The sequence below is a fragment of the Equus caballus genome, chromosome 3, assembly GCF_041296265.1.
Source record: "Equus caballus isolate H_3958 breed thoroughbred chromosome 3, TB-T2T, whole genome shotgun sequence".
Taxonomy (NCBI): domain Eukaryota; kingdom Metazoa; phylum Chordata; class Mammalia; order Perissodactyla; family Equidae; genus Equus; species Equus caballus.
Window position 1 is genome coordinate 121,788,807 of NC_091686.1, and position 115,898 is coordinate 121,904,704.

Here is a 115,898-nt window from a genome sequence, read left to right on the forward strand (position 1 = left end):
GGTCTAAGGCCGCACACCCCAGGCTCTGGCGCGCCGCCCCGGCTGGCGCCTTGGTCTGGCTCGACTGGCGCCCGGGGAGGGGGCGCGTCCCACGCCAGGGCAGTCCGGGCCCAGCCCCCGCTGTGACCGACTGCCCTCTGTGACGTCAGGTGCCCAGCACAGGGCGTGGGTCCGGGTACACGAGAGGGAAGGCCCCTGGGTGGGAGCAGGCTGATCCCCCTGGGTGCCTGGTACTGACAAATGCTGGGCTGTAGGGGTGCAGAGGGCCTGGCTGGAGGAGCATTCAGGAGGCAGAATCTCCCCGACCTGGTGCTGCATAGGGAGGAGGGGCCGGGGCTATTTGGAGATGCTGTCAACAGGGACGAGGGCTGGCGGCAGAAAATGCGGAGTCTGCATGGAATACTGAGGTAGGGGCAAATATTCTACCCTGGCCCCTAGCAGCGTCCCTCTACCCTGAAGAGCGGCCAGGAGCGAGGCCAGAGGACAGTGGCTCCTGGGGAGAGCTGAAGTCTTGGAGAAGTAGCCATGGGCAAGGCCAGTCGGCCTCAGCCACACGGTCTCAGCCACACACACCCTAGAAACCCAGAAGCCTTGGCTGGGTGGCTGGTCTGCAGCTGCAGGGTTCCAACGCCTGCCCACTGGGGCCTTGTGCCCAGAACGCAGGTGTTATATGATGGAAGGAGCACTAGAAGGGGTCAGATATCCTGTTTCCCACCCAGCTCCCGCTCTCAGCCGTGGGACCTTGAGCAAATCCCTTTGTCTGTGGGCATGGGGGCCCCATCTGTGACGTGGCTGGGTGAAGGATCCACAGCTGGCGGAGAGCATTCAATTTGGGTTGTTAGTCCTGGCAGGGCAGATGGGACCAGTAGGGGTAGAGGCCCTAGGGGTCTGACCGCCTGCCTGGTGGGGAGCCTGGTTTCTCCATCTGCTGGTGCAAGAAACCTCTGTCTCAGTGCTCAGTGTTGAGGATTGCACCAGCTGATGCATGCTGTGCCCCAGCGTGAGCTGAGATCAATAAATATTTTTGATGTTATCCTGCTATTAGTATTACTCTCAGTGCCTTACATAGGGCCTGGCACAGAGTGGGTGCGATACAAATACCTGTTGAGTAAAAGAAGAGAAGGTTGGAGGGAAGGAGAGAGGGGCTGACACTCAGCACCTGGCCCCTCCGGACCATCACCCTGGGAGGCAGGCCGGAGCACCTCTGGGACCCTTTGTCCTCTTTAGGAAGCTCCCCACAGGGAGGTGGGGACCGGCACTTGCTTCCGAGTCCCTGTGAGTCAGAGGGTGGACATAGTGGCCCAGTTCCTGGCCGGTCCCAGAGCTTAGCCTGCTGTGTGGCCGCCTAGGCCTCCCTGTGGAGCCAGTCCCGCCTCTCCGAGCAACCACCTTCAAATGGGGCGGGCGCTGGGGAGTCACAGCAGTCCTCGGCTTGGAGGGACCTCAGGGTCATGTGGTTCCAGCACATTCTTTCATGAGGGCAGAACCTAAGGCCGAAGGAGGTCCTGCCCAGAGTCACCAGGCAGGTTAGCGGCAAGGGAGGGGCTCCAGCCGGGTGTCCTGTAGCCGAGCCACCACCCCTCTGCCCTCACTCGGCCGGCTCCCAGCAGGGTGAACTGCCAGTGGGCCGGGCTGCTCGCTGCTTCCTCCCGGGCGTCTGTTGAGGGGCGTCGATTTGGGGAGACTGAGCCAGACTTTGGTTCCCACCCCAGTGCTGCAAAAGGGGTGACCTTGGGCAACTAGCCTGCTCTCTCTGTGCCTATTTCCTTATCCTTCCAACCCCAGCACCTGCCCCATAGGGCTGTTAGAGGACTGAATGGGTGATGCGAGTAAACCCTGCAGAGCGCCCGACGAGAAGTGAGGGCTCCGGAAGTGATGGCTATTATTATAATGTTGTTATTGAAACCGACCAGGGAGCAAGATGTGCCCTTGCTTCCCCTCGGAGACTGCTGCCTTTTCTCACTGGTCTTTCATTTATCCATCCATCAACATTTACAGAACATCCCCAGTGTACTGGGCACTGTTCTTGTGAAGAAAACAGACAAGAATTTGTTTCGCGAGTCACAGGATCTATTGTAGAAAATGCTGCCACCTGCTTTTCGAGCAGACCCTGGGGGAGGGGGTGTCAGAGGGCCTTCGAGGAGCCCCTTGACACAAGGAGGCCCCAGACAGGCTAACAGTCAAACCAAGATCCTTTCAGTGTTTGTTAAGAGTGCGTTCAGGAGAGCTGGCTGGCTGGTCCAGGTGCAGGAGGAGGAGCAGGAGGCGGGGAGGGGCGGCCCTTGCTGCCTCCCACCATCGTCCTCCTGCCCGGGCCACACCTGCAGACAGAGGGGACACCCTGCATCACCCAGGCCTCTCCTGCAGACAGGGCTCCTCAGGGTGCCCCATACCTAAAGCACTCATCAAACGGTCCCGTTGGGTTATCCCCCATCTCCTTTCACTGGGGGTTCCCTTCAAGCCCCTCACAGGTGGGTGCCCCAGGCAGCGGCCCTGCTGGCCCCTCCACCCGGCTCCATGCCCGCCCTGGATGCACATGCCTCTGCCTTATGTCCTGCCAAATGTTTCAATTGGTTTAATCCTGACGCCCCTGGAAGTAGGGCAGTGGGCTTCTACCCTACAGGCTTGGAGAGGGGCCGAGACTGGGCCAGGCCCTACTTGGGAAGCACAGAGGGGTGGAGCTTTCCGCGGGACCTGCACACCAGGACCCTGGCTGGCAGGAGCCTCCAGCCTGCAGCGCTGGCGGCCTTCCTCCCTCTGGGCACAGGCCTTGGGCGCTGGGCCTGCCTCCTGTGCTCCCCGGCCACCTTTGGGATTAGGAGGCCCTCAGAGCGGGGCACCTCCACCTTCCCCCTGCTTTGTGGCCTGTGCTCTCCGTGTCCAAACCTGGGCACCGGGGGGAGAGTGGTGTAACGGGGCTGAGATGCCCAAGCGCCTGGGTCATAAAGGAGGACGTGCCCTGTGCCAGCAGGCAGGGGCCAGAAGCTCAGGAGGCCAGGAGAGGAGGGTGGGACCTGGGGGAAACACGGGGCTCCACCCCACCCACCTCTTCTAAGTGTCCTCAGCACTTGTTATGGGATGTGGGTTGTTCCAGTGATGGAGGGAGCGGAGGATGGGGAGGCAGATCCAGACCCGTGGCCAGCTTGGTTCCAGGGTCTGTCTTCCTCAGCTGCGCTCTGCTCTCCCGTGGGCACCGAGGTGTACATGTGGGGCTCCTTTCCTGGTAACTCAGAGGTGATCATAAAACACAAAAAAGGAAATAAATGGAAATATGAGCTTTCGCAAACGTGTGCTAAGTATATACCCACCTGCTCAGGTTAAATGCACCGCCGTTCATGGTGGGTCTCTGGGGCTATTTTTCCCGTGGGGGCTGCACCAGGTGAGGAGTCCTAAGAAATGAGTCCAGTGACCTGCAGGGAAAGACTCTTCTTGTGATAAATGCCCCCGTGACAAGGACAAGCCCCTGTCACTGCTCTGTGGGCCTGCAAATTGCTTCAAAATTAGGGTCATTTGTCCTAAAAATGTCTCTTGCCGTTGTGGGGGCATGAAGGCCTTGGGAAGTGTTGAACGGTGCGGTGGGACCGGGAGGGCAGGGGCGGGCCCCGTGCCGACCCCTCACGTTCTGGCTCAGGCGGGGATTTATGTCAGGTTTCTTGAGGCTGGCGCAGGAGGAGCTGGGAGGGGGAGGGACCAGCGACCCAGGTGTCAGGGGCCTGCTCATCTGGGGCAGAAGAGCCTGGATGGGGGGTTAGGCTAACCCCCAGTGGGGCTGCCCTCACGTTCCAGTGGAGGGAGCCAAGGGCAAGCGTGGAACTGCTCCCGAGGAGGATGCACGGCCAGGGCCAAGCCAGGTGAGGCAAGCAGGCACCTCCAGGGCTGCCGTGTCCTGGGGCCGCCCTGTGCCAGAGCACCCTCTGTTATTATCATTATGATTATCATCGTCATCATCATCCCCATTGTACAGATGGGAAATTAAGGCATCAGCTTACCCAAACGCAATCTACGCCCCAGAGGAAGAGCCACAGGCGCCCCCAGGCCCTTCTGCAGGGAGAGCCCATGGGCTTTGGCACAATGGCCCTCCTGGATCTGTCGTCACCTCCTGGGGGCACGGGGAGGCCAAGTGAGGAGGCTGAGGGCTGAGCCGAGAATGAGGAGCACAGCTCAGAGGAACCCACCCCACTAGATCCAAACCCTGCTGGGCCCTCTGCCCCCGCCCCCCAAACCTGGATAGCTCAGCCTCCACCTCAGGACTCCACTCCAGAGTCCCTCCTTGGAGAAGCCCCCGCTCCAACCCCTCAGCTCAGCCGGGCACCACCTTTGCTCCCAAGGCCTTGACTGTCACTGCCACATCACTCTATACTCTCTCCATTTGTCTCTTGCCTGGCTCCCTCAGCAGATGTCAGCCCTCCCAGGCAAGGCTAGATCCAGCTCATCAAGGGGCCTCCAGCACATCTCGGGGTCTCCAGCAAATCCCAGGGTCTCCAGGGCATCCTGGGGCCTCCAGCGCATCCTAGGGTCTCCAGGGCATCCTGGGGCCTCCAGCGCTTCCTAGGGTCTCCAGGGCATCCTGGGGTCTCCTTGGCATCCTGGCATCTCCAGTGCATTCTAAGGTCTCCAGTGCATCTCAGGGTCTCCAGCGCAGAGGAGAGTAGCCCCTGAACTGTGGGGTCAGCGTGCACCCCGCCAATGTTCCCTTTGACCCTTCTCACTCAGAAAACCAAAAGGAAGAAGGTCAGACCCTTGAGCCCCTTCCCAACATTCCTGACCTCACCCTGGGACCGCTCAGTTGTCCTAGAAATTGCTTCTACTACAGAGAGTGCACAGTGTGGCTGGGCTCACCTGGGACCTGATCTAGAAAGGTGTCGCCCTGAAAACCCAGCGTGCAGAAGCCCGCAGTCGCAGGCACGCTGTGGCCCGTGGCAGCAGACACATCCAGAGGCCCTGGGTGACCCCTGGGCACCTCCAGGCATCCTCTCACCAAAGCTGCAGGTTTCTTTGTCCTTCCTTCACCTCCAAATACAGCCTGGGAATTGATTTCTTTCACAGCCAAATGGAGAAACAAATGAAATATGATTTCATTGTGAGATCTTTCCAACTACTCAATAATTTAAAACTATGCCATATGAAACCAGGCGTAAAAATAACATGAGACTCACATCCCAGAGCCTCGCGCTCTCCAGTGCAGGTCCACACACCTGGGTGATTCGCTGATTCAGAGCCAGCCTCACCACCACACCCTGGCAGCGCACTTGAGCTCCCCAGGCAGATGGGAAGGGCGACTGGGCTGGCCCAGGCTGGACGCGCGTGGGTCCTGTGTAGCAGCCGCGCCTGTTCCGTAATCTCAGCTACCCCGTTGCCTCTAAGTGGTCTGCAGACTTGGCAACGTTTTGCCATCACAGAAAAATCCCGAGAGATGGTTCATTACAGGAGATGGAGAACCTCACCCGCAGAACGCACAGGCCCGACTTTGGAAGGTGCTTGCTCTGTGTAAGACGCGGACTTTTGGCTCGTGACCAGAAAGCCTTTCCTCTGATTAAATTTTGTGCCTGTGCAGCAGAAGCAGACAAGGAGAGCCAGGAGGATGTGAGAGAAATAGACAGCAAGGGAGAAGAGCAGGCTGGGAGGTGGAGTGATTCATTTATTGAGCACCTACTGTATACCAGGCCCTGTGGGAAACAAGAGATGAAGAAGAGCTGGTCTGAGCCCTCGAGGAGCGACAAGAGCATGCAGGTGGAATAGGGTCCTGGGGCCGCATAGCAAAGTACCACAAACTGGGGGCTTAAACGTCAGAAATTTGTTCTCCTGCTGTTTTGGAGGCCAGACATCTGGAATTAAAGTGCTGGCAGGGCGGGGCACCCCGAGTACCTAGGGGGACCCTGCCTTGTCTCTCTCCCAGCTTCTGGGGGCTCCCAGCCGGTCTTGGTGTTCCTGGACCCGTGGCTGCTTCACTCCAAACCCTGTCACTGTGGTCACGTGAATGCTCCTCCCTGTGTCTCTCTCCTCTCTCATCAGGACACCAGTCCTTGGATTTAGGGCCCGTCCCACTCCAGCATGACCTCATCTCAACTGGTTACCTCTAAGAAGACCCCGTTTCCCATTCAGGTCACCTTCACGGGTCCGGGGGTTGGGACTTGAGCGTATTCTTTTAGGGGCGCAATTCAACCCAGTATCCCCACCTCCCCAGGGCCTGGGAGGAAAGCTGTAGGTCCTGGGGCTCCCGGGTGGAGAGAAGAAAACGGAGGCCCAGAGAGACAGGGTCACACAGGGAACCAGGTCCCCAGCCGGCTGGAATCCACTGGACTCTCCCAGCCACCTGACCCCAATTCCCCATGTCCCCACTTGTCCATGACAATGTGGGCACCCAGCCCCACAGTGCACTCAGAGGCAGTCGCCCCTGACAGTGAGACCAGCTCTTGTCCTGGGCGGATGGAAGGGTCCTGTCTGAAGCCCCATGCCGTGGTTCCAAGCCTCTGGTCCCCTGTGGCCACCAGACGCCCAGGCCCGTCAAGGCCAGGCAGCTGTCACCCCTGAACACTTTATGGACCCGCTTTGCGTGTGTGCACAGTTGCGTCTCCTGGGGTGGGGAGAGGTCCCGCACGAGAAGTGCGCTCCCTGAAGCTGTGTGGTAAAGGGATGCACTTTGAGGAAGATTAATCATGAGCCCCGCCTTCCTAATTTACCAGGTGCTTTTCCCATGGCGCCTCTTGTCCCAGCGTGGCTTTGAGGACCTGCCAGTGAGTACCACCTGGTTTTATGGACGAGGGACCTTAGACTGACTAAGGCTAAGCGACGTGCAGAAGTCAGCGGGTGAGGAGAGGCTGGCTGCGGAGGGCCGGGTCCCTCTGATGACTAGCACACGGCAGTCTCCACGGGAATCCCTTGCTGGGGCTGTGACCAAGCTGCTGGGAGCAGAGAGCAGGACTGCGTGGGTCAATGGTAATGCCAACACCACGGGCCGGGGGAAGCTAGAAGATGCATGTTCTAGCATCTCCACGTTAAAAACAAAACAGTGCCCCCAAGACTAACCCTGCCCTTCACCCCAAGACCTTCTCAGTCATGTTTCTTGAAAGAAGAGTCTACGCTGGCTGTCTGTGTGACCTTGCCTCTCGTTCACTCAGAAGCATTCAGTTAGGCCTGCTGCCTCCCACCCCCGCCCACGGCTGCTGGTCACACCTTGAGACCCGCTGTGTGACTCTGTCCAGCGGATGATCCTCTGCATTTAGCCGATTCGCTGTCTCCGCAGGTCCCACGTGAACCACCTTCCTGAGCCTCCCCCGTCTCCTGCTCGGACCTCTCCCAGTGCCTTCATTGGCTTCTCCCTCCCTGATCCCGTCTTCGGGGGTCTTGGGATCCTCTCTGTGGAGCCGTCCCCCTTCCCGGGTAAACCGACACCCTCACAGTGAGGAAGCCACTTCTGTGCTGACCACTTCTGCCATGGTCAGCTTCATGTGTCAACTCGGCCAGGCTGCAGTCCCCAGGCAATCAACAAACGCTGTCTCAATGTTGCTCTGAGGTCCTTTCTGGATGTGGTGAGCGTCCGTTATCAGTTGACTTGAGTAGGGCAGGTTACCTTCTAACGTGGGGGCCTCATCCAGTCCTTTAAAGGCCTTAAGACCAAAAATGAGTTTTCCCAGAGAAGGAAGTCTGCCTCAAGATGGCAGTGTCAGCTCCTGCCTGAGCCTCCAGCCTGGCCCCTGCCCTACAGATGTCAGACTTGACAGACCCCGCAATCCCATAAGCCGATTCCTTAAAATAAACCCTATCTACCCACCCACCCACTCACCTACCTACCTCCCTCTCTGTCCGTCCATCCTTCCATTCATTCTTCCTTCTGTCCTTCTGTCATCCATCTACCATCCATCGTCTGTCCATTATCCGTCCTTCCATCCTCCATCCATCCTACTGGCTCTGTTCCTCTGGAGAACCCAGACTGATACAACTTCCAAAGCCATAACTTCCCTAGGCTTCCAGGCACCGCGACCACAGACCTCGAGCCAATTTGGTCCTCAGCAACTCCCAGCTTCTCCCGGTTCCGGAAATGGCCCCTCCAGCCACCGCACTGTTCTCCCTGACAAGAATGCCTCTGGGGCCTCCCTCCCTGCCCCTTCATGTCTGTCCAGCACCAGGTCCTGCCTCCAAATCCTCCTGTTTATGCCCAGCTCCTCCGAGAGGCCCTGGCCTGAGCCCTCTCTCACCTGGACAGTCACAGCTGTCTCCTCCTGCTCTTCCTGCTCCTGGCCCCCACTCAGTCCCTTCCCCCCCAGCCAGGGGCATCTGCTAAATCCAAGCAAACGAGACCCTGGCGCTCCCCTGCTCGAACCCTCGCGGGCGGCTTCCCGCTGCTCTCATTGTAGCATCCTCAGCACACCCTCCGTGACCTCGCAGCCCTACGTGGCTGCCCTGCACCTCCTTGCCAGCCAATCTCCCTCCAGTCTCCTCCACTCTCAGTCCCCCTTCAGACCCTTGAACTCAGCCAGCTTGCTGCTGCCTCGGCCTTTCCACATCTGTCTCCCTGCCTGGAATCTCTGACCCCATCCTTCACCTGACGGGTCCCCCTGTTCCTTCAGATCTCAGATTATCATTGCTTTACTTGGAGGGGCTCTGTGGGACCCCACACTCCCATCTGAATTAGAGTTCCCCGTCATAATCTTTCCTCCCGTCCTCACCCTTCCTTGATCCCACTTCGGACACGTAATTGTGTGTGTGCATGTGCATGTTTGTATATGTGCGCATGCATGTGTGTGTGCTGTGTGTATGCATGTGTATATTTTATGTGTGCACGCACATGCAAGTGTGTGCGACACCCCCCCCCCCCCCCAGCGGACTGCAGGCTCTATGAGGACAGGGACTCCGTGCATCTTGTTTGCCGGCTTCATAGACCCAGACGCAGTGTTTGGCATCTAGGTGTTCAATAAATACTTCCCGAGTGAGCGAGGAGCCAGCGCTCCTGCAAAAAGAGAGGGTGCAGGCGCGGGAGTCAGGACAGCTCAGGGTGTCTCCACGGCAGGCTGGTGCCAGGGAAGTGACGGGCCTTGTGTCTACCTTCGTGGAGGCAGAGAGGGAAAGGGCTCGGCTCTGTTCCTGAGCAGTGTACCCAACCCCTCGTGGGGCAGCCCCTTTGCCTCGGGCCCCAGTGGGTCACGGGTCCAGCAGAGAGTCTGGAAATGCTCCACAGCCCGCCTGACTCACCCCCCGGCCCTGCGCCCATCCCCCGCCTCTCACCTCTGGACCTGGGGCCCTGCTCCTCCACTCAAAGGCCTCCCCCCGCTCCTCTGCCTGCCCAACGCCTTCCTGAACCTGGAGAATCAGTCCAGGCATCGCCTCTTCTGGGAAGCCCTCCCTCACCCCTGAGCTGAGCTGGGTATTCCCCTGGGTTCCTCCGGGTCCTGGGCTCCCCCTGATTGCAGGCCTGGTCCCATGGGAATGTGGTTACTGTGTCGTTGTCCATCTCCCTCACTAGATGGTGAGCTTTGGACACTGTGGGCTCCTCGGAGAAAAGCTGAGATCCAGAGGGAGCGGAGGAAGGGGACAGTGGAGGAGGGGGCCCGACAATCCAGGCAGGGGACCATGCTTGATCTAACGTTTTAACTCCGTTCCTGGACCATTAGAAAATCGAATGGTACAACCTTTCCTGTTCGAAAGAGTATTCGGGGTGTCTTACAAAGAAAACCTTAGTGCAGAAAGATTTGGAAAACAGCAAATGAGAAAGTGGGGGATAAGGAGATCTTCGCAGAGAAGAGTCCAAGGAAGCTGGGGCTGAGGTCAAGCTCCCAATTCCCACCATGGTGGGGACCCAGCGGAGGGCAGCCCCTCGGCGCCAGCAGGGAGAGGACCGGTCAGTGACATGATGCCCTGTATCCACAGCGTTAAATGAAGTCAGTCGTTCTGAACCCTGAGACTCAGGAACCTGCCTCTCTGGGTCCCATGTGGGAGGCGAGCCTGGCTTCCCCTGCAGCCCACAGCGAACGCAGGGAGCATCCCGGGGGCGGCTTCTCCCACCCTCCCTCCCATTCTGTCCCTTTGTGTGGCTGGACGCAGGGGCCTGGTAGCTTCCTGTGGGTCCAGGGCACAGGGGACCTGGCACGAGGTAGGTGATGAGCAAATGTTTCCTAGAAGGAACTTAGTTGTATCAATGAAGAAGCACGTTTTTTAACAGAAAGGTGACACATAATTTCACAGAAAAAGGTGCTGTCGTCCGTGCGTCTCAGGACCATCAGTCTCTTCGCTGCACCGCCCCCTGGTGGTGGGGTGCTCTCCCTGTGGGCACACACCAAGGAGCGCTAAATCCTCCACCGCCCCAGCCTGGACGCCCAGCCCAGGACAGGCGGCCAGAGGATGCCCTCAGCAAAGAGCACCCCAGCACCTGCCTTCAGCCAGCGCCAAGGGAGAGGAAGGAGGGGACGACTCCGTACGCCGTCTCTAACCATCCCCCGCCCCTTCCTGGTATTTGAGGTATTTGAGGCTGTATGGTTTGTAGTCATGATCTAATTAAGCATGTGAGAGTGGAGGGGGGGCGCAGCCAGTCAGGGACTCCTTAGTCTCTGTGTCCTGATAGGTGTCTGCCTAACTCCCATTTCCCTTGCTTCCTGCTTTTGCACAGCATCCGAGTTTCCGTTCAGAGGCCACCATCCCTCCGCCATGTGGCCCCAGTAAGAAGTCCCCCACGGACTTCCCAGTAAGCTGGCCCCAGCTCCGAAGGTTCTGACGGGTCTAAGGGTGACCCCATCCCCCTGGAGACAAAGATCAGCTACACCAGACAGCAGCCAGCATTCCCTGGACACAGGACTTTCTCCAGGAGCGGCATACGACCCAGTTCAGAGCAATGGGATGTGAGTGGTGGCTTGCTGAGGAATGCTGGAGAGGATGCTCCTCCCGTTTAGGAGAGAAGATCCCCTGTCTCCTGGTCTGGATGTACACCACTGACAGCTGTTGCAATTTTGTTTCCACACTGACAACCTGAGAAGGAAGCCAGCACCGAGAGGAAATTGTGGAGAAGTGGGGCCAGAGCCCCTGGATCGAGCCAAACCTGAGGCCCATCTACCTCTGGACTTCCAGGTCCATGAGCCAAAGAAGCCCTTGTTTGAGCCACTTGGACTTGAGTTTTTTGTTGTTTATGACACCCTAAAACCCCCAAGCCGTCAGTGTTGGGAGGCCTCCTGAGGAAGAGGTCTCAGACCAAGGGTCCCATTTTGCATCAAGGAATGTGTGACATTGACCCCCAGACCATGGGTTCTGCTTGTCCTGCCACAAACCACATCTCTGGGAAGCTGCCAGCCGATAGAATGCCCCCCCCCCCCCCCAAGCCTCAGCGCAGGGACCGTCCACTGCGGGGCTGGGCTGTTTTCCAGGATGCAGCATGTGCACTGAATCAACGGGCAGTGCGCCGAGTCCAGAACAAGGGGTCAAAGCGCCATAGATCTCCGGGGGAGCAAGCCCCAGGAGTCTGCAGGGGTGGCCCACTCGATAATGCCACCGTCGTCGCTGCCCTCCGCCTGCGGCCCTCTCCTCTGCCCCACTCCTGTCCCTGGGGTCACTTTCACAGTCGACTTCCTCCTCAAAGCCCTGTCTGCCTTTCCGGAGTGAGTGGGGCTGGGGAGGGAGACCGGGCCACGACAGGGAGGGTCAGGGAGCCAGCAGAAGGAGAGGGGGCTGCCAAGGCTGGTGGGGCCCGTCCTGAGGAGCCGTGAATGCCAGGCACAGATCCGGCAGCTGGGCTTCTTGGAATGCTAGCCAAGCAAGAGGCTGAGTCTCAGGCCTGAGCCATTCGAGGAACTGCAGCTGTGGACTGGACCTGAGAGAGACAGAGACGACAGAGACCCCGGCCATCACACAGGCACAGGGAGAGAGAGAGGGAGGGAGGGAGAGAGGTGGGGGAGGGGAGATACAGAAACAGAGAGAGAGAGACAGAGACGACAGAGACCCCGGCCATCACACAGGCACAGGGAGAGAGAGAGGGAGGGAGGGAGAGAGGTGGGGGAGGGGAGATACAGAAACAGAGAGAGAGACAGAGACGACAGAGACCCCGGCCATCACACAGGCACAGGGAGAGAGAGAGGGAGGGAGGGAGAGAGGTGGGGGAGGGGAGATACAGAAACAGAGAGAGAGACGGAGAGACCAGAGACTTAGAGAGATCACGGAGGGCGAGCTGGGGTGGGAGGGAGAACAGAGGCGCTGGAAGGACGTGCAAGATGAACCCAGCAGCCTTTCTCAAGCCGAGTTCTGAACTACAGGACCCAGAAAAGGATCGAGGGGCTGTTTTCTGGGTTCTCTTGGGGATGCTCAGGGCTGGAACATGCTAAGTGCCCGGGATGGGGGGAGGGGCAGTTAATTCGTTAGAACTGGGGATGCATGAGGGCATGAGGGTTCCATTTCTCATGGAATCCTTGATGAGAAAGGCTGAAGGAAGAGAAAGGCAGGAGACGTTCCGTGGACACTAGAATCCTGCACCTTGATTATTGTTTTTTCCTTTTTTTCCAGGCCTGTCCCAGGCTGTGGTGAAGGACAAATGGGAGGGTTTGGGAATCTCGCTGATAATGAGTAATCCGACCTTCTCTCCACACAGCAGGCTATCTGCTTTCCTGCTCTCAGCTAGGGGGAGGGAGAGAGGGAGAGACAGGTGGAGAGACAGACTGACGCTAGCGAGCCCTCAGCCTGGGCCTTCCAATCAAGGACAGTCCCGCATGTTGGTTTTCCAGAAGACCAGCTGCAAAGGAAACCTGGTGCTGCCATTCCCTCTCCGGGCCTCACTCTTCTCATCCTTAAAATGGGGACGTGGGGACCGCCCCATGGCCAAGTGGTTAAGTTTGCACGCTCCACTTGGGTGGCCCAGGGTTTTGCTGGTTCAGATCCTGGGTGCAAACATGGCACTGCTCATCAAGCCACGCTGAGGCGGCATCCCACATGCCACAACTAGAAGGACCCACAACTAAAACATACAGCTACGTACTGGGGGGCTTTGGGGAGAAGAAGAAAATTTAAAAAAAAAAAGAAGATTGGCAACAGACATTGGCTCAGGTGCCAATCTTTAAAGAAAAAATGGGGCTACCCATGTGCACCCCGCAGCTGGCTGGGACCATCTGATGAGGCGACACAGGTGCTCCGTAACAGGGGTGAGAGGCCCCGTCAGAGCCCTCGGCTCTATCAGGCTTCAACAATTCTGGCCCGCGTGGACCTCCCGCCACGCACCACCCTGCTGGCAGAACCGCCACCTCTGCTGGGTGAGGCGCCCCTGCCCACTCCCGTGCCTGGGAGATGAAGGAGCGGGCAGATCTCCCCAGAGCGGTGCGAGTGTTAGGGTCTGACCCTGACGAGGCTACTGGGTGGTGCTGGTCATTGAAAATCCAGAGCCAGTGGTGGTTAAAGCAGGCTGTATTCGGGACTGTTGTGACAGGGAGAGACGTGAGGGCAGAACCGGGCTCGGTTCCGAATACAGCACGGACGAGCGGGGTTTACAGCCAAGGAGCAGGTGGGATCGTGGGTGGAAATTACGGGGAGAAATCATCAGGGGTGACGGGCTGTGAGTAAACCAGCTGACGGGCTCCCTGCTGAGCCGCGGGCGACGGGACATCCGGGGTGGGGAGGCCACGGTCTGGTCAAGGAGGGTCTTGTTCATGCACCCGCGGGTTGGAGCCACACAGCACCAAAGGCTCCGGAAGCTGAACTGACGGAGGAACCAAGACGCGAGGCCCCAGCCCAGAGGACGCCCCGCCTCCTGGGGAAGACCCGACGTCGCGGCTCAGACCTTGCTGAAGAGAGGTGGGATTGTTCTGTATTTTCGGGGGGCGATTACACGAATCCACATGAGGGGTAAAACTTGCACAACTGTACATACACCAAAATAAAGTAAACTTTACGGTACGTAAAATTTTTAGAAATAATGAAAACAACGAGAAGTAAGTGCCCTCCCTGTGCTGGGCACGCGGCACCCCCACTTCATTTGCTGTCCTTCCCCACTCCTTGCCCCAGGAACCCCCGCCCAGGTGTGGAAACCGAGGCTGACGAAGGAAGGCCGCCCAGGGTCACTTTGTTGGAGGTGCTGGGACAGGGGACCCAGGTCCACATGGCACCATGTAGGGGGCCACAGAGGGGACGCACGGACCGGTCTGGGGTCTGGACCGTCGGCCGAGCCCGTCCTGTCCGTCACAGGGTAAGGGTTGGCCGGCAAGCCAGGAGCACACACTCGTGCCTCCATCCTCCTGGGAAGCCCCTCCCCGGACTTGTTAACCGGGCTCTCCTGCCACAGAGCTGCCCCGGCCGTGACTGTTGCTGCCCACGCTGCCCAGTGCCCAGAGGACCACGCTACCGCGGCACTGAGCCAGCCTGGCAGAGGCGGCCCTGGGAGGCCAGGCAGAAAGGCAGAGTGGCCAGCACACCCCGGGGGTCCTCCCTCCCCTTCCTCTCTCTGGTCTCCTGGGCCCCACCTCGCCTGTGGCCCTGTCTTGCTGCATTTCCTGGGTCCCTAAGGAGGTGGTGCTTGGGAGAGCCAGAGGCCCAGGCTGGAGCCTGGCTGGGTCACTGCCCAGCCGTGTGACCCAGGCAGGTTTCCTCGTCCCGCAGAGCCTCGATTTCCTCTTCTGTAAAATGGGGTGATGATGTTGGCCTTATATATTGGGGGATGGAGGGGTGAGTGAGAGAGAGGAAGGGAAATCTGCAGGGAGTCGTGTGGGCAGACAGGGCCTGTCCTTAGGAGCAGGATTTGGAGGTTTTGTATTGATTGATGACTGATTCAAGAAAGTCTAGGACTCCGATGAAAAGGCAGACTAGGGAAACCGAGGACTCCCGGCTGGACTCCCAGGGCAGGCAGGGGTGGGGAGGGGAGAACAAGGCAGAGCCACAACAGTCCGTGTGTCATCTGGTCCACATAGGATCCACTCACAGCTCGGGACACCCGGGCTCAGAGAGAGTGAGCTCCCTCCCTGAGGTCAAACAGCCAGCCCTCAGCAGAGCCAAGAACACCACCAAGATCAGTGCTTTCTAACCCCAGCTGCAGTTCAGGGAGTTGTAGGGACAGAGAGCCTGCCAGAGCATTTGCCAGATCACTCTCACCCTCGTCCTTCCAGAAGATCAGGCCCCCTTTATCGTTTGCTCTCCCCACGTGCAGCCAGACCCACCACCTCTGGTGTTTCTTTCTCCAAAGAAGGAGCTGACTCTCCAGGGACGGCCGGGAAAGGGAGTGGACGCTAACGAAGCAACTACTAGGTGCCAAAGGCTCTGCCCCAGGACAACGCACCGCTGTCCCCAAGGGCATTTTCTGCACTTCACCTGTGTGACCTCATTCAGTCCTGGAGGTTGCATTTCACAGATGAGGAAACTGAGGCACGGAGAGGCTGTGCCCTCCCCAGGGTTGACCCGAAGCCAGCAAATGGTGAGGTAGATGCAGAGACCCGAGGGGGCCTGACGCCACGGCCCCCAGTCTGCACCACCTGGTGTACCTTCCCCCATTTCGTCACCAGCAGTCCTTCCAGGGGGCGGGGGTCCCTGCGGACTTTAGTGCCTACAGCAACAAACTGCTCCTATCACGCAGGATCTGTGGCCCCAGGGCTCTGGTGAGGCTGCAGCGGGGTGTTGGCTGGGCTGCGGGGTAGGATCACTTCTGAGCTTGCTTGTGGGTGAGCCCCACTGTTGAGATGAAAAAACTGAGGCTTAGCGAGGTTAAGTGTCTGACTCAGAAAACACAGCCTGAAGTGTCAGAGCCAGGTGAGTCTGTCTACCCCGACGCCCCCACCTCCTCTGAAAGGTGGGTGCAGCCGAGGGGCAGCCTGTGCCTTTCCAGGTGGGACGGCACTTGTGATTTGCAGGGGAAGGGTGCCTGATCTGTCCTGGATGGCAGCTGCCACTGCTGGGGGCCCACACAGGCCCTGGAGATGTTGCCGTGCCGAGTCCTGACATGGCCAGCTCTTCCTGCGTTCCTGCCCTGGCTTCACGGATGTTACTTAGGCTGGACGGGGCATCTGCCCAAGACTCCCGCTGGCCTCTGGTAGAGGCGAGACTCAAACCAGGTCTGCTGGCTGGAAGCCCCTGTTCCTCCTTTGCCGGCATTCAACTCCCTGTCTGAAGTGGCAGAGACAGCAAAGGGCTGGCACAGAGCTCTCACCTTGACATGGTCAGCCGCTGACTCTGGTAATCCCAAACATGGCACCACAGGTGGAAGCCACTTTGTGACTGGCCGTAAGTCCTGCCTGTGGGGCCAGAGCCCTGGGCTGTATCAGCGCTCGTCCACTTATCAGCTGTGTGACCTTGTCTCACTCCGGCCCCTCTGAGCTCCTTGCTCTAAGCCAGTGACCCAGAACCCCTACCTCCTAGGGTTGCTCTGGTGACCAGATGAGGTGACCCATATGAGGGGTAACTAAAGTTAGCACACTCTGGGGACAATGCTGGGTCATTATAAGCGCCCTACATGCTACCTATCATTAAATTATTAATACTATTGTATGATTAAGATTCGGGGATCCAACAGGTGGACAGAACCGGGCGAACTCCAGCTCACCACTTCCTGGGGAAGCCACGTCCCTCTCATCTGTGGAGGGGGTGATCGTGGGAACACGGCCTGGGGCTCCGACCGAGGTCGCGCACGGGGGCCTTAGCCCCAGCCTGTCCCAGAGCGAGATCAATTCGGGACTTCGTGGTCAGTCTTCCGGCTTTCCGCTAGAGGGCGGTGGTGGGTGGCGGCAGATGCTCTGAGCGGAGGGACCTGCTCCAAGCTCCTCAGGGAGAGGACCCTGGGCTCATCCACACCTGTGTTCACAGTCGGGGCTGGGGGTCATAACACCAGCAGGTGATGGCACACTAATGAGTCGCAAACTGGGGGGGGGGGGAATCAGGGGATCCCAACCTCCAGCCGAGGCTCCAGGAGTCCCCGTTACCGGGGCCTGAGCCCCGTGTGCCGTGCCGGGGCTCGTCAACTTGCTCAGAAACGCCTTCATTTACGGACTTCACCCAAAAGAGGGTTTTTATGATCACACTAAGTGCATTTTTTCTGACTATAAAAACAACCCTCTTCTGATTATAAAAATGCTATGGAAAATACAGAAAGGGTGTAATGAACATTTAATCGCCTGACCTCGTCACTCTGATGACCACAGCAAACGTTTTCACATTCTTCTGTCCAGTTTTTTTCCCTCTAAAGAGCATTTTCAAAAGCAAAAATGGGCTCCATTTCAAAAGCACAAAAAAACCCAACAAACCATCCATGATGTTTTGAAATCCTTTCCCCAGCCTTGGAGACGCTGTTGAGAATATTTTCACGTGAGCACTATCTATTCTGCAGCCGTCAGCACCTTCCTCCTGCCCCGGGCTGGGGTGGACCCCGCACCCTGCAGGGAGCCCCCGTGATCTGACAGGGGTGTGGCGAGGTCGGCCCCTGTGACCTTGTCAGGAGAACCCAGCCCCAGTCTGCTCGCCGTGGGGCGGCGCCTGACCTCCCGTTCAAGCCCGAAGCTGTGATTGCCCCTAGTGGGGTCACACCCATCCCCTTCCAAGCGGGTCGCAGCCTTTCTTTGCCCCGGTTCCGCTTATCCCAGAAGGAAACAGACCAGCACCGCCCATTCCCATGGACATTTGCTCCCTGGCCGCGGGGTCTGGGCCCAACACACAGGGACCTCCTGCGGCCGTGGAGGACTGGACAGCCCCAGTCAGGTCATGCTCCCTCTCAGGGTTGATGGGGCGGGACGGCCTGGCCAGGCCTTTAGGGTCATGGCTGGTGGAAGGAAGGGACACTTGGCTTTACGTCTTTTTAAGCAAGATTTTTTAAATGGTCTTTAAAAGATGAGACAATAAGTTTAGGACAATACATTTAGGACCAGATGATTTGTTTGTAAGTGAATTCTGGGCTCCATAGCGCCCGTCCCAAGGCGAGATCGGCCCAGACACTTCCTGTGTTCCAATGAGGAAACTGAGGCCCAGAGAGAGGTGTGTCTTGTCTGCAACGGCACCGGGATTAAAAATACGGGGCCCCTGACACAGCTCGGCACCATGAGAGGCTGTGCCGGGCTTGGGGAGGGCAGAGGACCGAATCTCCAGCACAAGAGAGCTTCTAGACTCCGAGACTTTGGTGGTGGGAAATCCCGCAGTGGACCCCGGCTCGGGGACTCAGGGTGCGATTCTGTCCAAGCTGCTGGCGGCTTGGGAACTCGGTCTCCACACCTGGAAACAGGGACACTCTGCAGACCTGGCCGGGCAGCTGAAGCCCTGGAAATCGAAGGTCTCAGGGCAAGGCTGAGCCCGGAGCCCGGCCGGCTGCAGGCCCTCCACCTGCGAGAGGACCCCTGGAGGAGAGAGGCCCAGGACTTGGCCATTTCTAAGGCCCAGGCCTGGCCTCACTTGGTCTAGTGACCGGCATACTCCCCTGGAAGCCACCATTAGGGCAGGCCGGAGGTGAGGCAGAATCTGAGAGCCTGGGGCCCCCCAGACATTCCAGGACTCTGGGCAGGTTGCTGGGGACTGAGCCACCAGGGCTTGGCTGCTGGGCTCCAACTAGGCCAAGTGGGTCACAGCTCAGTCCTTACAGGGCACCAGCTAGTGAACCAGCGGCGCCCCCAGTGTGGCTGTGGGCCTTGGAGAGCTCGCCTCCATGAAGGGGCAGCAGGCCCTCAGCTCCTACCAAGTGGGCCGGGTGGGATGCTGCCCTGCATGGCCAGGCTCCCTGGACTTTCCGGAACAGCAGACGTCTGGGTTTATTGTGAAACCTCTACCCTTTTAATTGTTGAAAACGAATTCAGAAGTCCTTAAGGCCCACAGCGGCAGGGCGAGAGCAGTCACCCTCACAGGGACGTGGGCTCCAAAGACCAGGCCGTCCCCCTGCAGGACCCCGGGTCCTGGGACAGCGCCAGACACCTGGCAAGCTCAGGAGGGTTTGTGGAAAGATGGCCCAGGTCTCTGGACTAGAGGGACCGTGCCAGGGATTCCATGGCCAACCGTGACCAGAGATCAGCCAGCAGGGCAGCGTATTTGTGCTCTCATCGTTAAAAGCAAAGAAAAATGTCAGACATTTCGTCCCTAATTCATTCATTCCTCATAAATACGGAGAACAGAGTGGATAGCATTTCCTGCCTCCCCCCTGAGCCAGCTCTCCCCCCAAGACAGCACGAGTCACCCTGGGGTTATGGCTTAGAGTCAGGATCAGCAGGGTGCCTAATGACAAGACACATCTGGGCCGTGTGTGTGTGTGTGTGTGTGTGTGTGTGTGTGTGTAGGGCATTGTTCTGAACCCTCAACTCTTACCAACTTGTTTATTCCTCACAAACACAGAAGAGGTAGGCCAAGTATCTACTGTTCTTCTGTTTCAAAGATAAGGAAAGGGAGGCACAGAGAGGTTAAGAAACTTGCCTGAAGTCACACAGTCAGCCGTGTGGTTCCGGGGTGTGCGGAGGGGCAGGGGAGGCAGTGACTGTCACGGGCCTCAGGTGACCCTGCCCACCTGTCTGAACATCCGAGAGCAGAAGCGCCATTTGGGATGGGGAGCTCAGACTCACCCGGTGACAAGGATTACTTGGGAACTTGTTAAAAATCCAGATTTCTGGACCCTGCTCCAGGAGATCCTGACACCATGGGTCTGGAGTGGACAATCTGAAATTTAAGGATGCCTCAGATGACTGATCATGAGCAAATTTGGGAACCAGTCTTTGGACAATCACGAGAGACCCTGCCCACCTTCTTGGACCCCCTGCTGGCCTCACACTGGGTCCAGCACACAGTAGGCGCTCAATAAGTGCTTGCCAAACTCCCCACCAGCTGCCCTCGAGGCCCAGCTACAGGAGCCAGGCTCCATCAGAGTGGTGAGTTCTCTTCAGCTCAGCTAAGGGGTGGCCCTAGCACCTGTCAAGGGCCCAGCTGCCCTCCTCTCCAAGGCACGGGGTCCAGGGAGGTGGCACTTGTCCCTCAGCGTCCCCAAAGCCCCAGGCCGGGTCTGGGAGCCAGGCTTCTGTTTTTCGTCCCGCCCCGATCGGGAATGCAGCTCTGGGATTGCTGACACTTCCGATGGCCGATAAGGAGGGGAAGGTCATGAGGAGGCCGGCCCCTTCCCGGGTCGGGGCGGGCCACACAGGCGCAGCCAATGCCCGGGCCGGCTACTCAGGCCACCTGATTGGAGCCTGGAGGGCCGGGCGGGCTGAGAATGTGCGCCTTCCTGCCCTGGCCAGGCGCCACGGTGGGAAGCCTCCGGAGGGGCGGGGGACAGGAACGACGGTGGCAGGTGAGGGGCCTGGGGGGCCTCCCTCCCCCACTCCTTCCCTTCCTTGGCAGCGTCTGCCCCCAGCAGGGTAAGTTCCAGACCACGGGGCCAGGTGTGCCCAGAGGAGCCGCCCCCACGCCGCAGCCCCAGCCCTGCGCTCAGGGTCACCTGACAGCTGGGGCCACGAAAGGGTGTGTGTGAGGGGGTCCACCCCTAAATCAGCCCTCCAGAGAGTGGGCGAGTGAGCCCCACTGCAGGCTGAGATTCCGGGGGCCGAGGAAGCGCCAGGCTGGCGTCCCCACGTCTGGGAAAGGCCGAGCGCTGGACTGGCGGAGCCAGATATTGTCAGGGTGGGACTTGTGAGGTGGGGGCACCTCCCCGCCGTCCGGGGCCTCCTGAGGGCCCAGGCCCAGGAGGCCCTGGTCCCCCGGGTTCTGATCCTGGCTGAGAGCCTGCGAGCAAGTGACTCCGCCCCTCTGAGCCTCAGTTTCCCTGTTTGCAAGGTGGGAGTGCTTGTGTTGGGGGCCGGGCGTCCACACGTGGTCACAGCTGCGGTGGGTGCCGATGACCCTGCAGAGGAGCAGGAGTCCTGGGCTGGGGCCTTCCCTTGTCTCCAGTGCTCCCAGTGCCACAGCCCAGGGGACGACCCCTCCTTCCCTGGGGGAGGGCCTGAGGGTGGGTTTTGCATGGGGAGGTGGCAGTGAGGAGGGCGCCCGGGGCCTGACGTGGAGGGTGGAGGAGTGCTCTGCCCCCGTGCTTCTAGGACACTCACAGTGGACTTCGCACAGGCTGCGCCGGGGTGAGGGGGCAGCTCTGTGGCCCCGGGCGGCCCGCTGCACCTCCTTGAGCCTCAGTTTCTCCACGCCTCAGTGAGCTGGTGACCCTCCCTCCCTCTCCCTCAGGGGCAGCCCCAGGCAGTTTTGTTTATGAGATTCTCAGGTGACCTGTGGTGGGACCGTCCTCTTCCTCAATTTGCAGAGGGGACAGGGGGCTCAAGGGGGCAAAACTTGCCCCAGATCACTGACAGGCAGCAGCTGGAACTGGAGGGGCCCTGCCTCCGTCCCCTGGGGTTCCCCAGGTGCTTCGGGTGCAGTAAGGAGAGCCGGGTTCTGCCCCAGGCATCCTGTCTGCACAGCTAAGGGAGGCGTGGCACAGAGAGGTCCCGGGGCTGGCCCAAGACCACACAGCACATGCACAGGGACATCGCCCGGGGCAGACAGCTCCAGGCCTGGGTCCCGCACGGTGCGCGCTGTGCCCTTGGTGTCTCTGGACAATGCTGGTTCCCTCTGCGCACACCTCAGTATGTGCCGCCTTGCTGAGGACTTTGACACACTTGATTCTTTAGACCAGGTCTCTGTTTACAAAACAGCTGCCAAGATGGTGTAGAGAGTTCTCACAGCCCCCTCCCATGGCCCATCACCAACCCCTGGCCTGCCCGCCGGACACTCGCCACAGCTGGTGAGCTGATGTTGAGCCGTTCTCGCTAAGTCAGGTCCACGCTTCATTCAGACGTCACCTTTTCACCCAGTGCCTTTTTCTGTCCCCAGCGCCCGTCCAGGACACCACGTTACGTTCAGCCTCCTCAGGCCCCTTGGCTGGTGACAGTTTCTCAGCCTCTCCTGGTTTTTCGTGACCTTGGCGTTTTCTGAGGAATCCCCCTCAGGTGTTTTGTGGAGCGTCCCTCAGTTGGGGTCCGTCTGATGTTCTCGTGACTGGATTGAGGTCCTGGTTCTCTGAGGAGGACCGCAGAGGTGAATGTCTTCTCCCCCGTCGCGTCAAGGGCACCTGCCGTCCACATGACCCCTCACCGTGATGTTGACCTTGTCCCCTGGCTGAGGTGGTGCTGGCCAGGCGTCTCCACTGGAAAGTTCCTCTCTCTCCCCCTCCCACATGGTCCCCTGGGAGGAGGTCCCGTCGCACAGCCCAGCCCTGAGGAGTGGGGGCTCCCCTCGTGGAGGGTGGGGCGTCCACACACATTATCGGGAATTCTCCTGCACGGGGCGTGCGTCTGCTCCCCATTTGTTTATTTACCCAATCGTTTATTTATATGTTAGACTCACGGGTGTTTATTTTGCACTTAGGTCTAATACTAATATAATAGTAATTAATCCAGTACTAATTAATTTTGCTGCTCAAATTGCTCCAGCTTTGGCCCTTGGGAGCTCTCTCTCTTGCCCCTGTGTCCCTTTGACATGACCCATCATGGTGGGATTTCATTCATTCCTTCACTCATTCACCGCCTCACTGTTCTGGCACCACGCGCCAGGCTCATCTTGTGCATTTCCTGGCTCGGTCCCAGACTCAGGCGTTCCTCCAGGAGTCTTGGCCCCTTTGGTTGGAGAATGGGCTTAGAAACCGAACCTGTCTGTGCTCTGGGTGTGCTTGTTGCTACCTGGGTGGCTTTTCTTTTAGGACTTCTCGGCTGGCAGAGCATTGAGACATATATATGGATGCTAACCTGTGTATATGCACATAAGTATACTCACTCATGTACATACACGTATCTACAAGTACACTCACCCATGTGTATACACGTGTCTATAAGGACACTCACCCGTGTGTATACACGTATCTATAAGTATACTAACCTAACCCGTGTATATACATGTATCTATAAATATACTCACCCTGTATATACACGTATCTATAAGTGTATTCACCCGTGTGTATACACATATCTATAAGTATGCTCACCTGAGTGTATACACGTATCTATAAGTATACTAACCTAACCCTTGTGTATACACATATCTATAAATATACTTACCTGTGTGTATACACTTATCTGTAAGTATAAGTATACTAACCCATGTATATACATGTATTTGTAAGTATAAGTATACTAACCGTGTCTATACATGTATCTATAAATATAAATATACTCACCTGTGCATATGCACGTATCTATAAGGACACTCACCCGTGTGTATACACGTATCTATACCCATGTATATACACACATCCTTAAGTTAGTACATATGTGTATTAACTCACGTAGAGAGACATCTCTAACCAGTACTTCCATATGTACCATGTGTATCTGTATTAACTGACACGTGAATTCACACTGTGTCACCAACTCTAATCCATCACCACATGGGTCACTCCAGCTTCTTCCACTAAGTTTGCTGTGACTTCCACGCCAACGGTGAGAAAACTGGCTTTCACCATCACCACCCACTCACTCAATTTTTCACGTTTCAGCTCTTCAATACACATACAGAAGTGTGAGAATTTGAGAGCCCTGCCCCCTGGGGAGCAAGGTGGTCAGCTAGAGCCCAGTGCCTGTGAGCGGCTACTGCAGGCCCAGCTCATCACCAGGACCTCAGAGGGCGGCCGTGTCCCTGTGCTTCAGCGCGGCTGTCAAGCCTTTGTAATGCAGCGCTCTGTTTGGCACACCGGCCTCCACCCTGGGATTCCGTCCCACTACAATTGTTTTCTTTGCATACACTAAGTTTCGAGCTCTGTGCTGTAGAGTTTAACGTCTTTTGACAAGTGGGGAGTGTCGTGTATCCACCGTCGCGGTGTGGCAAAGGAGCGTCTCCCCAGCCTGACCAGGCCCCGTGCCACACCTACTCAGCCCGCACTGCTGTGAATTTATGTATCCTGCCGCAGCCTCTTCTCGCGAAGGAAACCAGACGCGAAGGCATCCTCACCTCTCATAACACGGAAGGTGGCACAACACGCGGATCCCTCTGCGTCTTGCTTTTCCCCCTTAACGTGTCTCAGAGATCTCTGCCTGCTTGCGGGCAGGGACGTCCTTATCCTTTGTCACAGCTGCGTGCCATTTGGCGCACGGATGGAGTGTGATGTGTTTGACACCTGGGTGACTCCCAAGGTGTTGCTGCTATAAAAGCCATTTGCACCTTGTGGCCCTGCCATCTCAGAGGCTGGCCAGCGTCTGTGCAGTGAATTCCCAGAGGTGGGGCTCCGGTCAGAGGGTGAGCACAGTGCGGGATCAGCACGCGGTTGGTAACCTGCCCTCGGATTGGTCTGAACACAGCATCCCAAGCAAGTCTCTCTGTCTCCTTTTTTTTTTGGTGAGGAAGATTGGCCCTGAGCTAACATCTGTGCCCATCTTCCTCTATTTTGTATGTGGGGTGCTGCCACAGCGTGGCTTGATGAGCGGTGTAGGCCCACACCTGGGATCTGAACCTGTGAACCCTGGGCTGCCAAAGCAGAGCGCACAAACTTAACCACTGTGCCACTGGGCCAGCCCCCAAACAAGTCTCTTGAACCAGCCATGTGCACCTACGCCCTCGTTTGAAACCTCGGCACTATCCTGTGGACGAGACTGTTGTCCCATCTCGTGGGCGGGGTGAGTGAGGCTGAGAGAGGGACAACAATCACCCTGTTAGCAAGAGACCAATCTGGAATCGGGGCAAGTGAATGGGATGTCGGCTGGGCACCCGCCATGTGCCAGGCACCAGGTTATTGGGCAGAGCTCCTGTCTGCGCAGTGCTGGCTCTGACGAAGGGGCCGGAAAGCCTGGGAGGTACAGTGAGGGGCATCTGGGAGAGGGTCAGCGGGGCCCAAGTGAGGCCCAGAGCAAAAGAAGAAGCAGTTCCCTCCCCTCCTCCCCCAACCTCTCCCAGAAGTGGGAGCAATCCAGGAGGGCTCCCAGAGGAAGTGATGGCCGAGCAGGGTTGGAAGGATGCATAAGAGTTTGCCAATGAGGAAAGAAGGCATTCCAGGCCTGGGGGCAGCCCGAGCAGGGCCCTTCCCGTGTGGCACGGCTGGGTTTGGTGATGTGTGGACAGCTCCCTGTTTTCCCTGACCAGCTGGTGGGGCCGGCAATGATGGGAGACCCAGAGGCAGAGGCCCAGCTGAGGAGATCCTGAGACCTCTCCCTCTGTCCATGCCGTGCTCACAGCCACCCCCCAGACCCCGCCTGCTTGTCCCAGTGGTTCATGATCAGAATCTAAAACCCAGAGATGGGGGGCCGACCTGGTGGCACAGCGGTTAAGTTTGCACGTTCCGCTTCTTGGCGTCCCGGGGTTCGCCGGTTTGGATCCCAGGTACGGACATGGCACCGCTTATCACGCCATGCTGTGGCAGGCGTCCCACCTATAAAGTAGAGGAAGATGGGCACGGATGTTAGCTCAGGGCCAGTCTTCCTCAGCAAAAAGAGGAGGATTGGCAGTAGTTAGCTCAGGGCTAATCTTCCTCAAAAAAGTAAAATAAAACCCGGAGATAGGCTGGGGTGGGGGTCGACTTTGGCAGAAGCCTGGTCAGCTGCACAGAGCCCACCACCTGCGGCCTGGGTCCTGAGCTCTGGTCACCGGGGCCCCCAGCCTGGAGTGCTCTGTCTTCCTTGGTCACTTTTGGCCAAACGTTGGTGCCCTGGTGAGCTCTGTCACCCCGTCCTGTCACGCGGCCCCCTCCGTGGGCCACGTTCCTTCTCCTTTCTGGTAAGGGAGGGCCGGGGGCTGGCGGTGCAGACCCTCTCGCCGTGGCTCCCCCCACACCCTACCCTCTGCTCCTTTGCCTGCGCTGAGCCTTCTGCCTGAACCTCCCTTGCCCTCTCTGATACCTGCCCATCCTTCAAGGCCCTGTTCAAACATCGTCGCCTCCAGGAAGCTCTCCATGACTTCTCAGCAGAGTTAATGCCCTCCCTCGTCTCCCTGCCGCCCTCCCCCACCCCCCTTACACTCAGTCTGTGTTTGTCTGACGTTTTTCTCGGGGTGACACTGGGGTTACGGGTTTTGGGAGGAAGACCGCAGAGGTTAAGTGCCTGTCTCCTCGTATCACACCGAGGGCACGTGCTATGGACACGACCTATCACTGGCGTTGACCTTGGTCACTGGGCTGAGCTGGTGTGTGTGGGGCTCCCACCCTGGAAAACGGCGCTTTCCCTCCCTCCACTCGGTACTCCTGAGCAGGACGGACCGCGCACAGCCCGCCCGAGGGGTGCGGGGGGGTCTCCCTCCGGGGGCGGGGCGGCTGCTTCCATCATTTGGGATTCTGCACCGGGCACTCGTCTCTTCTGCATTTCCGCGGTTATTCCTCACTGGTTTACGCTGGTGTGCGTCACGGAGGTTTGGTCTACACGTTGGGTTATAATCTAATACTGCTTTATTTTGTTGTCAAATTGTTCCTACTTTGGCCACTGGGAGCTCGTTCAGTCGGCCCCGGTGTCCCTTCGACATAGTCTCCTCTTTGTGGGGATCTATCTGTCTGTCTGTGCATCCGTCCATTCATCCATCCATCTATCTTTCTCTCATCTGTCTATCTGCCTATCTGTCTATCATTATCTATGTATCTATCATCTATCTGCCTATCATCTGTCTGTCTATCTATGTATCCATCTATCTATCTGTCATCTATCAGTCTATCTATCCATCTATCTATCTTCTATTTTTCTATTAATCACCTATCTGCCTATCTATCTATCATCTATCTATCTATTATCTATCTATCTATCCATCCCACTTCCTACTTTCTGGCACCAGAAGATGCTCCAGGCTCTTTGAGTATATTTTAAGCCAGGAAATATATTTCACATGCCAAGCCCTGGCTCAGAGCCCCTCCTCCAGGCAGCCTCCCTGGCTGTCTCCAGGCAGGACCGGGGCCTGTCTGGTGGCCCTGTCCTCTCTGCCTGTCCTCCGTCACAGTTCCTCTGGCTGTGCTGTCTTGTCTCCATCGTTTCCTTGGCTGTTGTTGCCACTAGGCTGAGAGCTCTGGAGGGTGGGCCGTCTGCTTCATCCACGTCCCTGGTGCCCGGCACTGGGCCAGACACAGAGTAGGGCCAGCAAGTTTGGAGCTGGGCAATGCTGCCGGCCCCCTGATCTGGCCCCCATTGAATAATAATGGTAATAATTGCTCTCCTTTGTGGAACCCCCTTCTCCACACCGGGGGGGAGCTGGGCCTGGGCAGACAACGAGACGAGAGCACCAGAATCCACGCTCTTCATCGCCCTGTCACCCCTGGGCACGTACTGCAGGGTCAGCGTGGGGGTGAACGGGAGTGGGTGTGCAAGGTGCCTGGACCATGGAGCTGTCCTTTGTGAAGGAGGAAGGTTATGCCAAGGAGAGGAGGGGGATGTGCCCATCCTGCAGCGGGTGGGGGGAGGGCATCCTAGCGGTGGGGGCTCTGACCACGCCCCCGAGACGTGCCTGTGAAACATGGTGGCGGGGTGAGCGGCCCAGGGGTGGGCGTCGCCCGCAGCGGAACCCTGGATGGGGCTGCAGCCCTCACCCTGTTCTCCAGCATCCCGGTCAGAGGGCAGAGAGTGCGGCGGCCGGGCCCCGCCAGGCGCTGTCTCACCAAAGGAGGATGGGAGAGGTCACGGGGCCCCCGCCAGGCTGGAGCCTGAGAGATTCCCCTGCCGGCTGTCTCCCTGGAGAGCCAGGAAGAGACCTAGTGACTGGAAAACAGGCAGGGAAGGGGGTCGGCGTCCCACACGACTCCACCTAGTCAGAGGCACGGGTCACTCATGTCAGGGAGAGACACATCTTGTGCACTCGGGCTCCTGTTCAGGGCCCTGCGTGGCTTGGGTGGCCCACTCCCCACATTGCTGGTGCCTGTTTGTTGGTCATTCAACAAACGCTTGTGGAGCACCCTATCAGCGCCCTTGAGGGACTCATAGTTGTGGGGTCCTCCCTTGTTAACCAAGTGACAGCCTACAGGGAGACCCTAGTTACAGCGTGGATGTGCTCAGGGCCTTGGGGCTGGGGAAGGGCTGGCTCGTCCTTGGGAGGAGGCAATGGGTGAGTGAGACATGTGGGAAACAGACAGGAGGCGCCTTCAGAGCCTGGAGGAGAAGGGGACCCGGGAGAGAGATGTGCAGATGCCAGGGGGCGTGGGGGGCACCGTGTGGTCAGGGAGCTGAGGACCCCAACTGTGTGGGGTGGGCTTGGATGCACACAGCGGGGGGAGTAAAGCAGCAGGCGCTGAGGGACGGAGGCTGGGAGGCAGGGTGGGGGGAGTGGCCATTTCCTGAGATGCGGGGGAAGGCGAGGGGGTGGTGGGCAGGGGGCAGCCGTCCAGTTCCACCGAGAGGAATGCCCCACAACGCTGGCTTGACCCCCAGGTGGAGTTGCCACCCTGGGTGGTCAGTGTGGGCAGACGGCTCTAGAAGTCCCCGACCTGTGCGCTCACACCTGAGGCCGAGTGTAGATGGAGGGCGGGGGGTGCGGGGGGAGGCGGGTAGGAGGAAGCATGGGGGCAGGAGGAGGGGTCTGGAAGTAGGTGTGGTCAGCTGCGCAGACAAGTGGCCGCTGAGAGGCCAGTGAGACGAGGACCGGGCGGTGACTATTGGATTCAGCAACGTGGAGGGTGCTGCTGCCTTGAGGGGGCGTCTGGGGGTGGGGCTGAGGCGAGGCTGAGAAGGGGGGCATAGACCCGGCAGGGGAGCCGCTCTGGAGGTTTCTCAGGAGGGAAGCAGAGAAGAGGAGTAGCCAAGCCAATAAACTGGGGGCTCCAGCCCCTGAACTGAGCCAGTGGCTGGGGATTGACAGCGTCCCCGCGCCTGCGTCCTTGCACAGCTGGGATGACGGGGAGGCCTGTGCGTGTTCCGGCCTGGGCCCCGGCCCGCCCGCCTGCAGTGACCTGGGCCTGGTTTCCAGGGAGACGGTCCTGGCTGGGACTCTCGCTCCCCGAGCGGCCTCCAGGCAGCGTGTGCTGGGCCAGGTTAATGTTTGCGTGAGTCCAGTCCAAGATCCACCCCTGGGTGACCGGGCTCCAGGTGTGTCCGGAATTCTGGGGGTGTCCCACACCCCAGTTCAGGAAAGTCGGGGCTCTGGGGAGTGAGGGCCGATCAGATCGAGGTGTCCCCGGGGTCTCCTCTGGAAGCTGGGTGACTTCCCCAGGATGCCAGGGAAACCGGCAGCCAAGAAGCACCCGCTGTGTGCCCCGCCATGCGCCCTGGCTGGGACCTCCTACTCCTGTCTCCTCTGCTCTGCCCTCCTGGTCACCCCACGACTCAGGGGCCAGACAGTCCAGGGGGTGGGACGTGCCTGTCTTATGTGGGAGAGGTGACAGTGGGACATGCTGGCCCTGGCCTTGCTCCCTATGGAGGCTATGAAAATAGCCTGAACGCCTGTCTGACCACCTTCCTCTGAGGGCCCGAGGCGCATTATTTGGGGTGTTGAGGGGGCACCCCTCTTCTGAAACTCCGTCTGTAGAAACACCTTGCCTCCCTGACCGCCCTAGATGAAGGAGCACTGCTGGAGGAGTCCCTGGCATAAACCTGCCCCGGCACCTGGCCAGCTCGCCTGGCCGGCCCAGCCACCAAGGAGCCACGGGGGCCGCAGAGTCAGCAGTTCCCCTGGCTTGAGGGCGACACCAGCCCCAACAGAGCCGGACTGACCAAGGCCGAGGTGAGAGGGGGTGGGCATCTTCGTCCCGGCCCAGGCGCAGGAACTGCTGACCGCTTCCTGCAGGCCTGTGACCCAGGGCGGGGTGGCCATCGGTCATCAGGAAAGCCTGTTTGGCCCCGATATCCTTGTTTTGCAAAGAGGTGTTCCTGAAATTGCGGGGCCCTGCTCTGCTCATCCTTAATCGGGGCCAGAAATAACAAACACAGGCCGAGCCTAGCTGAGTACAGGCACAGTTCTAGCCCGTTCCGTGTGTCCAGTGCCAGCTGGGAGCCGGGCTCCAGGCTGGCAGCTGCTGTCTCTGTCCAGGGATGTTTCTGTTCTCAAACAGGAATCAACCCCTAGAGGCAGCTCCAGGCTGATTTCTGCCCTCACGTCCTCCAGGCCGGTTTCTGCCCGCGTGTCCAGCTCCTCAGACCTGGGTGGGGCTCAGGAATGCGGCACCTTGCGAGATGTGCCGCTGTGTCTTTGTCCGTTTGTCTTTCTAGGAAACTGCGTTAAGTTGGGTCCCATCTGCGTCCTCACAGACATGGCATCAGAGACCAGGAAAGACCAAGGGCTGCTGCCTGGTGAGGAGCCGGGTCAGCCGTGGGCGCATTCACCAGGCAGGGCGTGGGCTGGGGGCCACCTCCCTGGTACTTTTAATATGAAAGGACCTTGAGACCTTGGGTGAGGGGCTTTCTCTTCCTGAGCCTCAGTTTCCCCATTTGTAAGCCTGAGGAATCTGCTTTGCGACCTTGCTGTCCAGTGCCCTGTCTGAGTTTGGAGCTCATCTCCTATACTCCTAGTGTGGGTTCCCAGGAACGCTCCATCGTTGAAAGGCCTGTGTTTGTAGCTGCAGCATCACCAGTGGAGAAGGGAGGCAGGACTGGTTTCGTGTGGTGTATCCCGAGTCTGCTTCAGGCACTGGACGCCGTCAGCTCTGGGCGTTACTTCCCGTCCCACGTACCCCCACCTCTGCCCACTCCCTGCTGAGACGGCCTCGATGTGTTGGTCTTTGTGCGTCCCGGTTCCAGGGTGGCCGGGCACCTCTGCGCTGACTCCTTCTTGCATCCGTGGGGTGGTCCTGAGGTGCTTCTCCACTAACATGCCCCTCCCGAGGCCCAAACCAGCCCCCGTTTGTAAGTGAGGTTTCATTGGCACTCACCAGGCTCGCTCATTTGCTAATATGTCTGCTTTCACGCCGTGATGGCAGGGCTGTGGCAGAGACCCACTCGGTGGCCTGGAAGCCAGCTCTCTACCCTCAGGCCCTTTACAGAAGACATTTGCCGTCCTCTGCTTCGGGATCAGCCATGTGGCTCTGGCAGGCCTTGTTTCTACTACACACGACTGTTGGAAAGAACCAGAAGCCTGGTGGAGTGGAAAGGGGTCATATACCTCCCTCCCGGCCTGCATTCCTGAGATTCACCATTTAAGGCCTGTTGTAGATTAACCCTCAGGGCAACAGGGTGACCTGGGCCTCTCCAGGGCTCCCATTGTCCGCAGTCACCTGGAAATGGAGTTAGCAAGCCGCGTACCCACAGCAGGGTTGTCCTGGTGAGGCCAGGCTTAAGTGCTCTTCTGAGCTGACCCTGTCCCCTGGAAGGCCTTTATACCTAGCTCCCTGCCTAGTCCCTCTTCCTCCAAGACGCGGCCCGGGAGCCTCCAGCTCCAGGAAGACTTTCTGGATTTCACCCTCTTCTCCTTTCCCTCCCAGGCTTCCCTCTGTCACTGCATGGATCGCGCTTGGTCATCTCAGTCTGTCTCCACGTCTGTCTCCCCACTTGTCTGTGAGCCACCCGTGGGTGGGGACTGGAAGGTGGAGAGGGGTTGGTGGGGCCGCAGTCGCTGGGGGCAGGGGTGGCTCCGAACCCCAGGAGCAGAGCTGTCTAGAGGTGCAGTGCGGGCTCCAGCAAGAGGCCGGCGCACGTGCCAGGGAGGCTGTGCAGGGGACCCCAGCGTGGCGTGGGGGGCCTGGCCACCTTTCCAGCTCCAAGGTTCTGTGCGGGTACAGCTCCTCACCGTCCCAGAGAACTGAAAGTGCTCTAGAATGACATTACGTGAAGTTCAAAATCGCCTTTTGTCTTTATATGACCGCAATTCTTGCCGTTTCCCCATGAGCCAAAAAATTCAAAATAAGCAGAACCCGGAAGGCGGGGTGCCCCTCTGGTCCCTGTGATCCGGGAAAGGGCAGAGGCGAGTCATCACTTGACAGACTGAAATTGGGGTTGGGTTCCCCACAGAACCCCAGACTTGGACAGGACTTGCTTTCCAGGGGTTCCTGGGAATCGGGGTGCTTGCATTTAGCACCTTATTGGCAAGTGACAACTGGAATTTGTTACAACCGTGTCAGAGCTCAGAGCTGCTGAGCTGCGAGGGCACTTAGAGATCTCTAAGCTCTACTTTGTTTGAAACGGGGGAAACCGAGGCCCGGCAGGTGACATGCCCTCTCGGAAGGATCCCCAGATGGGCCTCTCTCAGGCGGGGCCGTGTGGGTCTGCCCCGTGCGCAGCCAGGAGGGCCCTGTTTGGAAAGCCCCCGACCTAGAAGCTCGTGCTCTTCCTGTGAAGGCTCTTGTGTGATCCAAGGAAAGTTGGGACGTGCTTGCAGAGCTGGGGTGCATTCTGTGGAGTCAAGGTGCAGTGTGCAGAATTGGGGTGCTCTGTGCAGAATTGAGGTACACTGGCAGAGTTGAGGAGCACTGGGCACGATTGGCATCCTCCTGGAAACCCCCCTGGCCTCGGGTCAAGGGCGCAGCTGCAGAGACAAACAGGATGCGGGGTCTCCGGCTGCAGTGGGGGACAATGGCCAGGATAGGAAATGTGTCCAGACCCTTTATGGATGTGGAGCCCGTCTGAGGCCCCTTTCAACACTGTTTCCAGAAAAACAAAGGGAGCAGGAGCCACACATCTCACATCCTGCACAATGTGGGGTTCCAGAGAGTGGGCTGGAAAACTGGGGCCTCTGCTCACAGGCGTGAGGGGCAGGGGGACGTGTCTAGGGCACACAGCAAGGGAGGGAGGGAGGTCTCAGTGCCCGGCCCAGCTTCTCTCCGCAGCCCCCGGGGCCTTACTGAGCAGTGGGACAGGCCAGCCCCGGGCTGCATGCAGGTGTACTGTGGGGTGGACGGCGGGGCCAGGGCCCTGGCCGGCGTGCCGACCTTCCAGACACGTTCCTCGTTCTTCACATGCCTGCAGCTCTGTCCCCTGCTCCTGGGGGTCCGAGGCCATGGGAGAGGACCAGTCACTGGCATTCGTAAGGAGAACAGACACCTAAGTTTGGCTGTGTTAGGCACTCTGTGCTTGGCCTGTTAGAGAATTCTCGAATCTAGTTTAATCCTCATAATGGCCCAGAGCAAGACCACAGGACAACCCCCAATCCCACGTGGGGCTTCTCTGAGGTCGTGTGACCAGCACAGCAGAGCTGGCCTTCAAGGCGGTGTCAGTGGACGTGGGAGCTGTTGGCTGGCCCAGGTCCTACCCAGAGTGACCGCCTGTCCTGGGGATGATGGGACCTAGAGCTTTACCCTCTGGTGAGAAGGCCAGGAAGGGGAGTCACAAGGCTAGAGGGGGTGCAGCAGGGGTGGGGAGAAAAGGACCCAGGCGGGGCTGGTATTGGCCCATCTGTGGGCATCCACAGGTCCTGGGGCCAGTGCAAAGGGGGCTTGAGTGCCTGTCTCTGGATGGGGGAGGCAGCTCGCCCAGGAGGTGGCCCCAGCAGAGGAGCAGCCGTTCTGTGAGCTCAGGGGGAGGTGCAGGAAAATCCACCCCCCCACGGTGCTGTGGACGTGGCTGAGGGACCTTTGCTGGGGCGGGCACCATCTGTGCCAAGGGCTGCGAAGGGGGAGGTGGAGGGAGCGGGACAGAGGCCCCCGACCACTGGGCTGGGCGGGATGGAAGCTGAACAGGAGCCCACAGGAGGGGTGGGGAGGTGGAGAGGCAGGTGTCCGTGAGGAGGAGGGGCGGCTGGACCTTGTTTGGGCCCAAAGGCCTGGGGCGTGGGCTGGGAGGACATGGGCAGTGAGGACTGAATGTCGCCGAGGCCCAGGGCAGCTTTGGCGGGAGGGCGCCGTGGCCAGGCAGGCGGGCGTTGGCGTGCACTGGCCCCCTGTCCTGGGCCTGCTTCACTCCCCCGTAGGGGTCTGGGTGTGCTGACCAGATGACGGCCCCACAGGGATGCCCAGCGGAACCTCGGAACATGACGTTGTTTGGAAAAAGGGTCTTTGCAGATGTAATTAAGGTGAAGATTTGAGACGAGATCATCCTGGATTATCCGCTGGGCCCTAAATATGGTGACGATGATGAGGGTCCTTGTAAGAGAGAAAAGAGGAGGTGCTCCGAGAAGGAGGCCATGTGACGAGGCAGGCGGAGGCTGGGGCGATGCAGCCACGAGGCCAGGGACGCCTGTAGCCCCCAGATGCTGGGAGAGGCAGGAACAACCCTCCCCTGGAGCCTCAGGGGGGAACGGCAGCCCCTCCCACACCCTGACTGGGGACTCCTGGCCCCCCGACTGAGACAGCATTTAATCTCTGTTGTTTTGAAGCCCCTAGGCTGTGGTGCTTTGTGTGGCAGCCCCAGGACACTGACATGGTGACCACGACAGCTATCCTTCCAGAGAGAGGCCTCTGTTCCCACTCCACAGAGTGGGCAGCCGGTGGGCAGAAGAGCTGCTGGTGGGAGCAGCTGCCCCTCTGCTCTCTGGCTCCCTGCTCCCCTGGGACCCACGGGACGGCATGAGATGCACAGCTGGCACTTAGCCTGTGGTCATGGGAGGACTGTGAAAATGCCTGCCTGGCCCCTCTGGCTCCCTCCACGTGGTCACTGAGCGTGTCGGTGGTGTGCAGGTGGGGCCTGGGCAGGTTGGGGGTGTGCGGACCCCAGGTGCTGGGCCCCTCACGGGAGTGGCTTGCCTGCTCCGGGATGCAGTGGCCCGCTCTGCCCAGGGAGGGGCTTGGGCCTCACGTTGGACCTCAGGAGTTTGTGACCTTGGGGGTGGCAGTGCAGAATTCCAAGAACTTGATTAGAGAAAAGATGGACGGGGTGGGAGGGTGAGGACCGAGCAGGCCCTGGGTGGGAGTGGTGTCACCCAGGAGTAGCGCAGCCTAGACCAGCGGTTCTCAGCCTGGGGTGATGTTGCCCCCAGGGGACAAGTGTCTAGAAATGTGTTGTTTGTCACAGCTGGGGTCGGCATCTAGTTCCTAGAGGTGAGGGATGATGCTAAAACCCTCAGTGCGCATGACAGGCCTCTTCCCACGACAAAAAGCAATCCCCCCAAATGTCAGCAGTGCTGGGTTAGAAACCCTGGTCTATGATGGGCTGCAGTGCCCATCACACCTGGTTCTGGGCTCGTCTTCTAGTTGTCACTAGCCTTGGTCGTGTCACTTGAACTCCCTGAACCTCAGTTTCCGCATCTGTAAAATGGGCACGTTACCACTTAATTTAGAGGTTATTCCTGGTGTTAACTCAGGCCGCGCGTGAAAGCCGGGCCTATCCCAAGCTCGGATGGAGAAGAATGTCACCCTCCTACTCTTGATTCCTGCGGCTGGGCTGCCCCAGCCAGGTCGTGAGAGCAAATGGGAGGGTGGGGCCACAGGGCCGACCCTAGTTCAGCTCCTGATTCTTGTCGGAGTCCCCAGGGGACCCAGTCCAGGCTCCCCAGTGAGCAAGGCTGAGATTCCTGCTCTCAAATCCAGGTCAGGCCTAGAGGCAGAGGGAAGGCAAAGAAGGCAGGAGAGCTTGTGGGCTGGTTCCCGCCTGTCCCCTGCACGTGTCTCCATTGGTTGGGCCAAGGGGCTGGGACAGCACCTGGGCAGAGGGAAGGAACTGCCTGTGTCTGTGTGTGTGAGTGCACATGTCTGTCTGTGTGTGCTCTCACGTGTGCTTGTGTGTGTGTGTGTGTGTGTACAGTAAGTGAAAGAGGAACAGAGAGCAGAGCTGAGATTGGCAGGGCGAGAAGGCTGGCAGCTGGTGGACTTCCGCAATCCCAGGGCCGAGGTGGGAGCCCGGGTGCCCCCTGGCTTCCTGCTCAGAGCTGGGGGCTGGGCTGTGGGCAGGCAGGACAGGGCCCGGAGCTGGTTGAGGAAGGAGCTAATAATCGATGGGCCTTGGCGGTGTCAGCGCAGCAGCACTGGGCCTGCCTCTCGCCGCCAGGCCCGGGCGCAGGGAGGAAGTGGGGCAGGAAGCCGGGGGCGGTAGTGCGCCATGCAGTCAGCCGGGCTGTGGGCGGCCGCCGCCTGCCCGGTCGGCAGAGATAGCCTGCCGGGCCAGCCAGCGAGGAGCCGGGAGCAGCCACCTGGGGCCTGCGGCCAGGCGGCCTGGGAGCTGCCTCTGAGGAGTGGGATGCAGGTACAGGGGCGCTGGGACGGGGGCACAGGGAAGGGGGAGCTGGGACAGGCGGGGCGTGGACTGGCCAGCAGGCGTTGTCCGCCGAGCTGGGTCCTGCCACAGTTGGATCTGAGAGTAGACTCTTGCCTCTCACTTTCTCGAAGACTTTTCTGACACTTTAGCATTGAGGGGAGCAGCACTGAGGAGAGGGGCGGCCTGGAAAGCGTGGGCACCAGGCAGATGACCCCGACCCGAGCTCCGGGAGTGTGGCCAGCACTGGCCAGCAGCGATGGTGTGGTAATGATGTCGGGTTTGATAAAGCACCAGAGCTTCTGTGGTCTCACTGGACTTCTCCTCCACGGGGCGCTCGGTGAGTGTGTCCCGAGGGTCTGGACAAGATGCAGGGATGCAGGCAGCAATAAGAGATTCCAGGTCTTGGGGGTCTCTCAGGTGGGACCCCACCCTGGGTTGGAGCCGCAGCAGGCAGACACCACAAGTCCCAGGCCAGGGGGACCCTGCAGCTGTGACCCGGCCACTCTGAGGTCACTGCTCCTGGGCCTCTTTTCCAGCAACAAAACGGGACAAGAGACCTGCCCAGGGGCACCAACCAGAAAGTTCCGGGAGGATGCAGACCCGGGCCTTCTAACGCGGGGTCCTGCCCTGGGCATGTGGTCCAGGCACACGGCTGTGACCTCTCTGGGAGCCCCGGCCCTGTCTCTGGGGTGTCTGACCTTTTGCAGTTGGCGGGTTCATAGAAATCACAGATGGCCAAGTGACAGCGGGGAGTTAGTGGTGCTGACCGGAGCCGGGGCCAGGGGCAGGGGCGGCCTGCACCCTTGCTCGAGGGGTGGCCTCCCAGTGCCCAAGTAGGGGGAGCTGTGGCTGGACTCGCTGTTGGAGGCAGCGTGAGAGCCCGAAGCGGGGTGCACCGTGCTGAAGGGTGGGTGCTTGAAAGCTGGACTCGGACCCACCGGGGTTCAAATCCCACCTGTGTCCCCGTGGCCAGGCCGAGTCACCCCAGCTGCTCCCTGAGCCTCAGAGTGCCCATCTGTGACACAGGCACGGTCATGCTTCCTCCTCCAGGCAGCCAGGAGGGTTAAAGGAAGGTGCTTAGTTAGCACCTCCGGGTGGGGGCTGTGCTTCTGTGATTGCCGACACAGCCGTCGAGAATGAGGATGCTTCCTGTGTGGGCGTGGTGCCGCGCTTGGGCGTTTGATAACCCTCACAAAAACACCCCGCTTCACAGCAGAGGAAGTCGAGTGCAGGGTTGCGGGGTGGACGAGTGTCCTGGGACGACAGTGACAAAGCATCTCCCCGGGGCCACCACAGCAGAGACGGATGCTCTCCAGTCCTGGAGGCCAGGAGGCCGAAGTCGAGGTGTGGGCCGGCTGGGCTCCCTCCAGGGCTCCGGGGAGCATCCTTCCTGCTTCTTCCAGCCTCTGGCATCTCCAGGCGTCCCTGGATGCGGCTGCACTCGCCGTCCCCGCCTGCGCCGTCACACAGCCTCTTCCCTCTGTGTCTGTCTGCGTGTCCCTCCCTTTCCTGTAAGGACACCAGTCACTGACTTGGGGCCCACCCTGCTCCAGTGTGACCTCATCTTACCTTCATCTGCAAAGACCCTATTTCCAAATAAGGTCCCCTCTGAGATTCTGGATGGATGAGAATTTGGGGGGCACTGTTCACCGTGGGACGGAGTGGCCAGACAACCCTCAGGAGGTGCTCCTTGGTGAGGTGGATGAGGTCCACAGGGGCCCTCAGAGTATTTGTTGGGCCTGAGCCCAGCGACAGCTCCAGCCAGAGCCCCCCAAGCCATCTCCTCCCTTCGTCCAGCCCCCATTTATTAAGTACCAATGGTTCCCGGGAGCACCATCCATTCAGTCCTTTGACCTCCGACCTCCGAGTGGGGCGGTGTTTTCAGTCTCAGTCTCGGGGGCAGGAGGCTGAGGCATGGAGAGGTCTCCCTGCCCACTGACCCCAGGTCTCCGGGTTCTGGTCCAAACTCCCGTCCCCCTGGGGTTGGGTGCTGGGCTGGGGCCTGGGGCCCGTTGCTGAGCCACCAGGCAGCCCACCTGGGTAAGCAAAGAGGATAAAGGCCGGAAGGGAGAAGAGTTTCTGGGGCTCCATGATGGTGGCCAGCAGGCTGCCCTTGGGGGCACCGGACGCCGCCTGGCTGGGGTCAGGGCAGCCCCTTCTACAGCTGGGAACCCACAGCCTGTTAGGCCCAGCAAGGCCATCTTAGGAACCAGTGGGGAGGGAGCCCTCCGTGGAAAGGACGCCCACTTCCTCTTTGCCAGCAGTGACTGGGAGCTCCACGCCTATGGTTGTCACCTTCTCACCGCAGCCTGCTTGGGCACGGCCAGCTGCAGGGCTGCGTGGCCCTCACTGAGAGGGTGGGCGGTTCCCCAGCGCTGGAGCCTCCCTTCTTCAGGAAACCGCCCCAGAGCTGCCCGGGGCAGGCCTGAGGGGGCCCGACACAGATGCAACGGGTTGGTTCTGGCCTGGGGACGGCAGGCGGGACTACAGGCAGACCCCTGGATGTGGCACCTGCTCCACTGGAGGGGGGACATTGGCCCTGAAGGACGAAGTGGCAGAGAGGGGAAGGCAGGACCCCGGGGAGGAGATGGGGGCAGGAACTGGAGGCTCCACAAAGAGGAGCCATGCAGGTCGATGGCTGGATGGTAGCGCCCCCCTGCTTCCCAGGCTGCTGAAGGGAGGAGCTGCCAGGAGGGCAGCTAGGGTCAAAGCCCTGCTTCCCCGTCCGACTCCGGCCTGGGGCCAGGCAGCGGGGCAGGTGCTGAGGGGCCGGATCGCAGGTCCCAAAGTGCGGAGGAGAAGAAGCAAACTCCCAGACGGGGCTTGCGGCCGTTGGGGGGCGGGCCGGGACAGGAACTGCATCCTGAAAGATAGACGCCCAGTGGTCTTCACCGTGACGAGGGCGGAGACGGCACCCCGGGACCAGGGACCAGGACATCCGGGGCACCAGGGCCTCAAATGACACACAGGCCGTTTAACTGAGGCTGTGTTGGGAATTCCGCAGCTGTGCCGCTCCTGCTCTCTGCGATCCCGGTATCCGGATTCTGGGATTCTGCGTGTGGTTCTTCCTCTAGAAAAGCCAGCGGCCTCGGGCCTGCTCCCTCCTCCCTGGGCTGAGCAGCTTCCCTGGGGGGAGGGGCTGTCTAGAAGGGTGCCCCAGGTGCCCCTTGGGGTCAAGTGCCACGTTCACCCACCCCCAGTTTGTGTCCCTGCCCGTCAGAGGTGGTTGGGGGATGGGAAGCACAGTTGGGCTGGGGCGGGGTTGGAGGGGGCTCCTTGAGGCCACTTCCCGGCATTGGGCTGTCTCTTCTGCCCCACCCCAGGATCAAGGGGTTTGCAGCCTGGGGGGAGTCTGAGACCCAGTCATTACTCCGCAGCTGCCTGGCTGTGTGGCCACTCTGAGGTTCCCATGCTTCACCTGGTTGGTGCTGACCCCTTGGGACAGGCAGAGCTAAAGTGACCGCACAGGCGTCTGGCAGTCTCTCAGCTCTGCCTTGGACGCGTTGTCGTCTCTGTGGATGGCCACTCCTCCGCCCTCCCATTCCCTCCGTGCGCTTCTCCCTCACTCAGGGATCCCGCCTCCCCCAGGGAGCCTTCCTGACTGTCCGCCTCTCTTCTCTCCTCCTCTGGGGTCAGGAGAGCCTCTCTTCTCTCCTCTCACAGAACTTGCCACGGAACCATCGCTGCCCATTTCATTTCTGGACCCCCAACCACCACAGGCCTGCGCTGTCCTCCCTCTGTCCCCACTGCCCAGTGGGGAGCCAGCCGTGGGGTAAGGGTCGGTGGTGTTTGTTGAAACAACCAAAGACTTCAGAGCCTAGGGGCTTGCCTCCCCCATTCTGCAGACTGAGGCGGTGAGGGAGGTGCCCGGGCCCGGCCCTTGTGAGCTCGGGGTCAAGGCCAGTCCTCAGGGGAGAGCAGCGTCCATGGGGAAGTGGGCTCAGGCTGCACTGCCCCACTTCTGCCTGTCTCTGTTCCCCATCCAGGCTTCTGCACCCTGCCCTGAATGCCCCCGTGGGGTCGCCAGTGGTACCAGGGAGCGGTGTCCTGTGAAAGCCCCTCGCCATGGGGCGGTGGCCGGTCTCCCCAGCCGAGGACTGTGCTGGGCGGGAGGGAGGTCTGGGGGTGGACAGAGGGCGGGAGCTGGCACTTGGGTGGAGTTTCTGCATTTGCCCTTGTAAAGATAAGGGATGGCAGCACTGACGGGTGTGTGTGCATGAGTGTGTTAACGTGAGAGTGTCTGAATGGAGAGTGTGTGTGTGTTAATGTGAGAGAGAGGCCTCTGGTCTCTGTCTTCAGTGCTTTCTGCCCAGAGACTGGAATGAACTTTCCACAACATAGAACCCTTGCTCCAGGTTTAAAATGCTTCAAGGGGCTTGCATGGGGCGCTCGATGCGACAGGTCCCCCGCCTCATCCGTCACAGCCTGTGCCCGTGTCCTATACGCCTGACCCATGGTGTCTCTACAGCCGCCCCTGCCTGGCTCCCTGTCTGCCTGTTCCCCACCTCAGCACCAGGTGGAGCTGGGAGACAGGACTGCAGGGGCCATTGGGTGGTCCAGGCCTGGCCTACACATCTGAGCTTTGAGGCCCCGCTGCTGGCCCCGGCATTCTCTGGGTCTGCCCTGCTCCCCAGCATCCGCCACAAAGGGGGCAGGCCAGCAGGCGGCCAGACTTGCTTTTCGACTGCAGTTTTCTCCCCAGAAAGGGGGTTGGAGGTGTGCTTTCCTGTCTGTGCGCTCCACTCCACGCAGACAGAATTCCCGCTGGACTGTTCTGGGCTGAAATCTCACAGTTTGCGATCAGAGAACAGCGAGGCCCAAAATGTGGGCCTTCCCTGGCTCGTGCATCCCAGTCACGCTCTTACTGACCTTCCTCATGAGTGAGCATGGCCATTCCTCGTCTCCTCTGTCCCTGAGGCTGGACATGGCAGATCCTGGTCCCTGTGGCCACGGTGGGGGTCTGCCCTGGCTCCTCGGCCCTGGCCCAGGCTGCCCTGCCCGCCCTCCCCATCGCCCCAGGGATCAAGGACTGAAAGGGGACTCTGTGCTGTTCTGTGTCCTCTAATTGGGGACCAAGATGACCCCAGGAAAGAGTGAGGCACAATGACTGGCTCTTGGAGGGAGGCCTGAGCGCACCTGGGTTGGGAGCAGCTGCCAGTTCCGTCTCGGCCACTTCCTCCTTCCCCCCGCCTGCCAGCTGCTTTCTTCCCTCCCTCCCGGGCAACCTGGAACCTGGCCCGTGTCCTGACCAAGGGGACAGCGTTTTGGATACCCCGCTAGAGCGCAGGCCTCTTCCAGCTCGGAGTCCCCCAAGCCAGCTCAGGCCCCAGGGTTGTCAGGAACCACAGGGTCTCTTGGGACTCACATCGCAGCTGAAGCTTGTGCGAAACGAAACAAATAGTGGCATCTCGGGAGACGAGGTGTCTCTGGGGGAGTCTTCATTCCGGCCCTAGCTGGGCGGGATGTGTGGGGGCCTAGCTCAAAACCGCGGTGCCACGTGTCCAACCAGGGTGTCGGCTCTGCCCCGTTCCCACGCAGTCTTCATGGCTCACACGTCGTCCAGACATTGACAGTGACATTCTGGGCATGTCAGGCTCTGAGCTATGTCCTTGGGGTCTGTTGAGCAAGAACAGGTACCCCACCTGCCCACAAGGACATTCAACCCAGTGGGCTAGGTGGGCATGGGCCAAATCACCACGTAAATGTTGGCACGTGGCTCTGAAAGATTCTGTTCCAAGGAGAAGTGATGGGCAAGCAGAGCGCTGAAAGGATGCACCAGGCAGAGGGGAGCCATCCTCTCCTCTTGACCCCAACTCTGGTAGCAACATCTGTGTTGACCCCAGCGGCCGGTCTTCTCAGAGGCCATCACCGCTGACCACCAACCTCTCCTCTCTCCACAGGGGCCCGCTGGGCATGCCGAGCCCTTGGCGCCGAGGCCACTGATGGTCATGGAGGGCCCAGCCCAGGTGGCTGCTGTGGAGCCGGCCCCGATGAGGACGGGGCCTGCAGGGCCCTCGGGAGGCAGTGACAGTGGTGACAAGGTCCAGAGAGTGGCCATGAGCTTGTCGGTCAGCTGGGAGCGAGCAGGGCCTGAGGAGGCCGAGGCCCCCATCAGAGGCGGTGAGTTCGGGGTGCACGGTCCATCCCATCGTACAGCCTGCCCGTGGGTGGAGCGGGCATCTGTGCTGTCAGCGTGCGTGCTGACGGGGATACTGTCCAGTGAGCCATCCGCGAGAGAACTGAGGGCCGGTCGTGTTTTTCTGGGGGCGCGTCAGTGAGAGAAAGGGGAGGGCTTGGAGCCTCTGGAACGGCTCCCGGATGCATTTACAGCTCCCTCACAAAGCTTTGCACTCCCGCAGTCCTGCTTTGTCCTCAGGACATGAGCCCCAGGATTACTCAGGATGGGGCATCCCTCGTTCCCCCAGGAGGCAAACTAAGGCCCAGAGAGGGAAGGGACCAGTGGCCAGGCCAGGACTGGGGCAGGGCCACCTCCTGGATGGAGGAGGAGGGGCAGGTGTGATGTGGACATAGACACCTGCCAGCTGGCCAGCCCAGGTACCGCACAGGAGGGGCTGTGATGGGGAAGGAAGGCTGGGCTGGCTGCCATGGACCTGGTTCTAATCCTGATTGTTGCTGGGCCACTACTTGACTTGGGCCTCAGTTTCCCCACTTGGAAACCTGAGGGGTGGCCTAGGTGATTTCCAGGACCCCTCTTTCTACCTCCATGGGCCCTGGAGGACAGGAAGGAAAGATGGGGGAGACTGAGGTGCGCCCAGGGCCCTCCAAGGGCCAGGGACAGCCTGTGGCCCCTGTCCCTCCTCAGACGTCCCCATCGTTACATCGTCCACCCTCATCCCGGTCACCTGCCTAGCTGCCCGCTGGGCCTCTAGGGCTTGACACACAGTAGATGCTCAATAAATATTTGAATGATCAATGAATGATTGATGCATTGGAGAATGGGGACAAAACCTCACACAGGGCCTCACACGGTCCGTCCTTGGCGATTGGAGGTATTTTTACACCTGTTGCCTTGGTCCTTCCAGGCGTAAGTGGAGATGGGAAGGGCCTGGGTGGCCCTCCTGGGTGCTGACTCACAGCCGGAAGTGGTCCTGGGGTCCTGCCTGGCCAGGAGGAGGGGCTCGGAGGGGCAGTGGGCAGCCTGGGCTGGGGAGCCCACCGATGGCATGGCATCTGCCCCCTCTGGAGCACGCCAGGACGGGAAAGAAGGAGCTGGGGCCTACTGGACGCACGTGGGCTGGACCAGCCTCCCACAGGGCAGCCCAGCCCCAGGAGGGGCAGCAAATCTTAGAGCCGGGGATCCTTGGTGTCTGGTGCTGCGGCCTGAATGGGAAGCGTTCTGACCATGTCACCAGGCTTCCGGCCCTATCGGCCCCACAACACACATGGGCATCGGGATGGGTCTGAGAGCCCAGCCAGTGGGAGTCGGCGAACTTCGCTTTTCCTGGGAGGCTTGCCCGGTTGCCCCGAATCCACACAGAGCTCCTTCACCTTCCAGTTTGCTTTTGAGGATTTCGGACTGACAACAAAAATCACAATAAATAATACAAATAATTGGCACTTACCCTCACCCAGGTCCTCAGATGTTAACATTCTACTTCATCTGCTTTGTCTCTGTACTTATACATATTTTTCTGATCAGTTGCAGACAGGACGCCCTTTTTCCCCAAATACTTGGGCATGTGTATTTCCTAAAACCAGGAGATGCCCTTACTGAACCGCAGGGCAACCTGCTTCCAACATTAACTTCCTGGTTTGGATGGTACTGTTTCCTGATCTACAGACCTCATCCAGATCTTGCCATCTGTCCTGACAATGGCCTTGACCGTGAAAGAAACCCCCGGGGCAGGGCTTGGCTCTGTCGTGGTGTCTCTGTGGTGCCTTTAACCTGGAGGCTGACGGTTTGAAGAACGCGGGCCAGTTGTTCTGTAGAACGTCCCTCAGTGGGGCCTCAGCGGATGTGTCTCCCGGGTTACAGTTGGGTGCTCTGGGCAGGAATACCCAGAGGTCGTGTGTCCCCTCAGCACCGCGCACCAGCAGGCCCGTGACGTCGCTTTGTGTCCATCCTGGTGACGTGCGATTTCATCACTCACTTTGACTGTTTTCTCCCCTGTAAAGTCATCATTCTCCCCTCTGTCGTTAGCAAGCAGCCTGTGCGAAGACCCTGTTCCTCTTCAAGCTCCTAGGGCCCTATTTTAATCATCCACGTGTGGTTCTTGGCTGAAGTGATAGCTATTATGATGGTTGATAAATGGGGACTTTTCACGCTTCGTTCCTCCTGCATCTACTGATTGACTTTCTACGATGGTGAAGAGCTGGCCTCCCCCCCCCGTTTTTCACTTGTCCGTTTAGTGTGGGCTCGCAGGTCTGTATTCTATTCTCTGGGCTGCAGCAGCTGCCGTCATTATCAGGATTTACTTTGCTGTTCACGTTGCCCAGATCCCGTCTTCTGACGCGTCTCCACCATTCTGTAGCGTATCTACTTTCTGGGACCACGAGATGCTCAGGTCCCATCTTGCACTTCCCCTGCCCCAGCCCTGGGATTGGCCATCTCTCCAAGGAGCCTGGCTTCTGAATTGGAGGACGGTGCTTAAAGCCAAGATCTGGGTGCCACACGTTTCTTTGCATTTGACAGGCATTTCTGAGCCCCTGCTGTGTGCCTGGCTCTGGGGAGAGGCCCTGGGGACGCAGAGCAAGCAAGGCCTGGATATGGGCTCTGACCACACAGGCAATGTCACGCCACGGGACTGGTAGACCATAGGTGGTCAACAGACGCTGGTGGGAAGAGAGCAGAAATGAGCATCACTGTGTTGCACAGTCCCAGGCCGATGTGGCAGCGTTGCACCCGCCCCTCTGAGGGGGACGTCCCCAAGATGATGAAGACCAGCTGCAGTGACGTTCAGCACCCCCAATGGAACCACAGGCCTCCCCAAGTCAGATCATCCTTGATCCTAAGGCCCCGATGGCTCATCCCATTTTACAGATGAGGACACTGAGCAAGGCAGAGGCGAGGTGCCCTGGCCAGGATGCAAACCGGGAGCTGGTCTCAAGGATAAGGGCTGGGGGATGGGCACGGCCAGTAGAGGACTGAGCTGCCCCTCCTCTGAGCCTGCACTTCGGGGTATCTCATTAACCTCACCAGGCTGTGAGCCACACCCTGCCAGCCTCAAAGGGCCTAGAGGGCACATGTCGCCCCCAGCGAGTGACTGGTGCAGCAGGATCTGGATACAGCTCTGTCTGCCCCAGACCACAAATTCCCCCTGGGCTGTCACCTCCCTGCTGTGGTCAGCAGAATGATGGCCCCCAGAGAACTGCATGTCTCCATGCCAGAACCTGTGCATGCTGTGTGACCTCCCACGGCAACAGAGACTTTGCAGATGGGGTTAAGGTAAGGATCTTGAGATGAGGGGATCATCCTGGGGTCAGAATCAGAGACTGAAGATGCTGCGCTGCTGGCTTTGAAGATGGAGGAAAGGCTACGAGCCATGGAGTGTGGGCACCTCTAGAAGCTGGAAAAGGCAAGGGAACAGATTCTCCCCTGGGACCTCCAGAAGGAACCGGCCCTGCGACACCTTGACTTTAGCCGGCGAGCCCCTTCTCCAACTCCAGAACAGCGGGAGGAAACACTCGGGTTGTTCGCGGAAGCCACGAAGCTCGGGGTGACTGTTGCAGCACAATAGGGAACCCCCACACCTCCCTCCTTGTTGGGCTTCTGTGACGGTGGTTGGCAGGGGTGTGGACACAACTCTTTTCTGCCAGAAATTTCTGGGGGTCTGGGGCCTGCATAGCTGAGAGTTGCTCCTTTCACCATCACACAATCCTACTCTGTTCCAGAAGGCGCTCCTCATCCCGGCATCTCTCCGACGGCTGCCAGGACCCCTCCTGGCCGGATGGGAGCATACCCCACAGGTAGGCATCGGGGAGCATCCGTGGGCGCTACGTCGAGCGGCCAGGTTAAATCTGGCCTGGGGATGTGAACGTAGGGTCCCCGGCATCCCCTGTTCCCTCCAGCCTCGACTGTCCCACGGACTTTGAGTTTAGGAATGCCTAGCCCAGGGCTTCTCGGAGTGTGACCTCCAGACTTCCTGCCTTGAGATCACTGTGGGGGTGGGGAGGGGCTTGTTAAATGCAGGTGCCCGGGTCTTGCACCCAGGTTCTGACTCAGCTGGTCTGGGCTGGGCCCAGGACTCTCAGGGCTGGAAGGCCGGGGTTCCTGCAGTTGCAAAGGGCCCCCCTGGACTCTGTGTTTGCCCAGCCCAAAGAGGGGACATGGCCCTGGAGGCTACCTGCAGGGGAAGGGAGACCCCACGAGTGACACTCTGGGGAGGGGTCCCAGGTGGGATGTGGTGAAACTAGACCAAAGAGCCCCTGTGCTGTGGGGGCTCAGAGGGAGGGGCAGGGACCTCGGGAGAGGCATCAGGGCTGGCTTCTGGGAGGGGGCTCTGAGGATAGGGGGGATTTCCACGGGGTGTGGATGGCGGAGGCAGCCCTGGGCCCTGGGGGCAGCATCCAGGCTCCAGAGGCCCTAAGAAGCCCTCCACCCTGGAGGCCCCCCACCTGACACTCAGCTTGGGGGGCACAGAGACCCCAGTGTTGTTGGCAGTCCACCTTTGTCTCGATGCCCATCTGTCCTCCACCTTCCTCTCGGGTGGTCAGCGCTGCCTGTGGTCACTTGGGATGACCAGGATGCATTGAGAAATGTGGCAGGTTTTTGGGTTGGGCCATGCGACCCCACCCTCTTACGGGAGTGTGAGGGTCACATCTCAGAGCTGGTTGTGAAATACTGGCCAGCTGAGCTTCCGGCTGGGGGAGTGGGCCTGATTCCAGATCCCAGAAGTCTCTATACTGCTCTGCCATGGGCCCTGCCCCCACAGGAGGGGGACCCCGAGCCCAGCACCCCAGGGCTCTGGCGTTATGGCTGTGGGTGGGGGCTCATGGAGAAGGGACAGTACCCCTCAGATCTTGTGGCCTGGGCCGGGCAAACCGCCCCACCTCGATCTGCCCCTCCCAGACCTGACCTTGCAGCTGCTGGCCGTGCGGAGGAAGAGCGGGCTGCCCGACCCCAGCCTGCAGCAGACCCTGCGGGGCCGGCTCCGCCTGCTGGAGAATGACAGCCGGGAGGTGGCCCGCGTCCTTGGGGTGAGCCTGTCTCTCTGGGGGTCCTGGGGAGGGGGGTGGGAAGAGCCTGGGTGAGTGAAGGTGCTGGGGCTCCTCCCTTGACAAGGGGAACAGAGGAGGACTGCGGGAGGTGGGAGGACCCGGGGGCTGGGGGGGGTCCCTGATGTACAGGCCTCTAGGGGCCAAAGCTGTCCTCTGACCTCGCCTCATGGTGGCACTGTGACCTGTCCCCCATCTGCTGTCCTGGATGCCTCACTCCAGGGACCACTGATCACACCCTACAGCCCCAGCCACACCTGGGCACCATGTTCCCAATGTACCCCCATCCCTTTCTCCGTGTGCCCTCCACCCTCCTAGGACTTTTAAAGTCTCCTTTACGGGGGCTAAAAAGAACTGTATGAGCTGATCTTATTCTTTGATTCTGATGGAGTCACACCCCTGCTGGACTCTGCACAGAGCGACGGTCTGGCAGGAGGGTGGTGGAGGAGGGGGCTGGGCCGGGTGACTTCACTGCGGCAGAGGTCCTGGGCCTTCGGGCTGGATGGTCACTATCTGACCTTGCAGTCAACCTGGCCTGACCTTGGCCAATGCACTCAGCCTCTGTGAGCCCAGCTTCCTCAGCTGCATGTTGGGGACGCTTAGAATGATCACCCCATATCATGTGAGGGTTCTGCGAATAGCATGCATCGAGCACGGTGCCCAGCTGTGGGGGTGCCTTTACTACACCAGGCAGGAGTGCTGTGGTTAAACGTGCTGCCCCCATGGCAGAATCCCGCTGTGCCACCCGCTGAGGGTCAGACCTCAGATGAGAAACGGGGCCTTATTCTTTAACCCTTCAAATGGAGACGACAGCTGTACCCGCTTCCCCAACACACACACTGTGTGATCTCCAAGGGCTCCAGGGTCAGCTGGTGTTATCTTTAGTGCCCCGTCACCACCAGGAGTGTTCACGGGAGGAATGTCAGAGGAGAGGGGATGCTGAAGTTAGAACTGAAAGCTGAGTGGATGCTGCAGGAGGGCCCCGAGGCGAGGTTGGGGTGCGCAGGGCTGAGAGGGCAGCCTAAGCGGGAGGACCCGCTGTCCCTGGTCGGTAGGAGCTGAGGCAGGCGGAGCAGTTGGAGGAATCACAGAGGGCACCGGGCCAGAGTGTGGAGGCCGTAGGAACTCTGGGAGAGAGCGGGGCTTGCTCCAGGCACTGGGGAGCCACAGCTGGCTTGAGAGCAGGAGAGCGGCAGCCTGGGCTGTAAAGGAATCGGCTCTGTGCTTGCCACCCCACCAGGGTCACTTCTGCAAGATGTTTCTGTCGTGTGGCCCCGTCCTCTGGGTGGTCAGATGCCCCAAAGCTGCTGGGACTGTTTCTAACTTCTGTTTCTTCCCCATAAGGAGCTATCGGCCAGGCTGCTGTCTATCCACAGTGACCAGGATCGGATTGTGGTGACGTTTAAGACTTTCGAAGAAATCTGGAAGTTTTCCACCTACCATGCTCTCGGTAAAGTGGTGACCCTCCCAGCACAGGTTGCGAGGGCCTCAGAGTAAGCTAGCTCGCGTCGGCCTCTCCCACAGAACCTGGGGGCTAGTGTGCCCATGGCTCAGGGAGACAGGGCACGGTGCGGGCAGGGCTACAGGCACTCACGGTCTGTGCCGTGAGCAGGGACTGGGCCTAGTTTCTAACTTCCTTCCAACGCTGTGTCGCGGACTTGCGTGGCCAGCCCTCAAGGGAGCCTGAGCTCCACCGGCCGAGCACAGACCAGGAAACTTACTCCAACCTCGACCCAAGCGCTTTCTTTCTGAAACCTTCCCGTTCCGCGGGGAGGCACTCGCAGGGGCCACCTGCGTCTCCTTGGGAAGCTTGCCCCACCAGCTCCAGTGTGAGGCCCAAGGAAGCAGAAAGTGAGGATCATAGCAACAATGTCTTACACCCCTTGATCAGGGTCTGTGCCACCCCACAGCGTGCATAATCTCCTTGAATGCTCTTATCCCATCTCACGGACGAGGAAACTGAGGGTCCTAGAGGAAGTAACTTGTCTTCACCCAACCTTCCCAAGGCCCGGGGAGGTCAAAACAGTTGTCACGGTCATGGCTGGTCCACTCCCTGCCTGGATGGTCAGACAGGAGGCCTGCCCAGGTTGTGGACAATACCCTGAGTCCCCAGGGGCAGGGCGAGGAGTGTCCTTGTGCCTGGTCAGTGTGGGGTTCAGCCAATGCCCGGCCAAGAGAGCTTCCCTACCTTGCTTCGGGAGCCCGCTGGTGACCACGGCCCGTCTGGCTCCCCCAGGCTTCACCCATCACTGCCTGGAAAACTTGCTGGTGGACCAGGCCTTCTGGCTGCTCTCGCCCACTGAGGACGAGGAGACAGCCGTCCAGGTCCACGTGGACGAGGCGGCCCTGAAGCTGACGCACGAGAGCCTGCTCCTGCAGGACGGTGAGTGCCAGGCAGCTGGCGGGACGCTGGCCAGCTGCACGCTATGCGGGGTGTCCAGGCCGTGGGTGGGCACACGAGACCTGAGTGGGCTTTGGGCAGGGAGGGGTACGTGGGTGACGCCGACAGTAAATGCTGGGCCCTGTCCCTTACTTGTAAAGACCCTGGTCAGCCCCCAAAGAAGTAATTGAACTCAGCTGTTGGTCAGAGCACCATGGTAGCCACATGGCTGGGCTCCAAGCCTGCAGCAGACAGCACAGAGCCCCTGTCCTGGCCTGGCCACGGAGAGGAAGAGGCAGCCGGCTATGGAAAGACACGCCCGAGGATGTCCAGGCAGAAAGGGCCATTGGGATCCCCTCAGAGCTCAGATGGCGAAACTGAGGCCCCGAGAATCTGAGGCTGAATGAGGCTCACAGGGCAAGCCCGGCCAGAGCAGGGACCCAGCCCAGGTTCAGCCAGTCTGGGCCCCCTGGGCCTCCAGTGTCTGTGGGGGACGAGCCTGGCTTGGGGAGATTCCTGCAGAGGCCACCATCACGTGTGCCTCCTGCTGGGGGATGGGCAGGTCCCACCTGGCAAAGCTACAGCTGCCCTGTGTCCAGCCATGCCGGGTGACCATGCTCTGTCTCTTCAAAGGGCCTTTCTTTGTCCTGTGTCCTGACCGCCACGTGAGAGCGACAACTGGCCCCTGGGGTACAGGGAGGGGCCCTCAGCCCCTCAGGCGGACTTCGGGGGCTCTGCAGGGAGAGGCCGTCCCGGCAGTGGGCTCGTCAGCCGCCAGCCCCAGCACGTCCTCCGAGGAGGCGGCAGCCACGGCCACTCCGGAAACTTTGATTCCATTTCATCAGTAGGTACCGACCTTCCTTTTGTTTCTCTGCTTCCTGCGTGTCCTGCACACTGTCAGGCTTCTCAAAGACCAAGCCCCCAGCCCCACCGACCCTGGTCTGTCACTCGGCCAAGGGAGGTGGATGGAGCCGCAGACAGACCCGGCCACAGTATCTTCTGCTGCTGCCCAGCGTGTGGCCTTGGCAAGTCGGGCCAACTCTCTGGGCCTCAGGACTGCCCCTGGCACGGCAGGACCCTGACCTCTCCCGGCAGGGCTGTCCTGGCATGACACGGCACAGGAGTGTGCGACATGCAGCTCTTGCTTCGTATTCTGGCTTATTCTGGAAAGCTTTCGAGGAAGCTACGTAATGTGTGTGCCCATAGCGAGGAGGCAGACAGGAATCTGTACAGATAACCAAGGCGAGAAAGCCTGGGGAGGCGAGGACAGGTGACACCTAAGCTCCTGCTCACGTGCTGAGCATGAGGCGTAAACCTGGCTTAGAGCTTCCTGGTAGTCAGAGCAAAGAGAGAAACTTGATCTCCTGATGTGCAGTGTCTGTGGAATAACCAGCCCGTGCCTCAGCTTCTCTGCCTGGCTGATGGAGGGAGGTCCCCAGGGATGCCAGCCTGAGGAAGGGCAGAGGCACCCGGGCTGGGGGCATGGGGCTCCCTGGAGGCAGGGCCACACACCTGAGCTTGAAGCCTGCACAGCTGGGCAGGTGTGTGCGTCTGTGTATGTGTGTGTAGTGGGGACAGATGTTGGAATCCGCAGGGGTCCCTGGGTGCTGCTGGCTCGTCCAGTCTACACACAGTTTCAATCGGCCCCAAATCTGAAATCCTGTCTCATTCCACTCCAGGTGGGCTCTTAGGGTCCCCTGGGACCCCATCGATGACTCCTTGGGTGGACCTGTGGCGCCGGACGCCCAGCTGATGGGTACGTGTTTCCACTGGCCTTCCTCCCCTGGGAAAGAGGTGGGTGAGGAGGGGCAGGCACCAATATTCTGGAAGTTTCTGCGCTCACCTCAATTCCTCCCCAAGCCGGAGGAAGGAGCTAGAATCGTCTCCAGTTTGGGAGTTGGTAAGTGAGGCTCAGAGAGGTCTGTTGGCTGGTCTAAACTCACACAGCGCACAGTGAAGCCGGACCTGGGTGCCTGGTCACTCAGCCTCAAAGAGCTCCCTGGTGCAGCTCCCACAGACCGTCGACAGGCGCTTCCTCAGTCTCCACGCTCTTTCCGGCACCACTTTAAGCACCTTGGAGGACCCCTGGCCCGGGGAGCTAGGCTCCGGCTGAATGCGCTGCGTGCACTAATGGGCCACCGTGAGGCATAGACAGCTTAGGTTCCCGGGCCCGTGCTTTTTGCTCTGCCCCAGGCTGGCTAGTGTTGGGATGACCTTGTGTACCTGTTAAAGGACTTGAGGCCCCATGGGAGGAGGGATGGGGGAGTTCAGCTTACAGCTGCATTCGCCCTGGTGGGCTCTGACTGGGCCTCGCCTGGGTCGGCTGGAGGAAAGAGCCCGGCCTTGAAAGCCAATGGCCCTAGACCAGGTTAATTAACATCTCTGGGCCTCGGTTTTTCATCCTCAGCATAAGGATAAAGCGCCCCCTCCGAGGACCACGTAGACGTCCAGCCTCTCGTGTTGGGGGCCAAGCTTCATTGCAACCCGACAGACACGAGACGAAGTCCTTAGCAGGACCGTCCCTGGCCAGGGACACTAACCATGTGGCTGAGGGCCATCCCTCTGCCCACCCCGGCCCCCAACCCCCAGCACTGACCATGTGACCTCCTTCCTGCAGCCACGGGCCTGGCCTCGGCGGTCACTGACTGCCAGGGCTCAGGGCCTGAAGAGATGACCTTCCAAGGCGGTGACTTCATCGAGATCCTCGGCGCCCAGGTGCCTGGCCTGCCTTGGTGTGTGGGCCGGCACGTGGCCTCGGGCCAGGTCGGGTTTGTGCGGACGAGTCTCATCAGCGTGCAGGGCCAAGTGTCTGAGTGAGTGGCTGAGGCCCCCCCTTTCTAGAGCCCGCCTCTCCGCCCCCGTGGAACCCTGCCCATCCCCAGATTCCCGGTGACAAACCTGGATGTTGTCCTAACGGGTTCCCCCACCCGTCCTCCTCGTCATCAGTGAGTGTGCTCCCACGTCTGTCCCCAGGGCTGGGCCCGGCCTGGGCTGCCATCCCCTTCTCCCAAGGCCCGACTTCAGCTTCGCATCTGGACTGCTCCTGTCCTTCCTCCAAGTACGGCCAGTGGTTGTTCTCAGAAATACCAAGTGGTCCGTGTGCACCAGTGTCCTGGGGCAGCTGTGACAAGGCACCATGCCCTGGGGCTTCAAACTACAGACGTGTGCTCTCTCACAGTCTGGAGGCCGGAAGTGCAAAATCAAGGCGTCAATAAGGCCGAGCTCCCTCCAGGCTCTAGGGGAGGGGCCTTCCTTGTCTCTTCGGTTTCTGGGGGGCTCCAGGCGCTGCTGGGCTTAGGGCTGTGTCCCCAGTCTCTGCCTCCATCTTCAGACGGCCTTCTCCCTGTGGGTCTGCGTGTCCCCCCCCTTCCTACAGAGACACCAGTTGTTGGGTTTAGGGCTTCAGTAGGACTTCATCTTAACTTAACTAATTACATCTGCAAAGGGCCCTTTTTTTAAAAAAAAAATTTTTTATTAAGATTATGATAGTTTACAACCTTGTGAAATTTCAGTTGTACATTATTGTTAGTCATGTTGTGGGTACACCACTTCACCCTTTGTGCCCTCCCCCACCCCCCTTTCCCCTGGTAACCACCAATCAGTTCTCTTTGTCTATGTTAACTTCCACCTATGAGTGGAGTCACACAGAGTTCATCTTTCTCTGTCTGGCTTATTTCACTTAACATAATACCCTCAAGGTCCATGCATCTTGTTGTGAATGAGACAACTTTGTCCTTTTTTATGCCTGAGTAGTATTCCATTGTGTATATATACCATATCTTCTTTATCCAATCATCAGTCTCTGGGCACTTAGGTTGGTTCCACATCTTGGCTATTGTAAATAATGCTGCGATGAACATAGGGGTGCATGGAACTTCTGGAATTGCTGATTTCAGTTTCTTAGGATAGATACCCAGTAGTGGGATGGCTGGGTCATAAGGTATTTCTATTTTTAACTTTTTGAGAAATCTCCATACTGTTTTCCATAGTGGCTGCACCAGTTTGCATTCCCACCAACAGTGTATGAGGGTTCCTTTTTCTCCACAACCTCTCCAACATTTGTCACTTTTTGTTTTGGTTATTTTTGCCATTCTAACAGGTGTAAGGTGATATCTTAGTGTAGTTTTGATTTGCATTTCCCTGATGATTAGGGATGATGAGCATCTTTTCATGTGTCTACTGGCCATCCTTATATCTTCTTTGGGGAAATGTCTGTTTATGTCCCCTGACTGTTTTTTGATCAGGTTGTTTGATTTTTTGTTGTTGAGCTGTGTGAGTTCTTTATATATTATGGAGATTAACCCTTTGTTGGATAAGTAGCTTGTAAATATTTTTTCCCAATTAGTGGGCTGTTTTTTTGTTTCAATCCTGTTTTCCCTTGCCTTGAAGAAGCTCTTTAGTCTGATGAAGTCCCATTTGTTTATTCTTTCTATTGTTTCCCTCATCTGAGGAGTTATGGTGTCAGAAGATTCTTTTGAAACTGATGTCAAAGAGGGTACTGCCTATATTCTCTTCTAGAAGACTTATTGTTTCAGGCCTAATCTTTAGGTCTTTGATCCATTTTGAGTTTATTTTTGTGAATGGTGAAAAAGACTGGTCAATTTTCAATCTTTTGCATGTGGCTGTCCAGTTTTCCCAGCACCATTTGTTGAAGAGACTTTCTTTTCTCCACTGTATGCCCTCAGCTCCTTTGTCGAAGATAAGCTGTCCACAGATGTGTGGTTTTATTTCTGGGCTTTCAATTCTGTTCCATTGATCTGTGCACCTGTTTTTGTACCAGTACCATGCTGTTTTGATTACTGTAGCTTTGTAGTATGTTTTGAAGTCAGGGATTGTGATGCCTCCCGTTTTGTTCTTTTTTCTCAGGATTGCTTTAGCAATTCGGGGTCTTTTGTTGCCCCATATGAATTTTAGGATTCTTTGTTCAATTTCTGTAAAGAATGTCATTGGGATTCTGATTGGGATGGCGTTGAATCTGTAGATTGCTTTAGGTAGTACGGACATTTTAACTATGTTTATTCTTCCAATCCATGTACATGGAATGTCTTTCCATCTCCTTTGTCGTCATCAATTTCTTTCAAGAAAATCTTGTAGTTTTCATTGTATAAATCTTTCACTTCCTTGGTTAAATTTACCCCAGGGTATTTTATTCTTTTTGTTGTGATCGTGAATGGGATTGAGTTCTTGAGATCTTTTTCTGTTAGTTCATTGTTAGCATATAGAAATGCTACTGATTTATGTATGTTGATTTTATACCCTGCAACTTTTCTGTAGCTGTTGATTGTTTCTAATAGTTTTCCTATGGATTCTTTGGAGTTTTCTATATATAGGATCATGTCGTCTGCAAACAGTGAGAGTTTTACTTCTTCATTGCCTGTTTGGATTTGTTTTATTTCTTTTTCCTGCCGAATTGCTTTGGCCAACACCTCCAGTTCTATGTTGAATAAGAGTGGTGAAAGTGGGCACCCTTGTCTTGTTCTGTTCTCAGAGGGACGGCTTTCAGCTTTCGTCTGTTGAGTATGATGTTGGCTGTGGGCTTGTCATATATGGCCTTTATTATGTTGAGGTACTTTCCTTCTATACCCATTTTATTGAGGGTTTTTATCATAAATGGATGCTGGATCTTGTCAAATGCTTTCTCTGCATCTATTGAGATGATCATGTGGTTTTTGTTTCTCATTTTGTTGATGTAGTGTATCATGTTGATTGACTTGCGGATGTTGAACCATCCCTGTGTCCCTGGTATAAATCCCACTTGATCATGGTGTATAATCTTTTTGATGTATTGCTGTATTCGGTTTGCCAGAATTCTGTTGAGGATTTTTGCATCTATGTTCATCAGTGATAGTGGCCTGTAGTTTCCTTCTTTGTGTTGTGCTTGTCAGGTTTGGGGATCAGGGTGATGTTGGCTTCATAGAATGTGTTAGGGAGTGCTCCATCTTCCTCTATTTTCTGAAATAGTTTGAGAAGGATAGGTATTAAATCTTCTTTGAATGTTTGGTAGAATTCTCCAGAGAAGCCGTCTGGTCCTGGGAGGTTTTTGATTACTGTTTCTATTTCTTTACTTGTGATTGGTCTATTCGGATTCTCTATTTCTTCCTGATTCAGTTTGGGGAGGTTGTAAGAGTCTAGGAATTTATCCATTTCTTCTAGGTTGTTCAATTTGTTGGCATATAGTTTTTCATAGTATTCTCTTATGATCCCTTGTATTTCTTTAGTATCCATTGTGATTTCTCCTCTCTCATTTCTAATTTTATTTATTTGAGACTTCTCTCTTTTTTTTAGTGAGTCTGGCTAAGGGTTTGTTGATTTTGTTAATTTTTTTGAAGAACCAACTCTTTGTTTCATTGATCCTTTCTACTGTCTTTTTTGTTTCAATATCGTTTATTTCTGCTCTAATTTTTATTATTTCCCTCCTTCTACTGACTTTGGGCTTTGTTTGTTCTTCTTTTTCTAATTCTGTTAGGTGTTGTTTGAGCTTGCTTATCTGACATTTTTCTTGTTTATTGAGGGGAGCCTGTATTGCAATGAATTTCCCTCTTAGGACTGCTTTTGCTGCCTCCCAAATGAGTTGGTATGGTGTGTTTTCATTTTCATTTGTCTCCAGGTAATATTTGATTTCTTCTTTAATTTCTTCAATAATCCATTGTTTGTTCAGTAGCATGTTATTTAGTCTCCACATTTTTGCCCCTTTCCCAGCTTTATTCTTGTAGTTTATTTCTAGTTTCATAGCATTATGATCAGAAAAGATGCTTGATATTATTTCAACCGTCTTGAATTTATTGATGCTTGCTTTGTTTCCCAAGATATGGTCTATCCTTGAGAATGTTCCGTGTGTACTTGAGAAGAATGTGTAACCTGCTGTTTTTGGATGAAGTGTTCTCTATATATCTATTAAGTCCATCTGGTCTAATTTTTCATTTCATTCTATAATTTCCTTGCTGATTTTCTGTCTGGATGAGCTATCCATTGCTGTTAATGGGGTGTTGAGGTCCCCTATTATTATTGTATTGTTGTTGATGTCTCCTTTTAGTTTTGTTAAGAGTTGCTTTACAAATTTTGGTGCTCCTGTGTTGGGTGCGTATATATTTATAAGTCTTATGTCATCTTGGTGGAGTGTCCCTTTTATCATTATATACTGCCCCTCTTTGTCTTTCTTTATCTGTTTTACTTTGAAGTCTACTTTGTCTGATATTAGTATAGCGACACCTGCTTTCTTTTGTTCATTATTATCTTGGAGTATTGTCTTCCATCCCTTCACTCTGAGTCTGTGTTTGTCTTTGCGGCTGAGGTGTATTTCCTGGAGGCAGCATATTGTTGGGTCTTGTTCTTTGATCCATCCTGCCACTCTGTGTCTTTTGATTGGAGAGTTCAATCCATTTACATTTAGAATGATTATTGAAATGTGGGAGCCTACCACTGCCATTTTATTGCTTGTTTTCTATTCTCTTGCATTTCCTTTGTTTCTCGTCCCATGATTTTTGGATTCCTAATTCAGGTATGTAAATTTCTGTATTGGCTTTCTTCTTACTTGTAATTTGTGTCTTTATTCTTGTTATTTGTTTAGTGGTTACCAGGTGGTTTGTATAAAACGTGTCATAGATGAGATAGTCCATTTTCTGATAGCCTCTTATTTCCTTAAATTAAAATGTTCCATCCCTTTTCTCTTCCCCTTCTAGGTTGCTGTTGTCAGATTTTTTTTTCTCTTTTTTCTTGTGTTGTGAGTTTGTGGTTAAAATGACAGGGTTATATTTATTCTTGGTGTTTCCCTTCCTTTTATCTTTAAGGTTATATTTAACTTTTGCTAACCTGTTCTGATGTAGAGCTGCTACTGTCTGTTATTGTCCTTCTACTTATCTCCTTTGCTCTGGGTTTTGTAACCCCTTTCCTTTTTTTGATTTTTCAGGTATGAGGGTTTTCCTGAGCATTTCTTGAAGAGGAGGTCTTGTGGCAATGAACTCCCTTAACTTTTGTTTATCTGGGAAAGTTTTTATTTCTCCATCATATTTGAAGGTTATTTTTGCTGGGTGGAGTATTGGCTGCAGGTTTTTGTCCTTCAGAATTTTGAATATATCATTCCACTCTCTTCTAGCCTGTAAGGTATCTGCTGAGAAATCTGCTGATAGCCTTATGGGGGTTCCTTTGTAGGTTATTTTCTTCTGCCTGGCTGCCCTTAGTATTTTCTCTTTGTCGTTGACTTTTGCTAGCTTCACTACTGTATGCCTTGGGGTTTGTCTTCTTACATTGATAAAGTTTGGAGATCTATTAGCTTCTGTCACATGAAGTTCCATCTCTCTCCCCAGGTTTGGAAAATTCTCAGCCATTATTTCTTTGAACAGGCTTTCTGCCCCCTTCTCCTTCTCTTCTCCCTCTGGTATACCTATAATCCTTATGTTGCATCTCCTAATTGAGTCGGATAATTCTCGGAGAGTTTCTTCATTTCTTTTTAGTCTTAGTTCTCTCCCTTCCTCTGTCTGCAGCATTTCTATATTCCTATCCTCCAAATTGCTAATTCTGTCCTCCATATTATCGACCCTACTGTTCAGAGAGTCCAGATTTTTCTTAATCTCCTCCATTGTGTTCTTCATCTCCAGTATTTCTGATTGGTTCTTCTTTATAGTATCAAGCTCTTTTGTGACATTTCTCCTGAACTCGTTGAGTTGTCTATCTGTATTCTCTTTTAATTCGTTGAGTTTTTTAATAATGGCTGTTTTGAATTCATCATCATTTAGGTTATAGATTTCATTGTCTTTGGGATTGTTTTCTGGGTACTTGTCATTTTCCTTCTGTTCTGGAGATTTGATATATTTTTTCATACTGCTTGATGGCATGGATTTGTGCCTCCACATAGAGATAGAGTTTGGTTACTGCTTCCACTTGTTTCTACTGGTGTGGGGGAGGGAGCAGCTGTTTAGACTGCACCAACCAGGAACCCTGTCAGCTGTTGCTAACTGGACCTGGGCCCCTCCTCGTAGTCACAGTGGTCCTGTGGGGTCCCTCGTCAGCTGTGGGGGCAATCACAAGGGGGCTTCAGGCTACTGGTGCCTAGTGTTGCAGACCACCTAGACGTGCTCCCTCCTTGGGGTCTGCAGCAGTGTTACGGGCTTTCCCAGCAGCTGGGAGCGGGATCACCTATATTCACAGCTCTGTCACTGTCAGAGCCCACAAGATCTCCCTTGTCCACTATAGGTCACAGCAGAGCTATCGGTATCTTCTGCAGTCTGTGGTTAGCTCACCTAGCTGGGCTACTTTTGCCCCAGGGCCTTCCAGCTTTGTGGTTGCTAGGCGGGGCCTCTCCACTAGTGCTGTGCAGAGGCTTCGCTGAGGCTGCTGTGAGACTGTAGAGTTTCCCCCTGGGCCACGGAGCCGGGCTGCTGGAGCTCCACCAAGCCCCAGTCCTCTCCCCTGGGATCTCTGGGAGCCCCTTGTCTGCTCTGGGACACAGCCGGAGTCCGTGAGTCCAGTGGCGGCTGGCGGGCTGCTGCCCTGCCCGGGATTCTCCTCTTCGGGACCCTCCTGGCATTCTGAATGCTGGGCGGGGCCTCTCCACTAATGGCGAGTAGAGGCTTTCCCTGCTGCCAGTGCAGGACCCTGGAGTTTCCCCCTGGGCCATGGAGCTGGGTTGCTGGAGCTCCACCCAGCCCCCGACCACGCCCACGGGATCTCTGGGTTGCAAAGGCCCCTTTTTGAACAAGATTACCTTCTGAGGTCCCAGGTGGACACGAGTTTTGGGGGACACTATTCTACCCAGTATACCATGCCACTCCCCTTGATAAATTCCTTCAAAGCTTCCGGGCCTGGCCTTCAAGGCCCCCCCACGACTCAGGCCCTGGTGACCCCCGATTTCAAGGGCCACCACTAGCTGTCAGTTCACTGTGTAAGTCCAGATATGTGGGTTGGCTCTATGCTTCTAGAATGCCTCTGGGTTGACGTGTGCGCCCGCTGCATGAGATGCCCTCCATCCCGCTGGCCCGTTTTCCTAGGGGCTCTCACTGGCCCCTGAGTCCCGTCTCCAGCAGCTCATCCCCAGCGATGCTCTCCCTGGCCCTGGTCCTCTCCCCATGTGACCCCCCCTCACCCGCTGATGACATGCCTGCTCCTGTCCCATCGGCGGAATGCTGAGGGAGGGCTGTCTGGGCACCGCCGTGTCCCCACTGCCCAGCCCTGGGCAGCAGCAGGCGGTCTTGGGAGAGTGGCCAGCGAGCACAGCTGTGTTCTGGACCTTCCATTGGTAGGACCTCAATCAAGGAGCCTGGAGAACGTCAGTGTGTAGAACGGACCCTTTACTGGGCCAGCTCCCGCCCACGAGTGTGAAGCGCTCGTCCCCAGGGGCCTCTCCGGCATTGACATCCTGCCTCGTTCTTGGCTGGCGCTGCAACAGACCAGCGCTTTCCGGACCACATCTCAGAGGCCGCTTTGGCCTCGTGACGCGTCCAGTGGTCATTTTGTTCCCTCGTTTAAGTGTCTCTGCCGGTGCCCCTTGCACCTGTTCGCAGTTTGAGGCTGGCTAGGCCTGGATGCTGAGAGCGGCAGTTAGGCCAGGGTTTCCCAAAGTGTGTTCCCTCCCAACCTCTGTCACAAACTTCATCATGCTCACGTGGGTGGAGAAGTGCTCTCCACGTGCCCTAGTTGGTGGTCCACAGGGATCCCAGTGCCAAGAAGGCATCTGACGTCTAAAACATCTTTTTTTCCCCTTGAAATGTGTTTCCACACTTACTCGACCTCCAGAATCCTTTTTTCACACAACCCTATTAGCTGGTGTTCTGTGGAACCCTCTTGGGGGATCCTCGGTCTAGGCAATTCCTCCATCTCCAGGGAGATCACCACTTCTCGGCAGATGGCTGGGGCCCATGTGACTTAAATATGTCTTGAAATCACCAAGGGTCTGAGCTGGAGTTGCTGTGGGTTGAGCTAGTCTGTTCCCCTCCCTTAACCCAGAAGGGTGACAGGGCCCAGTGCCATTGATCCTGCTGACAGCTGGGGAAGCCCTAACGGCTTCCCGCGTTCACTCAACAAACGTTTCCTCAACATCTTTCCTCTTTTAGACCTGGGTCTTCATCTTTTGTTTAATGAACAACCTGCTGGCTATTCTTTTTTCTTTAACTGTATTTTGACATAATTTCAGATGTAGGAAAATTTGCAAGAAGAGCCTAGAGTTCCTGTATATCCTTCACTCAGATTGCCCCAATGTTTGCATGTTGTGACATTTGGTTTCTCCTTTTTTCTCTCTGACTTCTATTTTTTTCTAAACCCTTTGACTGTAAGTTGCAAACATCATGCCCTTTTACCCCTAAATAACGCACTGTGTGTTTCCTAAAACCAGGATGTCCACTTGCACGACCACAGCACACCTGTCAAAATCAGGAAATTGACGTCGACACTGTGTTGTGGTCTGCAGACCTTTCTCAGATTTTGCCGGGGCCCCAGTGATACCCTCGACAGCCAAAGAAAAGTCCAGACCATGTTACCAGTTTCTTTAGTTTTGTCTCCTTAATCTGAAACAGTTCCTCAGTCTCCGTTTTTTCTGACACTGACATTTTTGAAGAAGACAGGTCTGTTGTTTTCTAGAATGTTGAATGCCACAAGCTGCCCTAAGATTTTCTTTAACTTCTCAAAATAGCTCCTCTAAGTTCCAAAGTACGTTTCAAAGTTCCCTGTTATGCTGGTGACTTAGTCCTGTGAGCGAAATTTGCCCCCTCCCTCCCTCCCTCCCTCTTCCCCACTGACCCTGCCTGTTTCCCCTCTCCCTCACTGTATGGAGCACGTGGGGGCCCTGTGTTCCTGTTGGGCGCCGGGGGAAGCAGAGGTTGTATGAGGAAACGGGATCTTACCGTGTCGTGGGATCGATTCTGCCTGCAGCTGCCACAGCCAGCCTCACATGGGAAGGGACATACGAGGTGGGGCTTTGCAGCCCACCCAGGAGCTCATCCTCCCAGGCTGCTGTGACCCGCTGAGTCTGTCACAACCTCTCCCGCTCCTGGGCATCTGCCTTTGGCCAGACGAGGCCTCCTTGGGGGCAGGGTCTGGTGTTTTATTTGTTATCTTGGTGTTTTCGTTTCTGGGTACAGAGTGTGTGCACAGGGACTGTCTGTCAAACGAGGGAAGGGAAATGGTCTGACTGTGAATTATTTGCCCTGGAAACAAGCCATCTTAAATAATGCACTTTATCTTTCCAGGTTGGAAGATGCGATTTTTCTCAATGAGGAAGAAAGGTCATTCTTCAACAACGAAGGGCACTTTTCAGAGGAGGACGCCAGGCAGTTGCTGGGCAAGACGTCCAGCACGGACGTGTGCACTGTGTACAGCTTGGGTAGGTGTGGGGTGCTGTGGGTGGGTGGGAGGCCCTTGCGCCGGCTGTGGGGCATCCCAGGACCTGTGGCTGATCGCATCCTCAGCCGATTGTTCAGGACAGGTTGTTGGGCAGAGTCCTGGAGGACGACGAAAGGTTTGGAGCCAGCTGCTTTCCTGTGGGGTGAACCCACTGCTATTCCATCGACTCCATGAGGCCGCTGCCTCAGTCGGCCTCACCCACATGGGCTTCTGCGAGTTTTTGCTGCCTGGTCAGTGGGACGTGGACTAGTTTTGGCTTCCATCCACCATGCACAGCAGCCACCCTTTCCCTTTGGGAACGCTCTGCTTCCTCCATCAGTCGACAGTAGTGAATGCCGGCCACTGGGCACTTGAAGGTCCTCTGACAGATGCTGTCGCTGCGTCCGGGGCATGGAGGGGGTGCAGACAGGCCAGACACAGCAAGAGGAGTAGGCAAGGGGCCAGGGAGACTCAGAAAGTGGCCCCAAGCCTCCCTGCTATCTGAGGATGGGGTCTTAGCACCGACTCCAGGCGCCAGCCTAAGACCATCTGCTCGGCCGGAGTGGTGGCGGGGTGGAGCTAGTGGTCCTGGTTCTGTGTCAATCAGCACGGGTGGGGCCTGCTCCGGCCTGGCCCAATGCCCATTGTGACAGCCTGGGTAAGAGTGACATTTCTCCCCATCAAAGACGAGGACCCCAGGCCCCTGCAGCTGTGATCTGGCCTGGGTTGCCTGGCCACTAGGGGGCCAGGGCTGGCCCCCAGGGCTGCTACCTCCTAAAGACGATGCTGTTCCCTTTTCACCTCAACACCCCTGAACTCAGGAAGGAGCTCTCTGAGGGTTGCAGTGCAAAGCACCCGCGGGAGCATGTCCCTGTCCCCAGGGGGGTAGCAGCAGAAGCCGACCCTCTTGTGGGAGGAAGGAGTCTGACCTGGAGGCGGGATGGTGGAGCAGACCCCGGCAGACGCGGCTTCCCAGACCTTCACTGCCCACTCGGCCCGGCCGCAGAGGGCACTGGCCAAGGGTGATGCCTTTCATCTCCCTCTTTTCAGACCAATTAGAAGAAGCTGAGTTTGAGCAGCCAGAAGAACACGGTAGGTTCCCCGACACAGGCGGGCTCCTCTGGCCACGGGACTGGGCCTCGGGGTGATGCTGGGTGAGGCGTCACTCTTCAGGGGGGAGGGCTTGGGGGGAGCCCACCTGGGAGGGGAGGTTGGGTGAGTGGAGATGAAGGTCCCCTCCCCAGCAGCAGTGGGTCTCCAGCAAATGTGCCATCCTCCCGCACTGTCCCTGCTATGGTGGGCCATCCCCTCCATTACCTGAGCCTACGCCTGGTCCTGCACTGTCCCTGCTCAGGTGGGGCGTCCCCTCCATTACCTGAGCCCATGCCTTGCCCTGCACTGTCCCTGCTAAGGTGGGGCGTCCCCTCCATTACCTGAGCCCATGCCTTGCCCTGCACTGTCCCTGCTAAGGTGGGGCGTCCCCTCCATTACCTGAGCCCATGCCTTGCCCTGCACTGTCCCTGCTAAGGTGGGGCGTCCCCTCCATTACCTGAGCCCATGCCTTGCCCTGCACTGTCCCTGCTAAGGTGGGGCGTCCCCTCCATTACCTGAGCCCATGCCTTGCCCTGCACTGTCCCTGCTAAGGTGGGGTGTCCCCTCCATTACCTGAGCCCATGCCTTGCCCTGCACTGTCCCTGCTAAAGTGGGGCATCCCCTCCATTGCCCGAGCCCATGCCCGGCCTTGGGTTCCCGTCATGCAACCTAAAGCAGCGGAACTCTGCCTCATGCTCAGCTTTGGAGAGCTGAGGCTGGTGCAGGGGAGGCTGAATTTGGAGCCTTACGTTGGAGAAGCCCCTGGAGGGTCTGCTCCTGCCCCCGGGTGCTGGTTCCAGGAGGCCCCTCCTCCTCCCTTCATACCTCCTTCTCTTCCTCCCACAGAGGGTCTGCATCGGGGAGGTCCTGGGGGTGAGAATCTCGAGGACTCTTTGAGATTCCCTGGGATGGGGTCCAGCTACGCACCAACAGGGGAGGCCACGTTGGGATGTCTGGGAGGAGGCCAGGAGAGGAGGCCTGGAACCCGCCTCCGGCCCCAGGGCTGTTCAGGGCCCTCCCCCCTCCCTGGCCCTCTGCTGGGTGGGGACAGGGAAGGACGCTGCAGGCTTGCCCCCGACCCCGAGAATTTCACACCCTGCCCAGTCCCCCAGCACAGGCTCCTCCTGGGGTCAGGCGGCTGCTTGACACCGGCAGCCTGGCCTGGAGAGGCACCTCAGCTGGTCTGACATGGGTCAAGTCGGACATGCACTGCTAAACCGTGTCTGATGTTTTTAATTCCCAGACTTTGCAGACTAATCAGGAGACAGTTCTGAACTTTTTTACATGTGAACTCGAAACAAGAGAGGCTTCAGATCCTGGCTCTTTCCTTCCAAACAAATTCCTTTTAGGCTCGTGTTTTCCCAGCAGGAAGTGTAGCTTGTTTGCTCCTCGAGGCTGGACCTACTTTTGGGGACAGACTCCAAGCAAAGCCAACAGTCGGGAAGCAGGCAGTGTGGACGGCACAGCACAGATGCCCCCAGATTCTCCAGCACTTTTTTTTAACGCTTTAGTAACCGTGGGCCTCAGATTCTCAAACCGGCCAGGAGGAGGGTGGAGACCGGGAGTCTGGGGACCATTCCCATTTCCCTGGAAAGGGCCCCAGGCCAGAGCTGGGCAGATGGACACCGCGTCATGTTCCTCCTCAGCGGCTGGTTTGACCCATTCTGTAGGGGGCTTTGCCGCTCAGGCTGATCAATAGCTCTGATTGGCTGTTGATGACGTCATGGGATCCTGCAGCTGGCTGGAGAGTGCCAGGTGCTGACGGTCAGACGTAGGCGGTGGTAGCAGTCAACGTGGACATGTCCCGTTAAGTGGCTTTGATTCTTTCTAAAGGGAAAAGGAATCTCAGAATGATCACTGAGCTGTGACACATAAGGTCCCCTGAAACTGTGCCTTCCACAGGGAAAGAATGGGGAAAGGAGGGGTGCTTGGTTATTTGGTCAAACTGACCTGTATTCTCCCAGACCCATAGTGACCAAGTTCCTGCCGTGTGCTGGGCATGGTGCTTGGCATTCAGATGATCAGGGCCCCCAGGAGGGCAGGTGGCACCCGCACAGTGCTCAGGGATGGATGTCCCCACTCCAGGCTGAACCAGGACTCACGTCAGACTCTAATTCATCTGGGGGTTTTGGTGACTTGCAGAAATGCCTCTGCCTTGCCTCACCCCGGAGCCACGTGAGACCCTGCAGAAGGTGAAGATTGTTCTAGAACAGTGCAAGTCCTGCCAGGGCCGCCCCAAGGAGCCAGAGTCCTGGGGTCTCCACACGGCATCCAGTGGTTCGAGCTCACCGGATGCCAAGGAGCCCTCCTTCCACCTGGACGCGGGGGACGACTGGGCCGACGTGGAGGCGCTAAGCTCGCTGTTGCTGTTCCTGGACACGCCCGGGTACAAGGCCTGCTTCCGTGGCCTGTACGACCTCTCCCCGCCCGGCTTGAGCAGCATGTTCTGTGCCTTCTCCGACGAGGAGGAGCTGGCGGGGCACCTGGCACAGGCCCGGGCGGCAGCCAAGAAGGCCGGCCTCCCCATGGCCCTCGCCAGGCTCTGCTTCCTCCTGGGGCGGCTGTGCATGCGGAAGCTCAAGCTGTCCCAGGCCCGCGTCTACTTGGAGGAAGCCCTGGGGGCCCTGGGGGGCCGCTTCAGCGACCTCTTCCTGGTGGCGGCCGTGTACGTCAACCTGGCCACTGTCCACCTGAAGCAGAAGAACAGGGAGAAGTGTGCACAGCTGGTGCCCAAGGCGTCGGCCCTGCTCCTGGGCACGCCTGGCCTGCCCTGCAGCACCGAGGCCGAGGCCGCGCTCCTGAGGCACGCTCTGCGCAGGGCCATCAGCGGCCGCAGCCCGCAGGCCGAGGCCCGGGCCTGCTTCCTGCTGGCCAGGCACCATGCCCGCCTCAAGCAGCCCGAGGAGGCCCTGCCCTTCCTGGAGAGGCTGCTGCTCTTGCACGGGGCCCTGGGGTCCCCCGACGCCTCCTGGCCCACAGCCTGCTCCCTGCTCCTGGCGGACACCTACGGCCGGAAGTGCCTGCCACACCTGGCGCTGGGCTGCGTGCAGGCGGCCACGCTGCAGGCCCGGGGCTCGCTGGGCAGCTGGCTCCGGAGCGTGGACCTTGTCCTGCGGAACAGCCCCCAGCTCCTACGGCCCCCCGCCCAGATTGCCCACTACCTCAGGCGGGCGCTGGCCTTGGGCACGGGGCATGCGCTGCATGGCCCTCTCTGCGCCAGCCTGGCCCAGCTGCACAGCCACCACGGGCAGCACGGCAGGGCCATCTCCCTCATGACACGGGCTGCAGAAGCTGACGCTGAGGCCGGTGGCCACGTGGTCGTGGACCACCTGGTGGCCCTCGCCTGGTTGCACGTGCTCCACGGGCAGAGCCTGGTGGCCCTGGACATCCTGGAGTCTGTCCTGGATGCGGGGGTGGCCAGCGAGGACCAGCAGGGTGTGATTGCCAACATGGCGGCCATCGCCCTGCAGAGGACGGGCAGGACCCGGCAGGCAGCCGAGGCCTACTACCGCGCCCTGCGCGTTGCCCGCCGCCAGGGCCACCTGCGGAACCAGGCGGTGGGTTTGGCCAACTTCGGGGCGCTGTGCCTGCAGGCTGGTGCCAGCGGGCTGGCCCAGCACTACCTCCAGGAGGCCGCGAAGCTCTTCTCGCGGCTGCCAAGCAGGGAGTGTGGCCACGACTTCAGCCGGGTGCTCCTGCAGCTGGGCCACCTGTGCACCCGCACCTGTGGGGCCCGTGCCCGCCAGGGCAGGTGTTTCTACGAGTGGGCCTTTCTGGTCGCCATGGAGACGGACCACGTGGAGAGTAAGTGCGTTCCTCCCGCTCTGCGCCGCACGACTTCCCAGAAGGGACCTGTTTTCTTTTGGTCTCTGCGCCCAGCGTACCTGGCGTGTGCCACTTTGGAGCGAGGGGTGGCTTCTGCCGTGGAGAACGCTGAGTTTGGAAACCCGCAGAGGGTCTCGGGCACCGCTGAGCAGGTTCCCGTGCTGGGCCCGCACCACCTGGTGACCAAATGGGCCGCTTGACGCCCTGCTCTGTGCCCTGAATGTCCCCCGGGCAAATGGGCAGTGGGTCGCCCTGGACAGAGCCCAGGCCAGGTGCGGGCGGCTGGGCTGAGAGGGGCCCTGAGCACGGGGCGCCGTAGCTGCTGTTTTCTCCTCAGCATCTCGCGACAGCCCTGCACACCAGACGCCTCCCGGCTGCACAGAGGGTGCAGAGGTGGCTGGTCCCCAGGGTCGCAGAGCATGAGCTCCATTCCACAGCGGCTTGCTGTGAGAGTGCACCAGGCTCGTGCAGGGCTCCACCTGCAAACGGAACCCGAGTGGTTTTTGCTGGGGGCTGGCAGCCAAGGGTGGGAAACAGATGCTGAGGTCACGAAAGCCACAAAAGGGGATGCTGGGCATGATGACAGGTGGCTCCTGGCCCTGACTTGTGGTCAGGGAAGTCTGTGGACCTGAGGGTTGAGGAGAGTTTAGCTATGCATAGAGTGGGGGGCCGGCAGAAGGTGGAGCCTGTGCAAAGGCCCTGGGGTGAGTGGGCTGGCCATGCAGGGAGGTGCAAAGTTTGGAGTGGGTGGGTCAGGTGGTGGGCTGTGAGAACCTCAGCTTGGGGGCTAGGCAGGGGCCAGGGAACCCGGGCCATGGTTTGGCATTTTCCCCAAGGGCACTGGGGAGCCAGTGAGGGATGGAGAACACTCACTGAGGCTGGAAGTGGACCCTCTAGACTCCCAGGAAGAAACAAGAGCTGTGTCCCCAGGCCTGTCCTGTGGCCTCAGGCAGGTCCTGGCAGTGCTCACCAGTGGCATGTGGCCCCCTGTGGGCCTCTGAGAAATCTCCTATGAGCCCCCCTCAGGGTGCTGGGGGAGTCAGACTTGGGAATGCCAAGCTGGGGGACCCAGGGCATCATGTTGTTTCCCCCTCCCCCATATCAACTAAGGGCTGGGGTGACACTCCAGGGTCACCAGTGCTTGCTCTTGGTCATTTTTTAGTCCATTTCAGGAGTTTATGTCTTTTTAGGATTTATCCATTTCATCTAAATTATCTAATTTACTGGCGTATAATTGTTCATAGCATTCTCCTAAAACCCTTTTATTTCTGTAGGATCGGTAGTAATGTCTCCTCTTTCACTTATGATTTTAGTAATCTGCATCTTCTCTTTTTTTTCTTGGTCAATTTTGTTAATCTTTTTTTTTTTTTAATTTTGCCTTTTTTCTCCCAAAGCCCCCCGGTACATAGTTGTATATTTTTAGTTGTGGGTCCTTCTAGTTGGGGCATGTGGGATGCTGCTTCAGCATGGCCTGGTGAGCGGTGCCATGTCTGCACCCAGGATTCGAACTGGCGAAACCCTGGGCCACCGAAGTGGAGCGCATGAACCCAACCACTAGGCCGTGGGCCGGCCCCCAATTTTGTTAATCTTTTCATTGAATTTTCTCTATTGTTTTTCCATTCTCTATTTTATTATTTTATCATTTCTGCTTGAATCTTTATTATTCCTTCCTTTTGCTTGCTTTGGGTCTAGTTAACTCCTCTTTTATTAGTTTGTTAAGGTGGAAGTGTAAGTTTTTGATTTGAAGTTTTCCTTCTTTTTCGGTGTAGGCATTTACAGCTATAACGCATTGCTTTCTCTGCATCCTGTAGGTTTTGGTGCGTGGTGCTTTTATTTCTGGTCATCTCAAAACACCTTCTAGCTTTCACTGTGATTTCTTCCTTGGCCCACTGGCTATTTAGGAGTATGTTGTTAACGTTCACTTACTTCCCTTTGCTGTTGATTTCTGATTTCATTCCACGGTAGCTGGAGAACACACTTGGTATGACTTCAATCCTTTTACGTTTATGAGAATTGTTTTCTGATCCAACCTCCGCTCTGTCCTGGAGAATGTTCCCTGGGGGCTCGAGAAGAACGTGTGTCCTGTTGTTGGGTGGCATCTGTTAGGTCTGGTGGGTTCACGGTGTCGTTCAAGTCTTTGCTCCCCTTCTTGATCTCAGGTCATTTTCGGCAGTGACAGCTCTCGCCTTGTCCCAGCCCCCTGGGTTCAGGAGAGGCAAGTGGGGCTGTGGGTTTGGACCCTGGCTTCATGAGGCAGCCCTGGCTCCAAATGCCAGAAACTAGACGCGCCGTGTGCTCTGGACTTGGTACTCAGCTTTGGGCTCAGTCTGCCCATCTGCAACCTGGGGATGCCAGTGCTCCCTTCTGCATCAGCTCGGTGTGCAGGCAGCCCCTGTCGGCTGGGTGGAGCTTTGTGAAGCAAAAGCAGGTAGCCTGGTGTGGTGGGAGAGCTTGGCCCGGACCCCCAGCCCCGGGGGATGTAAAAGGGATTGGTGCCATCCCTCAAGCATCTACAACATGCCCTGCCTGGCCCCGTCACGGTGTGCAGGTTGGCTGTGACCTGGAGCGGGACACTCAGGCTGTCTGGGCTCAGTTCCCCACTGAGATGACCTGGCTCACAGAGGCACGGAAGAGGCGGGCACACAGTGGGGGCCTTTGAGCCCTGTAGATGTCACTGTGATGTGATGGTGACGTCTTCCTTTTGTCTCCCTTGCAAGGCCAGCTGCGTGCGGTCCAGCGGCTGTGTCACTTCTACAGCACGGTCATGCCCAGCGAGGCCCAGTGCATCATCTACCTTGAGTTCCAGCTCTCGCTGGCCCGCAGGGTGGCCAACAAGGTGCTGGAGGGGCAGCTCCTGGAGACCATCAGCCAGCTCTACCTCTCCCTGGGGACTGAGCGGTGAGGGCCGGCTCCGCAGGGTGGGAGGGGGTGGTGAGGCTGCTGGGCCCTGTCTTGGGGCAGCCCCTCCTTGAGGCCATTTCCTCCCTCAGCACCAGATAAACTCAGAGCTGGCAGGTCTAGGGGTAGTCCCCACCGATGCTCGCGACATATGGGTCCCACGGCATGTGTCCTCCAGTCTCCACTCACACACCTCCCCAACAGGCATCTCATGCCCAAGGGAGGCAGAACTGGCATTTCTGGGCTGTTCTTCCTGCCATGGTGCCTTTTGTAAGCTGACTGCTGCCCACCCTGAGTCTTTTCCCGCTGGCCCGGGTGTGGGCCAAGGCCATCTGGTCCTTGTCTGCCTGCTCAGATGTGAGGACAGTGGCCACGTGTGCCCAGAGGATCCTTGTCCACAGGAGACAGAGCTGGGTGTCCCTCCTGCTTCCCCAGGGGCAGGCCTTCAGGGTCGCATGTTCTGTGTGAGACCCACACTGAGCATCCCAGCCAGGTGCGGCAACAGATGGCCCTGCAGCCCGTGGGGCCCGGAAAAATCATGATCACAACTCCCTCCAACGTAGGGACTCACTGAGAGAGCAGGGAGGGGCTGGATTTCCACAAAGACTCGGAAAGTGGGCTAGTCCTGGCTTCCACCCCTCCCCCTTGGGCCTCGGTTTCATGGCAAAACCGATGGGCCAGTGCCCTAGATCAAAGCTTCTCAAAGTGGAGTCCCCAGACCAGCAAGCACCCACATCACCTGGGAGCTTGCTGGAAATGCACATTCTCGGGCCCTACCCCAGACCTGCTGAGTCAGAAACCCTGGGAGCAAGGCCCGGCAGGCTGCATCTAACAGCTCTCCGGGTGATCCGATTGCGCACTTAAATTTGAGAACCACCGGCCTAGGTAATCTCTGAATTTCTGCCCAGCGCTACTGTTTCCTACTGCCTCTGGAGAGGCCGTGTGCCCGCGTTTGGGGAGGTGGGCAGAGTGGACAGAGGCGGAATAGCGCGCTCTTCCCGGCCACATGGCTGTTGCCCTCTGACGGGCCTCCACGATCTTTGCTGGGCGAGCAGTGCTGTGTTCACCCTGTGTGCGCTGCTCGTCAGCCCGGAAGGGCAGGGTCTGTGCCCGCTCCCCGGGTCGCAGGTCCATCGTCTCCAGACCCACACTGGGAAGAGCTGGTTCTGCCCGCACGTGGCGGCCACCCTGGGAGCGCTCGTCTGACCGCCCGCGTCTCGTTGCAGGGCCTACAGATCCGCGCTGGACTACACCAAACGCAGCCTGGGGATATTCATCGACCTGCAGAAGAAGGAGAAGGAGGCACACGCCTGGCTGCAGGCCGGGAAAATCTACTATCTCCTCCAGCAGGACGAGCTGGTGGAGCTGTACATCCAGGTGCGAGGACCCGGGGCATGAGTGCACACCCACTGTCTCGCTCATTCGCTCACTCAGTCATTCATTCCTAAACCGTGTGGAGCACAGCTGCATGCCGGGTGCCCCTTCCCCCGCTGCCCTGGACCCCCCACTGCCAGCATCTTCCACAACAACCTGAGCTCTCAGGGGCCAGGTGTGTGCCGGTCACAGTGCCCTGCACTACCGTGGTGGTACACAGCAGGTGCTCAATAAATGTGCAGAGTTGACACTCAGTTGACACACAGAAGAACTTGCTTCTGCAGCATGTAGCACGTCTCCGTGAAAACGCATTTATCACAGAAGCTCCGTTTTTAGACGCTTTCCCAAACGTGAGATGATGTGGAAGAAACTGAGAGACCCGGGCGCTTTGTGAGCAGAGGGAAGCTGGCCGGGAGGTTCCCGCCAGTGGACAGGGCCACCTCGCCCTGCGGGCTCTGTGGGTCTCATGAGGGTCTCTGCATCCCACAGGTGGCACAGAACGCTGCCCTGTACACGGGGGACCCCAACCTGGGGCTGGAGCTGTTCGAGGCGGCCGGAGACATCTTCTTCAATGGGAGCCGGGAGCGGGAGAAAGCCGTGTCCTTCTACCGGGTGAGCCGGCCCCTGTGGGTTGACTCGGGTGGGCCTTAGGGGCCTCTCTAGAGACAGGCCATGGAGCAGGTATGGCGAGGCAGGCACCTCCCACCCAGAGGCAGGACTGCCCCGTGGACACGCCTAGTTTCCCAGTGGTTTCTCCTGGCATGGTCTTGATCTCCACCCCCAACCTGGGAAGGACAGAGAAAAGAAGGACCGTTTGAGGCCAGAGGCAGCCTGAGGCTTACAGTGTGCATCCTGATGCTCTCAAACAACCCTGGGATGCGAGTCCTGTCTCCATTTTACAGATGAGGAAACTGAGGCTCAGAGAGGCATAGGGGCATTTCAGAGGACACAGAGCATGTCAGCAAGAGGACAGGGCCCAGGGCCGAGGTCTGTACATGCCTCCCCGGAGAGTGGCTTCTCCCTTCCTCTGTCAGCCCCAGGGCACAGATAAACGTGGCATTTTGGGAGCACCAAGGGATATTGACCCTTTCGGTCAGGCCCACTTTGCCCAGGAGGGGAGGGGCTGGTCTAAGGTTAAGCAGGGTCACGGGGTGGGCTGCAGGTCACACCCCAGCTTGCTCATGGCCCGGTGGCCCTGGGGGTGTCACGACCTCTCTGAGCTGACCCTTCTAAATAAGGATCCCGCAGGACAGTGGGGGCGGGAAGCTCCCAGCATGCGTTTGGGGCCCTGAGGAGGGTACTGGGCTTGGGCTGGCAGCTGCGGGAGGAGGCCTGACCCCCGTCTGTGTGGGCAGGACCAGGCACTGCCCCTGGCTGTGACCACAGGGAACCAGGAGGCAGAGCTGCGGCTGTGCAACAAGCTGGTGGCGCTGCTGGCAGAACTGGAGGCGCCTGAGGAGGGCCTGGAGTTCGCCCACGTGGCCCTGGCACTCAGCATCACCCTGGGTAAGCCCCCCGCACTGCTGGCCCACCGGGCCTCCATTTGGAGATCCAGGGGTCAGGAGCAGAAGGCTAAAGACAGGCTGACCCAGGCCAGCTGCCAGCTGGCTCCTGCAGTCTGCAGGCCGCCCTCCCGTGAGGGCCGCCCTCCCCTGTGGGCCCCCCTCCCGTGCAGGCCACCCTCCCGTGAGGGCCGCCCTCCTGCGCAGGCAGGCTGAGGTCTGCAGCGAGCCTGCGCAGTCCTGGCCCCAGGGGACGGCTGGGGGTCTCTCAGAAAGAACCTTGCTTGCTGTGTGGCTGGACTTTATCTGCCAGCCCTGTGGTTTCCTTTGCCTCCTCTTTCCCTTGCCGACCACGAGGGCCAGGTGACATGCCCTGCATCCAGATCCTCCTGGCTTCTCACTGGACCCTGGAGGTGCCAGCCTGAGTCCCCAGGCCTCTCTGCGGGCCCTTCCTTCCCTGCTCCCAGGCAGCGCCTGCTGTCCTCTGGCTGGTGAAATCCAAGCCCCATTTCTGGAAGTGGGACCCGTGATGCTCGCACCCTCTGTGCCAGCACCTAACTGTGCTGTTCCAGGCTGTCCGTCTTCCCCCAGAGACAGGGAGCCCGGTGAGGGCCGGGCAGCACCGCACACCCCAGGCCCTGCACACAGTAGGTGCGCAGCAGGGTTTGCATGCAGGCCCCACTGTTCTGGCCCTGGAATGGGGGGAGCCTGGAGACAGGCTGGTCTGGCCTCTCCCTGAGGAAGGCACGGATGGACAACCGAGGATGTACCCGGGAGGGCCAGATGTCACGTGCACGGCTTGACCAGCGCTCTGGCACCTGGAAGTGCATAGGCTGAGTGACTTTTGGGGTCTCCTGGTCAAAACCAGTAACCAGAAGCAGCCCGTCTGGGCGGCTCTGCGCAGGCACCGAGCTGGGGCGTCCAAATCCACGACTTTGCCACATCCTCGAGGCGGGGCAGCAGGCGCTATTCAGTCCACTGCACAGACGGGAAAGTGCGGCTCGAGCCGGGCAGTGACCGCCTGGAGCTCTGAGACACTGTCGGTGCAGCTGCTCCCCACTGGCCTGCATCCCCTGCGCCTCCACAGCCGCATCCTCATGATGTCCCCCACACTGTGTCCCCAGGGGACCGGCTGAACGAGCGAGTGGCCTACCACCGGCTGGCCGCCCTGCACCACCGGCTGGGCCATGGCGAGCTGGCTGAGCACTTCTACCTCAAGGCCCTGTCGCTCTGCAGCTCGCCGCTGGAGTTCGAGGAAGAGACCCTGTATTACGTGAAGGTGTACCTGGTGCTTGGGGACATCATCCTCTACGACCTGAAGGTGGGGGGCGGGGCTCAGGGCGCTGGGGCGTGGGGGAGCCATTGCCGCGCCCTTGGAGTGGGACTACTGCCCAGGACCTCGGAGCCTGGGTCCAGGTCCTCTCCAGTGTCAGCCCCTGTGGTCTACCTGGCTGTGAGGAGCAGGCGTGGTCAGCAGACACTGTCCCAGCTCCCCCGTGGGCCAGGCCCTGTCCTCAAGAGCTCCGGGTCGGGGCAGTGGGAGAGGCTGCCCTTGGGTAAATGAGAAACAAGAGGGAGTGTAGTCAGGGAGGCCTCCTGGAGGAGGTGACTGCAAAGCTGAGTCTTGACAGTCCAGCAAGAGTTAGCCACCAAAAAGTGGGAGGGAGACGAGGACATTCCGAGGGGCAGGGGAAGGGTCACCGTGATCCCCAGAGACCTACACTGTAAGGCGCAACCCAAATCCTGGCCCCTCTTCCAGGAAGCCTGCCAGTCTGTGCAGTGCCCTTCCTTCCTGGAATCTTGAGATGCCTGTAGCCCTCACGTCACCCGGGTGGCGCAGGCCGGCCCTGTCCTCATCCCACTTCACAGAGAGGGAAAGTGCGGCTGGGGGCTGCATGCGACAGGCAGCAGGTTTGTAGCTGGAACACCACTGCAGGCAGCCTGGCTGAGTCCCTGCCCTGTCGCGGCTGGAGGGGCGGGAGCTGGGGCCTCTTTTCCGTCCACCTCAGAGCCCTGCAGTGGACGCAGACAGGCCTGGAGAGCGACCTCCATCGCACCCCTGCACAGGCGTCCCCACCTCAACCCACCCGGGTCTAGCGTTGCATCTGCACAGCATCCTTGATCTGGGTTGGCTGAGGGGCGAGGGCGCCACACCCCAGGGGCCGAGGTCTCCCCCTCCCCCCTCCACCGAATGACATCTAGGAGCTGGGGTGGCCCTGGAAGAAACCCACCCGGTCTGTATCCCCACTCCACTGCCTGGGGTGGCCCTGGCTGTGTGCTGGCAACACCTGGTGGTCAGAAGTGGTCACTGCAGCCTCCTGCAATGTCAGCCAGGCAGTTGTGGGGGAGCAACAGCGGGGACCCGGGCAACTGTGCCTCACCGCAGATAAGGCTCTGCAATGACCAGGTTCTTCATGGTCCAGGCTCTGTGCATCGTCCAGGCTCTGTGCATGGTCCAGGCTCTGTGCATCGTCCAGGCTCTGTGCATCGTCCAGGCTCTGCACGGTCCAGGCTCTGTGCATGGTCCAAGCTCTGTGCAATCCAGGCTCTGTGTGGTCCAGGCTCTGTGCATGGTCCAAGCTCTGTGCGGTCCAGGCTCTGTGCGGTCCAGGTTCTCTGAGGTCCAGGCTCTGTGCAGTCCAGGCTCTGTGCATGGTCCAGGCTCTGCACGGTCCAGGCTCTGCGCGGTCCAGGCTCTGTGTATGGTCCAGGCTCTGTGCGGTCCAGGCTCTGTGCCTGGTCCAGGCTCTGTGCATGGTCCAGGCTCTGTGCGGTCCAGGCACTGTGCATGGTCCAGGCTCGGTGCGAGCCAAGCTGTGTGTGGTCCAGGGTCTGTGCATGGTCCCGGCTCTGTGCATGGTCCCGGCTCTGCGCAATCCAGGCTCTTTGCATGGTCCACGCTCTGTGCTCTCCAGGTTCTCTTAGGTCCAGGTTCTCTGAGGTCCAGGCTCTGTGCAGTCCAGGCTCTGTGCATGGTCCAGGCTCTGTCCGGTCCAGGCTCTGTGCATGATCCAGGCTGTGTGCATCGTCCGGGCTCTGCACGGACCCAGTTCTGTGCATGGTCCAGGCTCTGTGCATGGTCCAGGCTCTGTGCATTTTCAAGGCTATGCATGGTCCAGGCTCTGTGCATGGCCCAGACTTGGTTCGGTCCAGGCTCTGTGCGGTCCAGGCTCTGTGCATGGTCCAGACTCGGTTCGGTCTAGGCTCTGTGCGATCCAGGCTCTGTGCATGGTCCAGGCTCTGTGCATGGTCCAGTTGCGATCTTGGTTCTCTGAGATCCAGGTTCTCTGAGGTCCAGGCTCTGTGCAGTCCAGGCTCTGTGCATGGTCCAGGCTCTGTGCATGGTCCAAGTTGTCTGACGTCCAGGCTCTGTGCATGGTCCAGGCTCTGTGCGGTCCAGGTTCTCTGAGGTCCAGGCTCTTTGTGGTCCAAGATCTGTGCGGTCCAGGTTCTGTGTGGTCCAGGCTCCTCATGGTCCAGGCTCTGCATGGTCCATCCTCTGGGGGGTTGGCTCTTCGCATGCTCTGCTGTTCTGGAGGAGCTGGTGTCCTCACAGGACAGGCAGGAGCCTGAGGCTAGGTGCGGTCAGCTCATTAGAGAAAGTTCAAGCAATGAGGTGGGGTTCCAGCACCTGGGACTCTGGGATCCCGTGACCTTCTGACCCGGGTCTGCGCCAGGTCCTCCTCTGTGTCCGGGACCATGGAGCCTGGTGGTGGAGCAGGGCTGTGGTCAACCTCACCTGAGCTGCATACACCCCAACCCCTCGGTGTCTGAGGATGGGGCCACATGGAGCTCGTACCACCGCAGCTTCTGTGTGATCAATTACCAAGCAGCTATAAGGGGAAACTGACGCTGCCTGGGGAAGCGAATAGACTTGCCCAGGATGAGGGGTGCGAGAGCCAAGCCAGCGGCAGCTCCAGGCCCCGAGGTCCCTGATCTGACACCCAGGCAGATCCTTGCTTGCTCACCTTTGACCCTGGGATGGGGTCCTGGGCACAGGGCCTCATGTCTCCACCATCACCTGGGAGGAAGGAAAGGGTGAGGCTGCAGCCGAGGGGCCGAGGACCTGGGCCAGGGTGGCTGCAACCAAGGGGCAGAGAACTCTGCCTCCTTCCAACCCACTTCCCAAGCCATGCTACCACCCCCAGGCGTGTGGCACTGTCGGCACCAGGCCTGCCTTTACCAGGACAAGGCCTCAGAAGTCCCTCAGGGCCACTGCTGACCTCACCCCCTCCCCCACGTGCCGGGAGGCAGAGAGGTCCCTTCATGCCCCTCGTGTGACTGGGGCTCCCTGCTCAGGACAGGGCTGGGAAGGAGACAGGGGGCGGGATGGGGCCTGTAAGTGCCACCCTGGTCTGGGGGTCTTCAGGCATCTCTGCTGCTGGTCTGTCTGAAGGGGTCAGCTTTAGCCTGCGCGTGGTGTGTCACAGCCCAAACTAGGAGACGTGGGATAGGACAAAGCTGGCTGTGAATCCTGGGTCTGCCACCCACTAGCTGTTACATGCACACGTGCAACACGCACACACATGCACACGAATACACACCACCACGGCCCCCAACCACCCACTTTGGCTGCTTCCTTCTGTTTTGTTTGGAGGATGCCCCCTCTTCCAGGAAGTCCTCCCATCCCACCCCAAGCTGAGTCAGGGCCCCCACAGGCTGCTGGGCTTCCCTCTGCCACAGCACCAGTTGTCCCTATGGTCAGCGTCACCCATCAGAATCCGCGTGGCTCCCACCCGGACAGGGTCCAGCACCTGGAAGGGGCTGCGGGAACGCTCGTCTGCTTTTATTTTCTTCTGGGTCCTTGCTCCACGTGGGGGCAGTGAGGAGCAAGGGCTGGTGAATTTGGACTTTGCCCTAGGTGCTGGGGAGCCGTCATGAGCAGGGGTAGGATGGCAGGTTTGGGTTTTCCAATGGTCCCTCAGGTAACCTCGGTGTGGAGGAGAGTGGGGGGAGCTGGGGGGAGATGGGGGCACCCTGGCCGGGAGGCGACTATAAGGCAGAGGCCTCTGAAATGGGAGCGGGCATCCGGGGGTTCACGCCCATCGAAGCTGCAGAGGATTCTGAGACGAGCCTGCGAGGGGCTTTGCACTGGGCCTGATGTGTGGAGGCGCCCGGCCAGGCCGGCTCCAGGGTGGACACAGGGTGAGGGAGACGGCCCTGGGCTGGGGTGGGCCCTGCAGGGGGCTCTGAGCCGTCCCTGGGGAGGGCCACAGCTGTCCTCTGGGACGCCTGGGGGGCGCAGGGAGGGGCTTTGGGACAAGGGGCCGCTGGAGGGGACGCGATGACAGGCCTGCTCCCGAGGGCGGGCCGCCGTGGGGTCTGGAGCACATGAAGACCGGGGCTGCCAAAACGCCAGGCCCACCCAGACCCCAGGTCCGACGGGACAGGAGCCCCCCGTGGAGGACAGTGGGAGCCGAGTCCAGGGGCGGCTCCACGGAGGCCTCGGCCCCTGGGGCGCGGCTGGGGTCCAGGGCGTGGGGGACAGCCTGCGGGGAGGCTCCCACCTGCGCCAGGGTTGGGATGACGTGGGAGCCAGGGCTGCGTCCATCGCCTGTCTCCCCCAGGACCCGCTTGACGCGGCCGGATACTACCAGCTGGCGCTGGCGGCGGCCGTGGACCTGGGCAACAAGAAGGCCCAGATGGAGATCTACTCCCGCCTGGCCACCGTCTACCACAACTCCCTGCGGGACCGCGAGAAGTCCCTCCTCTTCTACCAGAAGGCCCGCACCTTCGCCGCTGAGCTCAGCGTCCGCAGGGTCAACACGGCCCCCCAGCGGGGCTGCGGGCGGGTGCCCTGGCTGGTCCCTGGTCCCCCGCCCTGAGGCCCGTCTAGGGGGGTTCTCCCCCGGCCCGCTGTCTCTGGGCGGCTCACTCTCTGGGAAGTGGAGGCGCGAGGTGGGGGTCAAACAGCAATAAACGATGCAGTAACCTCTTGACGTCTGCAGGGCCCCTTCCCTGGCCTGCCTCCCGGGGACAGTTGAGGGACCAGGGACCAGCCCTGTCCCCAGGCACCCGCCCCGCTGCTGGTCCTCAGGCCTGAGCCAGAAGGCTGTGAGTTCAGCAGACCCAGTGTGGCCTCGGGCAGGTCACTCCCCTCAGCGTCCAGTCTCTTGCCTGGCAGCGGGAGTCAGTCGTGGGGTTCCCTGGGCATCTTCTCCCTTCCCCGAGCCCTCGCCATGTGTCCAGCACTGGGCTCTGCCTTCCATCCTCAAACCGCCCTGCGAGGTCAGGACTGTTTCATCCCTGTTTATGGCTGAAGAAACGGAGGCACAGAGAGGTTAGGTGCCTTGCCCAGGGTCACACAGCAGGTAGGTAGGGGCAGAGTTCCTGGGTCTAGTGTGGTAACCGCCATACCACTCTGCCAGCCTGCCTGGAGGGACATGGCCCCATTAACACGCAAGGGCGGGTCCTGGAAGAAGGTCCCCCTGTCACTGTCCTGTCCCTCTCCACCCCTTGTGTGTGTCAAGAAAGCCACAGAGACAGGAGAAGGTGGCCCAAGTGTTCCCGCACTGGAGCGTCCTGGGGCCCAGCCTGGCCAGCCCCACCTGCAGCCCCCGGTCAGCCCTCAGGAAGAGTGGTGGCGGGGCCTCTAGCCCCATGTGGAGTCCGCTGCTGAGTGTGTTTGAGCCTCGTCTGGGCCGCGCCCCCAGCCCTCCCGCCCCCTCCCTCCCCGCTCCCAGCAACCAGCCAAGGGCCAGAATCCCAGCCCTTCCGAGGTTGAAACCAGCGCCCTCCCCGATTCACAGCCGGGAAACCGAGGCTCAGAGAGGCCGTGGGCATCCTGCGTGGTTCTCCCCCTCGGCCCTGCTCCGAGCTCCTCGTCTTTGATTTATTTTGCTGATGAAGTGAGACTCACGTGACATAAAACTAACCGTTTGAAGCGAACAATTCCGTGGCATTTTTGTGCATCACAGTTTTGGGCGACCACTGCCTCTGTCTGGACCCCAAACCTTCCATCTCCCCAAAGGAACTCCTGTCCCCTGGAGCAGTCACTTCTCATCCCCCGGAGACCGTCATTTAACAGAAGGGGAAACCGAGGCCTGGAGAGGGGCCAGCTGGTGGGGCAGAGCCCAGGTTCAGTCCTGGCTGTGGCTCTGCGTGTGCCCAGGAGAGGCAGCAGAGCCCGAAGGCCCCGTGGGGAGGGCGGGGCAGGGAGCTCCATCCATCCATCCGTCCATCCTCTGATCTCGGGGTGAGGGGTGCCCCACCCCAGGCCTTCCCACCAGGGGGCAGCAGAGAGCTTTCCAGAACCGGGGGAACGGAGCGCATCCCAGGAGAACAGCCGACAAGGCTTGACCCCAAACTGCCCTCTCCATGGGCTGGGTTTGGACAGCGGAGGTGGGGGCGCGGGAACGGAAAACACGAAGACTGATGGCCTGCGCCCACCGGACACAGCAGGTAGGGCGGGTCCCGGTTGCCTCCAGGTCACAGATCTCAGGGGGTCCACCCGCCGGGCTGCGCCCCGGGCCTGGCCTGCAGCCACTCCATGTGGGGGGACCAGCGGGCTGGCCGCTCTCCATCCACCACCTGCCTTGGAGGACGGGGCCCTGGGAGGCTGTGCCGTCCCTGACCCGCTACGAGCGGTTGTTGCCCCAGGGCCCCACCACCCCTGGTCCGCACTGGCGGCGCCGACCTCCTGGGACCCCATTGCTCTCGGGAGCAGACCTGGAGGTCCAGAGGGGGGTTTGATCCGGCAACCCCTGGGTTCAAGTCCAGCCCCCGCTCACAGGCTGCGGGCTTCTCTGAGCCCCGGTTTGGTCACAATGACCGCGAGGCTGATAATCCTGGTGTTGGGGTCAAAGTGAGGATTGCAGAAGCAGGCTCAGCCCAGCGCCAGGGCTGGGCTACGAGTCGTCTGTTTCCTATTAGCAGAACTGATTGCTGCGGGAAGGGCTCCCACAACCACAGGCTGCGAGACGCTCAGCCAAAGGCTGAGTCACTCTGGCCAAGTTGCTTAACCTCTCAGACCCTCAGTCTCTTCTTCGTCTGTTACTGAAGACAGACCCTACCGCAGGGTTCTGAGAATGAAGAGAAAATGTGTCCCGGGCACAGAGTGGGCAGCACTGAGCAGGAGAGCTGGCGGGTGGAGGCCAGGGGGCTGGCTTGGGCCCCAGGCAGACAGCTCCGGTCCTGCTCTGCCCCCTGGAGGCCAGGGTCCAGGCAGCAGCCCCTTGAGACCCTCTCTCAGCAGAGTGGGTATGGGATGGGTGTGTGCCTGGCACATAGTAGGCACTCAGCCCTGTGCACTGAGTGGGTGCACAGCCCGGAAGCCCCACACTCTGGCTTCAGAAGAAGGTACTGGCATCAACACTGGGTCCCTTCAGTGGCTGTCCACACAGGTTCTCTGTGCACCTACCGTGCAAGCTTCATGATGGCCAGTTGCAGGCTGAGCTGTGTGGGGACCGAGGGGACAAAAGACCCCTCCTGGAGGAGCCCCTGGGGCTGGGAATGAAGTCACACTCCTTGCTGGGGGTCTCTGGAGACTCATCCACCTCCCCAAACAGAGAAGGAAAGCCACCTGCCCAGGGTCACACAGCCCCACCTCCTGACTGCCAGGTGCCGGAGCTCCACCCCAACACGGCTGTCTCTGCCCTCCTTTCTCTGAGTCGGCTTCATCCAAGGGGCAGATGTTGACCCAAGTCCAGGTCGGCCCCAGGTTTGGATGAGGAAACCGAGGCTCAGTGAGGGATAGTGACCATCCCAAGGATGCGCAGCATCTGTTGTCATCTTCATATCACTGTAGAGTCACTGCAGCCCCATCGCCTCCAAACCACGGGCAGGAGCTGCGAGGAGGTGTGTGCGCCCAGCGTGAAGCTGAGCTCTCCCGGGCAGAGTTCTCCAGGGATGGGAGAGACTGCCCCGGGGAGAGGGGAGCTCCTCGTCAGCAGAGGGGTTCAAGCAGGCCCCGGAGCGTCTTCCCTGTGAGCAGAGAGGCGAGTCTAGGAGACCCTGAGAGTCTGCTGGGGGCAGTGAGGTGCCCCTCGGACTCCGGTCTGCACCATCTGTGACCCGGCTGCCTTCCAGGAGCCTGGGGGCAGTCAGCGTGCGCTTCCCTGGCGTCCAGCGCCTGGCCTGGGCCGCGGGATGTCGATCACAGGCAGTGTGGCTGGTGGGGCCTGTCTGCTGGCAGTGGGGTGGGGTCTGCAAGTTGAGGTTCCCATCCAGGCTTTGCCTCTCCAGCCAGTGCGGCCAGGAGCACCCAGCAGAGAGCGCTGTCCGCGTGCCGATGCTCCCCGGGCTGGGAGCCTCAGTCTTAGGGTGGGGAAAGGGGGAAGCGAGGTGGTCCTGCCAGACTGTTAGGAAGCTTAACAGCAGTGCATGGAAGGCCCAGCATTTCCCCCAGGGCTCTGAAGCTCCTCAGAACAGTGCGGAAATGCGGGTGGAAACAGCGGTGATGCATGGTCGCCCGATGGAGGCAGAATTCTATGATGGTCCAGTGCAATCCCCTCCCTTGAGTGAAACTGTGACTGTGACAGGATGTCACTCTCATACTTAGGTCAGGTTGTGTGGCAACGGCGGAGAGATTCTGCAGAAGTAATTAGGATCTCTGATTATTTGACTTTGAGTTACCCAACGGGCAGATTATCCTGGGCGGGCCTGACCTAATCAGGTGAGCCCCTTGGGGCCCAGCCTTCTCTGCAGGGAGAGAATTGAAGCTGCAGAGATTCTCCTACAGCCTCGAAGAAGCAAACAGCCACGGGTGTGAACTTCCTATGGAGGGGCCCATGTGACGAGGAGCTGAGGGGCCTCTAGGAGTGGAGTGGTCCCCGGCCGGCAGCCCTCAAGAGCGTGGGGACCTCAGTCCTGCAACCACAAGGCACTGAATTCTGCCAACAATCACATGGCTTGGAAGGGGTCCCTGATTCTCAGATGAGATCACAGCCAGTGACACCGTGATTACAGTCTGCTGAGACCCTGAGCAGAGAAGCGTGCCGACTCCTGACCCACAGAAACTGCGAGGCAGTAAACGGGTGTTGTTCTTAGCCTCTAAGTTTGCGACAATTTGTTACCAAGTGCAGACAACAAACACCAAAGCAGAGCCCCAGGTGTCCCTGCGGCCTGGATGCCCCCCTTGAAGGACCCTGTTAAGCAGCATGCTGGGACCCCTCCCCACAAGACCTCCCTCCCCACTTGCCCGCACTCCCCTGGCTCCACAGATCCCTGTGGGGGCGTGAGGTTTGGCTCCCGCAACAGGAGATAAAGATGCAGGGAAGGCAAGAGGGCCAGATGTCGGGACCCCAGGGTCTCAGCCACCCCCCAGCACAGCCGCGGGGCCCCAGGCAGCCTGGGCTCAGGGCCCTTCTTCGCTGAATGGAGGGCAGCCTGCCTGGGCGGGCCACAATCCCCGGGAACAGGGGTTCTCCCCCAGTGACAGCCGTTCCAGCCATGAGCGTGGCCCTCGTCCTCCGGCGCTGTGCTCACAAGGCCAGCCCTTTCCACCCAGCCAGACCCAAAAACATGATTTCACAACCTCTGTGGCTTCGGGCTGGGTGTGTACAGCGTCCCGGGAAGCGGGATCACAGGGTCAGGGGTGTCTGCAGAAGACAGGGACCTCCCTCCCAGGACATGCAGGGTCAGCTCCCCACGCCTGTGACGGCTCCAGCAAGCCTGCCTGCAGAGTGAGGGAACCCCTCAGGGGACCCACGGATCTGGGAAGACTGAGGCTGGGGGAGGGCGGGGCTGGGTTTCCAGAGAAGTCGAGGGAGGGAGGCGCAGACGTCTCAGGCCCGGGAGCAGGCCCGCCCCTCCGTGAGGGCAGCAGGGAGGCCCCGTGGAGTGCGGTCAGGACTCGCACTGAGTGCTTCTCGGTCCCGCTTGAGTAGACACACCCGTCCCCACTGGGCCTGGATCCTAGAGCCGAGTGCGCGGCTGGGCGGGCCCTGACGGAGCCCAGCCAGGCTATCTAGGAATAACCCTAACCAAATACTTACTGTGTTCATGGGAGGAAAACGTGATATGGTAAAGATGACAGTTTTCTTTAAATTGATATGTAGCTTTGTGGCAATTCCCCCCCAAAAAATCCCAAGGGGTTTATGTAAAACTTCACAAACTGAAGAAAAAAAGGTCAGCGACAGCTATGGCGCGGCTGACGAAGAGAACTGTCGAGGGGCCTGGCCCCATCAGAGCCGACGGTTCATTACAAAATTAGTTCGTTAATATAGGGTAGTATTGGAACAGGGATAAATAAATAACTTTGGAGGAAAAAAGGCAGCCTGGCACTGAATTACCGAACACGGGACGCTCGCTGTGAGGAGGCGGACCCCCAGCGAGGACCGGGATCCTGCGGGAACCGGGGCGGGAGCCCTTAGCACCGTGTAGGAAAGGGCAGGCCGACCTCACGACCTCCTTGAAAATCCTCTCCTGCCAGAGGAGAAACCAAAGCATGGAAAGGAAAACGACAGTAACTTCTAAAAAAAAGGAGACTATCTGCATGAGCCAGGGTGAAGAAGAACGTCTCCAACGAGACACAAATAGCACGAGAAGGGAAGACTGGGGAGTTTGACTACGTTAAAATCATAAACCACTATGCGCGAAAGACACCACAGACAAGGTGAAGAGACCAGCCACCAGCTCAGAGAAGATCATTGAACACGTGTCCACAGCAGCATAAACTGTGTGTGTGTGTGTGTGTGTACTCTACGCAATACACACAGTATGTAACATGTGCATATGGTGATATGTATGTAAAATCTCCAAACATCTTATATAACCACACACACACACACACACACACACACACACGCACGCACACACACACACACACACACACAATCAAACAGTTATTTTAAATAAAGGGACAAAACTAGAAGCAGACAAATTATGGGAACGGAAAGCAAATTGGCCAATAGCGCTTATGAAGCCGCCCACCTCGCCAGCAGTCAGGACAACGCCATCCAGCCACGGTGAGATGCCCGCTCATCCCCAAGCCCGTGGAGCACTGGCAAGCACGAGTCAGTGGGAGCTCCCGCACCCTGCAGCCGAGAGTGAGAACTGGCACAACCACTTCAGAGAACAACGTGGCGTCATCTTGAAAACTTAGAAGTGACTTCCCGGCCGCCCTGTGTGTGCACGCCCAGGGACACAGCAAACCTCCCACATGCACCCCGGGAGCTGTGGAGGATTGCCAGAAGCACCCTTTGCGGTGTAGACGTGGCAGGAGGGAAATGGACAGGGTTCTTCCCTCCCACCAGGAACCAGACTCTCCCTCCCCCGCCGCTGAATCCCCATTGGCCACGTGAGTGGCTTTGGCTGATGGACATGAGCACACGTGACACAAGCATCAGGGCTTGGCCCCTTCCTGTGCTTGGAACACTGAGTCCTCCTCCACGAGAGTAAGTGGAGCCTCCTGGAGGACAAGAGGCCAGCAGGAGGAGAACCGAGGTGCCCTCAACAACCGCTATCCACATGGGCAAGGCCATCTGAGATCACGCAGTCACTCAGCCACCAGCTGGGCGCAGTGCACAGGAGTGCTCAACGGCCATCAGCCAAGTGGCCCAGTCAGAGCTGCTCGGCGGGCTTGGGAGCTACATAAACTGGTTGTTGCTTAGACCCATAAGTATTGGGGAGGTTTGTTATGCAGCAAAAACTGACAGATACAACGAAAAATGGAAAACCTCATCAATGTCCAACGGGAGAAATAAGTGCCTCGTGGTCTGTACAGCGAAACAGCGCCCAGCACTGAAAGCGGGTGAACTAGGACCGTACATAGACGAGTCTCCCGAATGCTGGGTAACTGTTAAGAAGCAAATTGTGCAGGATTACACAGTGTCCAGTACCACCAATACGCGGCTTGTCACCTTGAAGCTCCGATTCTGGTGGTGTGAACCCTGCATCCTGGCCAAGCTCCTGCCGCCCCCACGAGGTCCCTGAAGGCAACCCTGGGAGGGGATGCTCGTGCTGTGGTCCTGAGCCTGCACCAGCCCCTGTGGGACCCCCTGGTCACTTTGGGTGATGATGACGTGTCAGTGGAGGTTCTTCGATGCTAACAAGTGTACCATCTGGTGGGGATGTTGACAGTGAGGGGGGCTGTGGGGAGGCAGTCAGGTATGTGGGAACTCTCCGGACCTTCCCCTCAACTTTGCTGTGAGCCTAAAACTGCTCTAAAGAATAGTCTATTTTTTTTCAAATGGACAAGGGGTCCGCCAAAGGCAGGCGGTGGGGGAGGACCAGAACAGGGCGACTGAGGTCTGAGAAGGGCCCCCAAGCCCTGTCCTCCGGAAATTTAATCCTGCTCTGGGGGCAGGGGGTGAGGGGAGGGCCTTTGGCTGGAAAAGAAGCCTTCTGCTCAGGGACCGCCGACCTCGCTCCGGGGCCTCAGAGCAGGGCCCAGAGAAGGTTGCCCAACCTGGCCTTGGCGGAGCAGCAGCGATGGCCCAGGGCGGTGCCACCCTGAGGGTCCCAGGCCCCAGTTTGGGGGGCAAGGAAGTATCGAGTCTGCAGGCACAAGACTTGAAGCCCCCCTGGGGAGGGTGAAAGCAGTGGCCCTCATGATGCAGACCTCAGCAGGACCGTGGCCATGAGCCGTGGGTGACAGCCCTTGGTGACATCCAGGACTGGTTGGGGGGGGTCTCCTTGGCCAGCAGCCGAGGTCCTCCCCTGACGCCAGAGCCCCTGTCAGCCCCTGAGAATGGAGGAAAGGGGCAGGGCCAAGTTCAATCCTAAAGTGACCGCGTTTATAACCCACAGTGATGGACTCACTCTGAATAGAAGAACAAGGTTTCTGCCGCCACTGGGCCCAAGTTCCTTGTTAATCGGTCCAAGGTGGAGACCTGGCATCACAGTTTCTAAAAGCTCCCCAGATGACACTGTGAGGCGCGGGAGTGAGAACCTCGATCTTTGTGGAGCATCTGTGGCAATGTCCCCCACATAGTGGGGACATGGAAATGTGAGACAGAGCCCTTCTCCAGCCCTCTGCGGCCACACAGCTTGTCCAGCACCCACAGGTACATCGAGGGGTCTTCAGGGGTTGGTCCAAAGCAAGTTCTCCTCTGCAGGCTTCCAGTGCTCAAGGATCCTTCTGGAAAAGGGGAGGGCAAGGGAAACAAACCAGGTGGGTCTGGACGGCGAGTCAGTAGTTTTTAGAACTTTTATTCATTTATTCAAGTGTAAGACTGTGTTGGTTTCCTGTGGGAGCTGTAACAAATGACCACAAGCTGGACGGCTAAAAGAACAGACAGGTAACCCTTTAGTTCTGGACGCTGGAAGCCTGAAAGCCAGGTGTCTGCAGGGGTACCTTGCTCTGGGGCCTCCGGGGAGAATGGCTCCAGGCTTATTGCAGCTCTGGTGGCTGCCAGCATCCTTGGGCTTGTGGCGGCATCACTCCAACAATCAAGGGGAGCGTCTTGAAACCTCCCTCTGCTCCGTCCTCACGTCTCCATCTGTGGGCATGTGGATCCCCTCTGCCTCCTCCCAAAAGACACTGTCATTGCACTTAGGGCCACCAGGTAATCCAGGACCATCCCCCGTCTCAAGCTCCTTCATTTAAGCACGTCGGCAGCATCCGTTTTTTGCTGTGCAATCTCACATTCTCAGGATCCCGGTTCAGCCATGGGCATCTTTGGGGACAGCCATCCCACTGCCCACCTGTCAAGGGCTATTCAAACCTCCTGCACCTTCACACTCCTCCCCCTCCTTCTTCTGTCTGTTCCCACCCTGGAGGAGGAGGCTGGCCTTCTCACATCGCTGCCTCTTCTCCGGAGAGTCCTGGGGCTCGGGGATGAGTTAACGGGCGGTGGTCCTTCATTCGCTCATTCCTGGGGTCACGCGCCCATCAGGCCTTCCTTCCTGCACTTGCTCGGTGGGAAGTGGTCTATCCCAGGCCCTGCTGGGTCAGCTCCCTGGAGGGGGTGGGAAGCCCTCTGGCCCCTGCCCTGATGGAGTTTCTGTGAAGATGGGAGACAGACAAGCAGACAGAGACATCGTGCACCATGGGCAGGGACCCAGGGCTGGGGCCACAGGGGGTAGGGTGCCCTCCCTCAGGCGGAGACCCCTGAACGGAGGCCTGATGACACGTGGGCTCACCAAGAGGAGCCGAGCGTTCCCGGCCCGCTCATTTGTCCACTAAGAAATCTCCACTGGGCACTTGGCTTGTCCTGGAATTGTTCTGGGGCCTCTGCCCTGGTGGGGCTGGCATTCTGGCGGGGGAGTGGACCATAAAAAGTAAACATAACGAGTAAATTAGACAGTAGGTGAAGAGACCGTGAGCCCTAGAGAGCGGCGTGAGGAAGGAGGGGATGCAGGTGCATTTTAAATAGCCCCGTGGCTGTGTGGACCCCCGAGCACCAGAGGGAAGCCGGCAGGGGGCGGCGGTCCCCACACCAGCAGGCTGGGAAGGGCAGGCAGAGCCCCCCAGAGGAAGGGAAACGGGTGACCTGGAGCCTGGGAAGGAACCGCCGGCCCCGCGGAGGGCAGGAGCCAGACAGCAGCTGGCGGGCTCCCCGGCGGAGCTGGAGGCACAGCACCTCCGGCCACTGTGCGTGAACCCCTCTGCCATTGAGGGCCGCCGCTTCCGGGTCTGGGTCCGGATTCTGAGAGCCGGGTTTCTTTTCCTCGGGAGGAGTATGTATGTGTGTATATGTGTGTGTGAGAGGGGGAGAGAGAGGTGTAGGGAGAGCAGCCGAGGGGAGGAAGAGAGTGTGGCAGAGCTGGTGAGCCCACTGCCTCCCTTCAGGACCCTGAATTTAAGCTCTGACTCAGAAATTCGCATCCCTGAGAAATGCCAACCTCGAAGGGACAGACGACACACAAAAGGGGGCCATCAGGCATTTAGGGTGGGTGCCCCTTCCTCAGAGCACCCTCACGCCCACCTGGCACATTGCTAATCCCACCGGGCACAGGAGGGACCAAGGGCCACGATGGGGTGTGTCCAGGGCCACGCAGCCCAGAGGGGTCCCGGCTCCGCTGCTCAGAGCCACAGCCGTGGACAAGTAGGCCCCCTCGGAGTCTTGCTTTTCTCCTCTGTAAAGTAGGGTGATGTCGATCTCAGAGGCTCCCCGGAAGATCATGTGAGGGTGTTTTTGTAACGCACAGCCCTCTGGAATGAGGCTGTTGCTATTATTATCTTTTCACCGGAGAACGAACGCCTTGACAGGGACGACCACGTGCAGGTACTAATCTGTCCGTCACACCCCTGTGCACATGCCATGCTCCCTCCTCTGCCCGGTGGGCTCCTACTCACCCTTCAGGACCCACTGTGAAAGGTCCCCCTGGAAAGCCTGTCCCGGCTGTGCCTCCCCTCGCTAGGCCCCCACCTCTCTGTGTAGCACCTTTCACCCTAGATTCTCGCCTCCTGTTTCCCGCTGGCTCCTCCTGCTCACCAGGAGCCCCTGGAGGCCTGGGGGGCTCCTTCACCCTCTGTGCCACGCCCAGCACTGGGTCGGTGCCCAGGAAGCTCAGCTCCGGGAGGAGTGACCAGGAGAGGATGGTCAGGAAGCAGGCAGCAGCCCTCCGTGGGGCCAGGGTTTTGGGGAGTGTCCCTGCCTGCCAGGACGCAGCAGCAGCAGGCTGGGGAAGAGTGTCCCCGCCTGCAGGAAGGCTGGGGATTTCTGCACTCAGCAGAGCGTTCTTTTCTCTTCCCAGACGTCCCCGCAGCTCCTCCTTCCTGAGTCATGCTTCTTTTGCTGTGAGTTTTTGTATATTTTTTCCACCGAGGATGGGCCACGAGACTCTGGTTGATCTCCCGCTGCAGGCGGCTTCGCCAGGCAGCTACTGTCCACCATGCTGAGCAAGCGCGGGTTTCCGACCTCCCGCCTTGAGCCACACATGTTCTGAGGGGGAAGGCCAGGCCAGGTGCTTTCAGGACGAAGCAGAGTCCTCCTCGTGGCCGAGGCCCAGAGACAGGAAGTAGGTCGGGACGGGCAGAGCCCAGACCCCACCTGTGGCTCCCGGCCGCCCCCCAGGGCCCCAGGGCTGGTCCACAGGTAGGTGGGGGCAGTTCCCCTGGCCAGAAGGCCGGCAGGAGCTGGAGCCCAGCCAGTGTTCAGGGGGCTGCTCGGCGACAGACCCTCTCATCCCCTGTGTCTGTTTGGCGGTCCCCTTATCTCACCAGTGGTTTCCTTATTTGACGTTGCATGAAGGCCCTTGGCCTGTAGCCAGGGAACAAAAGCGACCCTGGGATTCGGACGCAGTCAGTGGCAATCAGGTTTATTCACCTGTAGGCCAGGCTGAAGACCCAGCTCTGAGCCCAGGAGGCTGGGTGGCCCTGAGAAAGGTAGCGGGTCGGATAGTGTCCCCCAAGATTTTTGTCACCCAGAAGCTCAGAGTGAGTGTGACCTTGTTTGAAATAGGGTCTTTACAGGTGCAGTTAGTTAAGGGTCTGGAGCTGAGACCATCCTGGATTATCCAGATGGGCCCTAAGCCCAGCGACCACTCCCTACAAGAGATGGAAGAGAAGACACACGAGGAGACAGAAGAGGTGAAGCTGGAGGAGCGGTTGGGGATGCAGCCACCAGCCCAGGGACGCGGGGCCCCCAGGGGCTGGGAGAGGCAGGAAGCATCCTCCCCTGGAGGCTCCGGAGGGGCCCAGACCGCCCACACCTTGATTTGGACTTCCGGCCTCCAGACTGGCAGAGAAGAAACTTCTGTCGTTTTAAGGCCTCAGTTGGTGGCCATTGGTTCCTGCCGCCCTGGGAAGCCAGGCCAGGACAATCGCCATGTCTAGTCCACGTGGACTCCCGGGCCCAGGGGAGCCCCGCCAGCTGCGGTGGAGGAGAGTGAGGGAGCCATCGGGTGCGGGATAGGTGATACCCCCATCCTACAGCAGGGGTGATGGCGGGGCTGGCCCTGTGCCCTCCCAGCGATCCTCCCACTCAGCTCTGTGCGGTTCGCGTCTGTCCGCACAGGAGGTGTTGGGCTGAGGCAGCAGTGGTGAAAGCAGCGGTGGTAGCAGAAACGTCCTTGGTAATTTTGCACACTGTTCTCCTCCTTCTTAAGAGGTGCCTCTGGCATTAGCAGTCGGAACATGGCGCCCTCACTAGGAGGGGCACAAGGGGCCCCTGGTGCTGGTCACTCCCTGCTCTTGACCTGGCAGGTGACCTGGGAAGGTTGTTTGTGAAAATTCATCCAGCCGTCCACCTAGGACAGGCTTCCCGGGCTGCAGCGTGCTGCGCGTCAGTGAGAAGGTATTTTTTAGAAGAGCTTTTCACATCCGTGGATGGTTTCGCCCCCCTGTCTCCCACGCGCCTCCCTGTCAAACACGGGCACGGGGCCCTGACTCCACAGCGGCCGTGCCAGGGCCCTTTCCTCTTCTGAGCCTCAGTTTACACATCGGCCAAGTAGGAAGAGAAACAACCCCATCCCAGGGTGTGGAGAGGACCAGGAGTCTGAAATTGAGGTGCACATGGTCCCGGCTGGAACTCGGGGCAGGGTGTGTGTTTGTCGACTGCCCCTCGTGGGTGCCTCCAAGCTCTGACACCCTCCGGCTCAAAGCACAGCCTCCTCCACTCCTAGGGGGGCCCTTTGTGGTACGAAAAACCAGGGACATGCAGCCCAGCGCCCCCCGCACAGAATCTCGACCTCCTACAGCCGCGAGACGCAGGGTGGGCCCCCGGCTCTAACTCTAGGTTGATGGAGACAGTGGCTCGCTGTGGGCCGGGGGAGGGGAGGGCAAGTCGCTCCCCCCTTGGAGCCTCAAGTCTCTCATCTGTGAAATGATGATGGGAGAATGGGATGAATGTGTTTCAGAGCACCAAGAAGTGGGTGGGCTCCAAAGAGTGCACCCGAGAGACCACCGTGTGTCACGTCGGTAAGATGGCAGGGGTCCCCACACCCCAGCTCAGGGAACCCTGGCCAGCTGCTGGATCTGGGGTCGGACTGGGCGAGGGTTCATGAAGGAGGTGGCAGTTCGGTGGGGCCTTAACTGTGTGACACTTTCATGTCTCCCACCTCCCTAGCCTCACTCAGCTCCCTGAGTATTGTCCACGTGTCCCGGCTCGGGCCTTGACCCACAGGAGGAGGGAGCCGTGACTGAGCCAGCAGCTGAGGAGGGAGGGGAGCAGAGGACTCGGGCGAGGCCCTGGACTGAGTTGGGGGCTGCGGGGAGGTCCCGTCAAGCAGGCTGCGGGGGGGCGGGATTTGAGTGTGAGCAGCTGCTGGCCAGAGCCCAGGGGTCATCCCGCAGCACGGGCGGCTCGCTGGCCTTCCGTCCTAGACACCCTCTGCACGGCCTCCCTTTGTGTCCTCAGAGGACACGCATCCCGAGCAGGGACCAGGCTGCAGGGAGGCACCGCGTGGCAAGTATCTTTTAAAGATAATCCCCAAGGGTGGCAAAGGCGTGCCGCGATAGGATCACCTGCGGGTGGAGGAATAAACCCACAGAACCTTGTAGAAAGCAGGTCGGCTCTGTGTCAAGTCTTAGAAGAGCTTATATTCATGGACCCTGCAACTGCTCCTTTCTCTGTTGTGTTGAGGTGCAATGACAGACGACACTGTGTTCGTTCAGGTGGACAATGTAGTGATCTGATATCATATATACTGTGAAATGATCACAAGTCTAGTTAACATACATCACCTCACAGGTACAAATGTTTTTTTGTGATGAGTACTTTTAAGATCTCCCCTCTTAACAGCTTTCAAACATACACTATTAACCGTCATCGCCACGCTGTACACGACGTCCCGGGACTTATTCCTTTCTTACTGGACGTTTGCACCTTTCCACATCTTCACCCATTTCACTCACCCTCCACTCCCGCCCACCAGTCTGTTCTCTCTGTCTCTGAGCTTGTTTTGTTTTTTTTAGGAAAGGTGTTTTTTTTCTTTTTGGTTTTTGTGTTTTTACATACCGCATATGAATGAGACCGTTCAGTGTTTGTCTTTCTCTGTCTGACTTGTCTCACTTAGCATGATGTCCTCAAGGTCCATCCATGTTGTTGCAAATGGCAGGACGTCTTTCTTTTCTATGGCTGCGTAAAATTCCTGTGCGAGTGTGTGTGTGTGTGTGTGTGTCCCACATCTTTATCCCCTCATCCAGTGATGGGCACTTGGGTGCTCCCACGTCTTGGCTGTCGCAACTGCTCTTACTGGACTACGTCTCAAGAAATCCCCCCCGATGCCCACACGCAGTGACACCTAAGGACTCTCCTCCCGGCGTTACTAACGCTAGCACCGCATGCCACGACGTGGGGCTGACGGAATAGAGTGCAACACCTAGATGACGTCACCTACTTGAAGTGCACCCCGGAAAACGTTTAATGCAAGGACAAGAGGTCACTGTCCATGTGAGTCAATGAGCAGAATCCACGACCATAACATGAGCCCTGCTGCACACACCCGCACACACCTGCTGCACACACCCACGGCACACCCACTGCACGCACCCACTGCATACATCCAATGCACACACCCACTGCACACACACGCTACACATACCCGCTGTACACCCGCTACACACCCACTGCACACCTGCTGCAAACACACGCTGCATACGCCTGCTGTACACACCTGCTGCACACACCTGCACATATCTGCTGCATACACCCACGGCACACCCACTGCACACAGCCAATGCACACACCTGCGTACACCCGCTGCACACACATGCTACACACACCCGCTGTGCACACCTGCTGTGTACCCACTGCATACCTGCTGCACACACCTGCTACACACCCACTACACACCCGTGGCACACACGTGCGGCACACACCCGCTGTTCATGGCCCTGGGCTCTCAACCCCCCTTTGCCTTCCCATCTGCTCTGTCTCCCAGAAGCCCTCTTCCAGGCTTCCTGGACAAGTGGCTTCCCGCTGGGCTCAGCAGGCTGCGGGAAGCAGTGGGGACGCCAGTGTCTCTGCACTCCGTGACCCCAGCCCTGGTGGGCAGACCCCAGGGCTCTGGGAACCCCAGCGCCCCTTCTCTCCCGGGGCAGCGGCCCGCTGCTCTGCTTTTCTGTGCTTCTCTCGCCTCTGTGACCCGCATCCTGGGTCAAGTACCTGTTTGAAATGCTAGAGTAGTTTCTCGTTTCTATTTCATTCTTTTTTTTACTTTTTATTTTGAAATAATTACCGATTTACAAGAAGTTGCAGAGACAGCGCAGGAGGCCCCGTGCTCCCTTCACCGGTTCCCCTCGACGATGGCGTCTACTGTAACGACGACACCACGTTGAAACCGGGAACCTGACATAGGCACAGCACATGCGCAGATTCAGGTCATTTTATCATGGGTGCCAATTCACCCGACGACGGCTGCCCCCACCCATCTGGCCAGCACAGCCGCCTCCTGAGCCGCGCCCGCCTCCCCGGCCCTGACCCCTGCAAGCACGATCTGGTCTCCATCTCTACGACCTGTCATCCCAGGAAGGTTGAACAAAGGGATCCGACACCATGTGACGTTATGAGATTGACCGTCTGCCCTCAGCGCAGCGCCCTGGGCTCCGCCGGGACACTCCTGGGTCAGGAGTCTCCTCCTCTTGTCATGAGCGGCCTCACAGCAGGGACGGGGGATGGATACACGGAATGGCTGACTGTCCACCGAGGACGTTTGGGGGTTCCCAGCTTTGGGCTATCATCAAAGAAAGCCTCCACGAATGATGTTTGGATAAGTTCACTATCAAATCGTTTTCCAGAGCGGCTGCATCACTTCACACGTCCTGACAGGATTTTGACAAGGGCAGATGTTTAAAGGAAAAACACAAGAACGGTTGTTCTCTTCGGTTGGCACAGTCAAATATAGTTTTTGTTCCTTACGTGTATGTTTCTGTCTTCCAAATTTTGTGACATACACACATATTTTGTAATCAGAAAAAAGTAAATTCTGCAAGAATGATTCGATAGAATGAGAAAATTCTCTTGAAGTCATACATTTTTAAATGAAGATACTGCAATGTCTGTCAGTATGATCCTGTGTGACACACACTCGCACCCACGCACACTCGAGCTCACACACAACCATGTGCACACCCCAAGACTCAAGACCAGAGGACAGGAATCCGGACGTCAACAAGGACACCCCCTGACTGTAGGGTAGGGGTCAGGGTCAGTGTTAATGTCCTGGGGCCACCATGCGAATTACTACAAACAGTGACTTAAAGTGACAGAAACGGATTCTCTGCCAGTCTGGAGGACGGGAGTCCAAATCCAGGTGGGGGCGGGCCGGGTTCCCTCCAGAGGCTCCGGGGGAGGGTCCTTCCTGCCTCGTCCACCTTCTGGTGGGTGCGGAATTTCCTGGCTTGTGGCCACGTCCCTCTAGCGTCTGCCTCCGCCTTCACATGGGGTCCTCCTCCTCCTCTGTGTGTCTCATGGAAGGACTCTCGTCACTGGCTTTAGGACCCATCTGGATAATCCAGGATGATCGCACGTTCAGATCCTTAACGCAGTGACATCTGCAAAGTCCCTTTTTCCAAATAAGTCTGTGTTCACGGGTTCTGGGCGTTAGGACGTGGACATATCTTTTTTGGAGCCACATTCAACCTACTGTGAGGGGACGACTTTGAAATAAAACGTCGGCATCCTCTTAGCTTCTTTCTGAATTATCCACAGTGAGAATGTATAGGTTTTGTTATCAGATGCAACGGGTAGTACATAACACTAATAAGAAGCGAGTTGCATTTAAAAAATAGCTATTTTTCTCAACTTGGGAGAGAGCCAGAAACAGGAAAGTTGACAAAGAGGGCGACAGAGTGGGCCAGCGCCCTCCTGGGTGCGCAGAAATGCCAGTCTCTCGCCCTCCCGCCTGTCACAGAGGCCTGGACGCTGCCCGAGTGAGCGGTTGTGTCAGCGCGTCGGGTGACATCACCACACAGGCATTTCTGGAGCCTGTGGTCACAGGCTGGGGGTCCGGTGGCCCCAGGCCCTTGGGGAGCAGTGGTGGGAAGGCCACGACCGACGTGTACTGAGCACTGTCGGGTCAGCACTGTGCAGACTGCCTCGCCAGTCACTTGGGGCCCCGCTGGGTGAGGTCAGCGCCCTCACCCCCACTTTACAGGCGAGGGAGCGGGGTCTCAGATGGTGGGATGGTTTGCTCGAGGCCCACAGCTGGTGAGTGGCAGAGCTGTGACCTGCGTGGGGGCACGTGGTCTCGAGGACACTGTCCAGTGCAGACTCTGGCTGAACATAGACTGAGAAATATGACCCTTTGCCTGTCCCGGGGGTATGCAGTGGTGCTCAATAAGCGTCCCTGGACCCTGTCTCCTTGAGGCAGGCCCCATGTCTACTTTGTTCCTGTGTGGCCGGCCTCCAGCACCGAGGAGGAGGGACCCCTCGGAGTGTTTTCTGAAGGGGCAGGGGGCAGGGCACGCTGCAGAGGCAGGCTGGGGTGGCAGCCGTGCTCTGAGCTGCAAACAAACTCATGCCCAATGGTGCTCGCTCTGTGATATGGGCACCTTTCATGCCCTCTCTGGGCCTCAGTTTCCCCACCTGTACAATAGAGGTAATGCTTTCTCAGGCCCCGCCTAGCTCTGCTCCTCTGGTCTGTGGTGGCAAATGGAAAAGCAAGTTTAATTCCCCAAGGCTCCTTAGCGGCCCCGGCCTTCCGGATGCGGAGGTAAACATCCCAGCATCCCAGGCCCCAACCGGCGCCCAGCTGGAGGCGGCCAGCTTCCCCCCTCCCCCCTTCCCTCCGGAAAGAATCTCACAGCCACAAGTCTGGGAAGGACTCTCCTCCTGGCCCTGGGGACGGGCCTTGGGGACCAGGACTGTCTGGTGGGCAAGACCGTGCCTGGAGTGTAGACACTGCGTGCACCCAGGCAGAGCAAACTCGGCACACGCATACATGCAACGCACACATGTGAATGCATGTGCACACCACACACACACAACGCACACACCCGGGCATGCACTGTACAGACCGACAAAGCAACACATTCACCCCACACAAACATACACATACCACACGTAGGTACATGTGCACACGCATGCACGTGTGCACACACACACATTGCTCTAAAATAACTATTAAAAAAAGTTACACCCTCGATGTGTGTCAGTGTGGTGGAAGGTGATCAATAAAAGAAAAAGTCACCCAGAGCCCCACCCCCCGGGGTGCATTTTGGAGGATTTCCTTCCGGATTTCAACAGAAGGACGTATAGGATCCATTCTTCCTAGTTTTTATGAAAATGGCATCACACGGCCCCTCCAGGCTCGCACCCTCTCTTCTCACTCCCGGAGGCATGGCGACACCCTGTCTGGACACCGCGTGGGGACCGCGCTCCGCCCACCCTGGCACCCAGCCGCCCCAGACAGCCCACTCCGCGGCGTTGTCGCTCCGTTTTTCCAGCGTCACAAACGCGCAGTTGGGGCTTCGGTGGCCGAGCGTTTGTGCGCGGCCTTGACTCCTTTCTTGGGAGAAACTCCCGGGGTCCTCGGAGCCCAGGGCAAGCGGCGTCTCTCCTGCTTGAGAATCTGCCCTGTCCCCCGGCCGTCCAGCTCCCCCGGCCCCCACTCTGAGGGCGTCTGGCGAGGTCAGAGCACAGAGGGGGCCCCTGGACGGGATGGGGACCGGCAGGGGACAGGGCCCTGAGGTGGCCCTGCGTTTTGTAAGCGGCCACGTGACTCCTCGCCCGCACAGTGCCGGCCGCTGGGCCCCCGCCGCTGTACTCGAGGACGGGTGGCCCCAGCACCCGTCGCCCTGGCCTGTACCGTGGTGTGAAGGGCTGCTCTGCTGGGGAAAAGCCCCCGAGGGCCACGGGCATGGACACGCTGGCTCACCATGTCATCCTTCCACTGGGTTCCAAGGAGAATCCCTCCCCACAGTGTGTCTGCAGTGCTGCTCTCGGAACACAGCTCTGGGCCATGGAAGGCCGAGGCCACCCAGGACATGGCCACGCCCCCAGGAGAGGGGACCCGAGGGAAGGCCCGGGAGACTGGACATGGGTCAGAAACGCTGGTGTCAGGCCCTACCCCGTGCACTCACCAGCCTGGTGACCCCAGGACGGACATGTGCCCACCTGGGGTCCTGAAGGGTAATCATGGACCAAAGACAGGACCTTGAGCCGAGCCCGCAGGGACGGTGGCGGGTGGAAGAAAGGTGTTGCACGCAGAGGGAACAGTAGGGGCAAGGCCTGGAGCTAGGAACGTGCTGACCAGAGCAGCTGGCCAAAGCCTTCGGAGCTGGGTGGGGAGGCAATGGAAACGGGGTGACAGAGGCTGATTTTGGTCATAGCATGAGTCCTTTATTGCCAGTAAAGGATGTTTGATTTTTTAAATTGTGGTAAAATATAGGTAACACAAAATTTACTTTTGTGTGTGTGTGTGAGGAAGATTGTCGCTGAGCTGACATCTGTGCCCATCCTTCTCTCTTCTGTATGTGGGACGCCGCCACAGCGTGGCTTGATGAGCAGAATGTAGGTCTGCACCGGGATCCGAACCTGCAAACACTGGGCCACCTAAGCAGAGCGTGCAACCTTGACCACTATACCACTGGGCCAGCCCCAGATTTACTTTTTAAACCATTGTTAAATGTACAGTTCAGTGGCTTTAGCACATTCACATCGCAGGGCAGCCGTCCCCACCATCCATCTCTAGAACTTTTTCATCTTCCCAACTGAAACTCTGTGCCCATTAACCACGACCTCCCCATCCCCCCTCCCCCAGCCCCCGGCCCCCACCATTCTACTGTCTGTCTCTATGAATCTGACTATTCTGGGGGCCTCATAAGTGGACTCATACAGTATTTGTGCTTTTGTGACTGGCTTATTTCACTTGGTGTGATGTCCTCAAGGTCCATCCATGTTGTAGCTGTGCCAGAATGTCCTTCCTTTTTAAGGCTGACTAATATTCTGTTGTGTGGAAGGACCACATTTTCCTTATCCATTCATCTGTTGGTGGACACTTGGTTGCTTCCACGTTTCTGTTGTTATGAACAGTGTTGCTGTGAATGCGGGGGTACAAATATCCATTTGAGACTGTGCTTTCAATTTTGGGGGGCATATGCCCAGAAGTGGAATTCCTGGATCACACAGTAATTCTATGTTTAATATTTTGAGCAACTGCCACACTGTTTTCCACAGTGGCTGCACCCTTCACATTCCCACCAGCTGTGCACGAGGGTTCCCATTCTCCACATCCTCGCCAACGCTGCTTTTCCTGTTTTTTGATTTTGTGGTAGCCATCCTCAGGGGCGTGAGGCAGTATCTCCTCATGGATTTGATTCGCACCTCCCTGAGGGTTAGTGATGCTGAGCATCTTTCCTTGTGCCCGTCGGCCACCTGTGTAACTTTGGAGAAATGTCTCTTCGAGTTCTCCGCCCGGTTTTCAGTTGTGTTGGTTTTGCTGCTGTGAGTTGCAGGAGTTTTTCTACGTGTTCTGGGTGTCAATCCCTCACCAGACGTGTGATTAGCGAGTATTCCCTCCCCCTCCACGGGCTGGCTTTTCGCCCTGTTGATTTAGTCCTTTGATTACAAAAGATCTTCGTTCTCGTAAAGGCCTGTGCTTTTGGTGTCATATCCAAGAAATTGTCACCAAATGCAATGCCATGGCGCTTTTCTCCTGCATTTTCATCGTGTTCGCTCTTACATTCAGGTCTTTGACCCATTTTGAGTTAATTTTTCTATATGGTATAAGGTGAGGGTCCAACTTCATTCTTTTGCTTGCGGGTGTAAGGTTTTTTTAAGGTAATTTAAAAATATGCGCTGATTAGAGCAGCAGTTAATAAACATTTCTTGTGGAAATGTGAGGAATATAGGAAACGGCTAAAAGAGAAAATTAAAACCACTGACTGCCTACTGAGAAATGAGAACTTAAACGTTTCCTTTCAGAAAAACACAGATGCAGGTGTATCTGTTATGTCGCCGGGACCGCACCCCGCACCCCGCATGGCACTCGAGTCCGCCTGCCTCACTTGCCCCCCGGGGCAGAGGTCGCCGGTCCCCGTGGTTCGCACCCCTCGCTCTGCTCGTCGCCCGAGCCCTTTGCCTCGGGCCACCCTCCCAGCTTCTTCCCGCGTCCCTTAGTGGTTCCGTGGGTTTCCTTCCTTTCCTTGTCCTGGCATTTTAGGCTGAGATAACTTGTCAGTTTATCATTGTTATTTTTTTCTCTGCTCTTTATAGCGAAACTGCGGGAGAGCGTCCTCTCTTCTCTCTGCTGCCTCTCCCGCCCCCGTCTCTCTCAGACCCCCGACAAGGCTGCGCCCCCACCGCTGCCGGAAGCAGCTCAGCCACCACCCACCCCCGTGTCGTGCAGCGAGTGGTCAGTGCTCAGTCCTCCCGTCCCAGCCCCAGGCCCAGCTGCCCTCCCTCCACAGCACCCCCGCTTTTCACTGGACCCCACCCCCCCCCCCCCCCCGGCTGCTCCCTCGCCATGCCCTGTCCCTCTTTACCTGTCACGGGCTGAGCTGTGTCTCCCACATCCACGTGTTGAGGCTTCTTCCCCAGCACTCAGAATGTGGCTGTATTTGGAGAGGGGTCTTTACAGAGGGGATTAAGGTAAAATGAGGTCATATGGGTGGGCTCTGATCCAGTCTGACCAGGGTCCTCGTAAGAAGAGGGGATCAGGACACAGACACACACAGGGATGACAAGGGGGGGACACAGGGAGGAGATGGCTGCCCACGTGCCAGGGGGACGGGCCTCAGGAGAGACAACCTGCCCACACCTGGACCCCGGACTCCGGGAACAGGTCTCTGCTGTTCACGCCCTGGCTGTGGCGTCCCGGCTGACAGGGACACCTGCCTAGTCTCCACACAGTCCTTGAGGCTCTTCTCTTCTGCGTCTACACTCGCTCCTGGGAAAGTTCCTCCAGCCTCACGGATTCAAACGCCACCTCCACACCCAGGACTCCCCAGGTGACACACCCCCTTGGACGTCTCCCTCAACTCAGACCCACCACCTGCCTGTGTGACTCGGCACCTTCACCTGGATGCCGACAGGCTTTTTCTCTGAGTTACAGCCCCTCGACTCCTCCAGACGCTCAGGCACAGAACCTCCAAGTCAGCCTTGACTCCCTTCATTCTCTCACACCCCACAGCTTGAGTAGACCCAGAGCCCCACGATCTGTCACCCCCTCTGCAACTTAAACCTGGCCCAGGCCCCTGTCACCTCTTCTGGGACACTGCAATCGCCTCCTACACAGAAGCCAGAGTGATTCCTCCAACCGTTAAGTCAGATTGTCTGTCCTCTGCTCGGAATCCTCCAGTGACCCCAACTCCCTCAGAGTCAAAGCCACAGTCTGTAATGGCCCCTGAGGCCCTGTGACCTGACTGCACCCCTTCACCCATCTCAGCTGTCCTCTCGCTTGCTGGGTTCTGGAGCTCCTCAAATAGGGTCCTGCCTCAGGGCCTTTGCACATGCGCTTCCTGCTGCCCGGAGCCTTCCTCTCCAAAAAGCCGCAGGGCTTCTTCTCTTCACTTCCTTTGAGTCAGGGCTCAGATGTCCCCTCGACCTGGTCACCTCAGCATAAGGGCAACCTCAGCACAGCCCTCCCCCTGACCCGGCTTTACGTTCTCCATGCTTTATCACAGTTGACACCCCTTACAGCTACTGTCCATTCTCCACCTCCCCACCAGTGGACATCAGCACCACAGAGTGGGCACTCAGCTCTGGTCACTGCCACGGCCCCATGGCCACAACTGCCTCCTGTAAGACTGTACACGCATTTTTATTTAATGAATGAAAGAGTTACACATCTTCTCCTTTAAGAATAATGTTTGACATTCGTTATTTTATATCTAAACTTGGAATTATTCAGACCCGAGTTTGTGTTTATTCACCTTCGAAGTTTACTCCCTGGCCTTTATGCCGCGGCCTCCCGATTATTACACGAATAATTTAAATTGTCTCTCAGGCAACAGGAGTTCGTCCCTAAGGGGTCTTTGTACAGGAGAGCAAGTGGGCGGGTGTTTTCTGTGTCCCCAAAGACCCAATGAACAAAGGACTTGAATAGACGTTTTTCCAAAGAAGACGTACAGATGGCCCACAGGTCCATGAAGAGAGGCCCAATGTCACTACACATCAAGGAAATGCAAATGAAAACACAACGAGATGCGACCTCACACCTGTCAGGATGGCTGTCATCAAAGAGACGAGACAACGAGCGCGGCGAGGACGTGGAGGAAAGGCAAACCTGTGCACTGTCGGTGGGAATGCAAACTGGTGCAGCTGCTGTGTGTAACAGTATGGAAGCGCCTCAAAAAATAAAAAATAGAACAGCCACGTGATCCAGCAATTCCACTTCTGGGTATTTATCCGAAGGAACTGAAATCAGGATCCCAAAAGATGTCCGCAGTCCGTGTTCCCTGCCGTGTCACTCACAATGGCCGAGAGTGGAATCGACCTGAGAGTCCAGCGGATGAATGGATGATGAGGATGTGGTATAGAGACAATGGAACGCGATTCAGCCGTGAGGAAGAACAAAACCCTGCCGCGTGTGGCAACACGGGTGGGACTGGAGGGCGTAGCGCTAAGTGAAATAAGGGAGACAGAGAAAGACAAACCCTGTGTGATCTCACGTAGATGTGGGATCTAAAGAAGCCGACTCAGAGGAACAGAGTAGCGGGTGGTGAGCCGGGGCCGGGGGTGGGGAGGCGGGGAGAAGCCGGCGGGAAAGCACCGACGCGCTCTTGTAAGACAGGTAAGTTCTGGGGATCTGATGTGCACGGCGTGGTGACTAAAGATAACGGGACCGTATTATATACTTGAAAGATGCCAAGACAGTAGACCTTAAATGTTCTTACAAAAAAAGAGAAAGAAGAAAGAATGGTGCTTACGAGGCGCGCCGGAGGCCTTGGCTAACACGGCGCCTCCTGTGGTTTCTCGCTTGGGGCCGGCCGCTCTTTCTTCCTGGCGCCAAGTGGACGGCACAGACCCCACACGCTGGGCTGCAGTCTTGGCTCCGTGGTGTGGCCTCAAGTGAGACAGGGTGTCTGGCTTGTCCCTGAGCCCCAAGACACTTCCCGGAGACTTCCAGAAACACTCAGGAGTAGGGAAGATGCTGTGGGAGGAGGGCCGCGGCAGCAGGTGACATAAGCACCGGCAGACTGAGGATTGAGGGGTTCCTGACAACGGGGCTTGTTTGTAGCCCAGGCTGTGGTCCTGGAAGATGCAAGTGACACGGTCCACGTGGGGTGTCCAGGGGAAGCCCAGGGGACAGCATGACTCCAGGGGCGATGGCTGACCCAGTCGGGGGAGGCAATGCCTAAGCAGAATCTGGAAAGATGAGGAAGAATTTTTGATGAAAGAAGAGCAGACCGGGCGTCCCAGGGAGAGAGCAGAGGATGAGCAAAGGCCCGGGGCGCGGAGAGGACCTGTCACTGAGGGGCCTGCAGAGCTGGGACGTGGAGCACTGGGGCTGGGGAGCTCCGGGAGGCGAGAGGGAGAGGCCAGCCGAGCTCTGCCGCACATGGAGAGGGCTGAGCCGGGGGCCCTGGCACAGGCCTGCTGGGAAGGGGCTCGGGAAGGGGCATGCCTCGGGGCTGAGGTCACCGAGGACGGGACGGCTGCGGCTGGAGCAGGAGCAGAAGTGCTGCGTCTGCACAACCGGTGCGACCAGAGGCGGGCGGGTGCGGTGGGGCTTCTCGGGGCAGGACAGGGCCGCGGCTGCCGCTTCCTGCCGTCCTGCAGGAGAACCCTGGGGGTCCTCGCCACGTGCTGCGTGGGAACCCGCGTGGGAACCCGCCGCAGGCTCATGCACTCATCTGGGGTCTCCTGCGTCTTGCCTGGAGGGTTTCAGCGAGCATACCCACCCTGGAGTACTCAGGTTAAAGGCACAGAGTCTGCACCTCCAAGGACCACAGAAAGGCCAGCCCAATGCCAGGCACCGTGGGGACACAGCTGGGGCTCCGTCCCCTCCCAGCCACGGCCTCCCTTCCACCCGCACAGCGGCCAACACTCCTTCCGGGACACACTTGGCTCACCCTCAGCCCCACAGCAGCCCCGTCTCACCTGGATTCAGATGACGGCATCCTGGGCCAAGCCCACCTGTCCAGCCCCCTCTTTCCCATAGGCACTGCCCCCCGACTCCGCCACAGAGGGCCACCTTCACGCTGTTCAAGGCTGCTCGCCCTCCCTCCTGGGGTGTCCATCTCCCCTCTTCCAGGGAGTGGGACCTTGAGGACATGCTGAGTGCTGGTGGCTGGGCAGTCCACGCCCACCAGTGCCCTCTTGCTGGGCCTTCGAGGAGAATCCCACTCTGGACCTGTGTCCAGTCCAGGGCAGCACGGCCCTGGCCATGGGCGCTCTGCCGGGAGCCACCAACCGGCCGTGTCTTGGACAGCAGGCTCCATCTCTCTGTGCCTCAGCTCTCTGGCCAGACCATGCTGACAACTAACAGCCGCCCGGCAGCCAACAGGCACAAGAGCCGCTGGGGGGCCCTGGAAGGGGGGTGCAGGGGTGCGGGGCAGAGTCCTGCTCGTCAGCCCGCCCGGTCGGGTTATGAACTGCAGACAGTGACATGAGGGGACGCTGCTCTCCCAGCTCTGTCCTGGGTCCATTGCGGGGAGCAGCACCTCTGTCGCCCCTGGAAGCCTCGAATGCAGAGTCGATGAAGAGCTGGCATCCTCGGTGGCAGCTGCAGTTGCAGAAATGTTGTGGATTTTCCTGGTTTCCCGGCTCTTTCCTGGGGCTGGTCCCTCAGCCTGTCTGACCTCTCACCTGCCCCCGGGTCCCCAAGAAGCAGCCCTGAGCCAGGCTTTGATAGTGGTGCGTGGATGTGCAGGACTGTCTCTGTCCTCAGCAAGCACACGCCGGGGGGGCTAAGGGCTTGAGGCATCGTGTCTGCAACTCAGCCCCCGACAGCCAGAAGAAAAGTGCGCGTGTGAGAGACACGGATACTCTGGGAACCGGGCAGGTGTATGGTATTCTCTGGGTTATTCTTGCAACTTTTCTCTAAGACTTTCATTATCTCAAAGTAGCAAGTTCAGACAACGTGGGAAAAGGTGGCCTCGCTGAGGAGGGATGCAGTGGGGAGTAGTGCCTGGGCACGGGCCCAGGACCCCGCCTCCGCGGTCCAGCAAGGGGAGCAGGAGGGCCGGGGCGTATGGAGCTGGGGGACCACGTGGCCAGCAGAGCCCCGGCCCTGCCGGCGGGTGAGGAGAGCGTCTGAGCTGCTCTGCAGTGGGGTGCCCGGTGGGTTTGGCATCGGAGGGGAAAGTTCTGGTGGAGCAGGGGGGTTGAGGGTGTAACGGGGTCGCCTTCAGCATGAGTCCCTGAGAAGGTGAGAGGGAGCATGGAGGACACAGTGGGGTTGGGTCCCCGAGACGGGGCACAGAGGGCTCCGAACGGCTTCTGAGTTCTGACTGCAGAACGTGGCGCGGGGCAGCTGTGCATGGGGGCAGGAGCCTGGGGTGAAGAGTTGGAGAAGACCCAGGCGGCTGCTGCACAGACAGGAAGGCACAGGGTGGGGCTGCCCCTGAGGACGGTGACCGTGGGAGGATCCCACTGTGACCCCTGCAACCCACAGTCTCCGGGTGAGACCGGGAGATAGGGGCCGACTGGCATTCCTCAGCACTGAGTTTATGGGATGACCGCGACAGAGAGAGAGACAGACAGATAGACAGACAGAGATGTGAGGAGAGGAGAGGGTTTGCAAGGACCTCTTGGACGCTGAGATCTGAGCTGCCGGCAGAAGGGAGCAGGGAAGCCGGGTGATGGCTGACGGTGGGGAAAGCAGGGGCCGGCCTGGTGGTCCCAGGAGGTCCGAGGATCGGAATTGTTGCAGGGGGGCCCTGGGGACAAAAGGCTGGACACCGAGTCTGGGGGCGCGGGCTGCCAAGGCCACTCAGTGGGGACGGAAGGGTCTTCTCAGCGAGGAGCTGGGACAGCTGCCATCCACACGCAGCTGAAGCGAGCTTGGTCCCTCACACACACACGAACTAACTCAGGGCGGCTCAGGCACCTAAAGGCAAGAGCCGAAACTATAGAACGCGTAGAAGAACACAGAGGAGTAAATCTTTGCGGCCCCGGGTCAGGCAAAGCCTCCTTAGATATGACACCCAAAGCACAAGCAACAAAGGAAAATATGGGCAAATTGAACTTCATCAAAATTCACCTTCTGTGCTCCAAAGGACGCCAGCAAAAGACAAGCCACGGAACGGAGGAAAGGATTTGCATCACCTGTGTGATGAGGGGCTTTATCCCGAATATACAAATAACTCTTCCCACTCAGTAATAAACAGACACCCCAATTTAGAAGTGGGTAGAGGACCTGGACAGACCTTCTCCGAGGAAGATTTTCAAACGGCCGGTAAGTGCACGCAAAGGTGCTCCCCGTCGTTAGCCGTTAGGGGAATGCAAATCAAACTGCGACAAGACACCACATCACATATATTAGGATGACCGTACTAACAATTTTTTAAAAGACGGACAGTAGGAGTTGGCAAGGATGTGGAGAAATTGTAGCTCATACACACGAGCCAGCAATCCCACTCCTGGGTCTTAACCCGAGAGAATTGTACACATACGTCCACACAACTGCTCGTGACTGTTCATGGCATTTCTCCTAACAGCCAAAAAATGGCAGCAACCCAAATGTCCATCAACGGATGAGAGGATAAAGACAATGTGCTGTGTCCACGCCATGGCGTACTACTCGGCCATAAAAAGGCATGAAGCACTGACACGTGCTATGACGCGGATGAACCTAGAAAACATGATGCTGAGTGAAAGAAGCCAGTCAGAAAAGGCCACATCTTTTTTAATTTTTTTAAATTTTTTTTTTGAGGAAGATTATCCCTGAGCTAACGTCTGCTGCCAATCCTCCTCTTTTTGCTGAGGAAGACTGGCCCTGAGCTAACATCCATGCCCATCTTCCTCTACTTTATATGTGGGACGCCTACCATAGCATAGCTTGCCAAGCGGTGCCATGTCCACACCCGGGCTCTGAACCAGTGAACCCCAGGCCACAGAAGCAGAACGTCTGAACTTAACCACTGCGCCATCGGGCTGGCCCCAGGCCACATCTTGTATGACTGCATTTAAGTAAAATGTCCAGAATAAGCAAATCTACAGAGAGTAGATTATAGGTTGCCAGGGGCAGGGGGAAGGGGGCATGCGGAGTGACGATAGTGGGTACAGGGTTTCTTCTGGGGTGATGGAAGTGTTCTAAAATTGATTGCAGGAATGGCTGGATGCATCCGTTAACATAGGAAAACCATGGGGTCGGACACCTTACGAGGGTGGATTGTATGGCGTGTGAATGATATCTCAATAAAGCTGTTACATTTTTTAAAACCGGAAGGGGGGTTGTTGGAAGTGGAGCAGTTTCTGGCGATGCAGGAGCTGGGTGTGGAGTCCAGAGCGAGCGGGGCTGGAGGAGGAAGTCCCGTGGTGAGGAGTCCTGGGGACAGGGACACTGGATGTGCCGTCCACGCGGGTGTCCAGGTCTTGGGCGTCAGGGGAGCGGATGAGAGTCAAAGAGACGACCGCTGGGTGGAGGGTCCTGTGTTAACGACAGAGACCACGGTCCACAGGGATGGGAGGCGTGGGGCGCATTCAGTCCTGAGGGGCTTGGAGGGGGCGGCATCCAGGCTGAGAGGTTTGGGGGCCCTGCCTCTTTACCGCCTGTTCCCCTGGTCCCTGGCAGCAGCGAGAGAGATGTAGTGCACAAAAAGGGCAGGCACCAAGTGTGCCCATTTTAAGGAGGAGGAAACTGAGGGTCAGAGTGGTGAAGGGCACCAACAAGGTCGCACAGCAGGACGTGGCGGAGCCCAGGCACTGGGGTTTGGGGCGGCTGCATCCCGGAGCTGGCTCACGGCTACACCCTGTGCTCCCTCCCAGAGCACCAGGCGTCGGCCAGGCCCAGGCCTCCTGCCAGGACCCCCAGTGTCAACCAGATGCTCCCCAATCAGGTGTGGCCCGGAGAGTGCCAGTGGGCTCTCCTCAAAGCTGTGCCAGGCTGCAGAGTGGCCCCTGGCCTCCCCAGTCCTGGATGGTCCGCGTGACTTGGGCTCCAGAGCACATGCAGGGTCTGGGGAGAGGGAGCCACACAGGCTCTGGAGGGAGATGGACCCAAGTTCAAGCCGTAACCATGTGGGCTCAGGTGCGTCACTTCGCTTCTCTTGGTCTCACGTCCTCAGCTAAACTAGGGACCTTGTTGTGTGGGCATGAGGAGACGGTGCCCAGCACACAGTGGGCACTCTATAAATAGTAGGTGCATAACCCCCACCACTCAGCTGAGTTATGGTGAATCTTATTTATTGTCAGGGTCTGGCTGGGCACGGCCCCTGTACGACAATCTAAGTCTCAGGTAGCCACTGGAAACCTGAGTCCAGATGACTTCAACATTATAGAGGACCTACTGGCTCACTCAGCTGATAGGGAGGAATAACAGCTTCAGGCATGGCGTGATCCAGGGTCGAGACCATCTTGCTTTCTCTCCTTCTTTGGTTCTGCTCCTCAGGTGCCTCCATTCCAAGGCAGACTTCCCCCTCAAGGTCACAGGTGACTACCAGTCGTGGATTTTCCTGGTTCTCACACGGAGGGAAGAAAGAGCCTTTCTGGGCAGGAGGAAGAAACACGTCTTCCCAACAGCTCTGGCAAGTGGCCCTTCACGTGGACTCGGCTCTCGTTGCTTAAAGGACCCACCTTGAACCCTCCACCGTGGAAGAGGGGCAGGCTCAGCCAATCAGGGCCCCCCTTTGAGGTTCAGTCCCACCTGAGTTTCAAGGTCAGGGACAGGAGATCAGGCTCCTGTTGATCATAAAAATGGGGAGCGTTTCCAGAGAGGCACCAGGATCTGCCCCAGCATGGGTGTTGGGAGGTCGGCCCTGGGTCTAGGCTGAGAGGCTGAGGCGGCCGTGGGGGCCCAGGCGGCAGGGGAAACGTGAGGTGAGGGCCCACCAACAGAAGCAGAGACGTCCATGCAACCGGCCGGGCAGCTGCCCTGGCGGGTGTGTGGGAAGGGGTCCTGTCATTGAAGGGGTGCACACCCATCGGGAGGACGCTGGGTGGGGCCCCCAGCCCCTCGTGGGGCTCCCTTCTAGCCCAGAGCATCTCATCTTCGTGACCATGTGATCCCAGCCTCCCACTGGGCACCTTTGCGATTTCCACCCCCGACCCCCACTCCACAACCCAGGGCCTGGTTGTGTGGTTCCGTGATCAGCACCCAGGTCTACCGCATGGCTGTGTGACCTTGGGAGGGTTGCTTCACCTCTCTGAGCCCCAGTGATCTCCCCTGTAATGTGGGGATGGTAGGAATTCCTCCACACAGGCACCGTGGGGACTAACAGAGCATCGTGGGGGCCAGTGAAAGGGCAGGCATTGGGACTGTTGAGCACCAGTGTCCCATTAGCAGCGTTAAAGCTTTGAGCGGAGCCCCAGAGGGCCATTAGGAGGCCTCCTTGCCCCTGAGTTCTGGAGCACTTCCTCTCTGGCTCACCTTCAGTCCACCAGGCCCCTGAGGCCCTATGGACACAGCTGAGGGGGCGGGCAGAGCAGCATGGCCTGGGGGGGAGTGGCTCCAGAGCCCCGCCCATCACTGCTGACCAGCTTGGCCATTGCTGACACCCTGGGCTGCCAGAGCGACTGTTTCAGGGTATTGACTCCCCACTCCAGCCAAGGACGCAGAAGTGCCTTGAGGACAGAGAAGGGCCTGGAGGATGGAGAAGGGCCTGGAGGATGGAGAAAGGCCTGGAGGATGGAGAAGGGCCTGGAGGATGCAGAAGGGCCTGGAGGACGGAGAAGGGCCTGGAGGACGGAGAAGGGCCTGGAGGACGGAGAAGGGCCTGGAGGATGGAGAAGGGCCTGGAGGACGGAGGACGGAGAAAGGCCTGGAGGATGCAGAAGGGCCTGGAGGACGGAGAAGGGCCTGGAGGACGGAGAAGGGCCTGGAGGACGCAGAAGGGCCTGGAGGACGGAGAAGGGCCTGGAGGATGCAGAAGGGCCTGGAGGATGCAGAAGGGCCTGGAGGACGGAGAAGGGCCTGGAGGACGGAGAAGGGCCTGGAGGACGCAGAAGGGCCTGGAGGACGCAGAAGGGCCTGGAGGACGGAGAAGGGCCTGGAGGATGCAGAAGGGCCTGGAGGACGGAGAAGGGCCTGGAGGATGCAGAAGGGCCTGGAGGACGGAGAAGGGCCTGGAGGACGGAGAAGGGCCTGGAGGACGCAGAAGGGCCTGGAGGACGCAGAAGGGCCTGGAGGACGGAGAAGGGCCTGGAGGACGCAGAAGGGCCTGGAGGACGCAGAAGGGCCTGGAGGACGGAGAAGGGCCTGGAGGACGGAGAAGGGCCTGGAGGACGGAGAAGGGCCTGGAGGATGCAGAAGGGCCTGGAGGACGGAGAAGGGCCTGGAGGACGGAGAAGGGCCTGGAGGACGGAGAAGGGCCTGGAGGATGGAGAAGGGCCTGGAGGACGGAGAAGGGCCTGGAGGACGGAGAAGGGCCTGGAGGACGCAGAAGGGCCTGGAGGACGGAGAAGGGCCTGGAGGACGGAGAAGGGCCTGGAGGATGCAGAAGGGCCTGGAGGACGCAGAAGGGCCTGGAGGACGGAGAAGGGCCTGGAGGACGGAGAAGGGCCTGGAGGACGGAGAAGGGCCTGGAGGACGGAGAAGGGCCTGGAGGACGGAGAAGGGCCTGGAGGACGCAGAAGGGCCTGGAGGACGGAGAAGGGCCTGGAGGACGCAGAAGGGCCTGGAGGACGGAGAAGGGCCTGGAGGACGCAGAAGGGCCTGGAGGATGGAGAAGGGCCTGGAGGATGCAGAAGGGCCTGGAGGATGGAGAAGGGCCTGGAGGATGGAGAAGGGCCTGGAGGACGGAGAAGGGCCTGGAGGATGCAGAAGGGCCTGGAGGACGGAGAAGGGCCTGGAGGACGCAGAAGGGCCTGGAGGACGGAGAAGGGCCTGGAGGACGCAGAAGGGCCTGGAGGACGGAGAAGGGCCTGGAGGATGCAGAAGGGCCTGGAGGACGGAGAAGGGCCTGGAGGATGCAGAAGGGCCTGGAGGATGGAGAAGGGCCTGGAGGATGCAGAAGGGCCTGGAGGATGGAGAAGGGCCTGGAGGATGGAGAAGGGCCTGGAGGACGGAGAAGGGCCTGGAGGATGCAGAAGGGCCTGGAGGACGGAGAAGGGCCTGGAGGACGGAGAAGGGCCTGGAGGATGCAGAAGGGCCTGGAGGACGGAGAAGGGCCTGGAGGATGCAGAAGGGCCTGGAGGACGGAGAAGGGCCTGGAGGATGCAGAAGGGCCTGGAGGATGGAGAAGGGCCTGGAGGACGGAGAAGGGCCTGGAGGATGGAGAAGGGCCTGGAGGACGGAGAAGGGCCTGGAGGATGCAGAAGGGCCTTGGAGGCTGAAGGACTGGCAGCTCCTCCGAGGGCTGGCGCACAGCCTGCAGGACAGCTGTGCGGTCAGCTGGGTGGGGGCTGGCCGTCCTGGGCAGGCTGCCTTGCAGACAGGGTGGGCAGGACACGCCCTCCCCAGCCAGGGGAGGCAGCTGCAGTCCAGGAGAGGCCCAGGTCCAGCTCCTCCTGTCGGGGCTGGGTGGGCCAGGGTGGTTTCCAAGAAGAGCCTGGGCTATGGCAGTCAAAGCAGAGGGTGCTTGTCTTACGAAAAAGGAAAAAGGCCAACCCCGCTCGGCCAGTGACCCTGATGTCGTCATTTCAGTCTGCCAGGGCCCCCCCCATGCCACGACCCGCTCCTTGCCGCCATCTCGTCCCGCTCCTCGTAGGAGCCTCGGTGTCAGCTGGTTCACACCGGCTTTGTACGAGGGCACGAGTCCTACTGGCTGGGCTCCGATTCCGACCCTGTGGCTCACTTGCTGTGTGAGTTTGGGTGAGTTATGGAACCTCTCTGTGCTTGCTTTCTTCGTCTGTGAAATGGGCACATCAGCATCAGTACCTTGGCCGGAGGATGGGGTAAGAATCAGACACGGTTTGTGCCCGATGCTTAGTAGCAACTCGATCGACGCAACCAGTTGTCATCAATTAGCCTGGTTGTCTCAGCAGCCCGCCCTGGGCCTCAGTTTTCCCTTCTGTAAAATGGATATGGAACAGGAGTATGGTGCTGGGGAAAGAGCATGGACTTTGGGGTCAGATCCAACTGTTTTCTAATCCTGGGTCCATCAGCTAACAGCTTAGGGTCTGAGAAAGCCACTTGAACTCTGCCAGCTCAGTGTCCCCACCCACGGGCTGGGTCTAAACAGCAGCCCCTCGTGGTGGTGTTCCCAGAATTTAAGGGAACGCCCGAGACAGGGCAGAGCTCGAGATGGCCTGTCTCCAGGGCCTCGACTCCACCCCAAAGTGCAAGGGTCCCCCTTCTCGGGGCCTGCTCCCACCTCATCAGACCACCACCCCCCACCCCTCCAGCTGCCTCCCTGACCTGCTTCCTCAGCCCCGCAGTTGGCTGCTGTCGCTCAGCCCTCACCTCCTGTGTTTGCTTTCTGTGCCCCGTAACAAACTGACGCAAACCTAGTGGCTTAAACCCACACGCATTTGCTGTCTCCCGCTTTCTGTGGATCCAGAGCCCGGGCCAGTCTAGCTGGTCCTTGCTCAGCGTCTCACAAGGAGTCGGCCAGCTGCAGCCCTGCTGTTGGCTCAGTGAGGGGGGTGTCTTCAGGCCCTTCCAGTTGTGGCCGAATTCATCTCCTTGAGGTTGTAGGACTGAGGTCCCTGTTTTCTTGTGGGCGTCAGCCGTGGACCACTCAGCTCCTAGAGGTTGTTCCCAGGTCCTTGCCTCCTGCCCGCTCAGTGCGCCCCCTCAGGCTTCCAGGCTCTTTACACTTTAAGCCTCTGACCTCAGGAAGGGCCCAGTCCCTTTTAAGGGCTCGCCTGATTGGGGCAGGCCCACCCACACTCGGGGGGGGAAGGGAACTATGCAGGGTGCGTACACAAGGGGGCAGGAATTTTGGGGGACATCTTGGAGCTCTGCCTCCGCCTCCTTTGGCCCTGAGGAACCCCAGGAGGAAGTTTCAGGCCTCTCATTCTCCAGCTAGATAGGAACGCAAGGCCCAAGGTCACACTGGTAACTACCAGAGAAGACACACTGGGGACCAGCCTGAGATGTTTGCAGGCAAGTGACTGATGCATTCCCGACAGCCTTCTGGGGGCCAGCAAAGTCCACGGGGGGGAGTTAGAGGAGCAGAATTTAGCTCAATCGAAGGGAAAACATTCCAGCAATGGAAGGGATGGTTTTGACGGGTGGTGAGCTCCCCAGCACCAGAGGTGTGCAAGCAGAGGCCGGCTGGCCCTGCCAGGGAGCTTGTGAAGGGAGTGCCCAGCTCTGCTTCCTCAGCTTCTTTCAGCTCCGTCTCTGAGGCCTCCCCTCCTGCCCGCTGGGACCACCATCTGTTCAGAAGGTGCTGAGCCCAGCAGGAGGTGATCACAGCCAGTCTGGAGGCAGCTCACGACTCCACGAGCTCCGAGACGCGGTCAGGGGAGGATGCGGGAACCGTCAGAGCCAGCAAGACACTCTGAGACTTCGCTGTGACTGCAGGGGAAAGGCCCCCAGGAAGATGGGGTCTGGTTCTGCTCGCGGCAGTCCTGCAGACACTGGAGGCTGAGAAGGCAACCAGCGCCGTGGAGAGAACAGCCCAGATGGACTGGCAGACACTGGGAGGCCCTGGATCAGGCCACACATGATGGCAGCTCAACCGTGGACCTATCAGGAAGGGGCACCAATAAATCCCATTTTGCTGAAGCCAGTTTGAGCTGAGCTTTCTGTCGCTTGTCCCCAGATAACAGGGCAGGGCTGTCATCTTACACCCGGACCCCCTCAGCATCCTCCCCAGCTTGCCCACCTTCCACACAGCCCGTTCTGGCCAGCCCATGCCTTCACGCGGCCGGAGCAAACCGTCTAAACAGCTGGCCACGTCAGGCCGCCGCTCTTCTCCTCCAGGGGGCCCCACGGCTTGGCCGGCCTCTTCTGCTCCCCTGCACCCTCTCCTTGCGTTCCCCATCCTCCTGCTCTGCCCAGCAAACGTCTTCTCAGTGGTCAGAGCCCCTCACAAATACCCTCCACTCAGGGATTCCCTCTGCCCCAGCATCTTCCATGCATGCTGTCACGGTATGGTTGCCCTGAGACAGCCTGGTCCATGTGCTCTGGAGCCAGACAGCCTGGGTCCAAATCTAGGCTCTGCCTTGGCAGGCTGTGTAACCTTGGGCACGTTACTCCACCTCTCTGTGCCTTGGCTGCCTCGAACGCAAAATAGGGGTCATAGTAGCACGTGTTTCGCAGGGTTCTCACGAGCATTCACGAGTGCTGGCCACTGCTTTTCTTGCCCTCTCTCCCCCTCGAGGCCGGGGACCCCGCCCAGCCTGGCACAGAGAGGGTATTCAGAGAAAGCCGCAGCAAGGAAGCCAGGGCGAGGCAGGGGTGAGGAGGAGGGCTCCCTCTCAAGGACTCGCTTCCTCTAAGCGTCATGGGTGCCAAGGGGAGGGGGCTGCAGACAGAGTGTGTCCCACGTCACCACCCCTCCCCACCCCTACCCTGAGTGGGGGCCCACCCTCTGAGTCACCCACTAACGGGCTGACAAGTCTTATCGCAGGGCGAGGTGTGGCCCGGGGATGGCCTTGGAAGTCCCCAAAGTGACACAAGCTCTGACCTCATCCAGTGTGAAGCCCAGGCCTGGACAAGGGTCAGGTCAAAGGGCAGAGCCTGCCCAGAGATGGAGAGCCCGGCCTGAGGACCGGGACGCAGCCCCGTTGTCCAGCTCTGTGCAGAGGTGGCCGCATGGGCTGGGGGCGCCGCGGGGAGGCAGACCCGGCCCCGCCCAGGTCCAGCCTGGAGGGACTCAACTCCATTCCGATCAGTGTAAGTAACGGCGGCCGACGCCCGGCGCACCAGCCTGGGGAGATGAGACACTGTCCCCCTCGGCAGGGGCGGCCATCCGGAGGAGTCAGGCACGACCCAGACGGAGGTCACATTAGAATTGCAACCTGGAGCGAGGTCACTTTTCACAGCAGGAGCCCCCACCTGCAGGCAGAGGACCCTCCCCACGGAAAGTGTCCTCTTTCCCCAAGAATTTCTCCGTGTCCCTGAGGGGCGCTTCCCACCAGCCCACAAACCAGGCAGAGTCTGCGGGGGTCACCACTGCGTTCGGCCCACCGCTGCTCTGCTGGCCGGTCGGGAATGCCCCGTCCTCCCACGCCAGCGCTATGGGCTGCGCAGCCCGTGGAGCCGGCCCAGGGGAGGATGGCTCGTCCCCCGGGCCATGTTTCGTTAGAGGGTCCCAAAGCAGAGTATCTGGGGTCCTCGTTGACACACTTCTGAAGGCCTTCAGTCCTCACAGCCTCTCTCTTCTTCTAGAACCTTCTCTCCCTGTTGTGTAGCGTGCCATGTGAGCTGACCCAAGTCCACTGGTTTAATGAAGGTCCACGGGCTCGTTGCCATGGTGATGAGTCAGGTGGGGAGGACCAGTTGGACAGGCAGGCTCGCCAGTGCGCGGGTCAGGACAGTCCTAATGCACTTCAGTATCACATGCGCCTTGCTCCAGAATTAGCTTCTAGAACTTTCTGCCAACCTTGGACACTAGTTGCTCCCCCTGCCCCCCAGGAAAATCCAAATTACACCTGCTGACTAACGGAGCTTCTTGAAGGATCCCTGGGCTATCTTGTCCCTGGCCCCCACTGAGGAATATTTTCTGAGGAGCCCCACGAGACTCACTGTCAGGACATCCTCAGCATCCTCTTTCTGAGGCTTCCTGGGGAATCCCTTTCTCCTCTAGATAGTGAAAAGAGTTAGGCTGCTTTGGAGCAATGGGCCTGTTTTCATCACATGCACATCATGTTTCCCTCTTTGCCCTGGCTACCAGGAAGCTCAGAGCCAAATTTATGAGCACACACTAAAAAACAGCATCTCACGACAAGAAATTGTATATTAACCTCGCCTCTGACTCTCCATTATATTTCTACCACCCTTTTTTGTTTTACTCTATTTCTCTCTCCTCCCTTTTATCCTATTCTTGGTTATACAGATTCTTAAATATTAGGGGGAGGACTAAAGGGGAGCAAATACAAACGACTGAATGAATGATAAATTTATGTTAATAACACAAGCCTCCCAGCATTTGATGGAGAGTGGATTGCAACGACATGCGAGAGAGGGCCTGGCATGGTGGCTGGACATGCCCGCAGAGCCAAGTCTGGAAGCCTGGACTGACGACAATGCCTCGTGTGCCCCGTAAGTCCTGATGGAGAAGCAGGGCCCACCTTCCCTGGAGGGCCAGCTGGTGCCTCCTGGGCCTTCCAGGAATGCTCACCCACAGGGGGGCCGGGCTCTGGGAAACTCAAACCCTGGGGTCCCTGGCAGATGGGGAAGCCCCTGAGGGTGTCCCGCTTTGCTGATCCGGTGGCGAGAAGGAGGGGAGCAGCAGGGGGCGCTCCTCCCACCGTCTCTCCCACAGCCGCCTGGGGACCCTGGGCCTGCCCACAGCAGGGGAGAACCAGTGCGACCCCAGGGGTCGGCACCCCAGCTCCCAAGTGGAGAGGGAACCACTACGTGTCCTTTCATTCTGGGCCTCAGTTTCCCCATCCGTATGGGAATAAATGTCCCCTTTGCAAGGTGGTTGTAAAGGTCAAGTCAAGTGACCGCTGGGGGCAGTGTGATCTCAAGGAAAGAGCCTGCACTTGGCTGGCAGAAAGACCGGGACCTGAGTGCCAGCCTGCCACACGCTGTGACCACCGCCGTCCAGAATCCCCTCCGAGGGACCGTAACCCCACTCCCCGGGCGGCAGTG

At 58.4% G+C, this 115,898-nt stretch overlaps 1 protein-coding gene across 6 annotated transcripts; it reads left to right on the top strand.

Moving 5' to 3' along the window:
• The first annotated feature begins 20,050 nt into the window (after positions 1 to 20,050).
• SH3TC1 (SH3 domain and tetratricopeptide repeats 1) lies at positions 20,051 to 79,262 on the top strand. Of its 6 annotated transcripts, none has more exons than XM_023638431.2 (18): positions 20,051 to 20,188; positions 41,720 to 41,939; positions 45,672 to 45,746; positions 46,849 to 46,976; positions 48,339 to 48,444; positions 49,231 to 49,377; positions 50,008 to 50,218; positions 51,054 to 51,130; positions 51,992 to 52,187; positions 61,551 to 61,684; positions 62,734 to 62,775; positions 64,918 to 66,579; positions 69,318 to 69,498; positions 70,725 to 70,875; positions 71,362 to 71,484; positions 72,228 to 72,378; positions 73,499 to 73,695; positions 77,942 to 79,262. In XM_023638431.2, exons 1-18 carry the CDS (start codon positions 20,111 to 20,113, stop codon positions 78,197 to 78,199), a joined length of 4,137 nt encoding a protein of 1,378 aa, XP_023494199.2. In that variant the 5' UTR covers positions 20,051 to 20,110; the 3' UTR covers positions 78,200 to 79,262. The 6 variants fall into 6 exon arrangements, with proteins under 6 accessions (XP_023494199.2, XP_023494197.2, XP_070118904.1 ...); XM_023638429.2 differs by having other exon boundaries at positions 20,075 to 20,255; XM_070262803.1 differs by having other exon boundaries at positions 20,123 to 20,255; positions 43,480 to 45,746.
• Positions 79,263 to 115,898: the final 36,636 nt, after the last annotated feature.

What these genes read in the sequence shown, in the direction of transcription:
- SH3TC1 (XM_023638428.2), top strand. Translation starts at nt 35,664, where the DNA reads ATGCAGTCAGCCGGGCTGTGGGCGGCCGCCGCCTGCCCGGTCGGCAGA. An exon ending in GTGCACTGTGTACAGCTTGG is followed by an intron (nt 61,685 to 62,733) that starts GTAGGTGTGGGG and finishes CCCTCTTTTCAG; the next exon opens with ACCAATTAGAAGAAGCTGAG. An exon ending in GGAGACGGACCACGTGGAGA is followed by an intron (nt 66,580 to 69,317) that starts GTAAGTGCGTTC and finishes CTCCCTTGCAAG; the next exon opens with GCCAGCTGCGTGCGGTCCAG.